The sequence below is a fragment of the Staurois parvus genome, unplaced genomic scaffold, assembly GCF_062004578.1.
Source record: "Staurois parvus isolate SC_StPar_1 unplaced genomic scaffold, SC_StPar_1.0 ptg000053l, whole genome shotgun sequence".
In the NCBI taxonomy this organism is placed as follows: Eukaryota; Metazoa; Chordata; class Amphibia; order Anura; family Ranidae; genus Staurois; species Staurois parvus.
The window spans coordinates 1,216,204-1,360,382 of record NW_028317849.1 but is presented as its reverse complement, the minus strand read 5'-3'; the positions used below and the strand labels follow the sequence as shown (position 1 = coordinate 1,360,382).

Genomic DNA, 144,179 nt, shown 5'->3' with positions numbered 1-144,179 from the left:
AATTGTTCGCCGGGCAATACTTAGTGTTGACAACTTCCATACAAGTGGAAGGGATGCAGTGTGCGTATGACCTTGTAGCCACTCCCTTCTGACCAGAACAAGCGATATACACAACAATTAAGAGCAATGAGTATAATATAGTTTATTATATTATCTATATACATAAATAGTGATACATAAAATATAATATGCAGAATTCTGGTTTCATTATCTCAATAGGCCAATCTACTTTTAACATTTAGATTTTTCGTTCGTGTTTACGAAGATTCCTTGGACATAAACATCCGGGTCATCTTCTATTTCCGCTCATGCGTGATAGCGTTTGATAGATTTTGTTGTACGACCGTCATACCACCGCATAGAAAATCGGTCATTCGTGTGCGAAACTACAACATTTTTCACTGTTGTTCAACCTGATTTTTCTGTTCACAATATCGTTATCGGTTAAAACATCCTGCTCACCAACAAAGAGAAAATCGTTCGATCAGTGGTTCCGTGAAATTTTTCAGACGATTTTTTTATTGTGTGTACGGGGCATTAGTTGAACAAGCTGAAATTAGAAGCCGATTTGCTACCATGTACAGCTGCACCAGATCTTGAATGCTCCAGTTTTAGTAAATCTACCCCACCCTGTACAATTTGTATTATGAAAAACTTTCTTGCTGTTGATGCTTTATTGCCTGACATATAGTTTATTAAGTTTCATATATTTTAATATTAGCTTGTCCACATCAATCTTGAAAAGATATTATGGGCTTGTAATCTGATGAAATTGCAAAAAAGAGACCAGGTACCCAGCCCAATCAAGTGTAAGCTGGCTTCCTTAAGGTAGAAACAATAGTGTTTTGGAAGGTTACTTCCACATTTAAAGCTTTGTACAGTGCACATCCTTTAAACCTTTCTTCATACTTGTGTGTATCAGAGACCAGCGCAATTTCATCCCTGTGCTATGCAAGGCAACCCACACATTGAAAATGACCAATTACCATTTAGTCAACGAATGCACAAATCTGATTTTGCTATTGCTAAGTGGAATCCATCAACCGCACAGACTCATCTGCTCAGATATGTGGTTAGTCATAATGCCATGCAATCCAATTTTCCATTTATCTGTATGGGAAATCTACTCAGGATGAAAATGCTTGCCTGGGGTTGGAACTTTCTTAAAAATGCTACTGTATGAGTTGAGGACACACTGAGTTATGGATAGCTATGGTGGATGACACTTTATTATTTATTATACAGGATTTATATAGCGCAAACAGTTTGCTCAGCGCTTTACAATATAACGGGAGAAGTAAATAGGACTGTGGTTCAGAAATGTGTGTACTAAATATTTTCCCCATGCTTGTTTTCTTACTTTTCTGATAAGTGCTGATGCTTTATACAGCAATCAGAGATAACGTTATGACTACCCACTACAGTATAACATTATGACCACACACCTAATATTGAGTAGGTATCCCTTTTTCTGCCAAAATAGCCCTGACCCATCGAGGCGCGGATTCCACTAGACCTCTGAAGGTATGCTGTGGTGTCTGGCATCAAACCATCAGTAGCTCATCTTTAAGCCTCTGTAAGCCGTGTACCGGGGTGGGCTCCCCAGGATACAGTGAAGTCACGAACGAGGAAAGCAACCTCAACACCAGCTTTTGCCACAACAGAATTTTACTTAGATGTGGCAAATAAACACAACCACAAATGCTGGAAACATACAATAAGTTTACATCCACCCAGCCCAAAGGCTGAGACCCTTGTGCTGCACAGCACGGCGCCTTCTGATGGATGAAGGTAGAAAGTGAAGTAATTTACCTACTGGCGGGCACAAATAAGCTGCCACACCTTACCTGTTATTACCCTAAAAGAGCAAGAATCAGTGTATGGGTGTATGGTATGGGTTAGCCTGCGGTGCAGCACAACAGCTTACAATCTTACACAAATCTACAGTATTCCCTCTCCCATAAATGGTCCTGTAGCACGTGCCTGAGTATTCCTTCTGAGCAACGCCAGTCTGGCTTGAGTTTGTAGGATTTTATCAGCTCTGCAATGTGAAATGTCACTATAAGTTGTGGAGTCCTTCCAATAATCAGTAACAACACTTGTGGCCTGACACAAACAGAGACCCTAACTAACTAACTATAGGCCTGGTCTCAGTCTATAGGCGCCAACACTGAAATGAGGTGCGTGCACGATCTTACCGACCCAGGTCTGCTTTTCATACGCTGGTGACTCTGAACAGAACAAATGTTTCTCCAACAAGCATGCGATCTTGCCATATATGTTACTTAGTTCCTCTGGTCTCATCAGCTTCCTGGCAGCAAACTCATCTGCTTCACTCAGCTGCAGGTCTGGTTACTGAGGGACGCATGCACACCTGGATCTCATCGGATTCTCAGCTCACACGGCCCCTTCATTCAGCATCGTCCAAAACATGGCTGCAGTCTCCTCTTCCTGTTCTCTCCAACTCTGAGTGCAAAACCCCACCTCTTCATGAATATACAAATATCTATGCAGTCTGAGGCTGTGTTAGAAGAACAGTGACATCTTGTGGCTAAACCGCAGAATGTCAGTCAAAACATTAATTTACTTCCACACAGTGTTCAAACAATGAGAGCTGTTTCCCCATCTCACACCTCTACAGGCTTGCCTTCTTCCCATTGTGCATCCTGGTGTCATCTCTTCTTCAGGTAAGCGATGCACGCGCATCCGGCCATCCAAAGTACATGTGATTTATCATTTATATCCATTTATAATGGAGTGCCACATTCTTTAATTTCTCTGTAGTCCATTTCTGATGTTCACATGCCCATTGCAGGCACTTCTGGCTGTGGACATGGTCAGCAACCTGACCGATCTTCGGCTATGCAGCCCCATACGCAAAAAACTGCAATGCATTGTGTATTCTGTTACCTTTCTATCAGAACCCTTAGCAGTGTGAGCTACAGTAGTTCTATTTGATCAGACTAAACTGGCCAGCCTTCACTACCGACATGCATCAATGAGCCTTAGCCGCCCATGACCCTATCGCCGATTTGTCGGTTTTCCTTTCTTGGACTACTTGGGGTTAGTCCTGACCACTGCAAACCGGGAACATCCCACAAGAGCAGCAGTTTTAGAGATGCTCTGACCCAGTCATCTAACCATTATAATTTGGATCTCGTCAAAGTCACTCAAATCCATCTTTTTTGCTTTTAACACATCAAGTTCAGGATATACCCAGTGAAATGACTAGCCTCAGGTCATAAACAGAGATGTTGTATCTCTTTATCTGCAGACAACTCTTCTCTATATCCCTTTAAAAGCAAAGTATTGCCAAAGCTCTTTTGATCCTATTTCTCCTGTGGGTCACTTCACCTGTGTGGTGCACTTAGTTCTGCACTCCTGTAGCTCAGATTTAGCTGACAGCGGGCTAAAGAGTGGTTTCAGCCTCTCAGTGCACTGCTGAAAGCTTGAGCCAGCAGCTCCTGCCCTCTCCACAGCCCAGCAGTCCAGTGAGTGATGCCTGACAGTCACTGCTCTGTGAACTGAGCAATCAGTAGTCATGTGATTGCTCAGTTTTTGAGCTGGCGGGTGGCAGGCGCAACAAGTAGGTACGTATGTATTATTTTATATATCCCCAATACTACTTTAAAGATCACAATTCACACAGCTTTACTGAGTTTTCAGGGGCAGGGGGCAGGGATATGATGTCACACTGCACAGCACAGACAGGAGAGGTCAGTGAAACCTGAGACCTGAATGGAGGGAAAGGACACCCCCCCAAACATTGAATAAAATGGAAACAGAGACTGTCAATCACCTGCTGTGTGCTGGAAAGGGGCAGGGCCATCACCTGGAATTTTGTGGTGTTGAGTTAGACTGTCAGAAGCAAATCATGCAGATAGCAGAAAAAAGAGAGATAATAGGGAAAACACACTCTGTGCTTTGGACTGAGGTAAGTAAACAATATACAGGGATATGCTTTATTCATTTTTAATTTCTCTCTCTCCCTCTCTCTTTTTATAATCCAAACGCATCCAAAAATGCATATGTGTGAACCAGGGCTAAGAGAGCCTCTTTTTTTTGCTTTAAAAGGATGGGAGTGGCCAGATAAGGGACACACTGGGGGGGGGGGGGGCAGTTTTTCTGAAGTCCACATAAGGGACACATTGGGGGGGGGGGCAGTTTTTTTGAAGTGCATTAACATACAGTACAATGAACTAGTCAGCCATGGAACTATTTAACCCTTTATTAATGTAGGCAAGGGAAAAGATTGTCATATGTAGGAAGCTTTCAATGGACGATGCTGTGCTTAATCCTTTATCCTTGTCCTGGGGGATTTTAAGAGCAGCCTAGAGGACTGGTAGTGTCTGCAGGTTGTGGAGCTGTGAGCAGTTCTACAGGGGAGAGGAGATACTTCTGTGTGTAGTTTGCAACAATCTGTGCTAACTTCCGTAAGGGGCTTTTGCTACTCATCTGTAATCTCTGCATATAGGAAGGAAGTTTTCTATGTTCTTTAAGTCAAGTTGGGCATCCCATAAATTCCTTTACCCCATCCAAGTTATTACCCCTAATAAAACAACAAAAAACAAAGCCAAGGGACTGACTTTTTGTGTCTGGATCCAAGTGGTGGAGGCATGTTGCCTGGCTGTGCAGGAATAGGGGAACCAGTAATCAGCACCCCCTATGGGGGTGGTGTTACATATGCATACATTGAAGCACTGTACAGTAAATAATTTTTTTTTAACATCAAGGATTATTGTTTATTGAAATAATGGCATAGCACAATAACAGAAACACACATGCAGTACAAAGCAGTACTGTGAGACAACAATGTCCAATGACATAAAACAAGAGATACAAGGTAAATCAGTGCAACCCATTAAGAGTAGAGGTAATAAAGCAAGACAGCAACAGAGTAACATGTTCATTGTTCCGTCCAGGGTTGACAAACCTTATCGAACTTCCCAGGACAACTCCCATTATTGTATGTCAATTTGTACATAGGTAATACTGCATTAATGGACGCTTCCCAGGAGGCCACTGAGGGCAGGGGTGGGGGAGGTCCAATCACGAAGTATCTCCTTTTTGGCATAATACAGCAGGTAAGAAAGGAGCAATTTAGTGTGGGAGGCCTCTGTTCATCATCTTGTATACACAACTGCAAGCTCAGGGGAGAGTGAAAGGGACAGCTGTAGCCGGGTGTTAAAACAGGTAAACACCTCTGTCCAAAACTGCTCCAGACAGGCCCAAAACATATGAAAGTAAGTTCCTTCACAGGAATGACAGCAGGGACAGTCAGTGGACCTCTGCGGATAGATTCTGTGCAATCTCTGAGGCATGTAGTATATACCCTGTGCAAAAATTTAGTCTGCAGCAATTTGTCTCTAGAGGAAATAACCAATTTGGAACTATCTTCAAAAGATTCCTCCCATGTTTCCCTATCCAAGGTTGGAATGTCCTCCTGTCTTTTCAGCCAGAACCTATCCATCTTGGGGAAGTCCACGCTGAGAAGAGCCAAATAAAGAAAAGACAAAGGTTTAGAAAGGGACTCCTGCACAAGAAAGTCCTCTATCGGGTCATTCTCCAGTCTAGGAGGGGGGGTTGCATGGCGCAATTGGTAATATCTAAAGTACATCCACCCAGGTAATCGGTGTTTAAAGGAGAGATCACTAAATGAGAGGTAAAACTGATGAGGCTGCAGAAAATGTAGTCCAGACCAGGGGCGGACTGACAACTCATGGGGTCCCCGGGCAATAGGGGATCATGGGGCCCCTGTGTCCTTGCCCAAACTCAAAAAAGCCTATGAAAAAGGTACCAGGGGCATCCCTCGCAGTGCCCAAGTTTCCAAATGGTCAGACCGCCCCTGGTCCAGACACGAAGCGTGACCTTAATAGGGATTGGAAGGGAGGCACAAGCCCTTGGGCCTCTATTTACAAGATTACTCAGTTCCATAAGGGAACCCAGTAGGGCCACTTTGAGACATACCGCGGCTGCAGTAGCCCAGGACCACATGAACCACCATCATACAGTGACCACGATAGCTGACCAGTAATAGACCAGAAAATTAGGTAGTGCCAAACCTCCACAATGCAGGAGGGTGGACCTAGCCAAGCGGGGGGGGGGGGGGGGCCCACACAGCGGTAAAGCTCCCAGTTATCCAAACAGGGCAAGTACAAAAAACAATTGAATTTGGGGAGATAGATCATTTTAAGAATATATATGTGGCCCAACAGGTTCAGTGGAAAGGCAGACCAGGTGGCGCACTGCTCCCTCAGCTCAAAAGTGGAGTGGAGGTTCAACCTATAAAAGCTCTGTAAATCCCGAGTGACTCGTATGCCTAAATATTTGAGCTCATCAGCCCAGAGCAACGAGGTAGAAGCCGCAGAGTTCCTAGCTTGGGGATTGAAAGGAAAAAGGACTGATTTGGACCAGTTGATGCGAATCCCAGAAAACTGTCCAAATTCATTGATGACCTTGAGTGCAGCCCACAGTGAAGAGTTCGCATCATGTAAATACAGCAAAGTGTCATTAGCATAAAGCGAGATTTTCTCCTCCAACGGACTGACCCACAGCCTTTCAATGGATCGGGAGCTCCGCACCTGAATGGCCAACAGCTCCAGTGGCAGAGCAAAAGGCCCAGCATGAGGGGGCACCCCTGCTGAGTCACTCTGCTCAAGGAAAAAAAATCAGACAATTGGTCATTGGTTCTGATCCTAGCTCAGGGAGCATTATAGAGCATGCCCAACCATTTCAAAATCCGAGGTTCAAACCTAAATCTACGCAGTACCCTCCCAAAGGAACACCCACTCAACCCACTCAAAAGCCTTTTCAGCATTTAAAGAGACTATGACTCGAGTGCCACCATTAGCATGGGTGGTAGCCAAGTTAAGAAAGAGGCGGTGAATATTAATGCCCGTGCCGTTCCCCGGCATAATTTGATCAACATGGGTAAGATCGTCTATCACTGTCACTGTCAAAAGGGAAAAAGGCCAAAATTTTGGCATCAGCGTTGATCAAAGAGATCGGTTGATAAGAAGCACAATCTTCAGGGTCCTTGCCTGGTTTGGGCACCAACACTATAAAAGGGCCTCAGACACAGATTCTGGGAGAGATCCTATGGAGGTAAACTGAGCAAGGAGGGAAGTGTACCTGGGAGCCAACAGCTCCTGGTAAAGGAAGTAAAATTTGATGGGTATCCCATCAATATCAGGGGTCTTCCTCAATTGCATATGGCCCAAGGTCACCTGCACCTTCTCAAGGGAATTATCACGGTCCAGTCTGTCCCTCGCCTCCGGGTTAAGGGTAGGAAACGCAATGCGTTCAAGATAGGCATAGAGGTCAGTCACACAGTAGGTAACTCTAGAAGAATAGAACAAACTATAATATTGTAGGAATCTACCGTTTATACAGTCAGGAGTTGTCAGTAAGGCTCTATTCAGTCCCCTAATTCTACCAATGTGCGTAGCAGCAAACTGTCCCCTAGCCAGCCAGGCCAAAAGCCTACCATGCTTGTCCCCATACTCAAACACCCTCTGCCGTGGAAAGAAAGTATTTTTTAGTCAGGTTGACTCTGAGTAGTGATATCTCCCTTAGGGCTCGTTGCCAGGCCACATAGTTATCATGGTCAGGACGAGCAATGTAGTCTACCTCCTGTTGCCACGCCTCAACCTCCAGCTACTCCAGAGACTTAACAGAAGATCTCTTCACATTAGCTATACGAAAAGCATACTCTCCCCTAAGCCAGGTATTAAATGTGTCCCACTGTTCCTCATTATGCAACCAAAATTCACAAAGGGCCTCACGGATAGATTCTTGAACCTAGCTGCAGTGAAATCATGAATGGGTCATAGTCCGAGATGCCGTTGGCCAGGATCTCAGCCGAGATCACCCGTTGCAGGACAGAGGAGGAGGCAAACAACAGGTCTATACAAGATAGAAATCTGTGAGTGGCAGAAGGATGCGTATATTCATGGTCAGAAGGATGAAAATTCCCCCACACATTGATCAAGGCAAAAGAGGAGGCCCATTGGGAGAGGCCCTGGGTCCAGGTAGTAGAGGTCGGGAACCTGTCAAGGTCCCGCGAAGACACCAGATTGAAGTCCCCTGCAATCGACACATTAATTAGACATTATTGTGCCACCATTTGCATAAGTGTATACAGAAGAGTAACATCAGCAGGTGGAGGTAAGCATAGACCCACTATCACGAAGGCAATATCTGCTATTAAAGCATGTAAGAGCACAGATTTGATCAATCTTAACCTCCAACCAAGAGCTGAAATGGCCAAGATCTCTGCACCAAGATACTAACTCCCCTTGCATATTTGGAATATGTGGCTTGATAACGGGCACCCACCCAGGCCTTTTTTTAAACTCAATCTTGGGGCAGAGCAGAGGTGGAACATACCTTTTCCACATAATAGGTGCACTACAGCTCCAAAAGGCAGATTTACATATCAATAGAGTGTACATGCCATTAAAAGAACTAAAACAAAATCAACATTGTAAAAAACACATTATAAAACCCACAATAGTCCAAACAAGGTCGGCAATGGCCAACCCCCCACCCCTGCTTCATCTGAAACTCAAAACTTGCCCGTAGGAGCCAAAACTAGGTGGAAGACATGGTCACAAGTCTGGACCCCAACCGGAAGAGTAGAACAACTTCATCTCTCCTAGGAGATGCTGGAACATTCAGGTTAACTTGAGTCACAGTCTCCCGGACTTAGCCAGGGGCACAAACTTGAGAACCCAACAGGTAGGCATCAAGGTATCAGAAGAATTATAGATAACTGTGATACAACGCCTCCTGGTGGCACATAACAGACCAAGTGGTAGAGAATATTCATTGGTAAGTCGAACAAAGGTTCTAGATTGGATTGAGATGCCAATTCCCCTTGCAGTGGGTAAGGGAGGGCAGCAGGACAAAGTCAGGAGGTACAAGCGAAACAATCCAGTAGAAAGAAAAGTAATCTCTGAATAGGTAACGACTCCAGCCAGGTTGCCGCATCCTTAGGTGTAGAGAAAAAGGTCCCCTATTGCCTGAGCAGCCCGGAGGAGTTCATCCTGATCTCTATACTTTAACAGCCACATGATAAACATGCACAGTGGAGAACCCTCTGGTCTAGAATAAGGGGAAAGCTGAGCCATGGGTAAGACAGATCTCAGCAGCTCTTCCACAAAAACTGTGGAGGTTCGTGCCCTCCAGGAGCCATACGATCCTCAGGTTTTTCCTTCTGCTGCGGTTCTCCACGTCTTTTGCCCTGTACTCTTCGTTTGTAGGGAGCGGAGTGAGGCCGCATGTTCCCCCACCGCATCCTCCACATGTCCAACCCACTGTTCAGCATTGGTGAGCCGGGAGCAGATCTTATCAACATTCCATCCTATCCCATCCCAACATCCAACTGAACAACCTCGATCTTAGAAGTCAGCACTGCCTGGCAGGTGGAAATAGCCGTCATCACCTGGGGAATGCCCTGCGGTGGAGGGACCGCAGCATCCTCATGGTCTGTCTGAGATGCCATATTGGAGAAGCGTTCCTGCGGGGCTGCCCCAGGCTGACCGTGACGGCTGCAGAAGGGGGAACTGAAGTTTCTTACCCCCTTTCAGGCATGCAGAAAATTTATAAGGCATCCAAAGCTCAGTCACCTCCACTCAACAGCCACTAGGTCCAGTATAGGAGAAAAGAAGGATTACTGTCTAGCAGAGCTCTAGCAGATATGTCTGTTCAGTCTGCCATCTTGGCAATGCCCTCGTAAATAATCGTTTAAAAGTGTGCCCGAGCAATACATTATTAATAGGCTCATTGCTGCTGGCTCCTGGTCTCAAAGCCTTGAACTTCCTGTCAGGAGAAAGCACCCTCTGTAGCAAGATACAATTGATGGCAGCTGTCCATCTATTGGCTTTCAGGAGGGAGGAGGTGGGAGAAGGGAAATGTATTGCTTTCCTAAGCCATTAGAGTTGTGTGTTTGTATGGACGCACACAGCTCTGGCTTGGAGCATGCATGTACAGTTGTGTTCAAAATAATAGCAGTGTGTTGAAAAAAGTGAATAAAGCTCAAAATCCTTCTAATAGCTTTTATTTCCATACACACAAATGCATTGGGAACACTACACATTCTATTCCAAATCAAACATGAAGAAAAATATATCAAATTTGTGTTATTCCTCTAAAAAAATTGAAGAAAAGTGAATATTAGACTGTTCAAAAAAATAGCAGTGTTTGTATTCTTCTTTACAAACTCAAACCTTTGACTATATAAACTGAAAAATGTTTGAAGATTTTGCTTTCCTTTGAATCACTTAATTAATATTTAGTTGTATAAGCACTGTTTCTGAGAACTGCTGTACATCTGTGTTGCATGGAGTCAACCAACTTCTGGCACCTGTGACCAGGTATTCCAGCCCAGGATGATTGGACTACATTCCACAGTTCTTCTCTATTTCTTGGTTTTGCCTCAGAAACTGCATTTTTGATGTCATCCCACAAGTTTTCTGTTGGATTAAGATCCAAGGATTGGGCTGGCCACTCCATAACGTCAATCTTGTTGGTCTGGAACCAAGATGTTGCACGTTTACTGGTGTGTTTGGGGTCATTGTCTTGTTTGAACACCCATTTCAAGGGCATTTCCTCTTCAGCATAAGGCAGCATGACCTCTTCAAGTATTCTAATGTATTCAAACTGATCCATGATCCCTGGTATGTGATAAATAGGCCCAACACCGTAGTATGAGAAACATCCCCATATCATGATGCTTGCGCAACCATGCTTCACTGTCTTCACAGTGTACTGTGGCTTGAATTCAGTGTTTGGGGGTCATCTGACAAACTGTCTCCGGCCACTAGACCCAAAAAGAATAATCTTACTTTCATCAGTCCACAAAATGTTGCGCCATTTCTCTTTAGGCCAGTAAATCTGCTCTTTGGGAAATTGTAACCTCTTCAGCACGTCTTTTTTTCAACAGTGGGACTTTGCGGGGGCTTCTTGCAGATAGCTTGGCTTCACATAGGCGTCTTCTAATTGTAACAGTACTCACAGGTAACGTTAGACCTTCTTTGATCTTCCTGGAGCTGATTGTTGGCTGAGTCCTTGCCATTTTGGCTATTCTTCTATCCATTCGAATGGTAATTTTTCGCTTTCTTCCACGTCTTTCAGGTTTTGGTTGACATTTTAAAGCATTTGCGATCATTTTAGCTGAGCAGCCTATCATTTTCTGCACTTCTTTATATGTTTTCCCCTCTCCAATCAACTTTTTAATCAAGGTACGCTGTTCTTCTGAACAATGTCTGGAACGACCCATTTTCCTCAGAATTTCAGAGAGAAATGCACTGTAACCAGCATGTACAACATTTGCTGCCTTCCTTCCTTAAATAAGGGCAATAATTGCCACCTGTTTTTCCAAGAATGAATGACCTCACTAATAGAACTCCACACTGCTATTATTTTGAACATGCCCCTTTTAATTAGTGATTCAATTACACAGAATCAGCAGCATGCATGTCATGACTGTTGGGTCTGTTGGATTTCTATTACTCTACTACTACTCTACTATTTGCCATGTAGAAATATCATTTCTACCAAAAACAGTGATTGATCAGGTTAGTGATGTCTGACTGCTATTATTTTGAACACAACTGTAAGTGGTGCCTGCATAGGTCCCAGTAAGTGAAAGGAGACACCATGAATATTGAAAACTGCACTAGTGCTAAGTGAGCCATTGAAATCCAGTAGATTCCAGTAGAATGGGCAAATACTTATGCCCTACAGTCCATAAGATCCTTAAAAGAGGAGGAACTCTCCACCAGAATCATAGTGGTTTTGTTTAGACTAGAAATAGGGGATCCACCACAAGAGGAGATCCACTTTTTCAGAAGGGGTAATGTACCGCAGAGCATTTAGGAAGCACAAAAGGCCACTTCAGATGTTCCAAATCCTTGTAAATGAATTTGCTGAAGTATCGGGGTAAGGAAAAACTTTAATGGACCTATCCAGTTTGTGCGTACCAAAGGGGAAAAGCACCACATCAGCCGACCCAGGGGAGTCCTCAGTTTTTAGCGTTTCTCAAACAGAAGTAATCAGTGCAATGACTAATGTCTTTTCCTGCATGGCTGCAGAGGCAGAGGACTCGTCCTCACTATCTGAGGACTCAGGGGATGTTTCATCGGGACATGCGGAATGCAGGAGCCCAACTTGGGTTCAGAGGAGTCCAAGGATGAAGGCGACAGCGAGCGGACACTTCCTGCTTGTGTTACACCAGAACACAGCCTACACCCAGGAAATGAATGACTCCTGGGTCAATGGCAGTGCATCTAGGGGAACAGAAGAACCCGAGAGGGGTTCCAGAGGGGAAACATGTTTTCTGAAAATCCATGGCAAGACCCAGCCAGGCAAAGCATGGCCGCAAACAGGAGGGGGGAGATTACACCCTAAGCCGATCTTAGCAGAGAGAAAGAGGTACCCCTGGGAGGATTCACCACCTAACTGCTGCCAATTTTATGCTGCCGATCGCTGTGCCTCAGAGAGCTCCAGTGACCACCCCAGTAACAGCCTGACAGTACAGGAAAAGCAAGATCCAGTCCTTTGTCCAGTCTGGCTGTTCAATGAAGGTCTACACAGGAGAAATCCCAGGAAAAAGAAAAAAATTCTATGGAAGCACAGGTCCCAGCAGGAAACTAGGTCCTTACTTCTGAAACACTTGGCAGAAATAGCTGGCTTGTCCATAGGAGAGAGTGGGTTTTATGCCATTGAGGACTGCCCATAGGAGGTACCAAGTTAATTTCTGCCTATTCCTGTACGTGGTGCTATAAAACCTAATGGTCAAAATTCTGAAGAGCTGTGTCCATCAATGAACATAAGAGAAATAACTGTTCTTTGTTTTGGCATTGCTCTCCTGCAGGAGTATATTGGATCATGCTTTGCTGGGTTTTTTTCCTTCCTCTGGATCAACTGTGGGTATAGGATTATAACTTTTTTTATGGTTGAACTGGATGGACTTTTGTCTTTTTTCAGCCAGACAAACTATATGTAACTATGTAACTATTACAAAGCTGCTGTTATAAAATGCAAGTGTATGCTGTGACCATAGGAATCCTAACGCAGCAGCTGTCATATAAGATTCCAACACCCAAAGGTATTCTTTCTTTCTTTTAATTTCAATGTATAGTAGTATTGAACCCTCAACATTTTTTAGCTTAACACATTGAGTACAATCAAAAAACATTCCCCAGTAAACTATTAGATTGTATGCTCCCAGGATCAGGCCCACCTAACCCTCTTGTATTGAACTGTATTGTTGCTGTATTGTCTCCCTTGATATTGTAAAGCGCTGAGCAAACTGTTGGGGCTATATAAATCCTGTATAATAATAATACTAATAATATTTGTTAAAATGTTTATCCAAGCACTTGTAATTTACAACTTTCAATTCTGCTAGATCCTGCCTTCCTAGTGCTTCTTCTCTGAACCTCTTCACAGGAAAGAGTTAATAGTGGGCAATGCAATCTCCTATCAGTCTGCTACTTTGGTGAAGGCAGGAGGAGGGGAGTGTATTGCTATCCTAGGCTCCAGGGCTCTCCAGGGCTGTGATTTTCTTGATGCACAGAGCTTGAGAGACATGCAAGTGTGGCTCCATAGGACACTACAAGACAAAGGAGACACCTCAAAACAAGAAACGTGCAGCAGTAGTCATGGCACCAGCTTAAACAGCAACAGATGCAGGAATTAAAAGATGAAGAATCAGCTGTTGACAGTACCTAAAAAGTGTAATATCACTTTAAGGGCTCATTCTCATGTGTGGCAGCTTTTGCAGCCCCACTGAAAAGTAATCACAATTGTTCGCTTTTCAGAGGGTCTGTAACATTCATTGAGGAGGTGATACTACAAAGGCTATTTTAACCCCCAAAAAGGCTGAATCACTGCAATCATGTGCATTACACATGATTGAGGCCCTGCACCATACACTTGCTCTAAATTTTTTTTCTGACAATACAGTACCATAACCATTTCTCCCTCTTAATCTATCTATATTATTATTTTGAACTTGAAATTTCTATTTCAGGCTGAAACTAATGGGGAAGGTAGAACTACATTTTACTTACTTTATTCTTCGTTTCCATGTTATGTTGAGTATAATATATTATAATGATATGTTTTCATCAATTGAACAATAAGGTGTTTTGCTGCCATCTAATGGCAGATTATAAAATATCGTCCAGTCTTTTTATCGTGATATGGAAAAGATACTTTATATCTAGTGTGCACACATTTTGTTTTATTCTTGCAGTGGTTTCCTTTTGACTGTTCATCTCCTGTGGATCACAGGAGTGCCGTTCGTTCTGCACTCCTGTGACCAGCTTACAGTGGGCTGAAGTTTGCTGCCGGTTGACATCAAAGTGCCCGTCCAGACAGGGGAAGGATCGCGACCATATAGTTGGGACCCACCCCAGAGTCTGGAGCGGCACCTGGTTCAGCCTTTCAGCGAGCCACTGATAGCATGAGCTAGCTGCTCCCTCCCCCTCCACAGCCCAGCGCTCCAGTGAGCGAGAGTTCTCACCCTTACCCTGGGTTCACATCTAAGCATTTTCCGCTGCGTTTTGTATTTTGCAGAAATAACATGATTTCCTATGGGACACGTTCACATCTCACATTTTCACCCTGTGCGTTTTTTGGAAAGGGTCAGGAACTTTTTTGAATGCAAAAAGTTGCATTTTTGGTTCTATAGACTTCAATGGACAGGCTGCACAGAAGCATGTAGTGCATTATTGATGCGTTTTTGCCACATTATTACTTTCACACTGATCCGTCACAAAAACACAGCAAAAATGCATAGGCGTTTTTGCTGTGTTTTTGCCGTGCTTTCTGAGAATTTTTTACCTCCCTAGCAGTCTGATTATGTCCATATTTCTGTGTTCAAAGTGGTACATTTTTTTGCATGGAAATATGTATTTTATTTATTGTAGGCCTGTAATTTTTAAGAATAACTCACTGAAATCTGTCCGAACAAGAGAGTCTAGTAAACATCCTGGGTATGTTACAATTTGAAACACAAAATCATAAATTATAATTTAATAAATAATCATACAAAAGAATAATATAATAATAATAAATTTAATTCAATAATATAATCAAACCAAAAACACTGAAATTTGAAATATAGCGCCAAGTTCGCACATCACTGAGCAGTCGCAAAATCATTTTCAGTGTCTGATGACAAATTTCCCCACGAATCATTATCACTCAATTCTGCAAGTAGTTCTAATTTATTATCGCTGTTCTCTAGCTGGTCTAAAACCGATTTTCACCTAAAGGGACGCTTTTTGGACGCCATGGACATTTCTCAGTTTCCAGGCAGAAAGAACAGTAAAAATGCAGGCAGGGCACAGGACAAAGCACTAGGGACAAAATGTATGTGAAATGGTTTGATACAGTAATGTTGTACTATGTGATTTTAGTGTATTTAGTGAATGTCACTTTTTGTCATTTTCAAATTTCCCGCCGTTCTGTCCCCCATATGTCCCGACGTTGCAGGGGACGGAACCCAGAAGACAGATGCTGGCATCCGCCGGAGGACATTACAGGGGACACTGCAGGTGGGACATCGCGGGGGCGCAGGACAAGGTAAGTGAAGAACAGATCCTGGAACAGCACCGCATGGTAAGCCCGAGTCTAGCTCGGGGTTACCGCTTGTGGTACTGAAAATTTACCCCAAGCTACACTCGGGAATACCACCAGGGAGGTTAAAGGACATGTGACATAAAAACTGCACCAAAAACGCTTCTCAGAGGCTTTTTGAGGTGCTTTTCAGGTGTTTTCCATAGATTTAGTTTTTTTTTTTTTTTTAACTCCCCAAACATGCCCCAAAGATGCTTTTTACACCACACCGCAAGCGCAACACCTCAGTGTGAAAACATACATAGATATACATTCACATATATAGCACAGCACGCTCCTGGGGTGTCACTGAGAGCCCCAGGTCCCAAACGATTGGGACCCCTAAATCCAGGTCACATGATCGCTGTGATAGCCTCTGATTGGCTATCATAGTGATCAGTCACTGTGAAGCCCGCCTCCCTTGTTTTTTTTTTCTCTGAAGGAAGGAGAGAGGAAAAAAAAAAACAAAAAACAACTGTTTGTAAAAAAAATAAACAAAGTAAATATTAAAAAATAAAGAAAAAATACCTAGATCAAGGTTTGATCAAGACAGTGCCACAATAAGGCTAATTTCACACTGATCTGCCGCAAAAATGCATAGGCGTCTTTACCGCACTTTTGCAGCACTTTATTAGCATTTTTAAAGGACACGTGACTTAAAAACGTCACCAAAAACGGTTTTCAGAGGTATTTTTGAGGCGCTTTTAAGATGTTTTTTAGGCGCTTTTCAGGCATTTTTCATTTATCTCAATGGGAAGAGGCGTTTCTGGGGCATTTTTTTAACTCACCAAACATGCCCCAAAGATGCTGCAAGCAGGAGCTTTTACACCGCATCGCAAGCACAACGCCTCAGTGTGAAAACATACATAGATATACATTCATGTACATAGGTAAGCATTTTTCTTGAGCTTTTCAGCCGCTTTTTTTTTTAACGCAAAAAGCGTAGAGCGGGCCTCGTGTCCCCCAAGGCGGTGGAAAGCGGGCCGCATGTCCCCCAAGGCGGTGGAAAGCGGGCCGCGTGTCCCCCAAGGCAGTGTAGAGCGGGCCTCGTGTCTCCCATGGCAGTGGAGAGCGTACTTCTCCTTGAGTCCCCCGCGGCGGTGGAGAGGGTGTCTCCTCTCAGCGGAGGAGTGGATCTCTCCTGCACGTGTCCCCCTCGGCGGCGCTGACAGTGTAATGGCGGTGCCACAGAAGCCGGAAGTTGTAAACCGGAACTCGGCTTCACAATGAGGCTTGGAGCACAGGTGCAGTCGCTCCATGCTTCATCTGTGCTCGCCGCCGCTCACCACAGAGGAATTTCTCCTTGCATTTGGCAAGAGGCTTTTTCAAGCCCTGGCCTAGAATATTGCGCCTTTTCACAATATTCTAATTTTCTGAGATTGTGGATTTGGGGTTTTCATGACCTGTAAGCCATAATCCTCACAATTATGACAAATCACGGTTTGAACTATCTTGCTTTGCATGTAATGAGTCTATCTCATATATTAGTTTCACCTTTTAAGTTGCATTACTGAAATAAATGAACTTTTGCACGATATTCTAATTTTTTGAGTTTCACCTGTATACTCAACAAGGACCAGCGACGTACTGGTACATCACTGGACATTGATCACTACAGCTGCAGGCATCATCCTGGTATCGTGTTTTTCAGCCGGCTTTCATGTAAATACAATCCTAGTGGCTAATTAGCTGCAGGATTGCTTTTACAAGCAGTGGGAGATGATGCCCCTCCTCCCCGCTTACTTCCATGGCCTTCTCGGGCAGTCCTGTGCCATCGGGGGAACCTGAGAATGCAGCCGGAGTTTCTGCCAGCTGACCATAGAGCTGATTGGAGACCGGAATGGTGCCAATCATCTCTATATTCTAAGAAACCGAAAGCTACAAGCATTTCATCACTTCAGTTTCGCAGGATATAAACAGCGCCATTTGTAAATTGGGAAAGCATCTGATCACACTGATCTTGGTGAGATTAGATAATGTAAGGGCAGAGGAGATATCTAGAGTCTGATAGACCCCAGATTTCTGAAAAAAGAATATATGAAAATGCCCATTGCAGTTATAGGGGATATGTGCATTCCCTGTGATAGCATTAAAAGTAAGCAAAAAAAAAAAATGAAAGGGACAGTGTAAAAATAATTTAAAAATCACAATAACTTAAAAAAAAAAAAGCACTCTCACCCCTGCGTAAGTGTTGACCCTGTGCCGGTATGTAATCAGAGGTTGCACCATGCATATTAGGTATCGTCGTGAACATCAGATCAAGGGCAGTAATTCTAACACTAGACCTCCTCTGTAAATCTAAAATAGTGGCTTGTAAAGGCTTTTAAAGCAATGTCTACAGATATTAAAAATGTCTGCAGATTGTCGCCATTGCACGAGATGTGCGTAGTTTTTAAGCATGTCATGTGTGGTATCTATTTACTCAGCATACAATCATCTTTTATATTTTACCAAATAATTGGCCCATATATTGTGTTTTTGTGCATTAAAAGTAAAAAAAGAGGGGCGCATGCGCGGCTGGCTCCGGGGATGGGTGCTCACTGAAGAGAGCTCTGTCCACCTGCCAGCGTGACATCGGCACACTATGGCCCCAGGGAAAAATCAATAAGCTCATTAGAGCCATTAACCCCTCGAAATCCGAAAGGGCTATGACCCGCAGGAGGAAAATGCCGGGGTCATCCCGGAAAAATGACCAGCTTCTTCCAGGCACTCGGACCCTGCAGCCAGGATGGCACCTGCCCCCTGCAGAACGGCCTGTCTGCCCAGCAACAGCAGCAAGGTGAGACCACAGACCACCAGGCAGCATACCATCCGGACCGCAGGCTGAAAGGATCGTTATACCCAGGGGATCTTGGTGAGTCCTCTCCCCCCATCTCCCACATCCAGCAGTCTGGCAAAATCCAAGCCCAGACTGGACACAGGATCACCCCCTGACAGACAACAACCTTCTCTTTCAACTACTATCCTATCTGCTAATGCTCCATCTTTAATCAAATCCTATCCTGCTTCTGACCAAACCTATCACGGAGATTTCCATAAAGAACATGTTCCTTTCTCTGTGACAAACACTACATAATAACCTGACGGCATCATTATCCCAAATTTCAAATACGGTCCAAAATAAAAAAAAACGCATCTGCCATATTGAGAACAAACTAGAGGAAATGTGCACCGCACATAACGACCTTATCGATGCACACACAGACACAAATCAATCTCAAACTGGCAGACTTAGAAGATCGCTTCAGGCTAAACATTAAATTTCGTGGGATCCCAGAATCCATCACTACAGATGCCATAGTCCCATATATACAACAATGTATGAAATATCTCATCCCCACCCTCACTGATGTGGAATTGGCTATAGAACGAGCACATTGAATCCCCAAACCGTCATTTCTACCTGCGACCGTCCCCAGAGATATATTGGCGCGCATACATTTTTACCACGTGAAGGAAATGATTGCAGCAAGAAATTTGACCTCCATTCCTTCAGCCCAAGCAAACATTAAATTGTTCGCAGACCTATCCAAAGCCACACTCTCCAACTGTAAGAAGCTCATCAGCATAACCAAAGTATTACGGAATCCTAACATCGGATATCAATGGGGCTTCCCTACAAAACTAAATGTCAAATACCAAGGCAGATTTTACACAATGAAATCCCTAGAAGCAGGCATCGAATTATTGAAATCGTGGAGCATCATACCAGCAGATTCCCATAAACCAGCATCCAACCGGCCGCAACAGATGGATGCAGATGGGTCATAGCCTCCACTCAAGCATATTACCTTTAGGTCCAATTCCCTGGGCACCACTGTCTAACACACAAGCTGGCAATCGGCCCCTGATCGAACATATTGATCGTCCAAGTTCGTCTCAAGCATGAGCTCTCGAAAGAGTCATGCTTTCTCATTCCTCCACTCTACACAGTAGCAGATACTGCTACACATGCTACTTGCATTGTTTGCAAGTCTTTTTTACCCGTTTTTACCCTTGTTCATACCCCCAGCTACCAGTCATCAGTCGCTAGAACTGCCCCTCTCAACAACCCCCTTAACACAATTGAACACCCAATCCACAAAAATAACAAACCCATGCTCACAAAGACGCACACCTGCCGGTCCATCACCTCCACCATGCGGAAAACCACTTCTCTCCACAGCATCTGAATCACCACAGCTACAGAATTCAAAGCATCTACAATCAACAAAATGATTACTATATCTTCACTAAATGTCCGAGGTCTCAACTACCCCTTCAAAAGCCCTGCTCTCGAGAGAAGTCCGCTCCATTCAACCTGACATCGTATTCCTACAGGAGACCCATTTCGCCTCATCCAAAATCCCTAAATTTAATATTCCTCAGTTCTCCACAATATATATGGCAACGAATCCTAAAGAAAAACGGCGTCATTACAGCCATAAGAGACTCCCTGCAATTCCAAATTATTTCGGCAACAGCGGACTCACAAGGTCGCTACCATATATTGATCTGCAAAATCAATGATACTACTACAGTTGTGTTCAAAATAATAGCAGTCAGACATCACTAACCTGATCAATCTCTGTTTTTGGTAGAAATATTTCTACATGGCAAAAAATTTACTAGCAGGTGTAGTAGAGTAATAGAAATCCAACAGACCCAACAGTCATGACATGCATGCTGCCGATTCTGTGTAATTGAATTACTAATTGAAAGGGGCATGTTCAAAATAATAGCAGTATGGAGTTCTATTAGTGAGGTCATTCATTCTTTGAAAAACAGGTGGCAATTATTGCCCTTATTTAAGGAAGGAAGGCAGCAAATGTTGTACATGCCAGGTTACAGTGCATTTCTCTCTGAAATGCTGAGGAAAATGGATCGTTCCAGACATTGTTCAGAAGAACAGCGTACATTGATTAAAAAGTTGATTGGAGAGGGGAAAACATACAAAGAAGTGCAGAAAATGATAGGCTGCTCAGCTAAAATGTTCGCAAATGCTTTAAAATGGCAAACAAAACCTCAAAGACGTGGAAGAAAGCGAAAAACTACCATAAGAAAGGATAGAAGAATAGCCAAAATGGCAAGGACTCAGCCAACAATCAGCTCCAGGAAGATCAAAGAAGGTGTAAAGTTACCTGTGAGTACTGTTACAATTAGAAGATGCCTATGTGAAGCCAAGCTATCTGCAAGAAGCCCCCGCAAAGTCCCATTGTTGAAAAAAAGACATGTGCTGAAGAGGTTACAATTTGCCAAAGAGCACATTGACTGGCCTAAAGAAAAATGGCGCAACATTTTGTGGACTGATGAAAGTAAGATTGTTCTTTTTGGGTCTAGTGGCCGGAGACAGTTTGTCAGACGACCCCCAAACACTGAATTCAAGCCACAGTACACTGTGAAGACAGTGAAGCATGGTTGTGCAAGCATCATGATATGGGGATGTTTCTCATACTACAGTGTTGGGCCTATTTATCGCATTCCAGGGATCATGGATCAGTTTGAATACATCAGAATACTTGAAGAGGTCATGCTGCCTTATGCTGAAGAGGAAATGTCTTGTTGGAACACCCATTTCAAGGGCAACGACCCCAAATACACCAGTAAACGTGCAACATCTTGGTTCCAGACCAACAAGATTGACGTTATGGAGTGGCCAGCCCAATCCCCGAATCTTAATCCAATAGAAAACTTGTGGGGTGACATCAAAAATGCAGATTGAGGCAAAACCAAGAAATAGAGAAGAACTGTGGAATGTAGTCCAATCATCCTGGGCTGGAATACCTGTTCACAGGTGCCAGAAGTTGGGTGACTCCATGCAACACAGATATACAGCAGTTCTCAGAAACAGTGCTTATACAACTAAATATTCATTAGGTGATTCAAAGGAAAGAAAAATCTTCAAACATTTTTCAGTTTATATAGTGAATGTTTGAGTTTGTAAAGAAGAATACAAACACTGCTATTTTTTTGAACAGTCTAATATTCACTTTTCTTCAATTTGTTTAGAGGAACAACACAAATTTGATATATTTTTCTTCATGTTTTGATTTGGAATAGAATGTGTAGTGTTCCCAATGCATTTGTGTGTATGGAAATAAAAGCTATGAGAAGGATTTTGAGCTTTATTCACTTTTTTCAACACACTGCTATTATTTTGAACACAACTGTATATACCTACTCAACAGTCTCATATTACAAACTTAATTAACCCAAATCTTACATACTTAACCTTCACATCTCAGCCCAACTCCAAACCCAACTAGCCAAACAATTCCCATTTTTATGGGAAACAAACAGCATTCCTTACTTAGGAATCAGACTCACACCAACGACAGACCATCTATACACAGCAAATCACAAAATATTGCTTAAAACTATTCCCTGAGAACTAAACACTTTATGCACTTCAGAACTCTCCAAACTAGGCGAGTGGTGACTCAAAGTGTATATTTTACCCAAAATCGTATACATATTCCGCATACTCCCCATACCAATCCCTAATTCAATCTTCTCTAACCTACAAACAATCCTCACAAAGTTCCTAAGGAACTCGAAAAAACGAGATGTACCACCAATCTTTTAATATGCCCTACAGCTAAAGAAGGAGCAAGACTCCCACACTTCAAGTCTTATTACACAGCTACTCTTTTAGACCAACTATATTTCTGGTGGAATCCATCGAAGGAAAAAATTTGGTCCATAATGGAAACCATCCCTTTTTAACCACTTAAACCCCAAAATATACTTTTGACCCCACCGACCAACCGAATAAAACTCCAACTAAAACATCCCTGCATTCTAGCCTCCCTACAAGCTTGGTGGGACCTCCTATCCACTAAGTTTAAAGACGTTAAACATATACCTACTCCAACCAATATACTACACATTCCCTCACTAGACCTATCCCAATGGACAAAACAAGGAATAAACAACATAACAGACCTCTATATCAATCAATCTATATGCCCCTTCCAAATTCTCCAATCCAAATATAATATTCCTACTACTGAACATTTTACATACCTAAGAATCGCTCATTGTCTACAAACAACTAACTTACCCCACAACACTATGATACCAATTACAGCCTACATCTTCTTCACCAAACCTCAATACCCAGGTAAAGGTATATCCACCTTCTATACATACCTCATAAACTTACAATTCACTCTACAAACAACCTCCCTAACCAATTGGGAAAAAATCCTATCAGACCAAATAACTTTAAAATGCTGGGAAAATACCTTCAACATCACCTATAAAGCACCCGATGCAGCTCCCACTGGGAGTCGTATCTAAAAATACTCCACCAATGGTACCTGACCCCGGTCAAACTCTCCATCTACTACCCGAAACAATCTCCTACATGCTGGAGACAATGTGGTGAGCCAAGGTCAACACTACATATTCTGTGGTCATGCAAGTCACTTTGATCCTTCTAGAACACTACTTTTCAATTAATCTCCAAAACAAACAAAATTTCGATAGTCCTGAACCCCTCATTAGCACTCCTACACATCGGAATCGAGAAACTTTCTCCCCATTCCCGAACAATTATTACCCACATACTCTTTGCCGCCAAAATTAATATTACTAGATTATGGAACACAAATAATACCCCCGCAATCATTTCATTAATTATAGACCTTAACACTCAATGCCAAATGGAAAACTTATCTGCAATTAACACTTCTTCCTATCACAAATTCAATAACCAACGGACTCGATGGCTAAATCACCCAAAATGTTCTGTACATCCCTGATGAAATTACCTCCCATACCAAGACTGGTATCTCCTCAACTACCCAGTTATATCCCTCCTCCCCCACCTCTCCACCAAAACCCCCTTAACACCCCAAACTCCTCACCAAGGTTCATCACATGCACACAAATACCTCTGATGATATTGCTAAACAAGACCAACACCTCATCCGTCCAATGGGAAGAATCACAACAATAATGCTCAACTATATTTTGTCTATTGCAATATTGTATGAATGAACCATATCTCATTTCCTTATTTTTCCGTTTATCTCTGAAAACCTTAATAAAAATATTGAAACGTAAAAAGTATTTTGCGCGAGTACTATGTGACAAACATTGCAGCACACACCATTTTTTTTACTAGGGTGTCTGCTTAAAAAAAATATATGTTTGGGGGTTCAAAGTAATTTCCTAGCAAAAAATGCTGTTTTTTTTTCATGTGAACAAAAAGTGTCAGAAAAGGCTTGGTCTTCAGGTGGTTAGAAGAGTGAATGATGTGTGGCATAAATTTCAAATGCTGGGCATAAAATGCCCCCACTCCCTGAAATGACCCCTTTTTAGAAAGTAGACACCCCATACTATTTGCTGAGAGGCATGTTGAGTCAATAGAAGAATTCATTTTTTTTTTTACAAGTTTTTGGAAAATGACAAAAAAAAAATATATATTTTTTTTTAACACAAAATTGTCACTTAAATGATTTATTGCTCACACATGCTATGGGTATATGTGGAATTACTCCATAAAATACATTCTGCTACTTCTCCTGAGTATGGGGGTACCACATGTGAGACTTTTTGGCGGTATAGCCAAGTACAGGACCCCAAAATCCAATAAGCACCTTCAGGCTTTTACAGGGCTTTATTTCCTCGTTACACTTCCTGACTACCTATAACAGTTTCGGAGGCACTGAAATGCCAGGAAAGCACCAAACCCCCTCAAATGACCCCTTTTTGGAAAGTAGACACAGGAATTTGATAAGAAGCATGAGGAGTATTTTGCAGATCTCGTTTGTTTCCACAAGTTTTTGGGTGGTTTTTGGTGCTATTCTGGCATTTCAGGGCCTCCAAAACTGTGATAGGTAGTGAGGAAGTGAAATGAGGAAGTTACGCACCTTCAGGCTTTCAAAGTGGTCATTGGATTTCAGGCTCCTGTATGTGGCTAGGCTCCCAAACAGTCTCACACAAGTGGTATCCCCATACTCGGTAAAGTAGCAGAATGTATTTTGGGGTGTAATTTCACATATACCCATGGCTTGTGTGAGCAATATATAATTTAAATGACAACCTTGTGTAAAAAAAAAAAAATGTGTCATTTTCCAAAAACTTGTGGAAACAGAATAAATCTTCCATGGACTCAATATGCCTCTCAGCAGGTAGCTCAGGGTGTCTAATTTCCAAAAATGGGTCATTTGAGGGTGTTTGTACTGTCCTGGTATTTTAGCACCTCAAGAAATGTGATAGGCAGTCAGAAGGTAAAAGCTGTGCAAATTACAGTATCTCTACCATAGATAGTAGATGCTATAACTTTCACACAAAGCAATCAATATACGCTTATTTGGATTTTTTTCAACCAAAAACATGTAGCAGAATACATTTTGCCTAAATTTATGATAAAATTTGAGCTTTTTGGATATTTTTTGACAGAAATGAGAAAATATCGTTTTTTTTTCAAAATTTTCATTTATAGCAACAAAAATAAAAAGTGCACAGGTGATCAAATACCACCGAAAGAACGCTCTATTTGTGAAAAAAAGGACATTAATTTATCTACCGAATTGCATGATCGCGCAATTGTCAGTTAAACTAGCGCAGCGCTGTACAGCAAAAAATAGCATAAATTGCAGTATTTATTTCATAGTTTGTAGATGCTATAACTTTCACACAAAGCAATCAATATACACTTACTGGGACTTTTTTTTACCAAAAACATGTAGCAGAATACATTTTGGCCTAAATTTATGACTAACTTTGAGTTTACTATATATTTTTCATTGCTGAAAGAAAAAATATAGTTTTTTTCAAAATTTTTGGACTTTTTTTGTTTATAGCATGAAAAATAAAAAGTGCACAGGTGATCAAATACCACCAAAAGAAAGCTCCTTTTGTGTGAAAAAAAAGGACATATATTTCGTTTGGTTACAGCATTGCATGACCGCTTAATTATCAGTTGAAATAGTGCAGTGCTGAATAGCAAGATGCCTGGTCATTAAGGGGGGTAACTCCTTAGGATGGCAAGTGGTTAAATACACACTTGCTCTCCGGAAGGCTTTACTCTTTTCGTGACCAGGCCATTTTTTTTCGCTATTCAGTGCTGTGCTACTTTAACTAGCAATTGCTTGGTAGTATTTAATCACCACTGGGTTTTTATTTTTTGCTATATTAATGAAAAAACAAAACATGTTTTTCTTACTGTTATAAAATTTTGCAAATAAATCTTTCTTCATAAATTTAGTGTGATGGGGGCTTTTGGAGGAGACTAGGGGATAGCTTTCTACCCAGTGAGTATGGCCCATGGAGAGAGCAGATCATTCTCTAATGTTGGACGACATTATGAACTCTGAGAGCAAGGCTTGGATTAATTCTGAGTAAAGACAATACAGCTTCCCTCCTGGAGTGGATGGAAAGGTGTAATATTAATCTTATACAGGTTAATGGTCAGAGGAAATATGGGAGCCTCCTGCAGACTGGGTTGGAGAAGCTCCTCCACTTAGGACAGAAATATTTATCAACAATCTCCCTGAAGAAATCTATGAAGATAAATGAATTCTACTTTTTTAGACTTGGAATTTTGTATAAATGTTGTGTTATGACAGATTATACAAATGAAAGCAAACACCTGGAAGACAGCATGTGTAATGTACTTTGTGTATTCAGGTTTGGAGGTGCTGGACTTTCTGGGGTGGGCTGCTGGCTTGTCTAGGTGCTTGGCTGTTGATTAACTTACTGTTAATTAGATCACTGTTAAATGTTAGTTGCTAGCTGCTGATTAGCTTACTGTTAATTAGAACACCGTTAGTTGTTGGCTGTACTGTTTGCAAGGTTTAGGATAATGGGTTCAAGCTCTTGCCTAATCAGTGTGTGATGTTTATCCCAATGTGTAATATTTGTTTTTATTGTTCATGTGGGGACTGCCCCTATTTCTGAAGTGTATAAAAACCTATATTTCTGTTCAATAAAGAGTTCCAGTTTTGCACCTAAACTAGTGTCACCTAGTCTTGGGTGTGCAATGCGCAGCTATAATACCTTGGTCCTGTGTCCCTGCGGCAATAAAGCAGTTCTCTGACTGAAGGACTCAAGAGGGTTGCCAGGCAGTCTGTCACATAAGCCAAAATGTATATGGCTACATTTATTTGGTAAAAATAACCCAAATATATACGTATATTGTGGGTGTATATTTAGTCTGTGTGAAAGTTATAGAGTATACAAACTATGGTATGTATTTATTTGAGAATTGATCAGTTCTAATGTACTGACAGCCAATCTGATTTCTTGAGACCCTAAATATCAAAGCAGTACAAATACAACCCCCCCACGACCCCTTTTTGAGAAGTAGACAGTCTGAGCTATTTAATAAGAGGCATGGTGAGTTTTATTGAAGTGGTATTTTTTTTGTCACAATTTTTTGGAAAAACATGAAAATCTGTTTTTTCCCCACAATTTTTTTTTCACATACGGTCATCCCTGGCTGGCAGTGATCAGAGATACTGACTGGTGACAGTATGTAAAAGAAAAAAATTTAATATTTTTTTTAAAGTTTTGGTCTAATTTTTAACTATTTTGCTTCAAATACGTTCATCAGAGTAGTTTACTATCACCATAGTGACACTGCTAATCAGGATTTTATTTCACACAAATTACTACAAGTACTTATATAGTGCCATCAATTTACACAGCGCTTTACATATATATTGTACATTCAGATCAATCCCTAACCCTCAAGGGGCGTACAATCTAAGGTCCCTAACTTACATTCATACATACACATACTAGGGCCAAATTAGAAAGGATCCAATTACTCTACCAGCATGTCTTTGGAGGGAGGAAACCGAAGCACCCAGAGGAAACCCGCACAGGGAGAACATGCAAACTCCAGGCAGGTGGTGCCATGGTTGGGATTCGAACCAACAACTCTAGTACAGCTAGGCAGATGTGCCATTTAGCCACTGTGCTATTGCTTATAAATTGCTGGTCACTGTATAAACAATAGTTTTAGCTGCCATTAGGTTAACATTCATGAACAGCTGGCGTATGGTTGTGATCTGTGAATGGCTACAGCTAATCCCATGGTACAGGTAGCCATTTACCATGTGATTGCGGTTGGTAAACCACAGGTTACTACTGTAAGCAAGCTGTTAATGAATGGAAATCCATTCATGAAGATTTGTTTACATTGTTATCATGTGGTTGCTATGACCACTCATAGTAATCACATGATACCCGGTACCCCAACACAGAGAAGACTGGATGATGTACATGTAAGTGATACCCACTTCCTGCTCAGGCCAATTTTCAGCTCTGTCCTACTTTGAATGACAATTGTGCAGTCATGCAACATTGTTCCCATATGAAATTTTTATAATTTTTTTTATCACACAAATAAGCTTTATTTTGGTAGTATTTCGGGTGTTTTTTTTTGCGTCATAAACAAAAAGAGCAAAAATGTGAAAAAAAAAAGGTTTTTGTTTCGATTATAAAATTTTGCAAACAGGTAATATTTCTCCTTCACTGATGTGCATTGATAAGGCTGCACTGATGGTCACTGATCAGGTGGCACGGATAGGCGGCATTGATGAGCTGGCACTGATGACGCTGCACTCATAGGCGGAACTGATGGGAGGCACTGCCGGGCACAGGTGAGTGGCACTGCAGGGCACTGATCATCAGTGCCCTGATGATCAGTACCGATCACTTCTCTGACAATTGCTGGTTATCGGCAGTACTTTCCTCACACTGTGACAGCATGAGGAAATTGCAGCCGATAACCGGCAACTGTATTTACCCAGTGATCTGCTGTGGCATTGGAAATTCTGAAGGACCCTCTGCACACTGGTATATACCTTTTCAAGCAGACTATGTATTAAATAGGGATATTTGGTTCACACATATTGCAATACATGCTTAAGCTGGCCAACTGCGTCAAAGTAATCCCTCTATGGCCAGTCCTACTCTGCCTTGCCTACGCAAATGCTACTGTGGACACAATGCTAGCATAGTGGAAAAGACACAATGGGGAGAGCTACAAGGTTCAGGTCTGGCTACTGACCCAACAATACCACAAACAAGAGATCCCTGTGCTCAAATCCCAAGAGCTAGTGCATGCATTTATCCATCAGGTGCTAAAGGGGTGTAACCACATATTAACACTAGAAATTCTGAAGGACCTATCTCGTTTGTTGTATTGTTGGGTCAGTAGCCAGACCTGAACCTTGTAGCTCTCCCCATTGTGTCTTTTCCCCTATGCTAGCATTGTGTCCACAGTAGCATTTGCGTAGGCAGAGCAGAGTAGGACTGGCCATAGAGGGATTACTTTGACGCAGTTGGCCAGCTTAAGCATGTATTGCAATATGTGTGAACTAAATATCCCTATTTATTGCATAGTCTGCTTGAAAGGGTATATACCAGTGTGCAGAGGGTCCTTCAGAATTTCTAGTGTTAATATGTGGTTACACCCCTTTAGCACCTAATGGATAAATGCATGCACTAGCTCTTGGGATTTGAGCACAGGGATCTCGTTTGCTGCTGTGGCATTGGACACAGCTGATCACATGGTAAAAAGCCGCTGTAATTGGCAGTTTACCATATCACGTGATCAGCTGTGTCCTGGTACGCACTGCTGGGGGCACGTTCTGGAATTAAGTCTATGGATGTACTCCCAGAACTAGACAACCACGCTGTAGCCATCTTTCGGCTATAGCACAGTAGGGAGAGGGAGAGGTTAACCACCTGCCCTCCAGAGAATTTACCCCCCCCCCTAACTAGGCCATTATTTGCGATATGGCGCTGCATTACTTTAACTGACAATTGCGTAGTCGTGCAAAAGAAAAAGAAAAAAAAAAAAAATGTATGTCCTTTTTTTTTCCCCTCACAAATTTCTTTCGGTGGTTATGCAGAGCAATACAAAGCATCGTGCTGTAGCTGACAGGGGAGAGATCTGTATTGTTTACATGCAGACCTCTCTCACATCAGTGATACTCGACGATTGCAGGCAGGGAATCTCCGGCCGGGACCCAGTGATCGACAGCTGAAGCCACCAATGGAGGAGCAGGTAGGGCGCGCGCACCCTTCCCAGAAATACAAAAGTGAGAGAGTGTGTGTGTGTGTGTGTGTGTGTGTGTGTGTGTGTGTGTGTGATTTTGCGCAGCCTTGCCGCCCTGTAGCAGTAGTTCTGCTATAGGGCGGTCAGGAAGCAGTTAAATAATTCAAAGAAATGACTCATGTTTTCCTTTATTGATGTTCGTTTTACAAAACCAAATAAAATTCAACTCCAAAATGTACAAGTAAACATAAATGTTGTTTAAAAATACAGCTGAAAGTAAATATCAAAGGAGGTATGTCAAACAAAAGTTTTATTGATGTAACATAACACCATGCTTTCTGCACATAGTGTGGTAGCAGATTAGCTGTTGGAAGAATTCAATGTGACCTTAGAAGATCTATGCAAGTGATACCAAACTCTTCCACAACCTATCCTTATTACAACAAAAGGGGCAAGACTTAACATTATGGAACCAGAGTTTACCTGGTAGGGAGGTGCGCCTTAATATCACACTTCCAAAATACTTTAAACTTAATTATAAAAAAGAAAGAAGTGCCTACCTTCGATACACACCTGATTTACAGCATAGCCTTTTCTAAAAGGCTACAATTGTACTTTAGAGAGGAAGATGTGTTTAATACATTATATTTTCCTGACAGTGCAAGCAAATGTGGATTTGTTTATGCTAAATTCAAGCAAAACTTACTGTACTGGCCTTAATAGGTTAACATTATCACAGCCCTTACTGCATAACACTTCTCAGTGGCAATATGATTCACCCAGTGAGTTTGACCAGATAAAGCAGATCAAATTTTATGTGCAATATAAAGATGTTTGTATGCTAGCAGTGTTAAATGTGAGTAAAGAAACTTTATAAATAAATTAAACAGCTTTACAAGTTGCTTAAACCAAGCCATTTTCAGCAAATAGTTTAATGAATACTTCAAATTATAAAGCCTCCAGATTTTCTGGTATAGTTAGTTATGTCTTCCTGAGTTGATAAAATTGAGCATCTATAACCCAACAGCCGATAAAGACAGAAGGAATGGTGAAAGCTTTCTTCTGCTAGAAAGAACAAGTCCAAGGCATCTTTAAAGTAGAAGGTAAGAAATAATTGTTTAGGAAGAATAAGAACCAGTGCAAAAAAATGATTGCCTTGACAAGAAGCTGTGAAGAGGTAAGTCAGCCATGTTTAATTCTTCCAAAGGATGATCTTGCTTTTTTGCAACAGGTAATGAGGGTGGTTCTGACTGGTGTGGGTCAGGGCTGATTGATTCATTGTGCAGGCCAAACACTTGCTGATCCTCCTGGTTAGAACAAGGGGACGTGTGAAGTCTGCAAGGAAATTGGTCTTTATTGCAGGTACAGGTACTGTCCTGAGAGGAGCTCTTCTTGGGTCCAGCTACATTTATGAAAAATACCAGAAAACATTTAATAGGTACATGTTAAGACACTATAGTGGCAGCTGCATTTTTAGAAGCAGTGGTTTAAATGAAGTGTTAAATATTATTATATTATACAGGATCTATATAGCACCAACAGTTTGTGCAGCACTTTACATAACCAGTGAAATAATGACTTCTAAAATGAATACGCTAGGCGGATATTTACAATATTTACCTGGAAATAATGCATTATGTCCAAAAATTCAGGTCATTAAAATGTATATGAAGCCTAAACATTTTGTTGGTTTAAAATTGTAAAGTAGTGAATGATCAAACCCATATTAAGTTATTGTTGCTGTTTAGCTGGGGGGAATTTTCCTTAATTTCCTGTCCTTACGACGCAACATGAATCTAAAGGAAATTTCTGTTTTTGTGACAGTCTATCCAGGAGGGACACAGACAGCAATAAAATCTTGACAGCATGTCTAATTCTTCCCTTAATAATAATTTTGACTTTCCTGTAAATTCCACATCTTAGAGTACAGTACAGGGCACAGACGGAGTATGGAAAGACTCTGTTATAGACCCGTACCTTAAGGTGAATGGACACTGGCAAGGTTTTGAGCACTTGGTGCCTCCCCTATAACCCCCAACCCCAGAGTCCTCAGTTTTGTAGCACGCAATGCAAAGTAAGCAAGCAATGGAAGGGAGGCTGGCCTATGTCCTGTGCTGTACTCCAAAATATAGAATTTACAGGTAAGATACAATTCCTCTTATCCTAATCATACTGTACAAGACACAGGTGGAGCATTCACAGACCTTGGGACATTCCCAAGCAATGAATTAGAAGGGTGGGCAACAACTAGGCATACAGAACTGTGCCAATAGGCCCAACAACAAGGGTTTAGAGATCAAACTTCTGAGTGCCATCATTACCTGATTGATGCTGGTGTTGTAATAATGACAAAGGCATTCTCTTGCATATATGATTGTCCTGCCCAGTACTGGCCATAGGTACAAAATATTTCAATGGTACCAGCAGTGCCAGATTTATAAGGGGCAATTTCCTTGTGCCCCCCATCCAAAGGGGACCCCTCTGCCCCAGTATTCCTTTACAAAAAAAATGTAAAAACTATAAAATTAGTTTTATTACTTAAAAAAAAAAAAAAGCGAACAAAGTGTGTGTGGGTGCCAGGATATGGAACAGCAATCACAGTGTGATATGTCATTTCTTGGAAGTTGGTAGAAAGATTGTTTAACTTTCCTGCAGACTAGCTCCCACAAGGCTGAAATACTGGCTGCATCTCTGCTAGAATTTCTAGAAAAAGGTAATAATTTTGAAGACTGCAGAAGACAGTCCTATGGCAATGCCAGCAATATATCTGGCCATTATACAGGAATGCAGGCCAGACTAAGACAAAGTGCTCTCTGTCTATCAGCTGCTGAGAGCAGTGTCTCCAAGATGATACAGATTGATAAGTTAAAGATTTTGCAGTGTAGGAAAAAATACGTTTTTTTTAATATTGTAGTGTGATGCTATGTTTATTATTTCATATTTGGATGATTAACCATATAAGTTACAGGAGAGATGACAGATGGATGTGAGCCCTTTGACAGATGATCATTGGGAAGAAGCACTACAAGCAGTTCAACTAAGATTCTTAAATGACTCAGAACTTCTCCCAAATATATATTTTACTATGTGTACACTATACCCAAAATTGAACAAAATTGGTTTAGCATGAAACCCTATTGTTGCAGCTGTATTAAGGATCATGAAACATTAATACATATGCTGTAGCGATGTCCCAAACTCCACAGATGCTGGACCCACGATTAAATAAGCCTTCGGCACTGCTGTTCAACTAGACCCAAAGACGTATGTGTTGGGCATCCTACAGTAAATTGCTCCATCTGCTCCCACCAGAGAGGAAATATCTAGAGCCCTGTTTCAAGCCCATAAACGTATTCTCCACAATTGGAAGTCTATCCACCCACTGACGCCTGAGCAATGGATACTCAGTGTAGGTGCTTAGAGTGTCACATATATCTACACTATGGATGCCCAGCTAAATTTGAAAAGGTATGGAAGGGATGGTTCGCTACCCTTGGTCTGTCTCCCATCGGTCTGGTACTGGATAGATTGCTTTGAAACAAAACAAGTTTAATCTTTGCCGTGCTGTTGTCATCCTTCATACTCTTCTCGTATGACTCTGGATTGGCACTGAAGTATATTCCTAGCTTGTTTTATGCAGTGAAATGATAGGATACCGATCAGATGTGCTTTGTTTTGTTTTTCCACTGTGGAACTTAATTTGTTTAAAGTTTCTTTTGATTTAAAAAATATTGTAGTGTGATGCATAACTGCCACTTCCAACTGTGTAATGTCTATTCTTACAGTCAATTAAATTAAGAAAAAAATAAAATCAGACAAGTGTCTTCTTCGAACCAAACATATATTTTTTTTTTCAGAACAAATGCGGTTTATCATTCATTTCACTTTGTCATATAATTTAATTTTTATGCTGAGGGTCCCCAAACTTGAAGTGCCCCGCATCCCCCCTCCCTCAAGGTCTAAATCTAGCTCTGGGAAGGGCTGAGATTCTGAAGTTGAAGCCTGGGTAGAGCGATTAGGTGCTCCACATTTTAAGAGGTGGAAATTACAGGCTGAGGGCTGAGGTTTTGGGATCCGTCACTGTGGAAGCAGAACTTTCTCCTGTGACATATTTTATCCACTTGTAAAGTGCCTCCCCAAAAAAATGTCTTTCATAGGGTGAGGTGTCCTTTGCAGAAGTTTTCTAGGCTTCAGTCAAAAGATTCTACATGTGAATGGAGTTGAGAACCATTCTGAAAATTTGTGTTATTACTTTTCTAGGACATGCACACAAAGGGCAGATCACAAAGTATTTGCTGTATTTGTTCAGTTTTTGCACAGGCCTGTAATACAGGATCATGTTGGTTGTTCCTTTAGCTGCAGTTTGACAGACAGAAATCACAGCAATAGCTGGTTGTAGGAACTGGGCCTTCTAATGTAAACAGAGCCTTTCAGAGCATCTCAAACTTCTTATATGCAGAATCTTTGAGACGTTTAAGACTGAGATGGCTGGGTTACCTGCTGAAGCAGACCACTTCCTAGTGATCTTTTTTTCCACTGATAGAACTTGGAAAGGATTTTGGGAGGAGGGAAACTCTTTTCTGCAGTGAACCAATTGTCATATTTCCCATTCTATTTGTTCATGAACAAGGAATGTCTTTTTAGAGTTAGCAGGTCTCTTTGTACCCAAAGTGGTAAGGTGAGACTGAGGAGAATCAAGTGTGACAATGCCAGAGCTTTTGCCCACAGCAGAAATGAGCATATTTACATTAGCAAGCACTCTGCTTGAAGCTACAACTTCACACGCTTAGGAGTCTAGCGTTGAGAAATCTTCTGTAGCCTCCTTTAATACTGCCTTTGGGTCGTTCTCATTCCTTTTTTTGTGTTTGCCTCTTCTAGGCTTGGCCTATCAGGATCTGACTCAGGTAGAGGGGGATTCTGGGGAAGAGGCTTGGTGCTGGGTACAAAGACAAGTGTTAAGATCTGGTCCTCCTCTGATGCAGAGGAAGCATTGTCACTCTAAGGCTGAGTGTTGTGCAGGCCTTTGGCAGAGCGAATGTTCACCTGAGTTTTTGCCATGGCTCCCTTTTGCCCGATTTCCACTATAACTATGGTGAACCGAAAAAAAAAAAAAAAATCTCCCTGCAAGTTAAGAGTGCTAATATGCATCGCATACTAGCACATTATGAAAGCATTACCTGAAAACAAAGCCCTCCAACAGATCGCTGTCATGGCTCCCATCTTCACTCGGTCTTCCTTCCAGGTTCGCAAACTGCAGCCATCTGATTGGCTGAGCTGCAATTTTGGCAGCAGCATGGCTCCTTCGATGGACAGCACACTGTTCATTGAGAGCACAGTGCACATCCGCTGGTGACATCACTGGCGTTTCTACAGTAAATATCTCCTAAACGGTGCACGTTTAGAATATATTTATAGTACCTACAGGTAAGCTTTATTGAAGGCTTACCGGAAGATAAAAGATTCAAAACTGAGTTTACTTCAACTTTAAATAAGTTTGAGGAACAAATAACAAGTTGGTAAAAATAAAATAAACAAAATGCTTTAAAAAAAAAAAAAAAAAAAATGGCAGAAATTTGATAGGTTAAATTAGACATAGTTGATTGAAAATTGGCAGTTAAAGTGATCTGACAGCTTGTAAAAATACTGGCTATTACTGTTTCCCTTAGGGTTGCACCAATACCCTTTTTTTACTGACGAGTACTGATACTTTTGGTCAAGTACTCGCCAACACAGAGTATAGATACCTCTCTGGTTCGATTTCAGCCCATACAAAATGAATGGGCTCAAATCACACTGCAAAGAATTTCATGTGATCTGAACGAAAATGCAGTGCAATTCCTGCCCGAATCACATGCGGTTTCCCTGCGGGTGCGGTTTTGTATCAGAGCATTTGTACGAGTATTCGTGTAAATGCTTAGTATCTGCATCAATACCGGTATCAATATTGGTGCAACCCTAGTTTCCCTGTGTTTGAAATTGCTAGTTACCTGCTTACTTCTGGCCTAAATATAGAAATAGAGCTAGAGGCCAAAAAGTAGCAAGCGATAGTCAGATATTTTTATCTTTATACTCTGAGCCAGTGGCTAAGACATGTTGAAGCTAAAGCATCAAAACAGCCAAGCAACTAACATTTGCAGAAGCAGAGTCCAGCAATGCCAGCCCATGTATTGCTCTCATCACTGGTGCACTTATCAGTGCATTTGGTGCTTCTTTTTTTGTTAGTGAACTGCAAAAGTGTCATTGCTGAATCTTAGAACAAATGATGGCCAAGACAGTTTGAGTATAAAAGGAGGGTTTACTATCAGACAGACTGTCATTCTATGGAATGGCTTTTTGATTACTGGAACTCCTGGAAGCACGGCAATGTTTGAGGCCTTATGTCTTGTTACAAGACTAAAAACTACATGGAACATTTTCTTTTAACAGTACTGTCAAAAGCAAATAGTACATTTGTTTTCATTTTACATATGTAAAAAAGAAAATCTGAAGAGAAGATATAAGGAGGTTATAAAAAGAAATATGTGCAACGCCACAAAAAGTAATAAAACAATCAGCATGTAAAAAAATATGTCATAAAATGTCCAATCAGCGCAATATTGTGCAGACAAAAAGTTCATAATAAAGAAAAAGATGTCCATCCACCACTGTATCCAAATGATGACTGAATCCTCTAAGAAGTCCACATCACACTCTCTAGTGAATTGCAAACTCAGTGGAAATATTTGCTGTAAATAATACAGAACAGTCAGCATAACTGCTTACAGACCACCCACCTGCAATGTACGGTGGATGGGCGGCCCGTAGAAGCACGGCAACGTTCCTGTGCGTCGATAGCCTCTTCCGGGTACAGGGTGTGTGCGCACCTCTGCCCGCCAACTACCGCTGTGATTGTACACAGCGAGAGTTAGTCAGCAGGTCCCAGCCAATGAATCATGGCCAGGACCTGCTGATTGGCTGTATCCAACCACAGCCCAGAGCCCTGTATTAACAGTCAACACAGGGCTCTGTAAAGTAAAAAGTAGCACATAATACACACATTGCTAGGCACACATTTAATCCCTTGATTACCCAAGATGTTAGCCCCTTCCCAGCCATTGTCAATAGTACAGTGACAGCGTGTAGTTATCATGGATCACTGTATTAATGTCACTGGTGAACTCAATAGCAGTTAGTTCCCACCCAGTGTCAATTAGTGTCAGATTGCCCACCGCACTCACAGTCCCATCATAAGTCGCTGATCAGCGCCATTAATAGTATAAAAAAAAAAAAAAAATAGAAATTCCAGTATGTATACCATAGTTTGTGGATGCTATAACTTTCATAAAAAACCAATCAATATACACTTATCGGAATTTTTTTTTTTTTTTTTTTTTTACCAAAACCATGTAGCAGAATACATTTTAGCCAAAATTTATAAAGAAATGTGATTTCTTTTACATTTTTACTGGATGTGTTTTACAGCAGAAAGTATAAAATATTTTTTCAAAATGTCTTTGTATGATAAAAAAATAAAAAAAAAACAGTGGTGATCAAATACCAAAAAAGAAAGATCCATTTGTATGAAAAAAAATGATACAAATTTAATTTGGGTACAGCATTGCATAACCACACAACTAACAGTTAAGGTAGCGCAAAGCCAAAAAGCAAAAAAAAATGGCCTGGTCATGAAGGGGGTAAAACCTTCCATATCTGAAGCTGTTAAATAAAAAAGCCCAGATTATTTTCTCCTTCCCTGTCATCACAGATTCAAACCAAAGATACCACTTCTTTATGCCTCTAGTTAACAACAGGGAAAATGGCAAACAAGCACAGCACTGTATCAAAAAAAGGCTCACCACACGAGCAAATAAAATAGAGCCATACTCTTCCGTATGCATTTCATCTAATAGAATGTCTTCAACCAACCGAAAATGCCTGAATTGGATGAAACTTGTAGGGCGGAGTCTTAGCGCTGACGTCACTTTGCTGCTTCCGGATGCTGAGCAGCAGCTCTGTATGCAACTTTGGTACTTTGCTTTTTAAATATTCGATGTTTTCATATGTACCTGCTTAATCATCAAATACTACACTATGGCTCTATTTTATTTGCTTGTGTGGTGGGCTTCTTTGGATACAATGCTGTGTAGGTTTGCCATTTTCTCTGCTGTTATCTGGAGGCCTAAAGAAGTGATGTCTTTGGTTTAAATCTGTGATGACAGAGAAGGAGCAAACAATCTGGGCTTTATGATTTAAGCTGGCTGTGCTGTATTATTTACAGCAAACATTTCCATTGAGTTTGCAATTCACTAGAGGGTGTGGTGTGGACACTAGAGAATTCAGTCATTGATTGGACACTGTGGTGGATACACATCTTTTTCTTTATGAACTTTTTCTGCAGGATAAGCTGTTGATTGGACATTTGATAAATGGTCATTGTTCGCTTATTCAGCTATTGAGAATGACACTTTTTTACATGCTGATTATTTTTACTTTTTGTGGCGGTGCTCATTTTTATTTTGTTGTTAAGGTTTGTGTATTGACCTGTATGTTTGCTAGCTGCCTTCCCCACAATACAGTTAGACTTAATATATGGAGGTTACAATGCTTGGAAAATGCTACTTTACTATAAAGCTTGCCCATTTCCTCCTGCCCCTCCTCTCCGTCCATACATTCCTATTAACCCATCACTATGATGGGCTGCCTCACCGGCCACTAAAACTGTGCCAGAAGAAGGAAAGGGTTGGCAAGCTTTAACACTATTAGGAAGTGCTGAAGCTATAGCCAATCAAAAAGATATTGCATTCCAGCAAACGGGGGAGTAAAACCTCCAGTTTACACTTATCTTTGCCTTAAATGTTTGCATTCAAAGTGGTCTCCTCATCATTCTCTTATATGCTCGGGAGAACTCAGTTATTTGCTGGTTATACGGTCATATATCCAATCCATCGCCGATCTAAGTGGTATTTGAACAATATATTTTGCCATAACTGCATTGTTCTCCCCACTGCATATTCCACCTCAGGCTTTATCAGTATAGTTTTGTATACAAACTTCTGTAGCTATGTGTATTCTTGTAACACCTGCATTATGATTGTGAACTCTGAATTCTTTTTCAAAATAAAGAATTAAAAAAAAAGTGGTCTCCTTACTTACATCGAAATTCAGTGTTTCAGAAATATACCTACCTCCAACTCCTTTGTTTAATACAGATCCACGCAGTCCATACTGACACTTTGAAATTGGCACATCACTTTCATACTCTCTGAGCAATGGAAGAAAATATTTCCCATTAACTCACACAATAGTGTAATTCATAAGAAAAAAAAAAATATGACACAAAATGGCTCTAGTGTAAATTTGTATATAAAGGTTACTGGTATGTATAGAAGAAAATTACAAGTTCCAGTTTTCTAACAATATGCGCAAGGGTGCAAAATTCCAGTTCTTTATGGCTATGTATAGGCTTACATTTTCCTGCAGTAACACTAAGGGGTCTATTTAGAGAACAGCTGTTGCTAGTGAAAAGGAAACATGGTTGCATTTAACTTGATATTTGTAATAAGGAATCCAATAGTTTAAAGCAGTATTAAACAGCAGACCAAAGAACATATAGCAGCTTACCAACTCATTAATGTAGTGGCTGCATTTCTTTTTTGTTTTTTTGGTTTTTTTTTTAAGACATTTTTCCTCTGTATTTACTTTGAAATCTGACCAGTAACACATATCCTGTATTAGAATGCCTACAAGCTGGATAAAAGGAGCAACAGAGACACCTTTAGACAGTAGCATTGTCAGTCTAGGAGAAGGGTAATGTTAGATGCACTAACAAATTGAAGCCAAACTCCACTTTATAAGCAATTACAGCAACAGTTTTTTTTTTTCTTTTGGGATAACGACTTTACATAGATGAATAAAAGTTGACCACTGCAGTTAACAAGCACCCCGTCATTGTTAAATAGTTTCCCTCAACCTTCTCACTGCTACATCAGTAGAACAGATTGTTCTGTTCAAAAACAGACTTCATGCACAGGGCGTTTGATTTTCTTTCACTACAGTCTAGCATTTAAGTACGTTAAGTGCATGTAAGCGCGTTTACGCACGTCAAGTGTTTTTTGTGCTTGAAAGTGCCTCTCCTGAATGTGCTAGAGATGTTTTTTTTTCTGCATGCAAACATTCCTCTTCTAATTTGACTGTAAACGTGTGCATGGACACATAGGCTAACAGAGATGAGCTTGTAGGCTGGAGAAAAAAAAGAAAGAAAAAAGCCAAATGTCTGTAAATGCGTTTTTTTAAGCCCTGTGTGCATGCGCCCTTAAAAAGAAAACTAATGCAGCCATCACATAGAATTGGTAAGCTGTAATTTAATAAATGTTTGCGTTTGAGTTTAATATCAATTTAACCCACTGCTCTATGCAGTTTTGCTGGATAAATAGCTATGCAAATGTTTGCATAAACAGACCCCTAGGTTTTATTTTTGCAAAAAACCTTTTGGAATTACTATCAGTTTCCTGAGGACAATCTACACCTGCTGAAGGATCAAAAGTTTCAAAAATAAGAGTTGCCCAGTGATTTTTTTTCTGGTATGAACAGGTTTGTTTGTAAGGAAGTCATTTTACAGAACAAGATTTCTCACTGCACTAATACTTACAAGGATGCTGAATTTATCAGCTGCTTTCTCCTCCCCATTCGACTCTGGGTAAAATGATCATAACGCTCAGACTTCTTCCAACTGTAGTAAAATTGGACACACTCACCTACTGACCGTGTGCGCACCTTAGAGAAAATAAAAAGGAGACTTCACATCTTGCCAGAAATGTTACTAGAAAAACAGTGATAGCAATGTCTTGGAGCAGTATTATTTTGGTGGCTGCATTAGCTTTTATTTTTTCTTAGGCATTTTTCTCCCTTTATTTTCACCCGGTGCATGTGCTACTTTTGTAAAATGCACAGCAGCTGGATCACAAGGTACTACTCTACTACGCAATCTGGTGCAAGCAAACTGCATTTGTGACCTGTGTTTGGGGGGTCTTTATGTTAACACTGACGCCGGCTACAGATTGCGTTTTGAGCACGGTGAAAGAAACGTGCAAGAAACGCAGGTTTCCTGCACCACGTTCTGGTGTGAACTGCCCTTACAGTGTCTGCACTCTGGATGGAACAACAACAAAGACACCTATGGACAGTAGCATTGCCAGTCTGGGGAGAGGGTAGTGTTAGATGCACTAGCATATTAAGATGGACTTGACTACTTAAGCCAAAATACTCTAACATAATTCAGGTAGTTGCAGCAACATTCTTCTTTTCCTTTTTGGATAAGGGTTTTACATAAATGAATTAAAGCTGATCATTGTCGGCACTCCTATCAGTGTTAAATGATCAGTCTCAACCCTCTAACTGCCACTTTTGCTGAACAACTAGGTCTGTTAAAGGTAGTTAAAAAAAACCAAACAAACAAAACAACTTACTAGCCAGATCAATGGGTGAAAATATAGAGAAAAAAAAAATGAATGTGCCACTACATCTAAGAATTGGTAAGCTGCGATATAATACACTTATTTTATTTTGGGTTCAATACCACTTTAAATTACGCTTTCACTTAGACACTTCTGTAGCCATACAGTGTGTGCATGCCTTATGTGAATTGACTCTAGCCTCTGGTTTTGCTAACATTTTAAAATATTTTTTACACAATATATTAAAATCATGATATTCCCTCTACTAAAAATACAGTACAGATACCCCAATGCCCAATTTAAAAAAGTAGGTCTTAACTAGTGTCTAAGTAACATGGAGCATTTCTGATGGATTTTTGGGTATTTCATGGAACCTTGCACTAAAAAGCAATGCCTACTTAATTCATCAGGGCCCCCTCCCCAACAAGTCATAGCATTAACCGCTTGCTGACTGACATACGTATATACATTTAGCACTTAAGCATTAATTAATTTCAATGGTCAGAATAAATTATTTATTCTGAACAATTAAATTATTTAATGATCAAACGCTTGATGTGGCTAAATGCATCACACACTTTTAAATGCGTAAGCCATTTTTTTTTGTCAAAATGCTGCTGCTAGGAAGAAGGCTTCTAGGAGAGTTATGTCCAATGTGCATGAGGCCTTAAGATCTTGAGTGTTCAGAATATGCCAGACAGCTGAAAGAGAAGCCGTGAAACCTCTTCCCTTTCCGGTAAAGGAGCAATGACCCCCTGGGACAGAAACCTTTCACAGCTGCAAAGAAAACAGCTCTTTTTGCAGCTCCTAAAATACCATTAAGTAAATAAAATGTGAAAGGGGAAAGTCTGGAAATCATGCTGCAGACTATTGTCTGTCTCCCTGAGTTCAGACTGCAGCAAAGATTGGTAGCTGCCCCCTTAACTCTCCTTGAAACCCCCCTAAGGGTGGGGGCACCCCTTAATTGTGAAAGGGACTACCCAAAGGTTCTTCTTACAGAAATGGGACATTGGCTTCTACAGCAGGGGAATTTAAATCTTCAATAGGAGCCTACTTTTAAGCATTTTATTGTACTAGCATTTAGCATTTTTTCTGCCAGAAAACCGGTCTCAAAAATGCAAAACAGAAACGTTTTTTTTCCTCCTCTAAATGCTGAACTTAAAATATGCCTCTAACCAACCTAATGTGCATGGACACATAAGATAACATTATTTGTTTCTGCAGGCAAAACACTAAACTCCTCTAGGAGCAGCATTTGTTTAAGCCAGTGTGCATGGACCCTTAGAGATGCTGCTCTCAGACTGAGAGCACATGTTCATGTAAATTAGCACATAACAGGATTACAGCATTTGGGTGCTATAAACTTCAAAACACTTAGAATTCCTAACATATAAAAACAAATACCGTAACTTTAAGGTACCCTCCACTGAGACAAGCCTAAATATTGTACATATTTGTAATAATATTTCAAACCTCTCACCTTGTTAGCCTGGATGAGATGAAAGTTTTTCCCATAAATCCGGAATCCTTGCTCAAAACTTCTACATTCATCTTCACTCCAAGCACACAGCTGACCTAATCATATGAAAAAACAAATTTCAGGATTGATTTCTATGCTTTCAACATAGGAACTCTTCATACAAATATTTAGCATACATGAGAAGTCTCAGGCTAGAAAAAAAAAGAAACCTTTATATTATTCTTTTATTTACCTCATCACTAAGATCTTACCTTGTACTACCTTGACATTAAATTGGAGTCTTCGGAGAGCTTCTTCTGTGTGAAATCTACATTTAACCAATTCATAGAGAGCCTGTCAATAAAGAAAGATGTTTCATTAAAACAAATAAGTAATGCCCTTTTGAAATTTTTTGGAAATTCAAATGACTAAATAAAAGCGGTCAAATATGGTACTATATATATAGTATTCCAAGAACGCACAAATATAATGTATAGTGTACCTGCAAACACAAAGGAATTGCTTTAAATTTTGTCCTTTTAATACAAAGCATTTTACAAGCTTCAAACAGCTTTCTTGAAGCATTCAGAGCACTCTTCAACCAAGGTGGCAGACTTTAGAAAGCTTGTAACTTGGCAGTCTGGTAAACGTTTTCCAAAAGCAAAGAACAAACAAGGCTCTTGTGTTTAGGGTGTAAATATTAGTACTCTAAGTTCCCATAGGTAATACTACAAAACAAACAGATTTTTTTTTTTAAAATTATGGAAAAAAATGGAAAGCATTTCAATAAGTGTATAACTATCAAAGAATTGCTGGTGCTTTAGCGTTCAGTCGATCAGCAACTTTGTGGTGTCTTAAGATTTGTGATTGCCACAGTGTAGTCAGGGTGGCTACAAGTGGATCCATGTCATCACTAGCCCCAAAATTCAGCGATCAGCAGACGTGGTCTCAATGAGTTAAAGTATTACTAAAGGCAAATTTTTTTGGTTTTAGATACAGTGGAAATAGGTTAGAACACCTGTTGCGTTTTTTTTTGCTGTGTACCTGTTAAGGAGATTCAACCTCTCTTTTTGTCCTACAGATTCAACATCAAGGAAAATTAAAGAAAATACCAAAGTCTGAGTGGTCATCAAAGCAAGAGCATAGGGGAAATGTTTCAATGGGAAAACTAGTTATGATGATTACCAGGGATTTCCAGCCGAGCTCCAGAGGCCAGATTGTAATTTCCAGATTGTCCATCAGGGAAGAATAGAGGGACACCAAGAGAAGATGACTGTCTAAGTCAGTGTTTCTCAAACTTTTTTAATTCAAGGCACCCTTTAACATTCTGCACAATCTAAATACACCCCATTCTAAAATGTAGAAAACGTGTCTATAGGTTTACGTAATGCAGCAACATCCACACACGTAGTACACCCAACGCTAGAGGTGATTTATTCTTCCAAAGCAAAAATATACCTTTGCACAATAGTACTGACCAGAATTCCAATGTTTCTCCCTCAAGTTCTCTCTCACTCAGCTTATGAGGTCAGGGCACCCTGGTTGAAAGAGGCTGGGTCTAAGTAACCCACGAAGGAGATCCCCCACTGTCTCAGCAATGTCAGGGCCGGTGCTAGCCCCTTGATAAAGACCCAGGTGTACAAACATTAGCGTTACAAACTGGAAGCGATTATCCCCTTTAACGAAATGCCCAACACTGGTGCCTTACACAGACGGATATGTTCAAGTAAGCATTCTTAATGTCTATGGATGCCAATAAGTCACATGTGAAGCCACATGTGTCCAATGCACAGCACCATCACCTCCATATTGTTACCCAGCAGCGTGTGCATACCAACAATCAGACAGTGAACAGGTAGCTCTCTCAAAACAGTCTGCCTCCCACCGAGGTATTCCTATATTGGTTGTTCAATCTTGCTGTCCCCTACAAATCACAACTAGTAGAGGATGCGGGTAAAGGCTTTTTTTTAAAAAAAACTGACCTTTAAGGGACGGCATCCTCTTTTGAAGTCAGAAATGAAGGAAATAGTAAAACAGCTGAAGGCTAATGCTCCCCAACATCAAACAAATATGCACTCCAGAAAACAAACGCACAACAAAGAGATACAGAGGTCCATATAACTGCCTTGAAAGAAATGACAGCAGTACAAGTAAGGTTCTTGACTGAAGCAGTGCAGTCACTCTCTCAAAGTCATGAGTCAGCGATTGTTGGCCCTGGCAAACAGGTAACCTCTAGAATGGGACATTTCTTGCAGAAAGCGGACACAAACTGAGGGCGTAGGGACATTTGGAATGGTTGGACCTACTGATCAGTCACAGATGCATGATCTGGTCAACAAGTGGCTGCAGACTTTAAGGGAATCTCAAACAAACAGAGGAGGGTGTTGTGATGGATTAGCATCTTCAATCTCTGCCACTTGACCTGCAGCAATGGGTGTACCATGCTGACCCAAAACTCTACGACCAAGACACTATGGGGTTGATTTACTAAAACTGCAGAGTGCAAAATCTGGTACAGCTGTGCAAGGTAGCCAATCAGCTTCTAGCTTCAGCTTGCACCAGATTTTGCACTCTCCAGTTTTCATCTGAACCCCTATAGGTCATCTACATTCATGGAGATACAAGGTCCTACATAATAGTGTCTTCATCAATTACCATTATCTGTATAACTGTCAAACATGAGGTTGGACTGGTAAACAGACTGTTGACCCTCAGACGATATTGTTATTGATATGCCAGATGATGGTGATTTGTGTGCTGTAGGAATATGATGATGGGTCTGGTTACATAGCCCTAAATAAGAAAGTCACCAGTGCACAGTAGCAAAGTCCTGAAGCTGAGCAGCTCTCTGAGGGAATCAGAATTTTGTGCATTAAAGGTCATGCTTGGGAAAAACACTAAGGAAACAACCTCTAGCCCTGCCCTCCCTAATTTGGATGTTGCACTCTGGATTTTTGGCACGGCTCAGATGCAAGAGCTCAGGCAAAAGGGAAGATAATAGTTGTGAATGAGGTAATCCAGAAGCTGGGTGCAGATGAGAGATGGCCTTATTTTGTAGTAATTTCACCAATCTGTACTACTGATCAAGATTGAAAGTTGAAGTAAAAAAAATATTGTACTTGTAGTCTCACCTGTCTGTTAACTGCTCTAGCATTGCAATTCTGCAGCCCCTGCCAATAACTGAGGTTCCACTTGAATGGATAGCAGTTGATTTGGTAAACCCACTGGTGAAATATGCTCAAGGTTACAATTTCATATCAGTGATCCTCGACTATACCACACAGTACCCTAAAGCTATACTTCAGTAGAACACCTCATCCAAAACGGATGCCAGGGAACTCCTCCCTATGTTAACTAGAACAGGTTTTCTCATAGAAATTTTCATCGCTCAGACTATGCTGTTGATTTTGAAAGTTACTGCAGATGTGTGCAAGCTGTTTCAGGCTTAACAGCTGCATACATCTACCTTGCACAGATGGATGGCCTAGTCAAATGCTTTAATAAAACCCTAAAAACTATGCTTAAAGAGCTACTAAACCCAGGACCCTGCATTCACTATATCTGGTCTCCTACAGTACACAGAACATGGAAGTACAATTGTTTTAGTAAATATAAACTGCTAAATACCTTTTCTCATCAGCAGCTAGAGCAGTCTTGTGACTTCTATCAGTGTCCAGTTGAGCACTGGTTAAAGCTTGTAGGAGGAGTTTTCATTCTCCTCTCACTGCCCTATAAGATTGCATAACCCCTGACCCTCTGTCTGGGTAGTGCCGATTGGCCCTGTGCTGATCACATACACTCCCCCAAGAAGAAGAAAAAACTCTCTAGCAGTACACACCAAACTGAGAACATGCAGTATCCACCAGGCTGTGTTCTATCAGGAGATGAAATGGGGAATGTGGAAGAAAAGGAGGATCAGAGAAGACCGGATCAAGCATCATTTTCCAAAATGCAGAGGATTAACCCCTTGGGTTCCACAGTGAGTATAACAAGCATGGGCAGACAAGGGCACACTCTCATTGTGCATTACCATGGTACACCACGTATTTAATGTGTAGACAAATAGATGTATACTCACAAACCAAAGGAAATTAAAAGCAAATAATGTAGTACACAAAGACAGTCAATAATGCTGTGCCCTTATCCCTATCAAGGGCACAGCATTGACTGTCTTTGCGGACTACATTATTTGCTTTTAATTTCCTTTGGTTTGTGAGTATACATCTATTTGTCTACACATTAAATACGTGGTGTACCACGATGCATGATGAGAGTGCGCCCTTGTCTGCTTTTGTTCACCAGTGTCCAGATTCCCTGATCTTTGACGGGCAGCATCTCTTCGTTTGGCATTCAGAATTGTCTTTTGTCTGCATGAGGATTTGAGCGCTGGTTTCATTTGTTTGTCTTTGGAGTATAACAAGCATGCTTTACTGCATATACAGACCAATTTTTAGTGTTGGGGGTTTAGTAACCCCTTTCAGTGTGTGGTGCAAAAAGATGGGAAAGACTGGGACCGCACTCTTATTTGTGAGGTACTTCAAGCCTACACAGGGTATTCAACCTTTTGAGCTGGTACATGGACAGAGAACCCGGAGGCTGCTTGACCTGGTGAAGGAATAATGAGAATGTGAGCCCACCCCTTAGAGTGTTCTAGAATATGTCTCTCAGATTCAAGAGTGGATTGCACATGTGATGCCACTGGTCAGGGAGCATGTTCAGGAACCACAACAATGAGTTTACAACAGATCAGCTAAAATAAGACTCTCAGGTCGGGAATCAGGTGGTCCCAATCACAGAGAGCAAGTTTCAGGCCAGGTGGCAAGGTCCATCTGAGATTGTGGCTAAAGTACAGTATGTGTATTAAGAGTCATCATACAGGCAAAAAGAAACCTTATAAGGTCTACCACATTAAATTTGTTCAAAGATTGGAAAAACGCAGAACACCGTTGACATTACCACACAAACAGCTTTTGAAAGCAGATGTTTCCGTGGAGAAGTTTAGAAGTGGGGCATCTCGAGTCTGTATAAATTGTCACCACTTCAAGCAAACTTCCATAAAAAATGGCCTAGAAAAGGGACATGGGTGAGGAGGACTGGACTCTTTGAATACTTAAAGGCATTATGAATGTCTCCCTTGTAGAGGCAGGCTATAAGGTCCTCTCTCTTTGGCATTTAGTCCCATACCGATTGTCGAGAATGTACCCTGGCTCCTCATTGCTTTGTTTTCAGGTGTGTGGGCAAGTGGGAACAATGTTCCACGTTTGGTGGAAATTCCCTAAAGTTAGAAGGTGCTTGATACAAGTTCATTCCCTGATCTTCACAGTGTCATAAAAAACCCCAGAACTGTGCTGCCTAATGAACCCATAAGCTGGAGTCTCCAGATCTACACATACCCCAATCCATTTTATGATCCTGGTAGACAAAATTGCAATTCCAACTGCCTGGAAAACTCTCATGGATCATGATCATTGAGAAAATGGTCAGCATCCTACAGGATACCTCTACCAGGTTTGAAAGAGTCTGGAACCCATGGATAAGTTACCTACAGACTACATCTTAATGACAAATCCTCTCTCTTTGCTGGGATGGATGGGCCTGTCACGTGGGTGGATTATGTCTCTCTTTGCTTTCCTTCTTTTACTCCCTTTTCCTCTCTTCTACTCTTCTTTCCTCAGTTCGCACTTTGATGGATTGATGTCATAATATGACTTAAAAGGCAAAACTGTAGTACCCTATTCTTCTTGTGCCTGATACAAAGTGGAGCTGATCTCAGTCTCTGGTTCATTTGGACTGCTCCCGCAGAGTCAACATTTGAATCCCTTTGTTCCTGTTTTTGATTTTTTTCTAGTACTTCCCTTTTGAGGGTGGATTGGGATATTTGGATGTGCTACACATATTTTAAATGTTGTTAATGTATACTACTTTCATTTCATCTCTGTGTCTCACCTGTGTTGCAAGCTCTATTTGGCATGGCCATCAAGGGCCTCTGGCTGCATAAATTAACCATTTGCATGTTAATTTTCAATAAAAACATTGAAATAAAAAAAAACACAGGAAATGGGCAACTGCCTTGGCAAGTGCAAGACTGGAGCCACAGGTTGGTGTAGACAGTTCAAATAGCCAGTACTTTGTTCAAAGCCCATATATAAGAAGCAAATTAATTTTTGCAGAGGAACAAGGAGATGTTTTCTTCTGAACAGGCCTCATAAATATTGTTAAGCATAAGATAATACCTGAGCCTAGTTTTAAGATTAAGTCATGCCTTACCGCATCCCAGAGGCTCAGAGGAAGGCTATCTTGGATGAGCTGAAGAAAATGGCACTGGGAATAATTTAGGAACCTCAGAGTGAGTGACAAACCAGACTGTAAAGTCCCAAAACCCAATGAACTTCTGCTATGCTTATGGGAACCTCAATGGAGGTGCCAAAATTTGATGCCTACCCCACGCCCTGGGTATATGAGCTCAGTGAAAGACCTGGACCAGCCTGACACATCACCACTTTGGACCTTATAAATGGTTGTTGGATGATACCCTGATTGCCCAGCAACAAACAACTTTCTCACACTAGACGGGCACTTCCAGTAACAAAAAAAAAAAAAAAAAAAAAGAAGAAGAAGTGGCATTGGACATTCAGACCAATCCCTCCATATTCCAACAGGCGATGGATCGGACATTTTGCCCCCATCAGGAATACACTTCAATCTGGATGACATTGTCATTTTCAACAGGGACTGGGAATCCCGTATGTCCAAAGTCCAGGCAGTGTTAGACTCCATGAGAATTCTATCAACCACCAAAAGTGTGCTGCTGGCATGCAGGAAGCAAGTTACCATGGATACATAATGGGAAGAGGGATGGTGAAGCCCCAACTCAAAAAGATAGAACATATACAGTCCTGGTACCTCCCCATTAACCAAAAAGCAGATTTGTGCATTTCTTCATGGTTGAGTGGAATGCAGATGCTTGAAAGGCCTGCCTAGCACTCGCGTTGGGGCTGTGCCAACATCTATCCTACTAAATCCTGGTAGTGCCTGATTTCTCAAAAGACTTTTTGTGTGACAAGCCCTGGACCTTTTAAAGATGCAACAGGGGTTAACACAGGAGGGCTAATAAAATGTGTCCATACACATCTGCTCCCTCGTCAAGATTTAATTGACAGCAACAGGAGCCAATGGCTCTCGCTGCCTCTTGAGGGACAGATCCGGAAACCGCTGCTCTTCTGCATATCGCTGGATTGAGATCAGGCTCAGGTAGGTATAAAGAGGGGATCCTAGACACAGAAGAGTTTTTACCTTAACCCCTTCGCGCCGGCGCCACTCGGCCCTTTAAGGGGATTTTGATGCCAGGAGGCGGAGTTTAGGGTCATGTGACCGGCGTGATTGGCTGTCATGGCGCTCACATGATTGGAAAGGTCCCAATCGCAAGAAGAGATCGTGACCTTTCCGTGGGACACCGAGACGTGCTGGAAGCGCGCTCTCAGCGCGTTTGTTTACAAATGGTAAGCAAATATACGGCCGCTCTGCGTCAAGGCCCAGACGCCGAGAGGCCGCATATTTGTATACGCTCGGCGTGAAGGAGTTAATGCAGAGAATGCATTAACGTAAAAAACTTTGAAACCATTTTATGCACATACAGGTCACACAACAACAGTGTAACTAATTTCTGGGGTACCTTTAGAGATTTGATCGGTAGCTCTTACCTGCTCATTATCTCTGACAATCTCTGCATCTTCATTATACGCTTCACCAGTCCCAAACTGATACTTTGCTGCACTCATTAGGTAGTTCTCAACGTCTCTTTCCGGGAGAACACTAGGATCCCAAAGCAGCTGGTCTTTATCCTGAGAATCTGTAAAGATCGCAGTACTATAACCATGCTCTAGGCACTTGCCCACTGGGGCATTTTTGAAACATTTTTTCCACATACATGTTAAAATCATAATTTTTTCGCTAGAAAATTTCTTAGAACCCCCCAAACATTGTAAAGTTTCCGAAAGCAGAGGGCCTGGAGAATAACATTGTGGCTGTTGCAATTTCTTGTCACACAATTTCGCAGTCAGTTATCAAATGCAAATTTTCAGGAAAAAATACACTATAAAAATATACACAAATGAATTTTAATGCACAGAAACGCAATAGAATACGCAAATGTTTTGGTAAGATATGAAATATGTTGTGTCGAGTAAAAAAAGATACCAAATATTTCAAGATATACAGCTGTGCACGTCTGTGAAATAGTAACAAAATATGGTACCTAAAATTGTCCATAGGCGAAGCTTTAAAAGCCTGTATAGGTTGTCAGTTTGGAGTTAAAACGCAAGTTATGGTGCTATAATTATTGCTCTTACACTGACGTTCATGGCAATACCTCTCGTGTGGCACAATCACATTTATTTGCATGCTGGACCTACATAAATGTTTGCATTTGCGTACAAGTACGGGGGTAAAGAGGGGCATTAGTGCTATTAATATTATCATTTTTATTTATATATTTCTTTTGCAAGTTAAAACTTTTTTTTAACCCCAAGTTTGTTTATATATTTTTTTTTTTTTTTACACTTTTTTTAATTTATGTATTTTTTTTTCATTTAACTTACTGAAATATTATTACAAGGAGTGAACAAGCCCCTTGTGATTGTTTTGGGCAGTGTCAGGTGCTCTAATGGAGCCATCATCCTGATATCTCCCCTGCCCTTTAAAGCATCTGATCAAACACAGATCAGTTTGATCAGATGCTTCTCTGGCTGTACCAGCCAGGAAACCACAGCTCTGGAACCAGAAAAAATCCTTATTGCTTCATTCATGCAAAAGGAAATCATGAATGGATGCACAGCCTTCTGCTTACAGTGGTCCCAAGTTACCCCCTTCATCACAGAGGAGTTCAGGAACAAATGTTCCTCCATTCCTTTGTGCATGGCCAATGCTTACACTCCCTTTCAAGTGCTGTAAAACTGATTGGGCGACTTCAAAGCTGCTTGGATCACTTTTACTGGAAAGCCGAATGCTGGCTGAAAAAAATTACACCAGGTTACACCAGTTTGTGTTTGCATATATATGAAAAAAAGTACCACGTGCAGTATTTTTTTTCCAGCACAGCGCAGTTACTGCATGCACTGACATTTCAATAAAGTTAATTTGAAAAAAAATGTGAACAGTATGATGTGCTGGTGTGGATGCATCAGCACTGCCTCCACCGCAACACACACCATCCTGTATGTTGCGATACAGCGGCTACTGTGAATGTACCCTAAAACATTATATTATTTAAATTGCACACATTTTTTTCAAGAGGTGGTCTAAATTCTGGAATTTGTCCTAGTAGATTATTAACTGTATCATAAACCTTAGCAATAAACAAGCAACATCTCACCTTTTCCACCAGTCGGGGTGTATCTCAGATATGGAAGTTGAGGCTCAGATCCAAACAATATTTCCTGCAAGAAAAAAATTCCATTGAGACAAAGTACTTACTATCAAATGCATTTATAATCATTTGCCAGTATAAAGTAGAATTTTACAAATCATGTTGCCCTATGCTGGTGTTTACCCTTTTGCTGATGGTCCAATTTTGCATTCACATTATAAAGTGCATATTGACTTGAACATTTGCTAAAGACCACCCCTAAGAGAAGATATACTCCTGAAAAATTGTTCTAATGGAATCCTTGGGAGACCCTGAATTGTTCCACACTCCATAGGTACTGGAATGGATTATAGATATGGAAAATCTTATTTTCTTGCATGACCAAAAACATTTGTTTATTAACCACCTCCTGCCTGGTCTATTTTAAAAAAACTGGCCGATCAGGAGCACTGTCATTCCGGGAGGAAGTCATATGATATCCTCTCACTCGTGTGCCTCAGGGGGCACGTATCAGAGTGACCGGTGGCCCTTGTTCCATGTAATGACTGTGACCAATCACATGTCAGCTGTCAACGGTTTTTATTCATAGCCATTATGTGTACTATTGTGATCTCTGTGATTGGTTACAATGATCACATGGTACAGAGGCCAATCACAGCTGGCATGTACTATGTGATCGCTGTTGCCAATCACAGTTATCACAATAGTACACGATGGTGTATGAATGGACGCCATGCATAAAAACAATTGCTTATATACAGTGATCATTACTGTAATAAAGTTCAAAAAAATTAAAAAAAAAATTTTCTCCATTTACATACCGTCGCCAGAGCCGAGACCCTCCCCCCAATCTACCTCCTTGCAGGGCAGATTAATAACAGCAGGAGCCATTGGCTCCTGCTACTGTCAATCAAATCCTGTGATGTGGGAGTGGGGGGCAGGGCTGATCTGCGCTGTGTCTATAGACTTGGATAACGCAACTTGAGATCGAGCCTGTATGAGGGACCTCATAGGAAGCAGCTTACCAAAAAGAGGCAGAGCCAGCAGCACTGGCAGTTAACCCCAGAAGAAGAGGATTGGGGCTGCTCTATGCAAAACCACTGTACAGAACAGGTAAGTATGACATGTTTATTTGAAGGAAAAAAAAAAAAGGTTTACAATCATTTCAATCTGCGGCTCCCCCTCCTGCTGCCACCACTGAGCATATCTAGTAACTACTATCCTGGACACATACTAGGCTTGACAAAAAGAGGTTGGCCTCCAGAACACATTATCTAGAATCCCCAGCTGTGCCCTTGTCATCTACAAGAATATAAGCTCCAGCTTCTCTCATTACCGACCCGGGCTGACTCGAAGTCAAGAGTCATTGCTGAATTTCCAATACTTCTGAGTTCCACAGCATATCTATTTATTAATAGTCATTGTGTCTGTGCTATATGTTTTGTTTCTATATATTTTTATTGGGACATTCCTAGTCTTCTCATATATGGCAGCAAGACTTTGCTTTTATCAGTATTCTATGTTACACATTTTTCTGCAGCCCAACACAAGTATTAATAAACAGTATTTTAATTATACACAGTATTTCACTGTTGGGATGTCTGAAAGCAGTACAACTGAATGATGGGCAACTATCAAACGCTTACAGGCCCAAGAAAAACAGAAAACTGAGGACAGCCTGCAGCTCAAGGAGCCACCTGCAAGACCTATGCCTAAACCTGGAATTAAATGAGGCTACACCTCCAATTGGTAGAACAGAAGACCGGGTGATTGAACACCACAAAACCGGCACCTGATGCTCATGTCAGAAAGAGCGATACTCACATAACCAGCGAAGTGAGTCTTGACAGGGAGGGGAACAAACCAATCTTAAAAAGACTTACCAAGAACTGGTTACCTGAACCAAAGATCAGAACAAAACCTGAATGACTCAACAGGATTCATCTTGGAAGCTCAACCCAAAAGCACCTGCAGCTGGGGGAAGTAGATTTAAGGCCAGTACACACGATAAGAAAATCATGTGAAAAATTTTATACGAGGAACAATCGGTTTACTATCTGTTAGTATAGTGCTTTCGACAGTTGATTCCGACTGTTCGGACACAAAATACCTAAGGCGCAAGCTAGAACATTTTTTATCATATAGGAGTGCGATTTTCATTCAACGTGTACAGTAATCATATGGAAATGCTCAAATAGAAAAAACTGTGCATGATCAGGAGCAAAGAACGAGACTACATTTTTTCTTCTATGCAAGTATGTAGCTAGGGTTGGCTATGTCAGTCCAGAATCTTTCTTTCAACTCGTTTTTATTAATATTTTTCAAGTCAATAACAGGAATAAAAAAAAAAAAAAAAAGTAGTCGGCTGTAACAGTAGCCATAGGAACATCACACATTGCCCGAATTATACAGAGTACATTCAACATTTACAGAACGTTATCTGATGCATAAACCAGAACATAGCAGTGCACACTTCATTATTCAAGCCGGCACATGTGATACATATGGGACAAAAAATTGTATCCATTGCAAATACAGTTGAATAGAATACAACAATGAAACAAAAAAGAAAAACAATAAAAAAACAGGAAAAAAGAATGAAAGAAAGGAAAAAATCTAAAGAAAAGTAGAGAGATTCAACATATCCAACAGAGTTCAACAAAACTCCAACATCCTTGCCCTACGGTCTCCAACTCTTATAGATCAGAGATTTTGAATAAAGTGTTCCAATGTTGCCATTTAACTTCACATACCCGTATAGTGTGATTTGAAAGTGCATAGGCTCTCTCATACAGATAATGGGAGTGTACTCTAGAAATCACCTTCAGAAGAGGAAGGGATGTAGAAGATTTCCATGCTTTAGCAATAGTTAGCCAAGCAGCCATGAGAATGTGGGTAATAATTGTTCGAAATTGAACAGAAAATAAATTCAGTGTAATATTTAGCAATGCTAGATGAGGATTTGGATTTGTCTGTACTCCTGACACCCGAGAGATTAAAGCAAAAACATCACTCCAAAATTCCCATATGTTTGCACATTCCCACAAAACGTGCAGCAAGTGTCCAACCTCACCAAAATCCCTCCAACAGAAAGGTGATGCATCAGGGTAGATTTTTGCAATTTTATATGGGGTGAGATAGCTGCGGTACAGAATCTTAAGAGCGCTATCCCAGTGGTTTGTACACTTTGAAAGGCTGATATTGCAAGACCAAGCTGCTTGCTACTATTCCTGAGTAAAGGTTCTCCCAGCTCCCTTTCCCACTTGCATGCTATCACAGAATTGTCAGAATCATACTGCAAAAATCTATAAAACCATGAAATGCCCTTTTTTAGCCCAACAGGGTTCGATAACGAATGCCAGATCTTAGCATCCACCTCTACATCCGATTTATAATTGGTGCCCCTGCAGGCCCCAATCTGAAGAAATAGGTATATATTACCCCTCACTTGAGAAGCATGGATGTCGGTAAACTTGAAATAGCCCGCATCTCTTAGGGATTTTACATTAAGATTGGGAATAAGGTGTTCGTAGGTTGTCAACGGTATGTCTAGCCTAACCTTTGGGGCAGACGGAGTAGATTTAAATAATCCTATTACCCATGCACTCAGTGATACAGAGACAGAAGGAAGGTAGGTATGAATTAATTTCGAGAAGATAATTTTCACAATTAGTAGAGCCTGAAGATCACCGGCTGGAACCGTACACTTTTCTCTATTTGCACCCATAACTTATCTGATGGGGTCAACCAGTACTGGAGTTGATCTAGTAGTGCAGCATGATAGTAGGAATGTGTAATCGGGAGACCTACACCCCCCCTAGATTTTTGCTTAATGAGAGTCGAAAACGGGACTCTGGGCACATTTTCTCAATACAATATCTAGTTTACTAAAGTAAGAAAGAGGAATGAGTATCGGGATCGTTCTAAAATAATATAGAAGTTTAGGCAGGATCAACATCTTAAAAGCCGCAATTCTGCCCAACCACGAAAGCTCACGTTTGCCAATAGATCTGTGAAGATCACTTTGTATAGTTCCTCATAATTAGCCCTGAACATACTAGAAGAAGGAGAAGACACCCGGATACCCAGATATTCCAGACGTGCTGTGGACCAACTATACAAAAACTTATTTTTAAGGCAGTGTAACATCGCTTTTGGTATATTTATAGGGAGTGCACAGGATTTAGTAACATTGAGTTTGTAGTAGGAAATGTCGCCAAACATTTGGAATGTAGAGGAGACTGCTGTTAAGGAAGTCAATGGATCCGTTATGCTAAGTATCATGTCATCTGTGAAGAGGCCAATTTTGTGAGAAACGTTTGCAGTGCGTATACCCGAGATCAAGGGATTCGCTCTAATTTAAGTCGCTAAGGGTTCCATCATTAGAGAAAAAAATAATAGGGGAAAGGGGACATCCCTGTCTGGTTCCATTTGTGATAAGAAAGGGGTCTGACAAAGCATTGGATGTAAAAACTTGTGTGGAGGGCACCGTATATAATGCCGAAATGGCTGATTTGATACAGCCATGAATACCAAAATTGCAAAGAGTGGAGTCGAGATACTGTCAATGAACTCTATCGAATGCCTTTTCAGCATCCAGTGCCAGGAAAACAGTTTGCGATTTACGCAATTCAGTAATCCGCAATAGATGAAGTACTCTGCGCGTGCCATCCACTGCTTGCCTACCTTTAACAAACCCTACTTGATCTGAATAGATAAGAAAAGGAGTTACAGTTAATCTGCTAGCTAAAATTTTAGCATAAATCTTAAGATCCGTATTAAGTAAGGATATTGGACGGAAATTTTGGGGGCAGTCTGGGGATTTCCCCGGTTTAGGCAAGGAGACAATAATTGCTTTAAGCATCTGAGGAAAAAGTAGTATTTTGTACCGCTTGCAAGAACACCTTAATATGGGGTAATAATATTTCCTGAAATTCTTTATAGTATTCTGCAGCAAACCCATCTGCCCCTGCCGACTTCCCCTTCGGCAGTGCTTTAAATGCGGCTACAATCTCAGTATCTGATATGGGTTGATTTAGAAAATCCAAGTTAGCCTGTTCCAATTGAGGTAGGGAGATATTCGCAAAAAAAATTATTGATAAGGTCAGGGGTAGGTTGAGGTGTATGTGAGTCATCTTTCAAATTACATAATTGAGTATAGTAGGTCGGAAAGGCTGCTGCGATTCTATTGGGATGAAAAACTTTTTCCTTAGCTGAGGGTCTAACATCGAGGGAATTTTAGTCTTAGTCTGTTTAACATCTTTCCTGCTTTATTACCCTGGGTATAATAGTTAGTTTTGGCCCTTCTAAAGAAATTATTCGTGTTGTAGTAAGAGTTATTTAAGGGCCAATCTATTAGTCTGTAATTGCTGTAGCACTGTAGGAGAGAGACCTCATTTCCGTTGAGATTCCAAGCTAGCGATCTTGGACCTTTTGTCTATGTATTTTCTCCCTAGAGGCAATCTGTAATAACACGCCCCGACAGAAGGCCTTACGTGCACACCAAATATTGAAGACATCCGCATCTGAGGAGGTATTAATATCAAAATACTCCCGCAAAGAATTAGAAATGTATGTGCGAGTAGTAGGGTTAGTGAACATAGAGGTGTCATTACGCCACAGGAATACCGGTGCAAATCGTAATGACTCCTCAATACTAATAGAGATAGGTGAATGATCTGACCATGTCATGGAATGGATTATTACTTTAGTAACATGTTGCAGAAGATGAATATCGGTTAAAAAATAATCAATCCTAGAATAAGACCCATGCGGAGCTGAGTAATATGTGAAATCTTTCTCAGAGATTTGATTCCTGTATAGTTGGCGCCATAGAGTGCCTTACTCCACGGGCCTGGCCTGAGACATCCAAAAATTTGTGGATAACAGCATTAAAATTACCACTGTAGAGTAAAAAACCCATCTGGATTTTCATAACTTTCTTCTTCAGGGAGTTAAAAAAGGAAATTTGGTTGACATTAGGGGCATATAAGTTCACTATCGTGTAGAGAACATTATTCAATGCACACACCATTATTATGTATCGTCCCTTCTGGTCACACTCCAGGGAATGGAGTGAAAATGTTACAGAGCTTTTAATGGCTATTAGAACCCCACAACATTTTTTCACAGGGGCATTAGCCGTAAATACCTCTGGGTACGCGTGGTGGGAGCATCGTGGTGGTTTGTTAGTGGAAAAATGCATCTCTTCCACACAAACAACCCATGCAATTTCTGTGCCTCTTTCCACATCATACTACGTTTGTAAGGGCTATTGAGACCGTGCGCATTCATAGATACAATATTCAGCACCATACTAAAATATAGAACATAGATAATGCATGCTCGCCATCAAGTGGTTTAAGAGAAAAAACAGTTACGGCCCGTTATAGCTAACCTGCTTGAAGCCATTCACTTCACTCAGCTCTTTTTGAGGTGGATACATAGGAAAACCTGAAATCAAAATCATTGCACTGCTCCGTAGTGATTCCTGAAGTAAAAGCAGTTGCCAATACTCTGTTTTGTTTTCTTTTTTTTAAGCTTTTCCAACAAACAGTATAAACAAATAATGGCAAGTGAACCAAATCACTTTGACGTATTGGGGGGGAATAACCGGGAACCGCGAGCAATGGCGCTCGGCTTTTTTACATGGTACTGAGCCAGGGAGATGCCCTCTCAAGGCACTATCAAAGCTTGGAAGTACATAAGGCTAACCAGCTACTCTGTCCCATTCGGAAGCGACTTTCTTAGGGGAAGATTTGGCAGCCGGTGACTCTCTCGCAGGTACAATCCCCCACTTCGCCAGTCGGAAACCCTCCTCCTCCGAACTGACAGTCCGTAAACGATTGTCCCGTGTTATCAGCAATTTCGTGGGGAAACCCCATTGATATTTTATATTATTGTTGCAGAGTAACTTCATAAAAGAGATTAACTTTTTACGAGCAATGATGGTAAATTGCGAGAGATCCATTGTATGGCATCGGTAGTGGGTTGTGTGTTCTAGCGAAATCATCAATTCCTCCTTTATATGGTAGAAGTGGATTCTAGCGATGATGTCCCTAGGAACATGATCGGGAAGATAGGAAGGCTTCGGCAGCCTATGCGCTCTATCCACTATCACATCTCTCTCAGATGCATGTGGTAACAAGGTACTGATCATCTGTTGGATATACCGTCTAAGATCTGCAGCAGGGACAGTTTCGCTCACCCCCCTAAATTTGATATTGTTCCTGCGTGAGCGGTCCTCCAGATCCACCACTTTTAGTTTCAGCGCTTTCAATTCCTCTTCCTATGAACATCCGCTAACTCGTTGTGGGCAGACACAAACTTGCCCATTTTAGTTTTCGCGATTGACACGTTCCCCCAGACTCTCAACCTCTGCGTTAACTTGAGACACAAAACAACATTTCTTTACGTAATGAGCTTTTAAGGGTAACAAGCATATCTTTCAATACTGACGCGGTCAAAGGCAGAGTGTCAGCAGGATAATCTTTCAAATGTGCAACAAACTCCTTTGCAGCAATATGAGAAGAAGTCATAGGTTGCTCACCTGCAGGCTGGTGGTGGTCAGAACAGCGCTGCTGAGTTTTATGAGGGCTGCTGGGAGGTGTAGTCCCCTCTGTCTGTGCAGGGCTGGTCTGCTGGGAGCTGGAGCGAGGGCTCTCCACTGCTGCACGGAGGGAGAGACACTAGGGCTGGCGCCATCTTGGTGGGAGGGGCCACACTAAAAAACTCTTAGTTTGCGGAGCCCCTCTTTGATCTTCCGCATCACCAATCGTTCATCTGATTTACTCAGTGTGTGCTAGGCATTAAGCTGGCCATAGATGGATATAAATTCAAACTAAAATTCTTAGGAAAAGTCTTACGAAAATTTGCAAGAAAAGTATCAGAACATTCGTTAGTCATTCGAAAGATTTTGTTTGCTTTTTTTTGTGTATTTTCTGTAAATTTTTGCAGTTTGAAGAATTTCATTCAAGTTGTGTCCAAAATCAATGACACACATGACATCATAATGCAGTTGCAGTAAGGCAGGCATTATGAATCGAGCAAAGGAAAAGTATCATTGAAAGTAAAAATTTGGATTCTTTTTTGTTTAGGTGTTGGTGGTGCTGAATTCTCAAAACAGAATATACTGTACGCTTTTGGTTCAGGAACATGGGGGCATCCTGCTAACTGACTGCAGATAGCAGATAAAGCTAAAGCTTTTTCCCAACCTTTACAGCTAGAAAGGGTTGCAACATACAGGCAAATCCAGATATATAACATAAAGGCAAATTTATTTCACTGGAAGGGTTAGGGCTCTACGGGATGAATCTTCTGGCCTACAGGATTAAATCTTACAAAGAAGCTGATAAACCTATCAGTATGTTCTTAGAAGAATTTGGGAGACCTGGTGGAAACTAATCCCAAGGCTTTGATGGGTGCTGGGTCAGTAGCAGAAGTGGTTTTCCTTAACAAGGCCATCAATTCATTAAGAAGCTAAATTTTGGTAAGACGTTCCTTACAGGTTTGTTTTTAACATTTGATTTTGGAAGAAGTGGACTTTGCAGAATGAAAACCATATACACTGTTTGAAATTCATTAAAAGAAAAAAAAAAATGACATACTGCTCCTTCAAATATTCTCGTCACTGCGGTCGAAAGCAACCATCGATTTGACCCACTAATTACAAAAAAACTTTTTTTTCCCAAAAATTTTCATTCAAATTTCGACTCATTTATGGCCACCTTAACAGTCTGAGTCAGACAAAAAGAAAAGAAGCTCCCCAGGCTTTTTTTTGCGCCCCAAGGAGAAACAAGGTTCTGTGCTTGGAAGGCTGACAGGTTACCTTTCACCTGCCACCTTTCATGGGCGAGGACTACCAAGAACAATCCCTGAAGGTAAAAATAGGTAGAATAACCTCAAAGAAATCCAAATGATGGTTTCTGAGAATGCAAAAAAAAAAAAAAAAAAGTTTAATAAAGCTTTTATTCTAATGGTGCACTGAAATGAAAATTCTGGTGCCGAAACTGAAAATTAAGGATGCACTTGGCTGATAACCGAAATGGACAGTTTTTAAAAATGTATTTTTTCAAACACTTTTTTTGGAAAAAAATACACTTTAATGATTAAAAAAACGCAAAAAAAACAAAAAGAAAAAACCAAACCACAATATATACCCCAATCAAACACAAGAAAACAATGGATTCCTTCCCTCACCCAGCAGTCTGGAAGTGATTAAACAAAGTGAGACCTTATCACCTAAACCTAATTACAGCAAATAATAGTTGATGCCAGGAAACCTGTAACAGAAAATAAAGTTTCTTAACGCAATATATGTTGGAATTCACCCCCTGAACATAGTTCCACTATGCACAGTATGCAAAGGGGACCCCAGAAACAGTCCCTCTAGTCCTAATTGCATGGAAAGAGTAGCTAGTATAATTCACTGCCAGCCAGGTACCCAGTGAAGTGATATAACTCTCTTGGGGAAAAGGTTCCTTGTAACCCTAAGCGGGGGGGTCTCCTTAAGGTCTATAGTCAGTAAGAAGGTAGCTGGCCCTCAGACCCCTCCAGGAGCCCACATCACGGTAGTTTCCGTGAAAGCCTACAGGAATGGCTATTTAACTAAGCACATCAAGGCCTATCTTCACTCAAGTCCCACGATAACTGTCCAGTGGCAATCCACCAACACCATAGACATTGATGGACCCTGAAACATCTCCCTAAGAGGGGGAAATGACATGCGACCAAAGCCACCGTATTGCCCCTTTGTGAAATAGGAGAGAAGACAAGATGTACTTCCCCTGCACCATTTTGCTCTGGCGTGAAAACATGCTCCTTCCATACCAAGCACCCCTATGGTGAAAGGCAGAAGGAGACAGAGGTCTCCTAGGTGGGCCCCCTACCACCTCCAGTTACTATGATCACAAGGGCAAAAGCCAACCTTCTCAGATGGGCAACATGGTAGAGAAATCTCCACATGCTGAAGAACTGGAGAAAAAGTACAGTACATCAAAAGCACAGACACAAATTATTACTTAGATTTTTTTTTTAGGATCCCTCCTTTCCTGAAGTCCACAAAAAAATGAGGCCTCGAGTTACCAGAAGATGCACAGAGGAGGCAAGAGGAGGGGCAAAAAAAGGAAAAGAAAAAAGAGGCACTCTAATTTATCATCTGGAGAATTATCAACTGAGTAGGAGGTCCAGGGTTACATTTTGCTCCTACAAATAGGCTGAACCTCTTCAATCCATTCAAAGATCTGAATAGGTTTATCAGATTGCTAACCATCAAAAGATTTTATCAAGATAAATCCAATTCCAAAAACTATGCCAGTACCCTCTACAAAGGAAGAGATTGTGATGGACCATGTGTGGAAAGATGATCTGATTGGCTTGGAAATTCTGGAGGCCCTGTACTTTGGGAGTAGTAATTCAATTGAGGAGATTGATCCAGATTTGATAAGGGATAATGTCATAGTCCATACTCACCTCAAACCTGTTTAAATGTTTTCAATCCATACCAAGCAAAAGCGGCAGTACATAGAGACCTTCTATAGAATGGTGTACAACAAATTCATTAATCTGTGTTACGCCACGAAAATCCATTATAACATGGCTACTAAAGAATGTGAATCTTTGAAGGACCAAAAAGGAGTAATTATCAAACAGACTGGTAAGGGGAGATGGAATCGTCTTTCAGGAATATGATTACCTCAGTGAATCTCATAGCCTCCCAGTAAATAGGGCCACATATTGCAAATTGGCAAAGGACCCTATTCCAGTCTTTAAACAAGAGCCCAACCCCCCCGCCTATATTAAAGAACCAGGCCATGTTAGATATTTTGAAGAACTACACATGGCAAGAGGACTACATTTGGGTATCACTTGATGTCTCGAATACATCGATTCCCTGTGAGTTCAATCTTAATGCCCTCCAACATTTTTTTTTTTTTTTACCAGAGACAAGTGCCTCAACAGTACTCCAGACAACTTTTAGGTCCATGCTGCTTATTTTATTCTCAGAACACAATTACTTCTCTTTCCAAGATTCATTTTTTTACAGGTTACAGGCACAGATGTGGGGGCCAGCTTCGTTCCCAGCTATGCCAACATTTCTATTGGTACTGGGGAAGGGGGGGCGCTGTTTATTTGGGCCAACAATCCCTTTGCCACACATCTTGTTCAGTTGACACAGAGATGATATTTTAATTATCTGGCAAGCACCTGGCAGCATTAGGGTCAAATCCCAACCACAGCATAACCTGCCTGGAGTTTGCTTTTTCTCCCTGTGCCTGCATGGGTTTCCTCTGGTTTTCTCCCACACTCCAAAGACATGCTGGTAGTCTAATTAGCTCCTGTCTAGTATGTGTATGTATGAATGCGAGTTAGGAACCTTAGATTGCAAGCTTCTTGAAGGCAGGGACTAATGTGAATGAATATACAGCAGGCCTTGAAATTTCCACTCGGCAGAAATTAAAGTGGGGGCGAGTGTCCCCCAGAGCAGTCTTGCTGAGCAGGCTCAGAGCTCAGGCCGGATCTGTCATTGGCACTGGGAGCCGTCAGACTGCTCAACAGCTGAGCGCAGTGAAAGCAAAGAGTGTGTGCTGTGCTCTCTGCCTCCCACTGGAGTCCAGTGCCCGGTTCTGTGAATGAACAACGAAGTACTGCAACTTTTTATAGGGGGGGGTGTATGTACATGTACATGCATGTACATGTGTCTGTGCGCGCAACTTTTTATAGGGGTGTGTGTATGTACATGTGTGTATATATGTGTCTGTGTGTATGTACATGTTTCTGTACATGTGTCTGTGTGCGCATGTACGTGTGTGTGTGTGTGTGTATGTACATACATGTGTCTATGTGTACAAGTGCTTGTGCATGTGTATTTCTGTGTATGTACATGTATCTGTGTGTATGCGTGTCTGTACGTGCCTGTGTGTGTATACATGTGTCTGTCTGTATGTGTGTGTGTGTGTACATGTGTCTCTGTGCGTGTGTGTACATGTTTGTGTGTGTATGTATGTGTGTATGTACATGTCTGTGTGTGTGTATACAGGTGTCTGTGTGGGTTTGTTGGTGGCGAGTAACTCTTAAGGCCTGGCTAGTAGCTCAGGACTTGAAATTGTAAGCCCTATACAGTATATGTAAAACACTGAGTAAATTCACGGCACTAAGTACCTGTAATAAAATTGAATAAAATAAAATTACACATTTATCACACATACTGCAACAGCAACCAATTGGCATTCATTTCGCTTCTGTCATCAATAGTCATTAGTATTCCTTGACTTGGAAATATATCATGAAGATTCTGGAAAAATCCTAAGCAAAATTCATCAGTGTACTGTGGGCAACTCCTAGTTACACGCATCCCATATGGTAAATTCTGTAGGTTATGGCATATTTGCTCCACACATTTGCACACAGCCCAATCTTACTTTCCTCGATTTTACATCTTTACACTCAAGCTGAGCACTTGGGGGTTTTTTTTGTTGGTTACTTTTGCATTCATTGAGAAATGCAAAGTGTTCTTTGAATTTGGCCCTTTCTGAGCAAGCGATCTCCTGTGCTCACTGAACAGCAGGGCTACTGGTTGGCACAGAACCCAGAAGTTAGCGGCTATTGCTGCAGCAACGGTGCCTACTACAGTGGTTTCCAGCTTCATTGTGGATCGGACAGGTATAATACAGGTATGATGCATGCTTACTTACACTGGTCTAAATGGACTGGTGTAACTGTAGAAAAATAGCCTAACTTAAACTTCAGCTTTAAGGCTACATTCACACTGAGCTGAGTGTTTTTCAAGCATTTCTGAGCTTTTTTTTTTTTTTTCACAGCAGATTTGCAAATATTATAGTTTTTTCAGGCGTTTTTCATTTAGGCATTTTTGCTTTAGCCAACAAAAATAGCTGCTGTTTGAGCTGAAAATGCTTGAAAAAAGAATGTTCATTCCCACTGTTTAGGCATTTCCATTCAAATCTATGGGGACAAAACGCTCAGATCTGCCACTTTTGTGAGTGACAGGCGTTTTGCTACAGGCAACAAAACGCTCAAGTGTGAACAGGGGCCCATTGGAAATAATGGGATTTTACTTGTTGAGCGTTTTTTCTAAGCGTCGAGCTGAAAAACGCTCAAGTGTGAACAGGGTCACATTTTATAGTGAGATTTAGTGTTCAGGGGCCTGGTGCAAAAATCATGAAGGTCCCCTCTGACCTGAGCCTGAGGCCCTTCCCTTCAAGCCTGGGGCCTTTTACTCCCATTGTGGGGCCCTTTATTTCCTTAAATTAGAATCCCCCCTTACATCAGAGTTCCCATCATTCCCAGAGCCCCCATTACATCAGAGTTTCTCTTTACAGAACATCAGAGTCCGCAGGGTTTGCCTGACATTGCAAGAGGGAACTGTACGGACCCTGATGTAAATGGAAACTCAGCATACCTTAATGTAAAGGGGAACTCTACGAACCCTTATGTAAGGGACAATGTTGCGGACTCTGGTGTAAGAGGTTCTCTGGTCCCCAGAACCCCCCAGTTTACAGAGTTCCTCCTTACCTCAGTTTCTGCTTGCACTGTAAGGGTGAACTCTGCTGACTCTGATGTAAGGGGGAATGCTGGGAACTCTGATGTAAGGGGGGCTCTGGTGACCAAAGAACCTCTTACATCAGAGCTCCCCTTAACAGAATCTGCAGAGTGAAAACACTAAGGTAATGGGGATCGGTGATGTACGAGGGGAGTGAGGACACTGATATAGGGGGGACCCTTACATAAAAAAAAAAAAAAAAAAAAAAAAAAGGTGTTCTAGCATGACCCATTGGTGTTTACGTTATACACAGAGTCAATCAATTTTATGAAAAAAAATATATACCAGTTGGACAGTATCTGTGACTTCGCAGAAACTGTTCAAGTGATGAGGACTTTGAGGAACAGACAGGCCTCCTAAGAGACAGGTTCCTTAGACAAAGGTTATACTAAGAAGTCTCTAAAGAAAGCATACCAGAAAGTCAAATCTAGCCCACATGAACTTCTGTTATTCCAAGGTGAACAAGAAGAAAAAAATGAGTAAGATTTATTGTACAGTTTAACAAAGCGAGGACATAAGGGTGATACTGTGCAGACACAGGCACCTATACTTACAGATGATATCAGGCATTTTGTGAATGACCTTCACCGTCTTACATTTAGACGTGGATGAACAGTGAGAGACTCCTTGGTGCTAAGCCACTGACAGGATCCATGTGAATCACATCCAAAAGGGACTTTTAGATATGTCCGTTGTTCCTTCTGTAGATTTATGCGTGTAGTAAATGGCGCAACAACATTAGGCTATGTCAAGTTTACCCCTAAACATTTTGCAAACTCTGAAACTACAGGTGTTGTATATCTACTTACTTGTGATTGTGATACCTTTTACAGTGGGGCAAAAAAGTATTTAGTCAGCCACCAATTGTTCTCCCACTTAAAAAGATGAGAGGCCTATAATTGGCATCATAGAAAGACCTCAACTATGAGAGACAAAATGAGAAAAAAAATCCAGACAATCACATTGGCTGATTTGGAAAGAATTTATTTGCAAATTATGGTGGAAAATAAGTATTTGGTCACCTACAAACAAGCAAGATTTCTGGCTCTCACAGACCTGTACCTTCTTCTTTAAGAGGCTCCTCTGTCCTGCACTCATTACCTGTATCAATGGAACCTGTTTGAACTTGGTATCAGTATAAAAGACACCTGTCCACAACCTCAAACAGTCACACTCCAAACTCCACTATGGTGAAGACCAAAGAGCTGTCGAAGGACACCAGAAACAAAATTGTAGACCTGCACCAGGCTGGGAAGACTGAATCTGCAATAGGAAAGCAGCTTGGTGTGAACAAATCAACTGTGGGAGCAATAATTAGAAAATGGAAGACATACAAGACCACTGATAATCTCCCTCGATCTGGGGCTCCATGCAAGGTCTCACCCCGTGGGGTCAAAATGATCACAAGAACGGTGAGCAAAAATCCCAGGACCACACGGGGGGACCTAGTGAATGACCTGCAGAGAGCTGGGACCAACGTAACAAAGGCTACCATCAGTAACACACTACGCTGCCAGGGACTCAGATCCTGCAGTGCCAGACGTGTCCCCCTGCTTAAGCCAGTACATGTCTGGGCCCGTCTGAAGTTTGCTAGAGAGCATTTGGATGATCCAGAAGAGGATTGGGAGAATGTCATATGGTCAGATGAAACCAAAATAGAACTGTTTGGTAGAAACACAACTCATCGTGTTTGGAGAAGAGAGAATGCTGAGTTGCATCCAAACATGGGGGTGGCAATATCATGCTTTGGGGCTGTTTCTCCGCAAAGGGACCAGGATGACTGATCCATGTACAGGACAGAATGAATTGGGCCATGTATTGTGAGATTTTGAGTGCAAACCTCCTTCCATCAGCAAGGGCATTGAAGATGAAACGTGGCTGGGTCTTCCAACATGACAATGATCCCAAACATACCACCTGGGCAACGAAGGAGTGGCTTCGTAAGAAGCATTTCAAGGTCCTGGAGTGGCCTAGCCAGTCTCCAGATCTCAACCCCATAGAAAACCTTTGGAGGGAGTTGAAAGTCCGCGTTGCCCAGCGACAGCCCCAAAACATCACTGGTCTAGAGGAGATCTGCATGGAGGAATGGGCCAACATACCAGCAACAGTGTGTGCCAACCTTGTGAAGACTTACAGGAAAGGTTTGACCTCTGTCATTGACAACAAAGGATATATAACAAAGTATTGAGATGCACGTTTGATATTGACCAAATACTTCTTTTCCACCATAATTTGCAAATAAATTCTTTCCAAATCAGCCAATGTGATTGTCTGTATTTTTCTTCTCATTTTGTCTCTCATAGTTGAGGTCTACCTATGATGCCAATTACAGGCCTCGCTCATCTTTTTAAGTGGGAGAACTTGCACAATTGGTGGCTGACTAAATACTTTTTTGCCCCACTGTATATGGGTAAAACCCATAGGATGTTTTGGCAGCGTTTTAAAGGATCATGTGGCTGACATTAAGGGTTGCAATTTGGAGAGCCCGACTGGGAGACACTGCTGACAAACATGCATACAAATTGGACTCACTACAGTTTCGTGCACTGGCCAGGATATACCCCCATGTACGTGGGGGTGAATTTGACCAACATAAACTACAAGTTCAGGCCAGGTGGATTCATAAGTTGTGTGCAACTTGTTCACCTAGCTTCAATGATTCCAACAGTTTTCCCCTTATACAGACATTTTTATTTAAACTTTTCTTTTTCCCTTTGTTTTCTCCTGTTTTGCTTTGTTCTATGCTATCCCTGATTCATGTTTTTTTGGGGGTTTTTCTGTATAGGTGTATGTTTATTTTTTTATTGTCTGTTCTAGAACGTCTTCTGTATTATAGGAAGGGTATCTCGCATCAGCTGTCCCCATTGGTTGTAGTCCTGCACTGTTCACTTCTTTTTTGGATCTGGCTTCCCTTGTCTTGCTGTGTTTGCGTCCCAGTGTGGACCGCATTTATGGGCCGCTAAAGCGTGCCTTGACAATACTTCTAGCATGGCCCACGCTGTACTTAGTGGTCCAGCATCTGGGCACATGGGGGCCACAGCGTTTCCATTTTATGGAGGACACTGTCCTATCTTGGACGGAGAGGGCAGTTCTTTTTTGTTTTCCACCAATGGGTAGAGGACCTCCCCAACCCTTTGGGCAGACCTCAATGTTGCATTGGAGGAAGCACGGTTATGGGTTGTCTAGACTATTTAGTGGGTAGTTTTAGTTAGGCTCTTATTACCCATAGCAATGTGTACAACAACTGGGATCTATGATGCTGAAATGATATTGACTGTATCAGTAGGTCTTTGTTTAATTATAGGGTACTTCTGTCCTTTTTAAGTCTAATTTGGCCTGAGAATAATGAGGGCTTTGTGTTTCTTGGATTACTTGGATTGCTTTTGGATAATATCAATTTAGACTACTCTTACCAGTTTATGTAGTGAATGGATTGACTTAAGCTTCGATCCTGGTGAATTCAGTGGTTGCCTTTTGTAAATAGCAGACAATACAGCTGGGTCCATTTAATTTACATCTATGGTCGTGCTCTCCTCAGTGACATACAGTTGCAAGAAAAAGTATGTGAACCCCTTGGGATTACGTGGAGTTTTGCATGAACTGGGCATAAAATGTGCTCTGAACGTCATCTAAGTCACAACAATAGAAGAACACAGTCTGCTGAACATAGTACTACACAAACATTGGATGTTGCCATGGTTTAATTGCACATAACATGTAAACATTCACAGTGCAGGGAGGAAAAAGTATGTGAACCTTTGGACGTAACTGGTTGACCCTCCTTTGGCAGCAATAACCTCAACCAAACGTTTCCTGTAGTTGCAGATCAGACCTGCACAACGATCTGGAGTAATTTTGGACCACTCCTCTTCACAAAACTGTTTCAGTGTAGCAATATTCTTGGGATGTCTGGTGTGAATCGCTCTCTTAAGGTCATGCCACAGCATTTCAATCGGGTTGAGGTCAGGACTCTGACTGGGCAACTCCAGAAGGCGTATTCTGTGCTGCTGCAGCCATTGTTTTGTTGAATTACTTGTATGCTTTGGGTCATTGTCCTGTTGCATCACCCATTCTCTGCGGAGCTTCAGTTGGCGGACAGATGGTCGTACGTTTTCCTGCAAAATGTCTTGATAAACTCTGAAATTCATTTTCCCATCAATGACAACAAACCGTCCAGGCCCTGAGGCAGCAAAGCAGCCCCAAACCATGATGCTCCCTCCGCCATGTTTTACAGTGGGGATGAGGTTTTGATGTTGGTGTGCTGTGCCTTTTTTTCTCCACACATAGTGCTGTGTGTTCTTCCCAAACAACTCAATCTTGGTTTCATCTGTCCACAGTATATTTTGCCAGTAGTGCTGTGGAACATCCAGGTGCTCTTTTGCAAACTTCAAACGTGCTGCAATATTCTTTTTGGACAGCAATAGCTTCCTCCGTGGTGTCCTCCCATGTACTCCATTCTTGTTTAATGTTTTCATTATTGTAGATGTGTCAACAATAATGTTAGCATGTGCCAGAGATTTCTGTAGGTCTTTAGCTGACACTCTGGGATTCTTCTTTACCTCATGCAGCATTCTGCGCTGTGCTCTTGCAGTCATTTTTACAGGACGACCACGCCTACGGAGAGTAGCAACAGTGCTAAACTTTCTCCATTTGTGGACAGTCTGTCTTACCGTGGACACATGAACATCAAGGCTTTTGGAGATACTTTTGTAATCCTTTCCAGCTTCATGCAAGTCAACAATTCTTGATCGTAGGTCTTCTGAGAGCTCTTTTCTGCGAGGCATGGTTCACATCAGACAGTGCTTCTTGAAACCAGTAAACCCAAAACAGGTGTGTGTTTTTTAAGGGCAGGACAGCTGTCAGCAACACATCCAATATCATCACACTGATTGGAGTCAAGGTTGGCTCACTCCTGGCTCCAATAAGCTCTGGGAGAAGTCATTAAGCTAGGGCCTCACATACTTTTTCCTCCCTGCACTGTGAATGTTTACATGTTACGTGCAATTAAACCATGGCAACATTTAATGTTTGTGTAATATTATGTTCAGCAGACTGTGTTCTTCTATTGTTGTGACTTAGATGACGTTCAGAGCACATTTTATGCCCAATTCATGCAAAACTCCACGTAATCCCAAGGGGTTCACATACTTTTTCTTGCAACTGTAGCATATCTGGGGTGAGTTATCTAGAAAGCACTATATGCCATTAATGTCTCAGTGTTTATTTGTTATATGCCTGAATACTGATATCTGGCACTATGATTTATTATGTGGCCTATTTATTTATAAGTGCTCTGGCTTTTCATCACCCTAGACGGGCAACGACCGTGTGGACTGGCCTGCCTCTTCTCCCATTGAAGGTTCTTTATATGCCTCCCCACATCCTGGAAAGATATGACAGCTCTTGCTATTCATGTTCTTTTATGTAAGTGATTTATCTGTCACATATGTTGTGACATCCCTAGGGGATAGTTTCTTTCTCTCGAAGTTAAGTGTTGTGTTTTATATGTGGTTTAATATTGTGGATATACACCTATGCAATGTACTTATTTATCCTTTCAATTTTAGATCAAAGACGATTCATGTTGGATATCGGTCATTTACAAATATAAAGTCCTAAAGGAGCAGTTGGCTTTTAATCCTTTTCTTCTTTACATTTGTATCTTTGTACTAAATATTTGATTCTATGTACTTCTGTTTTTACATTTTGTCATAAAATTGTATATATACACATTTTTTTATTAAATTGATTGACTGTGTATAACTTAACCCCTCCAGGCTCTTTAAGAGGTTTCAGATGCTGGGAAGCGGGATGAGGTTCCTGATCAAGTGACCGTCGTGATTGGCTGTCACAGTGGTTACAATTGGAAAGCTCCTGACCGCAAGTAGATATTATTGGGAGCTTTCCATTAACCGTTGGTAACACGAACGGTGCACGCTCTCAGTACATTTTTATCTCTAGGTACACATATATGTATACGGCCTCTCGGCGGTAAGGCCCACCAGCCGTGAGGCCGCATATATGCACACGACCGGTGGGAAGGAGTTAATTACCAGTGGTTCACCCTAGAACATCCAATGTTTTCTTTTTTTGTTCTTCATTTGGGATGGTGACCCACCGATACATGGCTGTCAAGTCAAATAGGGGTTGACCTCCACTGTTCTCTAGTCAGCCCCACACATTTTGTTACTAGTAATGGACATTTGTATCATTTTCCCCCCTTACCTTATTGTCTCCACTCACTCCTTACATCCCTCATAGAGTGACTAACTGACTGCCTGCCCTACAGATCCTGTGTGGCCTAGAGCTGTCACACACTGACCTCCAGTAACTGCATGCATGCTTTGGTCCTCCTCTCCCCTGCGTCCTCTCCTTGCGCATTTGACCAGAGGCTCGATTAATATAATTTGCCAAGTTTGGCTTGGGTGGGGGATTGGAGACGGTCCACTAGTCTGCTAGAGTGCGGAAGGAGGGGGAGTGAGGGGAAAGAAAGCTCAGGGACAAGTGTATTTTCAACAGGCACTTTTCTGCTGTTTACAGACAGCAGAAAAGTGCCTTCTTTTACTGGAAACACTGATTGCCCGCCCTCCCCCCCCTACAGTAGAGGAACACCAGGTCCTGGTCGAAAGTGCGACCCAGTTAGGTATTATGGTCAATTTAACTATGAAAGATTAGAGGTCATACATGCTTGGGAACATAATTGAATATTTGTTTTTGGCACTGGAAGTTTCATACCAAAATCTAACCAACAGATTGGGACTTTATCTGACTGAATATGAAGAATGATAATCTTCCTAACTGAGCTAACTTAACATATACAACAACTAACAAAGGATGAAGTCCATTAACATTTCTAAAGCTTAAAATTCTTTTAGAAATTAAGTCCTTACCTCAGACCTGATTTCACACTCCACTGTCCAATCCTCAGGAGCTGATAACAAAGTGACCACACATTAATTTGACAGAAATAGTAAGCAATATTTTTATCATTAAGTTGGTATAAAATGCAACCTTAAAATTTCTCAAATATTTATTGTTTCCCCTTGTATACAAACATACAAAATTCAGCTTCACTTTGGTGTAAACTACGCATTTAAAAGGAAAGGGCAATTTAGGAGGCTAGGATTTCATTTTACACTTCCTTTTCATATATAATATGGAATACATTTTAGAGCTTGATTTCCTAACGTTGACAGGGCAGTGAAGTGAAATATCCTGGACCCGATTTCCTGCAGAAAAAAAAAAAAAAGTGGTTGTGTGTGTATAATAAAATTGTGTATAATGAGCTCTGTTTCAGCAGAGCAGCATCCTGTCATATAGAACACATTCTGATTCAGCCAGAATCCAGGTGAATTTTTGTGCTTACCTAGGTATTATGGTAGGAAATCCAGTGGCGTTGCTATGGGAGTGCAGCCCACACATGGGTGACACCCACCAGAGGGTTGACACCATAAAGTATAAAGCAATTTTGCTGTGGAGCCCTCCCTTCCGCCAGTGAAGAAGTGACTTAGGCTGGGACAGGGAAAAGGTGAGCCGTCAAGCGTGTTTTCCCCACTCACCCCCCCCTTCCGCCTGTCAGAGCTTGAGAAGAGAGAGTGGCCCTCATCAGCTTCACTGCCTGCTCGGTTTCCTTCCCCATTGGCCACAACAGAGCTCCAATCAAAAGAGACTAGGGAAGCATCATGGGACATGTAGTGCCTAAAGATTAGGGCCCTAATGTTGTCCACAAGGAGCAGACTACAGCCCCAACATGCACTATGGGAGGAGGGGGGAGCCTGGAGCTACAGGAGACAGGAAAGAGGACTACAGCCCCAACATGAACTCTGTTGGGCGGGAAGAGAGAGCCTAGAGCCCCTAGAACCACCAGAGAGAGACACACGGGCTGCCCAGCACCACCAGAGAGAGACGCACGGGCTGCCCAGCACCACCAGAGAGAGACACACACGGGCTGCCCAGCACCACCAGAGAGAGACACACACGGGCTGCCCAGCACCACCAGAGAGAGACACACACGGGCTGCCCAGCACCACCAGAGAGAGACACACGGGCTGCCCAGCACCACCAGAGAGAGACACACGGGCTGCCCAGCACCACCAGAGAGAGACACACGGGCTGCCCAGCACCACCAGAGAGAGACACACGGGCTGCCCAGCACCACCAGAGAGAGACACACGGGCTGCCCAGCACCACCAGAGAGAGACACACGGGCTGCCCAGCACCACCAGAGAGAGACACACGGGCTGCCCAGCACCACCAGAGAGAGACACACGGGCTGCCCAGCACCACCAGAGAGACACACGGGCTGCCCAGCACCACCAGAGAGACACACGCTGCCCAGCACAACTAGAAAAACAGACTGATCCACTGACTGTCTGATTTCCTGCAGAAGAAAAGTGATTGCATAGTAAAATTGTGTATAATGAGCTGCGTTTCAGCAGGGCAGCTTCCTGTCAGATGGCACACAATCTGATTCAGCATTAATTAATCCAGGTCAATTTTTGTGCTTAACTAGGTATTACGGTAGAAAATCCAGTGGTGTAGCTATAAGGGTGCAGCCCACACCTAGGTGACACCAGCCAGAGGGGTGACACCATCAAGTATGAAGCAGTTGCGCTGTGGAGCACCCCCTTCCGCCATTGTAGCGGTGACAGCGGGTTCTTCCCCCACCCCCACCACTCAGTCTGCCAGAGAACTCAGGTGCAGTGCTGTGACAGGGGAAAGGCGAGCCATCAAGTGTTTCCCCCACTCACCCCCCTTCCTCCTGTCAGAGCGGGCTAAGAGAGAGCGGCTCACATCAGCTTCACCACCTGCTCTGTTTCCATTGGCCACAGCAGAGATCCAATCAGAAGAGACTAGGGGAGCATCATGGGACATGTAGTCCCTAAAGATTAGGGGCCCTATTGTTATCCACAGGGAGCAGACTATAGCCCCAACATGAACTCTGTTGGGCAGGGAGAGAGAGCCTGGAGCCCGGGAAAAAGCTGAGGGGGTGAGTGCTACAGGAGACGGGAAAAAGAAAGAGGACTTTGCTGGGAAAGCCAGAGAGAGAGCCGCGCTGCCCAGCACCGTGAGAGAGAGAGTCACCCTGCCTAGAACCATGAGAGAGCCATTCTGCCCTGCACAAGAGAGCCAGGCTGCCCCACATAACGAGAGAGATCCACGCTGCCCAGCACGAGAGAACCACGCTGCCCAGCACAGAGAGAGAGAGAGAGAGAGAGAGAGAGAGAGAGAGAGAGAGAGAGAGACAGACAGACAGACAGACAGACAGACAGACAGACAGACAGACAGACACACAGACACGCTTCCCCCCACTCACCCCCCCTTCCTCCTGTCAGAGGTCCAATCAGAAGAGACTAGGGGAGTATCATGGGACATGTAGTCCCTAAAGATTAGGGGCCCTATTGCTGTCCACAGGGAACAGACTACAGCCCCAACATGCACTATGGGAGGAGGGGGGAGCCTGGAGCTACAGGAGACAGGAAAGAGGACTGTACTGAGGAAGCCAAAGAGAGCCACACTGCCCAGCACCATAAGAGAGAGAGAAAGAGCCACGCTGCCCAGCACCACGAGAGAACCAAGAGAGGGCCACGCTGCCTGGCACAACAAAAGAAAGAGCCATGCTGCCCAGCACCATGACAGAGAGAGAAAGCGAGCCATGCTGCCCAGCACCACGAGAGAGAAAGCGAGCCATGCTGCCCAGCACCACGAGAGAGAAAGCGAGCCATGCTGCCCAGCACCACGAGAGAGAAAGCGAGCCATGCTGCCCAGCACCACTAGAGAACTGAGCCACTGCCAGGGTACAGATGTGCTGCACTATTGACCAAAGTCGCTCCGGGCAACCCAGAGTGCGTGAATATCCAGCTAGAGGGTTGCAGTTTCACTGGGTCTGGTGAGAGGGCCTTTTAGCCATTATCCATTTCTGCTCCTAGGGACTGAATCATTAGGAACTGCCTAACCTGCTATCTTATAGCCCTAATACTGTCTGCAGGCCTTATTGATGGCCGTAGCACACACCAATGAGCTACAACATTGGGCTGAAATTGCTGCTCAAAGCCCTCCTGTGATGTCACATACGCTGCGTGTGCCTATGTCCCGAAAACATGCAACACCTACGCATTCCCCGCAGACTGAACACAGTCATACACATCACAGCAAGGAAAAGCGGCCAGAATGTCTAGAGATACTTCCTGCAGCCAGACACCAGCAAGTAAAACCTCTTCACAAACTGGCTCAGCTAGCAGAGTCAGACATGCACTATACTGCCCTCTAGATGCACCTGAAAAAGAGACAGGCAACTTCCATCTTTTAAAAACACCATCTAGTATACAGCACAATAGGGGTGAAAAACCTCTTGGGACCAAGGCTACTAGGGATTTTTAAATCTAACCATAGGTTCTGACCTAGGAAGTCAAGAACCAATTTTCACCCATCACGACAGGCATATTCAATCCCTGGACCTGTATAGCACTCTACCGGAAACACCTTGGTCAGTTACTACTGTGCATGATTCTGTATACGTAGGTGTAATGGATGTGCGCATTACGCACATGGAAGTGTAGGTGAGAGCCATCTCGTCAGGTTTTTTTTTTTCCATGAGACCAGTGATCTTACCCCCTCCCTCCTCCTGCAAGTTATGCAATTCATAGCCTTAACTTTTAACACACTTCAAAAGAGCTTGTTATCTCAACTTAGGGACAGCACACACCAGCACAATCATGAGTACTAGCAGGATGGCTTTTTTTTTTTTTTTTTACAGACCATAAAAAAAAATTCTACAGATTAACAATTTTGTCTGACTTATCGTAAAACAATGACAAAATTCATCTGTTCTATCACACATGATGTGTAGGGCAATTAATGCACTAGGAACACATAATGTGCCATAAAACACCTACACAGAAAGAAGCCATGCGTGGTCGACCTCTCTGAGACCTCTGCCCAATTTACAATTGAACAAAATCCACATGCAATTCATAAAATCCAAAAGGACCAAGACACATTAATATTATGTATTTAAATGGGGAAAATCTTACTGAACAAATCAAGGTCATATATTACTAAGTAAGCACATCCCTACTTGATGACAGTCCCATCCAAAATACTGTTTGTTATCCCTGGACACGAAATATAATGCTGAACAATAATCCACCAGTTTCCAGAATACAACCTGTACACAGTGGAAGATATTATTATTAGTATAAAACTGTGTGTAAGGGAAGGCTACGATACAGTCAAACGCGTTTACCTTCCAGCCACAACCCCTTAAACCGGGTAATTGGTCAGATGGACTCTGACAACACCCCTTTGATACGACAGAAAAAGGAAATGTCAGGACCCTCTTGACAGCTCTCAATTCAACACAAACCAAGGAACACCTAACCAGACTTGAGAGAGCCACTCCACCGTTTTTGCTTGAACAATTGGACTGCTAAAACCAAAGACTTTGCAAGTATTCTTCATTTTCAACTCCTTTTTAAATTTCCTGCTTTATGGGTTTTTTTTTTTTTTATTTCTTTACACCTTTTATTTGCACTATTTTCACCTTTTCATTATTAAAACCTATTTTGAAAAGTGTTAAAACTGTCCCTAGGGCTATTAATTCAAACTAAAGAATCCCTCTTTCTTGAGGAGTGCTACTGTATATGACAAATCTCTGAGCAAACCTGTCTGTGGTGGCACAGATGTTTATTTTTCATACTTGGTCTTGCTAATACTGTAAAGAGTTAATAAGCCCAAAGCTATCTGGTGGCATTTTGGAGTTTAAAGAGTTAATTACTTAACCCAATGACAATCGCTCTCAGACTGCTGCCACCCAAATTGTGGTCCAGCGAGCTGGAAAATCTTTGTGCAGGGTGCAGCTGAGAGTGTCCTTGTTATATAAGTGACAGCGCGGTGTGAGATTTGGCCGGTTCTCTGTCATGAGTTGGAAAGAAAGGCAGGGGTTGGGCACCGCATTCTTCAAAACAGGCTGTAGTGCCAATCCTTGCATGTCGCCCTCTTCCATCATGACGGGGCCCAGGTACCATTCATCTGAGCATTTTAGCCATAGGAATGGATCTGGAAAGCCAAACTCGTTATCCCTATTGGAACCATTTTGAGCACATGGCAGTGTTTGTGCAGGGAGCTACACACCTGTGACCATCACCTTCAGGCACTAGTGAAAAAACTGAAGCACTTCCTGTATGGGAGGGGTTATATAGGAGAAGACTTCCTGTCTTATTTGCCAGGGTCCATTCACCTATATGTGGTACATAACCCAATAAGTAAGGATTAATATATGGTTGCTCTGTGTCCCATGATGTACGATAAAGTGTTTGTTTCTTTTTTTTTATCAGAGCGCAAAAGCTGTTTTCTGTTCTTTTCACCTGTGCTATATGCCGGTATGCAAGTAATAGCCATGCTTCTTAACACTCACTTCCTCACACAGACTAGCATTGCAGAGGAACAGAGGGAGTGTGTCTAACCAGGTCTGTTACTAAATGTTGATTACTTGTGCCTGCTGGACTGCATGATCATACAGGGGTTGGACAAAATTATGGACATGCCAGGAAAAAGAACGAAACAAAATCATTACCCAATATGGTGTTGGATGGCCTTTGGCATCCAAGGCGGCATGAATTCTCTTGGGAATTGACAAATAGAAGTCTTGGATGGTGGATAATGGAATATGATACCACTCTAAATGCAAAAATCTTCCCAGCTCTCGCAGATATGCCAGATGTGGAAAACGAGCTCAGCCTTGTTCTCCAAAATTGACCTAAGTGACTATGATATTGAGGTCCAGCGACTGATGCACACAGGGAACGTGTGAGACTTCGTCTGCATGCTCATCAAATCACAATTTGACAGCACCAGCTGTGTGAATCAGAGCATTAATGCCTTTGTAAATGGCACTGTCTTCAGGAAACAATGTCAGCACCATGTGGTGCACATGGTTGGTCAAAAATTTGTACATAGTCACTGGCAGTCTACTTTTAAGGTGATGATGGGGCCTGTAGAATACCAAGATATGGCTGCCCAAACCATAGCTGCGCCACCATGCTTTACCGTTGGCACGAGACAGTAAGCTCGGGACGGTGTTTGCCACATGTTTGGTGATTGGCAAAAGTGTGAAGCTTGAGTCAGACCATATTACAGTCTTCCATTGATTGATAGTTCACAATTTATAGGTGCTGCACCACTCTCCCCCCTTCTGAGCATTAATATCGGTCACTAGTGGTTTGGCAATTGCAACTCGCCTGTAAATGTTCAGCTTATGAAGTTTCCTCCACACAGTTTTTGTGGACATGGGCTTTGGAAGACTGAGATTGAGCTCTGCAGTCACTTTTGCAGCAGCTGTTTTCTTATTCCAGGTCACAATCCTGCGCAAAGTCCATTTGTGTCTTTTGGTCAGTTGAACTCATTAGTGGACGCGTTCCCGGAAACTGTATATGCCGTCATAACCTTTGATACTGTACCTTGGGACAAGGCAAATACTTTGGCAACTTCAGTCACAGAGGCACCAGCTAAGTGGGCACCAACAATTTGCACTCTCTGAAACTCAGTAAGCTCAGACATGATAGTACTAGCAGCGCATGCAGTGAATGACGAAAGTGAGGCTTCCTACATGATAGCTAGGTGTCTCATCACACAGTGGAAGCAAAAGAATGTTACACCATTTCCGCTTTCAACGCGAAACATGTCGTCGCTTTCACACCTACAAATCATGTAGTGTTTCCATATTTTTGTCCAACTCCTGTATGTTCTGCAGTAATAGGAAAAAAAGAGATAAGACTATGAAAATGGAGTTATTGTCCATTGTCCAGTTGACTGTATATCTATTTCTTTTCTATGTATTTTCACTTTTGAAGCCAAATTGGTATAACAACTACTTTATATTTGTTACATGTCCCCCATGCACATGGCATAACGAACAAAAAAAATTAAAAATTGCAGCTTACTTTTTTAAATGATCTGTTCTGGACCCTCCAGCAAAAAAACCCCTAAAAAACCCGCATGACAGTTCTTATTGTTTGTGAGCTAGCTGTGTTTGTGATGAGTAAAGCAGACTATACACTTAAAGTTTATTTTTGTGCAACCAGTGGGTTGAGCAAAGAAAAAAAAAAGAAAAAAGAAAAAAAAAAAAAGAAAAAAAAGACAGATCCCCGTATACACTCATGTGATGAAGATGCATCCCTCCCACCACCTGCGTTAGAATACACAGATCAGGCATACACCCATAGGCTGCATGCATTGACTGAATGCTGGTTTTCCAGCAGGACCAATATACCGAAGCCGATCTATGTACTTGAGTACACGCACATTGAATTTCCATACATGTATACCCTGCTTAACCCCGTCTGTACTGTGCATGCAGATTTTCATTATCCGTTGTAATGAGGATTGAAACCGGTCTGTCCTCGCAATGAGAGAGAGAGTATTAGGGCTTGGCTTCTTGCATTGTATGTTAATGAGGACAGACTTGGGAACATTTTTTTTTAGGCGCGCTGTGTGAATGGGAACACAACACATATATAGTGGGGTCTTCTTAAATTTGACTGCAAAAGTGGATTTAGGTTTTAAGACCTACTGTAGATCTTCAGGGTCAGCCAATCTACCCAACTGAGTTGTGGCAGGACAATCATGGTAACAAAACATAAGCTTCATAACATCCACATGTACCTCAACTTGCACGTTTTTTTCTGTATTTAAGGTATATTTTTAAAAAACTAAAAAGGTGCTAGCTCCCATGCAATATTTGGATGCTCTGTGTAGAATGAAGAAAAACAGACAACATAAAAAGTCTCCCTACCAGCACTGTAAAATCAGGCTTACACAGCTGTAGACTATACTGTGCACCCACATAAGAGACCTAGCCCAAACTTAAGCAGTATGCTAGGAGAGGATGTTTGTGTGTGCTGAAGAAGGGGTATGCGACACAGCATGCAACACGGGAGCATGATAAAATAATTAAAATATATAGGGCACTGTGTATAATAGAGAGGTATGCAACACTAGATTTCACCTCTGATCACCTGCCCACTGTAATAATACTGCGGGCAGGCGGCACAAGCAGGCTGGATCACGTACATGATCCAGCCTGCTCCGGTTTAGGAGCATGCAGCGCACCCCTCCTGTGATCACTGTTACCACTTAGCAGGTATCACATGATAACAATGTAAACAATCTATCATGAATGGCTTTCCATTCATGAACAACTTACTTACTGTTGTGATCTGTGGTTGGCTCATAGCAACCATATTGTACCTGGCTACCTGTACCATGTGATTAGCTGTAACCAATAAAAGATCAAAAGCAAACTGTACATGAATGGGAAACCTAATCTTTACTGTATAAGCAATTAGGGTAAAAAAAAAAAAAAATCCCTGATCACACCCCAGAGTAGTACAGTGTCCCCATGCAGGCAGTCCTATACATGTCAATTGGGTCCCAGTGGCTACATGGACACAGGCACTGCTCCCAATTGGACATCTGTGCAGGTGCATGGCCCCAAATGGAGACATCGTGCATTCGGGGGGCCATTCACCCTTTCCCACACAAACGTCAAATTGGGGGAAGTGTGTGGGTCTGTGCAGCATTGACATAAATGGGGTTGCCTACATGGAGATGCATGGAACACCTGTGCATCCCTGTGTGGGTAAACATGGCCGTCACATGGATGCACGCTGTAGTACGCCCCTTGTGAATGAGGCCTAAGTCAAAATTTCTCTTATCTTAATCGCACAGTACAGGACATAGGCAAAGTATACATCCTGGGATGTTCCTAAGCAGTGAATGAGAAGGGTGGGTAACAACTAAGAAAACAGAAGTTGGATCCTTTTGACCCTTATTTGATCTGTTGGCACAGTTCTGAGTGCTGCTGCAAGAACTTTTCAGCCAAAAGCTGCATCCACAGAATTCTGAACATGCACCTGGTATAACTTCGAAAAAGTACAGAGGACCAAGTGGCGGCCCTACAAAGCTGGGCTACAGAGACCTGTTGCTGAAATTCTCAGGAAACATCTACCAATATGGAAAGGGCACATAAAAGCACAGGAAATTTTCCTTATAAGCTGTAGAGATCATATTTCTTACAATGGTGAACTTGGAAGTAGGGTATCCCTTGCGAGGTCTCTAGGAAAAGACAAATAAGGAATCCATCTGTCAGTTCAAAGCTATAGCTTTGAGATAGACTCTTATGGCTCAGACTACATCCAGGAAAAATACATTTTTTTTAATTGTTGTGGAGCAGGGCATTGGGAAGGTAGGAATATGTCCTCAGTGAGGTGTAAATACAACCTTGTCTGTGTAAAGTATGAGGATGATACCATACAAAAGAGTGCCGCCAACTCAGAAACACATCTGACAGACATGATAGCAACCAAACAGGCTACTTAGTAGGAGTGGGAATATCCCTGATGGGTTCAAAGGGAGGTTTCTGAAGGGCAGAGAGAACCAAGTTAAAATCCCAAGAAAGCAAAATGAGTTGCAATGAGGACTTAATGTGATATTCAACTTGAAGAAAAGTGCGAACAAAGCCAGATATCTTTGTAAAAGAATGGACAAGGCTGAAACCTCTACTTTCAGAGTGCTTAAGGACAAGTTGTGGTCAAGATCTGATTATAGGAAGGCTAAAATGCAAGGAACAGAGTAATCTCTGTAACTGAAGCGCCTGTGTTCACACCACACAAAAAAGGGGTTCCAGGCACAGCAGTAAGGTCTCCCTGAAGTGATTTTTCTTGCTTTGATACAATGAGAATCACCATTTTTCTCTCTTGCATAGATTAACCTGAACCGAGACCAGGGAATTATCAAGGCATCAAAGGCCAGAACTACAGTATTCTTGGTCCTGGCTACAAATAGCAGTTTGTTGTTGAATCTACAGGCTAGGAGGTCTATATCTGGAGTCTCCCATTTCTGGCATATCAGATTAAAAATGTCTGGGTGAAGGGCCTATTTCCCTTGATCCAGTCGATGAAGGCTAAAGGTAGTCCGCTTTTCAGTTGTCCACTCTTGAGATGTGGACTGCACAAATCACTGGACAGTGAGATTCTGTTCATGAGACTGTCTGTCTTGCTTCCATCAGGGCTTCAAGACTCCTGGTGCCTCTGGTGCTTGATGTAAACCATAACTGTAGAATTTTCTGATTGCACCCTGTTTAGTTGTTCTAGAAGAAGGGGGGGGGGTTAACTCCACAATGTTGATAGGGAGCTTGGTTTACACAGGTGACAATATTCTCTGAAATGTGAGGGACTAGAACATTCCTCCCCAGCCTTAAAGACTGGCATCTGTTGTTATCACTTTCCACCAAGTTATGGAATTCCTTGCTTTGCTGGACAGGAGTATGAGAAGGTCAAGTGAAGGTTGTTACAGGTCAGGGCTCAGGGAGAAATGTTCTTTTCTGGAAGGAAAACCTTTGCTTAGGATGTGTCCAGGACCAAACCTAATTATTACAAGTGAATAGAAGGGTGGAGAGCAGTATTTTGGAAATTTATCACCCAAACAAAAGCTATGAGCATCTAAAATTGTCTTTTGGAGGTTTGTCACACTTGAAAATGGAGAGAAGTTCTTTAGTAAAAGGTAATGTATGTAACTTGTGACCTGGATGTCCTAAGTTCTGAGAAGATTAAGAAAAGGTACCTTTGTAAATACTCTGGAAGCAGAAGATAGACCAAAAGGCACTTCGACAAACTGGAAGGAATGGTCTGCTACCACAAACTGCAGAAGCACTGATGAGGTGGATAAAAGTGAATATGCAGTCTTGGATGTCTATGGATGCCATATATTCCCCTTGTCTTGGACAGGCAATTACTGACCCTGCAATTTCAATGCAAAATTTTGGAATTTGAAGGTATCTGTTGAGGGATTATAAAGTTCAGAATAGGATGAATACAGTTGGAGATACAGTACTTTAGGGCATTTTGCAAATCTAACTGTTCTTTAAAGAAGAAAGGAGTGAGGGGGCACAGTCTTGAGTTCTATTTTGTACCCCCTGAAACCATTGATTGATCCCATAGGTTTGGGACTTCTGTGACCCAGAGAGTGGCAAACTGCTACAGATGTCCTCACACTCTTAGAAGCGAGGCCACCCCTTGAGAAGAGAGCTTTGGGGAAGACCAGTTGGGCTTTGTGCCCCAAACCTTGTGCCAAAAAAAAGAAGGGATGAATGTAGGTTTGGAAGCTGAAGCCTGGGTAGAGCGGTTAGGTGCTCTACATTTTGCAAAGGCAGAGCTCCTGAGGGAGGGGTTGGAATCTTTCACTATGGAAGTAAAACCTTCCCTCCTGTGATTTTTTTTATGCATGATTTAAGTGCCTCCTCCTCAAACAGATGTCTTTCTTGAAAAGACAAAACATGTGGGGCATCTTTCAGAAGCTGCTTCAGCTGTCCCGGCTTTTAACCACAAGAGATTGCATATGTGAAAAGAGATCATTAGAGCCATTCTGGAAATTTGTCTAATGACGTTCTCAGGCAGCTACACAAAAAAGCAGAACAGAGGTAATTGCTGCTCTTTAAATGCACAATCCTAGAAAACAGGGTCAAGTTGATTGTTCATTGCCCTAGTTCAGTTAGCTGCAGTTTTATATACTGAAATTGCAGAAAGAGCACAAAATATTTGTGAAAGAAACTGCAGAAAGAACAGGTTTCTGGGTTGGGCTGCCAAAGTAGAAAGCCTTCAACAGCATCGCAAACTACCTGCAGAATCCTTGCAACAAGGAACATCTTTAACAAGTACAGTGAGACATTTGTTTAAGGCTGAGACAGCAGGATCAATTACATGAATAGATCACTATTAAGTGAACTCTGTTTCCACTAGATAGAGTTCGGCAAAAATTTCGGCATGAGTAAAAATCCTTTCTGGAGTGATCCAATTGTCAGAGATTGCACATTCTATCTGTCCATGAAAAAGGGAATGTTTTTGAGGATTTTACAGGTCTCTCTGCACCTAAGGGTGTCAAGGAGAATAAAACTGTACAATGCCAAGGCTTTCATGGATGACAGCTGTGAGCTTTTCCATGTTAGCAAGCATATTGCATGAAACTCCTTCTTCAATAATGTGGCGATCTGGAAAAAGAAAAATTTTCCACAGCTTCCTCCAATACTACCTCAATGTCCTCTCCATTCCCTTCTGTGTCTGCATCCAGAAAGTATTCACTGCGCTTAACTTTTGCCACATTTTGTTATGTTACAGCCTTATTCCAAAATGGATTAAATTCATTTTTTTCCTCAACATTCTACAAACAATATCCCACAATGACAACGTGAAAGTAGTTTTGAAATCTTTGCAATTTATTAAAAATAAGAAACAAAAAAAACCACATGTACATAAGTATTCACAGCCTTTGCTCAATACTTTGTTGAAACACCTTTAGCACCAATTACAGCCTCAAGTCGTTTTGAGTATGATGCTACAAGCTTGGCACACCTATTTTGGGCAATTTCTCCCAGTCTTCTTGCAGTACCTCTCAAGCTCCATCAGATTGGATGGGGGGGCGTAGGTGCACAGCCATTTTAAGATCTCTCCAGAGATGTTCAATCGGGTTCAAGTCTGGGCTCTGGCTGGGCCACTCCAGGACATTCACAGAGTTGGCTCGTAGCCACTCCTTTGTTATGTGGGCTGTGTGCTTAGGGTCGGTCGTCCTGTTGAAAGATGAACCGTTGCCCCAGTCTAAGGTCCAGAGCACTCTGGAACAGGTTTTCATCATGAATGTCTCTGTACATTGCTGCAATCATCTTTCCTTCGATCCTGACAAGTCTCACAGTTCCTGCCACTGAAAAACATCCCCACAGCATGATTCTTCCACCACCGTGCTTCACTGTAGGGATGGTATTGGCCAGGTGGTGAGTGGTGCCTGGCTTCCTCCAGACATGATGCTTGGCATTCAGGCCAAAGAGCTCAATCTTTGTTTCATCAGACCAGGGAGATTTGTTTCTCATGGTCTGAGAGTCCCTCAGCTGCCTTTTGGCAAACTCCTGGCTGCCATTTCCCTTTTACTGAGGAGTGGCTTCAGTCTGGCCTCTCTACCATACAGGCCAGATTGGTGGAGTGCTGCAGAGATGGTTGTTCTTGTGGAAGGTTTTCCTCTATCCACAGAGAAATGCTGGATCTCTTTCAGTGACCTTCGGGTGTTAGGTTACCTCCCTGGCTAAGGCCCTTCTCCCTCGATCACTCATTTTGGCCGGCCGCCTGCTCTAGTAGGATTCCTGGTGGTTCCAAACTTCTTTCATTTACGGTTGATGGAGGCCACCGTGCTCATTGGGACCTTCAATGCTGCAGAAATTTTTCCGTACCCTTCCTCAGATCTGTGCCTTGATACAATACTGTCTAAGGACAACTCTTTGGACTTCATGGCTTGGTTTGTGCTCTGACATGCATTGTTAACTGTGGGCCCATATATATATATATATATATATATATATATATATATATATATATATATATACATAGGTTTATGCCTTTCCTAATCATATCCAATCAGCTGGATTTCCCACAGGCAGACTCCAATCAAGTTGTGGAAACAGGATGCACCAGAGCTCAATTTTGAGTGTCATGACAAAGGATGTGAATACTTACGTACGTGTTTTTATTTTTTATTTTTAATAAATTGCAAAGATTTAAAAATGAACTTCTTTCACATTGTCATTATGGGGTATTGTTTGTAGAATGTTGAAAAAAATGAATTTAATCCATATTGGAATAAGGCTGTAACCAGGGTGGATAAAAATCAATGATTTAAAAAAATCGGATTTTTTTTATTTAAATCGGATTTTTTGAATAAAGTGCTTTTTGAGGAAAATATATTACCATCCAAAGGTTATTCCATCATGAAATTAAGATTAGTTTTTTAATTATGTAGAATAAGGCTTTTGGTAAATAAATTCCTTTAATCCATTCACAATGTCATGTTCTTCCAGAAGTTTTTGTAAGATTATTGGGCAGTTTCTATGCCTACAAGATATTATCACAGATGCTTGGTTTACTTTTGCAGTTCTCAAAACTGAATTTGACTCAGCGGAGATCACATGCCTCTTCTTCACAGCAAAAATGTTATAACATGAACAGTTAAGAAAAAGACCTTAATCCTAACTTCTACAAACCTATGAATACAGAATCAACCCCTTCAGTGCTAAGTTTCAAGAAGTTCAGTGAATAGAATAGAAACAATATTTTTCTGATTGTTTGGAGTGGAATAGATCTGCACAAGAAGAAAGTGAAACTAAGTGTGAGGAGGAAGGGGCTGACAGTCTAAGTTTCTTAAAATATATATATTTTGTTTAGCCAAATTAGTTAACAAACATGGATGTTTGTTTAAGCAAATAACATATGCTGTAATGTTATTGTTTCAGTTGAATAAATCTATTTAAATTGTTATTAAGGTAATGATTATTTTTCTCCTTCCTAAGTACAACAGAAAAGTTGTCCAAATATGAATGATTAACCTATTAAACTGGGGATAAAAAAAACGAATATGAAAAGTTATTCTAAAAATCTTCATCTACTTACATATTAAAGTTATACCAGCAAGAATTAGTCTATGTAGAAAACTATGATTTAAATCAAGCCTTACTGACTAGTGATTTAAATTGTGATTTAAATCAGTTTGATTTAAATAAAATCCACTCTGGCTGTAACTTAATATGTAGCAAAAGTTAAGTTCTGTGAATACTTTCTGGATGCACGGTATGAAACAGATGCAAAAAATTATGTTTTTAACAGGTACACCTCATGTTGCGTGCCTGATATAGAGCTTGACATTCTAAGACCAGTGATAGAGCTTTGTCATTCAAAGATTTACTGTTGTGCAGGCCTTTCGTAGAGTGAATGTTTGCCTGCAGTTTTGCAATGGTTCCCTTTCACTTGGTCTCCACCATAGCTATATGTAAGGATATTCCCCTGTGGGCCACTCAGGGAGTAGGGTATAGAATATAGGGTAAGTGTGTCCAGAAGGAGATAAAGCAACCTAGGTGTAGACTGTCTTGAAGCATGGTCTAAGGGTGGGAGAAAGTGCCTGGGTACTAATTAAGGGATCTAGGTGGAAGTGGAAGGAAAATGAGTTGTTGAATTTTAGTGCCAAATTTGAAAGGTTTACACTGTATTAATACAATTCCAATATAGCCCCGGTCTTTTACAGTAATGGTCAGACATACAGGGTGACCCTGTTTTCCCTTTCTATGACACTGAACTGTATATAAAGTCCAGGCTTTCCCTGTACAGCACCATGTGGCTGATTACACTAAGTGCCAAGATGAGCACCTATGCAGGATCCAGTGCACGAGAAACATGACTGGCTCTCCTCACAGTTTAGGGTCTGGGTAAGGCTCCCAAGGTTTACAGAGGTTGCACTAATCTGGATACATTGCTTCTGTTTGTGGTATTAGAGGAGAGGGAGAAGATGACTGAAGAATCTGAAGCTAAGAGATTTCTCTGTGAAGGAAGTTTCATCACTTTAGGACACCAACACAAAATTGGGGATTCAAGGAGTGGGGTAGAGTTAAAGGGGAGGTACCCAGCGGGCTTGTACTCAAAGCATGCTAGTGTCTATTCACCTCAAGGTACAAGACTATAACACAGGGTCCATGAATACTTTTCTTGCATCCTATAATGTAAGATTAAGATAAACAGATTTGCAAACTAAGGCTAATGTCTGTAATACAGATATGATGCACGTCATGACACAGAGATATGAATTAGTCCTGGCTTGCAAATCCATCTGTACAGCAGACAGGCACAAGTGAACATAAACCTGTAGACAGTATGGACAGTGAGGAGTGAGCCAAAGAACTGTAGAGTGCAGATATCAGGGATTAAATAAATACTAGGGAATATGCTGTGTGTAGATCTCGTTGGGGACATGGTGGCAAGGTGCTTTGTGCTAGAGTGCAGACTTCACAGATGGCATGAGTAATGGGGAATGTGCTGGAGTTCAAATCTCACTGGTGACATGTATACTGAAAAATGTACTGGAGTTCAGATCTCACTGGTGATATAGATACTGGGGATGAACTATGTGCTTGAAAGCAGATCTTACTAGTGACCGTGTGTACCAGAGAACAGACCTCCCTTGTTTTTCCTCCTGCAGCATTACAGTGCCTTGAAAAAGTATTCATACCCCTTGAAAGTTTACACATTTTATCATGTTACAATCAAAAATGTGAATGTATTTTATTGGGATTTTATGTGATAGTCCAACACAAAGTGGCACATAATTGTGAAGTGGAAGGAAAATGATAAAGGTTTTCAGATTTTTTTTACAAATACATTTTTTAAAAGTGTGTAGTGTATTTGTATTCAGCCCCCTTTACTATGATACCCCCAACTAAAATCTAGTGGAACCAATTGCCTTCAAAAGTCACTTAATTAGTAAATAGAGTCCACCTGTGTGTAATTGAATTTCAGTATAAATACAGTTCTGTGAAGCCCTCAGAGGTTTTAGATAACATTAGTGAACAAACAGCATCATGAATGCCAAGGAACACACCAGACAGGTCAGGGATTAAGTTTTGACGTTTAAAGCAGGGTTAGGTTATAATAAAAATATCCCCAGCTTTGAACATCTCACGGAGCACTGTTCAATCCATCATCTGAAAATGGAAAGAATATGGCACAACTGCAAACCTACCATGACTTGGCTGCTCACCTAAAATGACAGGCAGGGCAAGGAGAGCATCAATCAGAGAAGTGCCAGGAGGCCCATGGTAACTCTGGAGGAGCTGAAGAGATCCACAGTTCAGGTGGGAGAATCTGTCCACAGGACAACTATTAGTTGTGCACTCATAAAAGCCTTTATGGAAGAGTGGCAAGAAGAAAGCCATTTTTGAAAGAAAGTCATAAGAAGTCCCGTTTGCTGGAATACATGTGGGAGACAGAGCAAACATGTGGAAGAAGGTGCTCCGGTCAGATGAGACAAACATTGAACACTGCACATTGCCACCGTGAAACATGGTGGTGGCAGCATCATGTTGTGGGGATGCTTTTCTTCAGCAGGGACAGGGAAGCTGGTCAGAGTGATGGGAAGATGGATGGAACCAAATACAGGGCAATCTTAGAAGAAAACCTGTTAGAGTCTGCGAAAGACTTGAGACTGGGGCAAAGGTTCACCTTCCAACAGGACAACAACCCTAAACATACAGCCAAAGATACAACGGAATGGTTTATTCCATTAATTTCAAAGCATATTCATGTGTTAGAATGGCCCAGTCAAAGTCCAGACCTAAATCCAATTGAGAATCTGTGGCAAGACTTGAAAATTGTTGTTCACAGATGCACTACATCCAATCTGACAGAGCTTGAGCTATTTTGCAAAGAAGAATGGGCAAAACTGTCACTCTCTAGATGTGCAAAGCTGGTAGAGACGTACCCAAAAAGACTTGCAGCTGTAATTGCAGTGAAAGGTGGTTCTACAAAAGTACTGGCTCGGGGGGGGGGGGGGGGGGGCTGAATACAATCCACGCCACACTTTTTAGATATAGATTTGTAAAATATTTTGAAAACCATTAATTTTCCTTCCACTTCACAATTATGTGCCACTTGGTGTTGGTCTATCACAGTAGTCTCCGAACTGCAGCCCAGGGTCTAGATGTGGCCTTTTGGTTGCCTTTATCTGGCCTTTGGGGCATAATTCCTACAACTGACACCAACAGGTGGGCACTATTCCTCCCACTGACACCAATGATGGGGCACTATTTCTCCCACTGAAACCAGTGATGGGGCACTATTCCTCCCACTGAAACCAGTGATGGGGTACCATTTCTTCCCGATACAATGTGAAGGTAATTTCCAGAGTCATCAGCCACCTGTTCCAACACTCTAATTTTGATGCGTGAAGCTTGAATTGGACCCAAGAGTGAAAATAAAACCCCCAGTTTTTAAAGCACTTTCAGCAGATGAATACATTACCAAGTATGAAGCATCTTAATCTTTGCCTCTGCTTCTGTTTGAGCTGGTTCCATGATCACTGCCCGAGGTTTCCCGTTTCATGGCAACTCCTTTCTCTTGCAGCGCTTTATGGAGCCACCCTTGTATGCAGGAACTAGGGTTAGGTCTCCCTACACTGTGTCTAAGAAAGGCTTATGTAACTCTACCCAGACTGACAGGTTTCATCAACATTTACCAGAGGTCTTTAGAAATCTCTTTTTTCAAATGACATTCTGTTCCTCTGTGTTATTAACTTAACTTCTGCTACTAATGGTTTAGATAGAAGAAACTATACTAAATCAAGTTTGGAGGACCCAAATTAGTCCCAATGGTAGACTAAATCTAAATACTTTTTAAAGCGCAACTGAACCGTCTTAAAATTACTATAAAGCCTATAAAGCATTTTTTACCTTAATGCATTCCTTACATTAAGGTAAAAAATGTTTAGACATCAGAATCCTTTACGCCCCAATCCCACTTACATGAGACCTCATTCGATCCAGTGTTCTGCACATCTGCAACTCTTCTCTCCACTCACTTCCACATATATGAGTGCCCCATAGAAAGCGTCTTTCTATGGGGCACTCGGCAGTAGGGAGGAGCCAAGAGCGTAGGCAGGAGACCAGAGAAGAGGAGGTTTGGGGCCACTCTGTGCAATTCTATTGTGGGGGTTTAATTGGGCTTTAAATTATGAGGACCTGAAACTATATGGCGTTCTTTTTTCAGGCTCTGGTGAGTGCAAGCACACCCTTTTTCTTCATATCACTGAAGTTACGAGCACATACTACTACTGACGCTAGCTCCCGGAAAAATTGACACATCTTACTTGAATATTTTCAAGGACTTATATGTTCACTTATTAGCGCATAAGATTGCGCATTATATGTCACCATCTCACTATATTAAGAGCGCTGCAATTTTTGATACTAGTTACCTATATTGCTGCCTCCTCCTCTTCACTCCATCTTTCTGTAGGGGTCCTTCAAGGTTCTGTCCTTGGACTCCTTCTCTTCTCCATCTACACCTCCTCCTTTGGTCACTTGATAAACTCCCATGGCTTTAAGTACCATCTCTATGCTGAGGACACACAAATCTATCTTTCTACCCCTCACCTCACCCCTTCAGTCTCCTCTCGCATTACTAACCTACTAAGTGACATATCGGCATGGATGTCACTTCACTTCCTCGAACTCAATCTTTCCAAAACTGAGCTCTTAGTATTCCCCCAGCTCGTTCCCCTTCCCCTGACTGATCAAAAACACAATCATCGGTCCCTCCCCTCATGCCAGGGTACCAGGTGTAATCCAAGACTCCCATCTGTCCTTTTAGCCCCAAATCCAATCACTGTCCAAATCTTGTAGACTTCACCTCAGCAACATCTCCAAGATACGCCCGTTCCTAACCTCGGAAACCACTAAGCAACTTATTCACTCCCTGGTCATCTCTCGCCTTGACTACTGTAACTCCCTCATTGGCCTACCTAATTGCAGGCTATCCCCTCTTCAGTCTATCATGAATGCTGCTGCCAGACTCATCCACCTTATGAACCCTACTAACCGTTCTGTATCTGCCTTCCCTCTCTGCCAATCCCGCCACTGGCTTCCCATTGTCCAACGGATAAAATTCAAAACATTAACAATAACATATAAAGCCATTTATAACTCTGCCCCAAATTACATCACCGATCTTGTCTCTAAATATCACCCAAACCGTACTCTCCGCTCCTTGCAAGACCTCCTACTCTCTAGCTCCATTGACTCCACCTCCCATGCTCGTCTCCAGGACATCGCCAGAGCTTCCCCCATCCTCTGGAACTCTCTACCCTAATTTATCAGACTATCGCCTACTCTGCTCACTTTTAGGCGATCTCTGAAAACCTCTCTCTTCAAGGAAGCCTATCCTGCCCTCAGCTAATGGAACCTTCTACTCTTCCAACCAGTCCATCCCCCATAGTTACTACCTTTTGTACCGCTAGCCCCTCCCTCCTAAACTATAAGCTCCAAGGAGCAGGGCCCTCCTATCCCTCTTGTATTGAACTGTATTGTTGCTGTATTGTCTCCAGTTATAGTGTAAAGCGCTGAGCAAAACTGTTGGCGCTATATAAATCCTGTATAATAATAATAATTTCAGAAAAAACATGCAAATACCAAGCGCAGTGATGTTCCAGGGGATGTTTAGATAACTACAGTACAGACATGAAAATAAAACAATAAAGGAGTGCTGCCAACCATGTGGAAGTCAATAGAGTCACAAGCCCAGGAACAGATAAAATCAAATATATTCCCATAAGCTGGAGGATGACACATGATCCTGGACCTAATAGTAGGTTGCTCAGCACAGGAGCCTCAGGAAAGTGGGAGGAGTGTGAGATGGCACGTCCGACGGACGTCACATGTCCCAGAACCAGGTGAGAGCAAACTGGAAGCTTAGGAGAGCACTCAAACCATGTCAAACCAACCCAGAGAAGCTGGTTATCATAACATGTCTCAGGGACTAGCCCCATCCTCAGATCATCCCAATCATCTTGATCTGAGATTGATTTTTCTGTAGTGAATTTTGATTTTATCTGTTCCTGGGCTTGTGACTATTGATTTCTACAGGGTTGGGAGCACTCAATTTCAAGATGTTTATTTAAAGTGTTGATTTTTCCTAAGATCCAGAATGAACAAATAGAGGGTTCAGATCTCTGCTCCAACCCAGAAGACTGGAGTTGATTGCGACAAAACGTGGTTCAAGGATATAACCAAATCACCTTGTCCAGAGACAGACTGGATTTTTCCCATGCCATGAGGTTTTGTTGCAAGGCTTGAATATATTTGGGCAAATGGAACAGTTATAAGGTGGATGTCATCAAAAATAATACCTGCATGGAGAACCAATGATGTGACTGAAGTTGCAAAACCTGACTCTGTAGCTTTGTCAACTTCTCTCGAGGTAGGAAAACCTTGGCTTGAAGTGAATCCAGGAAGAGGTCCAAGGACCCCAAGCTTTGTGACAGCATCAGAAATTACTTCTCTATGTTCACAATCTAGCCTAAGTTCTCCAAGGTTTGCAGAATGACGGACACATTGGAACTCAAAGCCAGGGAGGTCTGCTCCTGCAGCAATAGATCAGCATCCAATAACTGGAATCATTAAATCTGAGATGGGGAAATCCAAGATCTCGTGTGAGGATCTTTGTAAAAAACTCTTGGGTCTGAGACCAAAGCGAAAGTCAACAAACTGATAGCGATGGTTGTTCGCAGCAAGGTGAAGAAATCGCCAATGACCTTAACCACTAGCCTACAGGGCACTTATACCCCCTTCATGCCCAGGCCAATTTCCAATTTTTTAAAAAAATGTTTGTGACAGATAGAGCTTTATTTTGGTGGTATTTAGTCACCTTTGGGTTTTTTATTTTTTCTTAAACCAAAAACCGCTGAAAATTTTGAAAAAAAACAAAAAAACTTTTTTTTCTTAGTATTTGTTATAAAATTTTGTAAATAAGTGATTTTTCTCCTTCACTGATGTGCACTAATGAGACTGCACTGATGGGCACCGATAGGCTGCACTGATGGACACTGATAGGTGGCACTGGTAGGTGGCACTGATGGGCATTGACAGGCATCACCAATGGGCACTGAAAGGCAGCACTGACTGGCACTGTTAGGCGGCACAGATAGACAGCACTGACAGGCACTGATGCACACTGATAGGCAGCACTGACTGGCATTGATAGGTGGCACTGAAAGGCAGATCAGATGGGCACTGATATGTGGCATTGATGTGGCACTGGCAGGTGGCATGGATGAGCATTGATGGACACTGACAGGTGGCACTGCTGGGGCTACACAGATCATCAGGGCACAGTGATCATCAGTGCTCTGATCTGTGTACATGTCCCTTCCGAGGAATGCCGATAACCAGCATGACAGCTTGTGGGGAGAGATAACCGGCATTTCCCTGTTTAAATGTGATCAGCTGTGACTGGACACAGCTGATCACATGACCGAGCTGACATCTTCGGATCTTTCAGTGGATCGGTGATCCGCTGTGTCCAAGGGACACAGCACACCGCCGATCGCCGCGCGCTCCCGAAGCTGCGCATGTGCGGTTAGAACAAGAGAACCGCCTTGCATCCATCATTTTACTATATGGCAGGCGGGAGGCGGTTAAAGATAGGATTGTGTAAACACACTTCCCTTAAGTCAATTGAAACCAAGAGCTCTCGAGATGAAGGAAGGCAACACCTGACCAAATAATTCCATCCCAAACTCAATACCCAATAAAAAGGAGTTGTGGATCTTTATATCCAAGATGGGACTAAAGCATACTGCGGGTTTCGGAACTGTAAACAGATCTGAATACAAACCTTAAAACAACAGTTCAGTTAAGAAAATGGGAAAGGTGACCCACTAACTCAACATTCCTGATCGGCTGAAAGGAATTTTTGTTAGAAATTGCTGGGACACAGGAAGAGTCAAGGTGTTGTGCTAAGTCGCTCTGCGTCTCTATGGAGTGTGGCTCCATAAACACAGTTCGGAGCGAGCACACACTGCGTGCCTCCATAGCAAGTGGCTTGCTGAGGGAGCACATGAAGAAAGAGGAGGAGCCAAGATTGCCAACAGGGGACCCCAGAAGAGGAAGTTCAGGGTCACCCATTGGACAGAGAAGGCGAGTATACCATGTTTATTATTTTAATAAAAAAAAAAAATATATAAAACTTAAACCAACTACAAAAAATTTAAATGTATGGGCAGATGGAACTTTAACCCCTTCATGCCTAATGGGAAATAAATATTAAAGCCTAAGTAAAATTTTACAACTTTGACATGTGTTAACAAAACCGTACATATCATCACAACTACTTTGTACATCTAGGTGAATTATACCTTGTTTTTTTTCAGGACAAATTGGGCTTTCATTTGGTGGTAAATGGTAATGGATATCCCCTGAGTTTTTTTGTATTATCAAAGAAAAACTGGCCCAAAATAGTACAAAAAAAATATATTTTTTTTGTAATTTAGCTGTATATTTCTTGTTACTACCATAACCTACTACCAAAGAACAACCCAAAAGAAATTCTCCAGCTCTTGACGATGCCAGCGATACCATATATGTGTATGTTATTTGTTGTTTGTACCTGTAGTGCAGCCCAGAAACAATAGTGCGCATTTTGGTTCTTTTGTTTTACCTAAAACAAACTGACACTAATACCAATTAAAATAAAAAAAAAATCCTGACCTTTGACCCTGACCTTGACTCAAACACTAACCCTGGCACTGAACTAGATAAAACCTTGTTCTAGGTATTTTTTCTTTTATTTTTTAATATTTATGTTTTTGTTTTTATTTTTCAACAGTTGAGATTTGTTTTCTCTCTGCAAGGAGAGAGATACAATTGTCTTTTAATAAATACTACTGCACTTAGTCTGAAGCTCTCTGCTGTTCTTTTTTATTTTTTTCAGAGGTACTTCACTCTTATAAGGAGCAGCCACTGGTGTTGCATGGAGAAGGATATAGGCTTTTTGGACTCATTTGCATGGACTTTTTTGGGGGTTAACAAGGAATCTCTAACTACAGCTTGTTCAAGGTTTCTGCTTTTCCCTTGTTCACTAGTTTATGAGTGGGGAGATTCTGTTCTGTACCATTTGCTTATCTTTACAGATGGAACTTTTGCTGCCTGCTGCATGATTACTTTGAATGCACAGACTGGCAAAAGTTTAGGGAGGCTGCTACTTTGGATGAGAGCATTACTTTGACCTGCTTTGTTTGAGGTCATCACACCTACCGATTGGTGATTGTGAAAATATGTAACTGAGGGACCATATTGCAAGATCTTAATTATGCAAAAGTCGTCTAATTTTTAGTGCTACATCTTTGTTTAAACATGATCTAAATAAATACATGTCTTATGTCCCTGCATATATCAGTAAGAGTGCTGAAGATGTGGATTTTATTAAACTAGTAATATTGTTCAGAATCATAAAGCACAAATAAATGATGAGATGAGGACTGGTTAGAGCCAAAAATACAGTCAGGTGACAAGGAGCCTACAGCACTGTTATAAATGAGTCTGAGAACAGGCATTTGGGAGGCAAAGCCAATATGCCAGATGAGACTGGGGAAGGGACCGAAATACAAACACTAAAAGGATATGTAGCAGGCCATCACAGGCTACAAGCGTAAACAAGTCTCCTTAAGTAAATGTGAGGCCTCATTCCCAGATGAACTTTACTTCTATACTCACTTTGATCATCCTAATAAAGATTTAGCCACAAAGTCCACACCCCATATGGGAGAAATGTATATTAAAGTCTCCACAGTGGATGTGAGAAAGAGCCTGCTGGGACTAAAGTCTAGTAAAGCTGCGGGGCCTGATAGTATCTCTGGAAGTGTTCTAAAGAACTGTACCCACTGTATACAGTAGCTGAAAACATTAAATATGTTCAGCAGGAGAGTGTTTTAAGATGCCGGCTATTGTTCCTATATCAAAGAAATCTCTGGTTTCCTGTTTAAATGACTACCATCTGGTGGCTTTCACCCAAATTATATGAATTGCATTGAGAAGTTGATGCTTAGTCATGTAAACAAGCACATTTCAGTTAGTCTGCATTCCCATCAGTTTTCTTTTTGTGCAAATCGATTTACTGCAAATGCTATGGACACTACTCTGCAAGTAGTTCTTACACATCTTGAGAGAAATACCAGTAATATTTTGAATGCCATTTTGTGGAATTTAGTTAAACTCTTAATGCAACTGCATCTTGCTGTAAGTTTAGTACCTTGGGTCTGAGTGTTTCGCTCTAAAACCAGATATTTGACTTTCTTACCATTAGGCTACAAATAATTATAAATTTGAATGTGTCCCCCTCTGCTCTGTTTATAAATATGGGTGCCCTTCAGGAACGTGAGCTTAGTCCTTTATTGTTTACCTTGTATACCTATGACAGTGTTATGAAAGAAAACAGAATTGTTATGTTTGCGATGATACCAACATTATTTGTTAGATTGTGAATAGTGGGCTCAATTCCAGTGGATCGATTTGGATACAATCATCTTTCCCATACATGGATGGAAATTCGGCTAGGCCCTGCTGAACTGGCTGAATTTCAATCCATTTGTGGCCCACTAAAGTTACATTGAGGTTAGTTATAGATTGAGGTGGTTGCCATTTGCTTGTACAGTTGGTTGAATCTAATGTGGGGATGCACTGGATACCTTCAGCTGCCACTTGCTAAGCTTCCTGCGTGTACCTGTGCTTTTAAGGAGGGGTGGGCTCCCTCTAGGCAAACCTTCCCTTCATATATCTACTGTTATATGTACTCCAACTTGGAGACTCTCGAAACTATAGTCAGGATCACAGTATTCAGGGGAGTCTTGACGTAGGCACTGGGGCTTACACATACATTTGCAAATGTGACTTTCAGGATTTTCTATATCCGGCCAGTAGCTGCTGATAGTAGAAAAATCTTCCAATTATAACAAAAAAATATAGCATAAAGGAAAAAAAACAACCATTCTCCTAAGACTACAAAAAAAGGAGCTGGATTGGTGTAGGAGTTATTATAGCCCTTAGGGCACTGGCCTTCAGCTTTCTATATGCCTAGTGTCCAGTTCTCCTGTAGGCAGCAGTAAAACCATAGGTCGGTTACTATCAACCTGTGTACCTCAATGGAAGATAGAGAAAAATTACCCTTCTTTTACATATACTTACAATCTGCAAAACGAGGAGAGAGATCAGCAGACCCTCCAGAAGCCAGAGAAGGAGACATCTGTTCAGTTTCAGCTGATGCTTGCTCCTGTGCAAGGAGAACATGAGACATCTGTACTCTACATCTAATTGAAAGCAGTGCATTTTAAGAGTACATAGGGATTTCTTACCTGGAATAAAGGCTGTGCACGGTCAGATCCACTACTCTCTACATCATTTTCTGGTAAAGGGTCTGATGCTTCATAGCCATAAAATGCTAATAAATCTTGGACTGCCAGCTCCTCTTCCTATTCAAACAAGGAAAAAAAAAAAACACATCAGACACTTGTCAAATCACACCATCAACCCAGAACAGAGCCGACAGCTCAAAGCTAAACTCCCGATTTGTTGTTCTGTCCATCCCGTTTTGAGATTTAGACAGCTCTGCCTCACCACACAGCCTTTTTTTTTTGCAAGGGTAGGAGACCTGCAGTTAGTTAACACTTAAGTCTTCCTCCACACCCTCTGAGAATACAGTGAACAGAGAAGCAGCAGAATATGGAGATTAGTTCCTTGTCACTCTGCTTTTGCAGTCTATCATCATGCATCTTATATTGCAGCGCAATGGATTAGCTCAGTGTGTTGCTTCTTCCTTACCTATTCTAAGCCCTATTGTACAGTAACTGCAAGAGGCAAATACAAAGTCAAATGTGGGGTTCTTACACTACTTGCAATGTATTACAGTGGATATAAAAAGTCTACACACCCCAGGTTTCTGTGATGTAAAAAAATGAGGCAAAGATAAATCATTTCAGAACTTTTTACATCTTTCATGTAACCTATAAACTGTACAACTCAGTTAAACAACAAACAAACAAACTAAAATTCTTTTAGGTGGAGGGAAGTAAAACTAAAATAATATGGTTGCATAAGTGTGCACATCCTTAAACTAATACTTTGTTGAAACACTTTGATTTTATTACAGCACTGTCTTTTTGGGTATGAGTCTATCAGCATTGAATATCTTGACTTTGCCCACTCTTCCTTGCAAAAACACTCTAAATCTGTCAGATTGCGAAGGCATCCCCTGTGCACAGCCCTCTTCAGATCACCCCCACAGATTTTCGACTGGATTCAGGTCTGGGCTCTGGCTGGCCCATTCCCAAACTTTAATCTTCTTCTGTTGAAACCATTCCTTTATTGATTTGGATGTATGCTTTGGGTCGTTGTCATGCTGAAAGATGAAGTTCCTCTTCCTGTTCAGCTTTTTAGCAGAAGCCTGAAGGTTTTGTGCCAATATTGACTGGAATTCCCTCTACCTTGACTAAGGTCCCAGTTCCAGCTGAAGAACAGCCCCAAAGCATGAGGCTGCCACCACCATGCTTCACTGCGGGTATAGTGTTCTGTTGGTGATGTGCAGTGTTGTTTTTGCACCAAACATATCTTTTGGAATTCTGGCCAAAAAGTTCAACCTTGGTTTCATCAGACCAGAACACATTTTCCCACATGCTTTTGGGAGACTTCAGATGGTTTTTTTGCAAAATTTACCCAGGCTTGAATGTTTTTCTTCATAAGAAAAGGCTTTCGTATTGCCACTCTATCCCATAGCCCAGACATATGGAGAATACGGGAGATTGTTGTCACGTGTACCACACAGCCAGTACTTGCCAAATATTCCTGCAGCTCCTTTAAAGTTGCTGTAGGGCTCTTGGCAGCCTCCCAGACCAGTTTTCTTCTCGTCTTTTCATCAATTTTGGAGGGAAGTCCAGTTCTTGGTAATGTCACTATTGCGCCATATTTTCTCCACTTGATGATGACTCTTCACTGTGTTCCATGGTATATCTAATGACTTGGAAATTCATTTTTACCCTTCTCCTGGACTGATACCTTTTAACAATGAGATCTCTCTGATGCTTTGAAAGCGGTCTGCAGACCATGGCTTTTGCTGTAGGATGCAACTAAGAAACTGTCAGGAAAGACCTACTAGAACAACTGAACTTTATTTGGGGTTAGTCAGAGGCACTTTAACCACTTCCCGTCTGGCCATTGTATATAAACGGCCGGACGGTGGCAGTGCAGGGTCGGGTGGCCGTTTATAAACGGCCTCCCCGCACCCTGCTTGTGCGCGCTCCCTGGGAGCGCGCAGCACCGTGATCCGGTGCCCGCTGTGTCCTCCGGACACAGTGGAACACCGCTCGGACGGGACCTCTGTGCAAGGTCCCGATCATGTGATCACTGATTGGCCAATCAGTGATCACATGCAAAGTAGTAAGCAAGATGTCACTTGTGACATCATTGCTTACTACGTGTGAAATCTGTGAATGATCACAGAGGTCACAGGGTACAAGGCTATTCACAACAGCCTTGTACCATGTGACAAGCTGTGACCAATCACAGCTCACTCAGTAGTTCTCAATGGCTGCAAGAATGCAGCTAGAGAGAAGGAGAAATTATTGCTTTTACAGCCTTTATGGGTGTAAAAGCAATCCATGTAAAAAAAAAAAAAAAAAAAAAATCTTGATCACCCCCAAGTAGTACAGTGTCACCATGGTAACACTGTACTGCTAGGGTGACAGTATGCAAAATAAATATAAAAAAATTAAAAAAAAGGTAAAAAATAAAGGTTTAAAAATTATAAATTTTTGGTTATAAACGAATTTGGGTTATTTTTTTTTTACTAAAAAGATAACGGAATAAATTTTGGCCAAGATTTATGATGAAATACTATTTGCAAAGTTTTATAAGAAACGCTTTTTTCCAAATTTTTGGACTTTTTCATTTACATAGCAAAAAAAATAAAAATCCCAGTGGTGAATAAATACCACCAAAATAAAGCTTTATAGGTCTCAAAAAAATTCATATGGGTACAGTGTTGCATGACCGCACAATTGTCAAAGTGTGAGAGCACTGAAAGCTGAAAATTGGCCTGGACAGGAAGGGGGTAAATGATGGCGTGTACTGACTCCTAATGTAACATGATTTTGAATGTGATTGCTTAATTCTAAACACACTCCTAGTAATAAGAGGGTGGCACACTTATGCAATCACTTTTTTTATGTTCACTTCCCACCCTAAAAGATTTCAGATTGTTTTTCAATTGAGTTGTACAGTTTATTGGTCACATCAAAAAAGGTGGAAAAAGTTCTGAAACGATTTATCTTTGTCTAAATTGTTACATAACAGAAACCTTAATTTTAACAGGGGTGTGTAGACTTTTTATAACCACTGTAGAGTACCATGCAGGTGTGAAAAAATGTTTTTAATGAAAAATGCTTTCAGAAATAGAAGTTTTAATGGTTTATTTGTATCAATTAACCAAATGGAAAGTAAATGAATGGAAGAGCAATCCAAATCCAATCAATATTTGGTGTGACCACCTTTTGCCCTCAAAACAGAATCAATTCTTCTAGGTAAACTTGCACACAGTTTTGAAGGATCTCGGCAGTTAGGTTGTTCCAACTTGGAGAACCACAGATCTTCTGTGGATAAAGGCTGCCTCAAATCCTTCTGTCTCTTCATGCAATCCTAGACAGATTCAATGATGTGGAGATCAGGCCTCTGTGGGAGCCAAACCATTACTTCCAGGACTCCTTGCTCTTTACACTGAAGATAGTTCCCAATGACATTGGCTGCATGTTTGTGGTCGTCCTGCTGCAGAATACATTTGGTGTTAATCACATGCCTCCCTGATGGTATGGCATGATGGATAAGTATCGGCCTGTATTTCTCAGCATTGAGGACATCATTGATCTTGACCAAATCTCCAACTCCATTTGCAGAATTGCAGCCCCAAACTTGCAAGGAACCTCCACCATGTTTCACTGTTGCCTGCAGGCACTCATTCTGCACCACTCTCCAGCCCTTCAGAGAACAAACTGCCTTTTGCTACAACCAAATATTTCAAGTTTTGACTCATCAGTCCAAAGCACCTGCTACCATTTTCTGCACCCAAGTTCCTATGTTTTCATGCATAGAACGTGGAAACAAGGCTAAATGACTCAACAATGCACGAAAACATAGGAACTGGGGTGCAGAAAAATGGCAGCAGATGCTCTGGACTGATGAGTCAAAATTTAAAATATCTGGCTGTAGCAAAAGGCAGCTTGTTTGTGAACAGCTGGAGAATGGTACAATAATGAGTGTTTGCAGGCAACAGTAAAGCATGGTGGAGGTGCCTTGCAAGTTTGGGGCTGCAATTGTGCAAATGGAGCTGGAAATTAGGGCAGGATCAATGGTTTCCTCAATGCTGAGAAATACAGGCAGATACTTATCGCGCCATGTCATCAGAGAGGCATGTGATTGGCACCAAATTTATTCTGCCTAAGACTTTTGCACAGTACTGTATATTGAAATATATACAGTGCATCCATAAAGTATTCAGACCCTCACTTTTTTCAATTTTATGTTGCAGCCTGATACTATAGTTGTTTCAATTCATTTTTTCCTCAATCTACACTCCGTACCACACAAGTAAAAACATAATAGAAATGGGTTTGCAAATGTTCGTAAAAGGAAAAACTGAAATAACACATTGGCATAAGTATTTAGAGCCTTTGCAACAACACTTGAAATTTAGCTCAGGTACCTCCCATTTCTCTTAATTGTTGGAGAGGTTTCTACATCTTGGTTGGAGTCCACCTGTGGTAAACTAAATTGATTGGACAGGAGTTGGAAAGGCACACACCTCTCTTTAAAAGGCCTCACCACTGACAGCCAGGGTGGAAAAAAAAATTTGACGATTTAAGATAAAACAAAAAAAAAAAAAAACAATTTTTTAAAAATATTTAAAATCAGATTTTTTTTTATTTCTATCAAATTTAGATATTTATGCCAAAAACATTTTATTAAAATAAAGATAGTTTTCTATTTGGGATAAATAATTTAGTTTGTTAAACATGAAATGGAGCTTAGTTACGTAGCAGGCGGCTGTATATTCTGCAATATTTACATTTTGGTAAACGCATTCAATGAATCCAAGCTCTGCAAGCGAGAACATGCACTGCATTGATGCATTCACACAATTTCACAGCAACCATGAGAAAAAAACCTGGAAAAAAGAATTTGAGTAGTTCTCCAGCTATGTGTGATTAACCTATTAACCTAAAATCGGTTCTAATATCGCTGTGTTACTAACCTGACAGCTTATTATTCTAAAAAGGAAACCTTAATTTGGTTTGCAAATATTAAAGATTCTAACTACCAGCAAGAATGAGTCAGATTCCTTACATATAAAGAGCACCTGTCATTTTAGATCCATCATGGCAGCGCCTGTTAGCGGGCATCCACTTACCTGCTGCCGCCAAGCCCCTCACCTTGTGTCACTGCCGCATCACCAGCCATCCCATTAAAGTGAATGGGACTGTTGGTGAGTCATCAGCAGGTCAGAGGAGGAGCCGCTGTGGGACAGAGATGACAGTTGCTCTTTAAAAATTATGATTTGAATCAAGCTTTAAATCAACTTGGTTTCAATCAAATCCATCCTGCTGACAATGCATACTGTATCGGAGCAAAATACATGAGGTCAAAGGCCTGCCTGCAGAGCTCAAAGACAGGATTATTGCAAGGTACAGATCAGAGGAAGGCTACAAAAAAAAAAAAAAAAAAAAACACTTTCTCCTGCACTGAAGGTACCAAGAGCACAGTGGCCTCCATAATTTTAATTCAAATGGAAGAAGTTTGGCACAACCATGACTCTTCCAAGAGCTGGTCACCCAGCCAAGCTGAGCAATCGGGGGGAGGAGCCTTAGTAAGAGAGGTGACCAAGAACCTGACTGAGCTCCAGAGATCCTGTATGGAGATGTGACAAAGTTCCATTGGGACAGCCATCCCTTTAGCCCTCCACCAATCTGGGCTTTAGGCTAGAATGACTAGACGGAAGCATGTCCTCAGTGTAAAACACATGAAAGCACGCTTGGCGTTACCAAAAAAATAAAAAAAGCACCTGAAGGACTGACTGTGAGGAACAAGATTCTCTGGTCTGATGAAACCAAGATTGAACTGTCTGGCCTCAATTCTAAACATTATGTCTGGAGGAAACCAGGCACAGTTCATCCCTTGCCCAGTACCATCCCAACAGTGAAGCATGGTGATGGCAGTATCATGCTGTGGGGGTGTTTTTCAGTAGCAGGGAATGGGAGACTGGTCAAGGCTCAGGGAAGACTGATTGGAGCAAAATACAGAGATATCCTCAATGAAAACCTGTTCCACAGCGCTCAGTACCTCAGACTGGCACCTTCCAGCATGACAAAGATCCTAAGCACACAGCCAAGACAACACAGAAGTGGCTTAGGGACAACTCTGTCAATGTCCTAGAGCAGCCCAGCCAGAGCCCTGTCTTGAACCCTAGTGAACATCTCTGGAGAGCCTTGAAAATGGCTGTCCACCAACGGTCCCTTTCCAACCTGACTGAGCTTGAAAGGATTTGCAAAGAATGGCAGAAGATCCCCCAATCCAGGTGTAAAAAGCTTGTCACGTCATACCTACACTCGGGGCTGTAGTTGCTGCCAAAAGTGCTTCAAGTACTGAGTAAAGGGTCTGAATATGTGATAGTTTTTTCTTTTTAATAAAAGTCATGAACATTACCAAAAGAGTAGTGACTGGCAAGAGCGATCACTTTGACATAGTTGGTAGGCTGGAACATGTACTGCAATACAAGCAAACTTAGAATCCCCCCCCTTTTATAGCATTTGTCCATAAGTGTGAAAGGGGCCTAATAATTTTATCTTTTTCAATGACATGGTGCAGAACAGTAATTTAAAACGGCAAGAATGCCTCAAGTTGCTGTGTTGTATTTTGATAAATCTATAAGTTATGCTCACTTTGCTGTAAACCCTTTATTTTATATATATATATATATATATATATATATATATATATATATATATATATATATATATATATATATATATATATATATTTCTACACACACACAAAAGTATGTAAACCCCTTGGGTTTAACTGCTATTCTACAGTAATTTGCTGTAAAATGTCATCTGATTCTAATCTAAGTCAAAACAATAGACAAGTACAATGTGCTTAAATTGTTGACACACACACACACACACACACACACAATTCTAATTTATCAGGTCTTTATTGAACAAATTGAAACATACACAGTGCTGGAGGAAAAAAAGTCTGTATATACAGTAAAGCATCCTCGTTCTACTCAAGGGGTTAATCCTCTGCATTGTGTAAAAAGGCTGTTTGATCCTCCCCTTATTTTGCTATCCCCAATTCATTTGTAATAGTTAAAGCAGTGGTGGCAGTGTTTGTTTTTGTGGTTTTTTTTCTGGGGGGGGGGGGGGGGGGAGTAGAAGAGTGCACGCGATCAGCACAGGCCCAATCAGTGTTGTCCAGACAGAGGGTCGGGGGTTATGCAGCCTCAGAGAACACTCAGAGGAGAATGAAAACTCTGATTAACCAGTGCTTGGCTGGACACTGATAGAAGTAGTAGATGCTATATACTGCTGATGAGAAAAGGTATTTAGCAGTTTATATTTACTAAAAAAATTGCATTTCCATGTTCTGTGTAATGTGGAAGAGTGGATATAGTGTACTCAGAGTCATGGGTTTAGTAACACTTTAATAGCTGTCCAAACCTCCGTTGGCAGCAACAAATTCAAATAAGCACTTTTGGTAGCTCTGACACCAATTTGCACAATGTTCAGGAGGAATTTTTGACCATTCCACCTTACAAAAATGCTTCAGTTCAGCCACATTTGTAGGATGTCTGGTGTGAATGACTCTTTTGAAGTCATTCCACAGCATCTCTATGAGCTCAAGGTCTGAGCTCTGAGTGGGCAACTCCAAAAAGCACATCTTTTTCTGAAGCCAGTCTGTGGTGGATTTACTTTGATGCTTAGGACCATTGTACTGCTGCATCACCCAACTTCTACTAAGCTTCAGCTGGCAGACAGCCACCCTGACATTATCCTGTAGGATAGTTTGGTAAACTTGGGAATTCATTTTCCCTTTGATGATGGCAAATGATCCAGGCCCTGATGGCAAGTCCAAGTCATGATGTTCCCTCCACCATATTTCACCACTGGGTTGAGGTTTTGATGTAGGTAAGCTGTACCCTTTTTGTGCCATACAAAATGCTGAGTATTCTTTGTGAACAATTCAACTTTTGTTTTATCAGTCCACACAATATTCTCCCAGTAATGCTGTAGGTTGCTGGGGTGCTCTTTTTTTCCTCCATGGTATTTTGCTATGGACACCCTGCTTGTTCAAAGACTTATGTTAGACTCATGAATGTTTGCCAGTTCCAGTGTTGTCTTCAAGTCTTTAGCTGTTACTCTTGGGTTCTTCTTTACCTCATTGAGGATTCTTTGTTGTGCCTTGGGAGTCATTTTGGCTGGGTGCCCACTTCTAGGAAGAGTAGCCACAGTACTAAACTATCTGCACTGATAGACAACTTGTTTGTCAACTGATGGATGGTTAAACACTTTCAGATTGCTCTTTATCCCTTTCCAGCTTTATGAAGATCAATTACTCTTGATCATATGTCCTCAGAGAGCTCCTTTTGTGAAACACGGTTCACATCAACTGATGCTTCTCATGAACAGCAATCTTAAAATATTTGAGTGACTTCTCAAACAAAGTAGCTCTAGACCACATGCCGGGTGCGTAAACTACTGACTCTAATTAGCTTTTGTTGAATTACCGTTTGGATTCACCTTTTACCTCCAGCATGATGAATCTGCAATAGGTCCGTATATTAACGATGTGAGAAATTAGAATTGTTTGTGTATTAACTTAAGCACATAAGGGATTATTTAACCACATGCCGCCCAGCCACCGCATATAAACGGTGGCAGGGCGGAACTCGTAGGCAAAAGCACGTTTTAAAACGTGTGCCTACAAAACAGGTAGGGGACGCGCGCGAGCCCGCCCTACCTGTCCCGTGGGTGTCAGCAGCGGGTCTCCGCCGCCGGGTCACAGACGGTTTTTACCAGCCGTTTTCCTGCGATGAGCGGTGAACACTGACACAGAGCAGGGCTGCATTGTTTACACACAGCCCTGCTCTGTGACAGTTCGCCGCCAAGCTGCAGAGGGAAAGAACAGTTTCTCTCCCTGGATCAGCTCCCCCCTCCCTCCCCCCGTCCAGTACACACCCCCGCCCCCTAGTAAAACACTCCCCTTACACTGCAAATTCTAAAAATGTTAACCCCTTCCTCCCCAGTGACATTAGTACAGTTTCAGTGGTTTTTTTTCACTGATCACTGTATTGGTGTCACTGGGGATGTCAGTGACTCCAAGTCAGCTCCCCCCCAGTGTCAAAATGTCCGCCGCAGTCCCGCCATAAGTCGCTGGTCGCCGTCATATGTCGCTGATTGCCGCCATTATTAGTATAAATAAAAATCCCAGTATCTTTCCCGCCATTTGTAAATGCTATAACTTTCACATAAACCAATTATTTACACGTATTGGGTTTTTTTTTTTTTTTAGCAAAGACATGTCGCAGAATGCATTTTGGCAGAAATTTATGACTAAATTTGATTTTTGCATTTTTTTTTTACTGGACATGTTTTATAGCAAAAAGTGCAAAATATTGTTTTTTTTCCCTCAAAATTGTCAGCCTTTTTTTTTTTATAGCGCAAAAAATAAAAACCGCACAGGCGATCAAATACCACCGAAAGAAAGCTCAATTTGTGGGGAAAAAAAGGATGTAAATTTCATTTATGTACCGTATTGCATGACCGCGCAATTGTCCGTTAAACTAGCGCAGCGCTGTATAGCAGAAAAATGGCGTAAATTGCAGTATTTATACCATAGATTGTAGACGCTATAACTTCCACACAAAGCAATCAATATACACTTATTGGGATTTTTTTTACCAAAAACATGTAGCAGAATACATTTTGGCCTAAATTTATAACAAACTTTGAGATTACTATATTTTTTTTATAGCTGAAAGTAAAAAATATTGTTTTTCTTCAAACTTTTTGGCCTTTTTTTGTTTATAGCATGAAAAATAAAAAGCGCACAGGTGATCAAATACCACCGAAAGAAAGCTCTATTTGTGTGAAAAAAAGGACGTAAATTTCGTTTGGGTGCAGCATTGCATGACCACGCAATTATCAGTTGAATTAGTGCAGCGCTGAGTAGCAAAAAGAGGCCTGGTCATTAAGGGGGGTAAATCCTCAGGAGGGCAAGTGGTTAATACAGCTGGAGAGTGAAAAAATTGGGCTCACTTCTGCAGAGAAACCAATCAGCTTCCAGGTTTTTGGCCAAAGCTTCATTGAACAAGCTGAGGTTAGAAGCGGATTGGTTTCTATGCAGAAGTGAGTCTGATTTTTCACTCTCCAGCTTTAGTAAATAAACCCATTGTTGTGACATAGATGAGGAGCAGATCACATTTTATGGCAAATTACTGCAGAAAACCGGTTAGTAAATATAATGCAGTGTAGCGCTTCCTATGTGAACAAACAATACACCTATGTGCAATTCATACACTGAAAAAGCAAAATCAATTATATATCGTAATCACAAAAAGATTACCTCCAGCAGCATGATGTCACCGTGGCAGAGACTTCCATGTTCACCCGGTCTTCCTTCCGAGTTCGCAAACTGACTGGCCTGGCCGCAATGACATCACTCCCGTGCATGTGCTTGGAAGTCCCTGGCTATGGCACAGTACTCTGAAGGAACGGCTGTTCCTTCAGACAGCATGCACTGGGTCTAAAAAAAGAGTCATTGTCTCCTACATGGTGCACGTTTAGGAGATATTTATTTTACCTACAGGTAAGCTTCATTATAGAAAAAAAAACACTTTAACCTTCACAAAAAACACTGCTAAACTCCTGTAGAAGAAAAAATGTTTTTGAAGGATAAGTTCACCTTTTAGACAAAAATAGTAGAAACATTTTTTTGAAGGTAAAAAAAAAAAAAATGTGCATTTATTATTTTTGTCTACAGGAGCCTGGAAAGCATTGCACCGGCGATTAGTAGATCACTGGTGCCATGCAGGTCTCCTGCAGAATAGAGAATTCCTGCAGAATATCTGTTTGGCCATACAGGATATATGAGCAAGGAGATATTCTGACAAGAAGCTTGAAGGAACTACCACAGCACTGTAGTAGTTCATTGAAAACTACAATCTGACAGCCGCTAAGGCTGTCAGGACTTGCAGTTCATTCATTCAAGGAAGCCTGTGAATGAATGACGCAGCAGTGTGGGCTGAGAGAGATAATACGGGGAGAATTGGGAGGGGGCGTGGCAGCTGCGGCTATGGGAACACGTTACATATTTCCACCCTAAAAACAGGTGGAACATGCTCCCAAAGGTGAACTTATCCTTTAAAGTGTTATTAAACCCAGGGCCCTGCATTCACTATATCTGGTCTCCCACAGTACACACACATGGAAATGCAGTTATTTTAGAAAATATAAACTGCTAAATACCTTTTCTCATCAGCAGTATATAGCAGTCTTGTGACTTCTATCAGTGTCCAGCCAAGCACTGGTTAATCAGTTTTCATTCTCCTCTGACTGTTCTCTGAGGCTGCATAACCCCCGACCCTGTCTGGACAACACGGATTGGGCCTGTGCTGATCGCGTGCACTTCCCCTGCCCAAAAAAAAACACACTGCCACCACTGCTCTATTACAAATGAATTAGGGATAGCAAAATAAGGGAGGACACTGACTTATAACAGTGTTCAGCTGAGCACTGGTTAAAGCTTGTAGGAGGAGTTTTCTCTATGAGGATGTAGAACCCCTGACCTCTGTCTGGGCAGTGCTGATTGGCTCTGTGCTGACCACATGCACTCTGCCAAAAAAACAAAACACCTTTCCAGCGATGCACACCAAATTGAGCATGTGCAGTGACTACACACCATATGTCTTATCAGGAAATAAGAGGTAGACACTGGAAGAAGGGGAGGATCAGAGAAGTCAGGATCAAACAGCATTTTTCCACAATGGAGAGGATTAACCCCTTAGATTCCACAGTGAGTATAACAAGCATACTTTACTGTATAGAGACTGATTTTACTGTTGTGGGTTTAGTAACACTTCAAGCGTACACTTCCTGGAATCTAGCTTTAACCTGAGCTCATTTGGCTCTCTTACCTCTACATCCCCAGTGACCCAGGATGGTTCTTGCTCCTCCTGCGCCAGGATCTCAGCTATTCTTAGCCCCTCTTATTCAGTGGACCACTGGAGGCTATAAAGCAGGCAGAGGTTCCAAAGGAACTTGCAGCGGAGAACGCAGTACAGTATGTGTCCAGCGGGTGTCCCTAAAACCACACAGAAGGAACACATTTTTACTCGAAGACAATCATTCTCCCAGCTCTGGTCTTTTTGTTTCACAAATTCCATAAAATCAATAGACATCTTAGGTAAAAAAATTTTTTAAAAAAAGTCTAGCGAACTATTCATCTCTGTCACTTAGTAGAGTGGGAACAAATCCAGGTAGGAGAATGGTGTCCTCCTCCGACAAAATTCCATCAATACCAACTCTTTCTATTTCTGGCAACATGCATTCCATTCTGGTTAATTTGTTACAGCAATTAGCCGAAAGAATACATCAAGAATATAGTCGATTGAAGCGAGCTACTTCCTGTATACATAAATAGGAGCTGGAAATACAGAACCATAGAAAGGAAAGAGATGGCCATCTGTCACAAGAATGGACACTGGATTTCTTCTTTCCACATGAAATTTGGGGCGCCTGGTCGGGAAGGATCTCTGGTCTACTTAGGGAAAGCATGTAGAAGAAAGGAAGGAAGCTGGGTAGTGTGTGCTGGGGGGACTTTTCACTGTCCTGGGAGCTCAGTGTCTGGGGAAGTGCCTCCTCGCTCTGTACTCCTCTTGGCCCATGTCATAGAGGTCACCAGGAGCTGCTCATGTCTGATGGATGGAGGGTGGACAAGCTAGGTATCAGAGCACAGCTGCCAGTCCATGGCCACAGATTTTATTCAGACTTTTCACTGTGCCATGCAGGCTGCCTCCACACAACTAATGACGTGTACCTAGGATGCCGCTACGTTCTTCCCTGCACCGCAGCCCCTCACATTGCCCTCCACACGCCCGCTCGCCTACACCACCGACTGCCCTACATTCATGCAGCGCAAACTTCCGCCGCCTACCTCGGCATTTCAGCGCTGCGCCCTCCCCGCAGGGTCCCCTCCGGGCGGAGCTAGCCCCGGTCGCGCCACACCCTGTACCCGGTTACCTCCAGCCGCCGAGTACCGGAGCAGGAGGAGCAGCGTGGCCCGGATGTGAGCGGCGAACACGATTGGCAACTGGGCGGACGGAGGGGCGTGCCTCAGGTAGAGCTGTCACGTGACGCGCATGAGCCGGTCCGTACTTAGTAATTAGTAGAAGGTGGGAGTTGGTGGTGGGCGCTGAAGTGCGATAGTGGAGCCCACGTCATTCCGTTGTTGGCGTTAGATTAACGCACGGTGCTTGCTTCTCTCTGCTCTGTTCAGAAAAGAAGAAGCTGTTGGAGGGTTACCTTCACAACTGGTACTGGTCACAAGAAGCGTGAGGGCATTGTAGTCTCCATATACCCAAACGGGCGGACTGACAACTCATGGGGCCCCCAGGCAATAAGGGATCATGGGGCCCCTGTGTCCTTGCCCAAACAAAAAAGCCTATGAAAAAGGTACCAGGGGCATCTCATGGGGCCCCCTACAGACCCCAGGCCCTCAAGCAGTGCCCGAGTTTCCAAATGGTCCGCCCCTGCACAAGAGTGAGGGCATTGTAGTCTCCATACACCCAAACGGGCGGACTGACAACTCATGGGGCCCCCGGGCAATAAGGGATCATGGGGCCCATGTGTCCTTGCCTAAACTCAAAAAAGCCTATGAAAAAGGTACCAGGGGCACCTTATGGGCCCCCTACGGACCCCAGGCTCTCAGCAGTGCCCGATTTTCCAAATGGTCAGTCCGCCCCTGCACCCAAATTGCTAAAATTGTGCCATGGGCGCACGCTGAGAAAATCGGACAGAAAAACAGTGTTTTCGGAGCGATTGGCTGATCGTTCGTACACAGCTTTCGAGAGCCAATCACAACAGTTCATGCGACAATATCCGAAGGGCAGAGCCATGGATATGGGGGTACCACCAGTCCTCCTGTAGGGGGCCCAGGCAGCTGGGTGAATTGGATGTGGGCACGGAGGGTGATTGGCATGGTGGGGTGGGGGGGCAATTGCTGGAACAGATCCCCTGTATGGCTCTCTGCAGCAGCTGAAAGCTGGCTTCTTATCCTCTTCCTCCCGCTGGATTTCAGCTGCTGCAGAAAGAGACATACAGGGGATTGGTTCCAGTAATCCCTCCCGCTGCATCTATAACCCTCTTTGTGCACTATACAGTCATGGCCGAAATTGTTGGCACCCTTGATATTTCTCCAGGAAATCATGTATTTCTCACGAAACGTATTGCATTAACACATGTTTTGCTATACACATGTTTATTCCCTTTGTGTGTATTGGGACAAAACAAAAAAAGGGAGGAAAGAAAGCAAATTCGACATAATGTCACACAAACCTCCAAAAATGGGCTGGACAAAAGTATTGGCACCCTTTCACAACTGCGGATAAATAAGAATGTTACAAGCATGTGATGCTCCTGTAAACTCACCTGGGGCAAGTAACAGGTGTGGGCAATATAGAAATCACACCTGAAAGCAGATAAAAAGGAGAGACGTTCACTTAACCTTTGCATTGTGTGTCTGTCTGTGCCACACTAAGCATGGACAACAGAAAGAGGAGACGAGAACTGTCTGAGGACCTGAGAACCAAAATTGTGGCAAAATATCAACAATCTCAAGGTTACAAGTCCATCTCCAGAGAACTAGATTTGCCTTTGTCCACAGTGCGCAACATTATCAAGAAGTTTGCAACCCATGGCACTGTAGCTAATCTCCCTGGTCGTGGACGGATGAGGAAAATTGATGAAAGATTGCAACGCAGAATAGTCCGGATGGTGGATAAGCAGCCCCAAACATGTTCCAAAGACATTCAAGCTGTCCTGCAGGCTCAGGGAGCATCAGTGTCAGCGCGAACTATCCGTCGACATTTAAATGAAATGAAACGCTATGGCAGGAGACCCAGGAGGACCCCACTGCTGACACAGAGACATAAAAAAGCAAGACTACAGTTTGCCAAAATGTACTTGAGTAAGCCAAAAGCCTTCTGGGAAAACGTCTTGTGGACAGATGAGACCAAGATAGAGCTTTTCGGTAAAGCACATCATTCTACTGTTTACCGAAAACGGAATGAGGCCTACAAAGAACAAAACACAGTACCTACGGTAAAATATGGTGGAGGTTCAATGATGTTTTGGGGTTGTTTTGCTGCCTCTGGCACTGGGTGCCTTGACTGTGTGCAAGGCATCATGAAATCTGAGGATTACCAAAGGATTTTGGGTCGCACTGTAGGGCCCAGTGTCAGAAAGCTGGGTTTGCGTCCAAGATCCTGGGTCTTCCAGCAGGACAATGACCCCAAACATACGTCAAAAAGCACTCAGAAATGGATGGCAAAGAAGCGCTGGAGAGTTCTGAAGTGGCCAGCAATGAGCCCAGATCTAAATCCCATTGAACACCTGTGGAGAGATCTTAAAATTGCTGTTGGGAAAAGGTGTCCTTCCAATAAGAGAGACCTGGAGCTGTTTGCAAAGGAAGAGTGGTCCAAAATTCCGGGTGAGAGGTGTCAGAAGCTTATTGATGGTTATAGGAAGCGACTGATTTCAGTTATGTTTTCCAAAGGGTGTGCAACCAAATATTAAGTTAAGGGTGCCAATACTTTTGTCCAGCCCATTTTTGGGGTTTTGTGTGACATTATGTCATATTTGCTTTTCTGCCTCTGTTTTATATTTGTTCCAATACATACAAAGGGAATAAACATGTGTATAGCAAAACATGTGTTAATGCAATACCTTTTTTGTGTGAAATACTTGATTTTCAGGAAAAATATCAAGGGTGCCAACAATTTCGGCCATGACTGTACATTCCCCCTGCTGCTCAGGACCCCTTGTCTGCCCCTAACCCGGCAGTACTGCAAGTGTCCCTCCTCTCCTTCCCACCAGCAGCTGCAAACACAAAATAGGATCCTTCAGGATGGAGAGTGGGAAAGGGTCTGGTAAATATGTCACATTTACCACCCCTTCCTTTCCTGAATGAACACAATGAATGATCAGTACTGATCACTCAGTGTGTTCATAACTGAAGCACAGTAACATGTTTGGGGTTTTTTTTTGGGGGGGGGGGCCCTGTCAGGTTGGCTGTATGGGGCTTGTGGTTTCTAACAGCAGTCCTGCCAAAAGGACACCAGAATGAACAATTTTCATTTAAAGAATTCCAGGCTAAAGTTTTATGTTCCTTGATCCCCTACAGTCCAGCTGCTGTCCACTACACTCCCCCGAAACCGCCCTACTCAAACTCACCAACGACCTGCTAACCACCAAAACGAATGGCCACTACTCAGTTCTCCTACTCCTCGACCTCTCTGCGGCTTTCGACACAATTGACCACCCCCTCCTCCTCAAAAAACTATACTCTTGGCCTCAGAGACTCCGCTCTCTCCTGGCTCTCGTCCTACCTATCACAGCGCTCCTTCAGTGTTACCTATAACGCTGCCACCTCCCCCTCACTCCCCCTCTCTGTTGGGGTCCTTCAAGGTTCTGTCCTCGGGCCCCTCCTCTTCTCCATCTACACCTCCTCCCTTGGCCAAGTGATACACTCCCACGGCTTCAACTACCATTTCTATGCCGATGACACGTAAATCTATCTCTCTACCCCCTCGACTCACCCCCTCAGTCTCCGGCGGAATCACTAGCCCTCTGAACGCCATATCAAATTGGATGTCATTCCACTTCCTCAAATTAAACCTTTCCAAAACCGAGCTCCTATTTTTTCCCCCAGCCCACCATCAGCTCACCCCGCAAACCAGAGTACTAGGTGTCATTCTAGACTCCAATCTATCCTTCCAGCCCCAGGTCCAATCGCTGACAAATTCATGCAGGCTCCACCTCCGCAATATCTCCAAAATACGTTCGTTCCTAACCCCAGACACTACTAAGCAACTCATTCACTCCCTTATTATATCACGACTTGACTACTGTAACTCCCTCCTCACCGGCTTACCGCTCCGTTCCGCCACCCCCCTCTGCCAATCCCTTGACTGGCTTCCGATTGCCCAATGCATAAAATTTAAATTACTAACACTAACGTACAAAGCTGTTCATAACACTGCCCCAAACTATATCACCTACCTGATATCCATCTACCACCCAAAACGTACTCTTCGCTCCTCACAAGACCTCCTACTCTCTAGTTCCCTGGTCTCCTCCTCCCATGCCCGGCTCCAGGACTTCACCAGGGCTTCCCCCATCCCCTGGAACTCACTACCTCAATCCATCAGTCTGTCACCTACCCTCCTCACCTTTAGGCGCACCCTGAAAATCCATCTCTTCAGGGAAGCCTACCCCGCCCTCACCTAATTTCCGATCTCCTCCACTCTTCCTACCACTCCATCCCCCCACAGCTATTTCCTCCTGTACCACTATCCCCTCCCTCCTAGAATGTAAGCTCCAAGGAGCAGGGCCCTCAAACCCCTCGTGTATTGTATTGTTACTGTACTGTCTCGTGTACTGTCTGCCATTATAATGTACAGGGCACTGATGATCAGTGTAGGTCAGGGCACTGATGATCAGTGTAGCCCCATCAATGCCACCTGTATGTGCGCATCAATGACACGTACCAGTGCACATCTATGCCATATATCAGTGCCTACCAGTGCACATCAATGCCACATATCGGTGCCCATCAGAGCTGCCTATCAGTGCAAGTCAGTACCATATATGAGTGCTGATTTTCAAAGCACATCAGCGATGCCTGTCAATGCCTATCAGTGCCGCATATCAGTGCCCATCACTGCAGCCTCATTAGCGCACATCAGTGAAGGAGAATCATTACTTATTTACAAAATTTTATAACAGAAACTAAGAAAAAACTTATTTTTTCTTTTCATGATTTTCAGTCTTTTTTAGTTTGTTTAGCAAAAAATAAAAACCCCAGTGGTGATTAAATACCACCAAAAGAACGCTCTTATCTAACAAAAATGATAAACATTTTGTTTGGGTGCAGTGTTGCATGACCGCGCAATTGTCAAAGTGTGACAGCGCTGAAAGCTGAAAATTGGCCTAGGCAGGAAGGGGTTAAAAGTGCCCTGTAGGCAAGTGGTTAATACAAGAAAGAATTTTGCTCGCTTTAAAAACCGCAGGTTGGAATTGCATTTCATTATTAAGCTTATGATCTACCAGAACTCCCAGATTCTTCTCCACCATTGATTCCCACAGTTGTACACCCCCTAAATGACACTGGGCAGAAAGGAGTTAACATCTGGGGCGATCAAAGGGTTAACTGTGTGCTGTTTTATATCATGTGCTGTGTGTGCTTTACTAGGGAGACATGTTGCTTTGCATTTCTCTGCTAAGCCAAGAAATACAAAGCAGCATGTCCTTGCTGGCAGGAGAGAGACCTGTGTTGTTTACATGCAGGTCTCTCCCCTGTCAGCTTTGCCTGACGATCGCCGGCGGGGAATCTTCAGCTGGGACCCGGTGATTGACATCTCTAGCCGCCAATGGTCCATAAATGAAAATCATATATTTATACGTGATTTTTGCAGCCCTGCTGCCCTGTAGCAGTACTTCTACTGTACGGTGGCGGGCAGGTGGTTAAGCAGTACAGTAGTCAGAAAAAAAGTGACCGAGACCACGCATGCTCAAAATGAAAGAATACATTGCAATACAATACATTACATCACTTCCGAAGTTGTAGTCTGTCGTATGAGAATTTTTGTAACTTTAGTAACCTTTTTTATATGAGGCTAGCGTGCAAAAATACTACGGATGGTCATTCATCTGATATAGTGTGTAGGAGGCTTAAAGTGTTACTAAACCCACAACAGTAAAATCAGTTTGTATATGCAGTAAAGCATGCATACTCACGGTGGAACCTAAGGGGTTAATCCTCTGCATTGTGTAAAAAGGCTGATCCTGTCTTCTTTGATCCTCCCCTTCTTCTACTGTCTCCAATCCATCTGCTGATAGTACAGAGCTATAGGAGACACTCAGTTTAGTGTGTATGACTGGAGAGGTTTTTTTGAGGGGAGGGTGCATGTGATCAGCCCTGCCCACACAGAGGGTCATACAGCCTCCTAGGACAGTCAGAGCAGAATGAAAACTCATCCTACAAGATTAACCAGTGCTTAACTGAACACTGATAGAAGTCAAAAGACTGCTATATACTGCTGATGAGAAATTGTATTTAGCAGTTTATATTTACTACAATAATTGCATTTCCATGATCTGTTTACTGTGGGAGACCAGATATAGTGAATGCAGGGTCCTGGGTTTAGGAACACTTTAACTGAATACGAGGTGTGACTATTTAGTTTCCCCTAATGAACTGTAAAAAATATATCAAATACCTCTACATTCTTCAAAATAATGCATGAAATTTGAAGACGACGTTCTTTCTGATCTTCTGTCAAGATTCAAGGCACCATCTTTGCGGAAATCTTTCTCATTCCCGAATCCTCCGTTAGAATCTGCCACACTGTTTCCCTGTTCATGTTCAATTCTTCTGCCATCATTTGCAAACTCAAGCTTTGATCTGATCATGCACTCTGTCCACAGCCTTTGTGTTTTTGGCTGCTTTTTGGGCAGTTTTACTACCTCACTTATTTTCTTGCTGATAAATATAAGTGAATACCACCTTTTGCTTATACCAGAATCTAGCTTTCCTGTATCGCCTACACTAAATGGTTAAAACAAATAATACAAGCAGTGTTAAATATAGATCTAATTTATTCAAAATAGAAAGGAATGTTTGCTCTTAATCAAGTGTAAGAAAATTAAAGTAAATGGTATAACTTAAAAACAGTGATGCTGCAAACTAAAACACAAAATGTTAATGGACAGAGACAATAACAGAAAAAGAAAGTTACAGATAAAGAAAAGTAATGATAGAGTTATGTTACTCAAACTTCCTTACATCCCATTGTGCGGCCAGAAAGAGAGAAAAGGGGTCTGTGTCTTGCTTTTTTATATACTCTTACATATGCCAGCCCTATACCCATTTACTTCCACCCATCCAGGTAGAGTCAAATATCTTAAGCTTTTGTCGCTTTCACTCAATGAATGGCGCTCTTGGACTATGGTCAAGTACTACAACTACTGGTCAGCTGTAGGTCACCAGCTAGCATTTATTACAATCATGTCCAGCTATGCTCACATTCAATTTCCGCAGGCAGATCTATTACAGTACTGCATATGAGGTGTTAGAAATGACAAAGTCCAGGGATTACTTCCTTACATCAGCCACACGGCTTAACTAAAATCAGAAACCCTTCAAGGGGTGTTTTATGGTGACAAAAGAAATGGTGAATTGTCTTTTCAAAGAACACCAGTAATGTCCAACTAGTGCTTCTTGGGAATGCAGAAGTTCATAAAAAATTATGTGTTATCATTTATGATGTCCATGAAATTAAAAATCAATGTAGGCCCATATTTCCATATCACTGCACACCTCTTGTATCATTCGAATAGACGGCTACAGCATGGTTGTCCACTTCTGGGAGGGTGTCCATAGATGTCCTCCCAGAGTGCACCCCCAGCTGCTCGCACCCAGCAATCTCTATGATCACCGTGTCCTACGGAAACAGCTGATCACGTGATAAGGTAAAATGCCAATCACAGAGGCCTTTTACCATGTAGTCAGCTCTGTCCAATGACACAGCAGATCACAATGTAAATACAGTTGCCGTTTATCGGCTGCACTTTCCTCATGTTGTCACAGCGTGAGGAAAGTACTGGGAAGGAACCCCAACCTCTAGTTGAGAAAGACAGTTCTAATATACTGTCAATAACCAGGTGATTAAAATGGACTACTATAGTAAACTCTTGTATTGTTTTAAATGTCAAATTATTTAATTTGGAGGGTTGATTGCATGATATTTTGGCTACTTTAGGTATGGATGTTAATTGGAGTTACAATGCCTAAGATTGCAATACTTTAGCCAATGTGGAAAGGTTTCTGTCAACAGAAAGTGACTTTAGTAGTAGTTTTGACTCCCCATCTGGTTGTTTGACATTAATAAAGTTTGCAATAGGCAAAATGGCATACATTTTGCCCTGGCATGGCCCTAATTAACACCAACTGCCCACAAGTGCATCCCCCCCCCCTGTGAAGTGACAGACAGGTGCATGGCTTTGTCCAGTTGCAATTTTTGCCTGGTCCAGTTATCCAGTTCTTGCAATTATTGATGGTAATCACCAAGCAAGGGTTCAATATTGGTCTTTCAATCAATCAGAAATGTATTTCAACAGGCGCTGTAGTGATTTCAGCCAATTAAAACTGCAACTTGAATTTCTTTTACTCAAAACTGGGAATATTTTTAAACCATGGATGGGAGGTTGCAATTTGTGAAGGGCAATGGAAAGTTTCCAGTATTGTCAAGTGTATGGCTTGCTTTAGGGTTGGCACTTTTTGCTAAAAACAAAACAGCTGTTGCGTACGGAACAGTGAAAAGGAACAATGTGTTCATGCAACTTGTGAGGCAACCTCTATTCAGAAATAACTTTGCTTAAAACAAATATGCCAGTACACTGATTTCTGGCAGGGACACAAAGAAAGAAGTGTAATGCAAAATTATAAATGTCAAAGACCAGTGCTGAGGAGACTGTGGCTTTGAATAAATATAAACCTCACCTGGAGGTATGTCTTTATTATGCAAAAAGCTTCATAAATGTATCCATGTAACAAAAATATGTCCAAACAACATCCAAGGCAACAATAAAACCCAGGCTATGAAGATGGAATGTGCACTCACCTGTGTCCCCAGGCCAGGAGGAGATGGTGTCTGCAGTGTATTTTTACACTAGTCAGTGATCACGGCACTCCGTAAGTGACGTCACTGCTAATGGGGAAGAAGCGTAAGTAGGGCACTGGGTATTGCTGACGAGCTTGGCTGGTGACCACAACAACACGTTTTGCGCGCATGCGCTTTATCAAGTCTGAGGGATCAGTGGTTACCGGCTCAATTTATACTGGTTAAGTGAATGAGTGGGTCGGCATCAGGCAGGGGGGGAGCAGGAGCAAACATTCCCCTTTAACAGCGCTATTACACTTGCCGAATATAATGTTATGTTATGGCACAGCCATGGGTGCTAATTTTGCCCCAGGATATGCTACTTTTAGCAATGGGGTTTTGGGAAGAAAATTTTATATGGGTCAATCATTATTTTATCACATCATCTTTTACGGATGATATATTGATGATATTCTTCTTATCTGGGATGGGAATCTTGATGCCTTTTTGGCCTTTGTCACCCATTGCAATTCTAATTCTTTAGGTTTTGCATTTACCAGTGTATTTGATCCAAACTTAATTGTGTTCTTGGATCTTACTTTGTTTCATAAAGATAAGGTCATATGCACTAGTAATCATGCTAAACCTTCCAGTGGAAACTCTTATTTTCCCCCATGATATGCTAATTTAGCAATGGGGTTTTGGGAAGAAAATTTTATATAGGCTAATAATCCTTTTATCACATCGTCTTTTATGAATGATATATTGATGATATTCTTCTTATTTGGGATTGGAATCTTGATGCCTTTTTGGCCTTTGTCACTCATTGCATTCTAATTCTTTAGGTTTTGCATTTACCCATGTATTTGATCGAAACTCAATTGTGTTCTTGGATCTTACTTTGTTTCATAAAGATAAGGTCATATGCACTAGTAATCACACTAAAGTTTCTGGTGGAAACTCTTATCTTCATTATTCCAGTTGTCATCATCCAGCCTGGAAGAATAATATCCCTAGTGGACAATTCAACAGACTTAGGAGAAACTGTTCCAAAATTGAGGAATACAAAAAACAAGGGGAAATTTTATCATCTAAATTCATAGAGAAAGGGTACCCACCATCTCTTATAAGTGAAGCCTTTGCTAAACATCAGAATCCTCAAGGGAATATTAAAAAGATCCATTAACAACCAAGATCACAACACAATGAGATTCATCACAGGTTACAATACGCATATCGTCACATTTCCAAGATTATTCGAAAACATTGGAATATCCTCCAGCTGCACCCCAAATTAGTCCCCATTCTACCTCCTGCTTCCCAGGTCACTTTCAGAAGGGCAGGCACATTAAAATATATTCTAGTTCCCAGTAAATTATTAAGAGAGACAAGAAGGGACATGAAAATTCTATCCTATTTTGATAAGAGGACTGGAATCTTTCAATGTAAAAAGAGAGGTTGCCTTACTTGTCAATTTATTACACATGGTCATTCAGATATAATGAACAAAGGCAACCTTCTCCACATTAAACAGTTCATAACTTGTGCCACTGAATTCGTAATATATGTGCTCTCATGTCCTTGTAAGTTATTGTATGTAGGCCGCACCACACGCCCCTTATGGAAGCGTGTTGGTGAACATCGTAGGCTGATCAAGGATGGGAATGATAAGCTTAGTGTTCCCCGTCACTTTCTCCAAGTCCATGATAAGAACTTTGGTTGTCTTAAAGTTATGGCAGTTGAGCATATTGATAAGAACTGTGATAGATAATGAAAGATTCTCTCTCCTATGCAAGAGAGAGACATTCTGGATATTTAAACTAGGCTCAATGGCGCCCAATGGTCTGAATGAAGACCTTGAAATTCACAGCATTGTTTGAATCTGATTTTTACTAGTATTTATCTATTAATTTAATATAAATGTTATTTTATATGTGTTGTGGTGTTTTTTTTGTAATTACCCTCATGGTCCTACGATGACGAACACCAGTAGTAAATCGTTTTGTGTATTTTTCCCAAAAAAGTTTTTTATTGTGATCACTTATTATTTTTTTTTTATTATTTTCTCAACATTATTTTATTTTTTTATTGTCATCATATATAGATGTACGCTCTAGATATTGCTTATACATCTTTAATAACATAACATTAGATTCGGCAAGTGTAACAGCGCTGTGAAAGGGGAATGTTTGCTCCAGCTCCTCCCCTACCTGACGCTGACCCACTCATTCACTTATCCAGTGTAAATTGAGCCGGTAACCACTGATTCCTCAGACTTGATAAAGCACATGCGCGCAAAACGCGTTGTGGTTACCAGCCAAGCACGTCTGCCATATGAAAATGGGAGAAAAAAAATCTTTGATATTAGGGGAAGAATAGTGGCTCATTGTTGGGGTCAGTGGCAGATATTATGCCCCATTGTTTGTGTTTGTATCAGTGGGAGGAATAGTGCCCCAAGGGCTGGATATGGGCAGCGAAAGGGCTGCTGTTTGTTTACACCCGACTACCCTTCGATCGGATCTGACTAAGCAGAAAAGGACTAAGCAGTTCCCCTTTTGTCTTTTTTTTAGTAGACTGGATTGGACCCAGAGGTAGTCAGGTGTAAACAGACACAAGTCCATTTACACCTGCCTGTTCATAGGGGTGAATGGACCATCTGATCAGGTTCAACTGACAAGTGGACCTGATCAGACCCACCATGTGAAAGGGGCCTTAACGTGGACCTGAACTCAAAAAGTAAAATTAGCTATGTTATAGGGAACATTTAGAAGTGCTTATGAAGCACCTAAAAAATATCTTGAATTCCTCCTGAAAAATAGTAGGGCACTTTTTTTATGGGAGTGTGCCTATGCACTCTTGTGCTACAGCCTTATATCTGTATATCTGCGGTGTGGGATCTAAAGCATGGCTGTATCTGACTATTAGTCTGAGGAGATTTGGAGTGAGATTTGGTAATATCACTACTGTTAAGCTCTCTGTTCTCCTTGCTGGAGGCTCTAAAATGAGGAAGCAAAGCCCTACCTCTCCATCAAGATGGCCACCTCCACACAGAGACACAGTGCAAAACAAGGCATGGTAAGTAGTAATGGGAATATATCAGATGAGAAGAGTTCACAGGTAGTGCTGGTGACTAGCCTTTACCCTCTGTCTGCCTTTTTGGTCACAAATTCCAGAGTTCAGTTCATTTTTAACTTTTATTTTCACAGATTGATAGGTATTTGCCATATAATTGTCCAGTTGTTAACATAGGTCAATTTGTAATACGCACATACACAATACAAACATCGTCCGTGGTTTCTACAACACTTTATAGGTTTGTCTTTATCTGCAAAAAACTGATACAGTACTTTTCAAATTCCCAAACTCTGTATCATATATAAACTGTAGTTTTAACATTTAAATTGGGCAGCACAGTGGCTAAATGGTTAGCACTTCCGCCTGGCAGTACTAGGGTTGTCGGTTCGAATCCCAGCCTGCCTGGAGTTTGCATTTTCTCCCTGTGCCTGCGTGGGTTTCCTCCGGGTAGTCCGTTTCCTCCCACACTCCAAAGACATGCTGGTAGATTAATTGGCTCCTGTCTAAATTGGCCCTAGTATGTGTATGTATGTATGAATGTGAGTTAGGGACCTTAGATTGTACACCCCTTGAGGGTTAGGGACTGATGTGAATGTACAATATATATGTAAAGCGCTGCGTAAATTGACATCGCTATATAAGTACCTGTAATAAATAAATAATAAATTTAAGGAATTGGGCTAATGTGTATTTAAACCTTTAAAGGGTGGCTTTTGTTTTATTAAAAGAATTGAATAGCAGAGGTTACAATCAATGTAAATTACATGTCAGAATTATGTGTAGATTCAGATATGTAGGCTGCTGAAACTATATGAAATTCTCCACTTTTCCTTTCTAAACAAAATTCAGCTTGGTCCCAACTTCTATTATGTCCCAAGTCTCTCTGTTGGCCCTTTAAACTGAGTGGCTTTACTGATCAATATGGAGAATGAGCAGTTAAAAGGGACTAAGCTTTGCTTTTCCAGAACAGGTTGAGATTTGCATATAACTTCATCAGCCTATCTCTCAGGATGTACTGATTGTTTTTACTAACTGTAACTTTTTGCCCTTGCATTTTTCCATCATATGCTCAGTTTAGGGCCTTATGCACATTGGGCATATGACCGACTCATCTGAACCCTTTTTCTCCTGGCAGGAGAAAGGCAGCGTTAAGAACAGGCATAAAGCCGTGTTTTGCAAATCTGTTAAGGTGTGTTCAGGCATGTTAGGTGTTTGGGCATTCATTAATTTAATTGGCCAGAATATAAATTTTTTATGGCCATGCAAAAGAATGTACATTCAAGCACTAAACATGCCTAGCGCTTAGGCGCATTTATGCAGTGTTAAGCTATAGGGGCCCCTGCCAATTATTGATTTTGCTTAATCCCCTTATTAATCCCCTGTACCAAACATCCTTCAGAATCAATCACTGTATGTCCTTCGCGTCACCCTGCCAAATGGCCAAATTCAATTACTGTAGCTTCCCCCCTCCCTGCCAGCTTGCTACATGTCCCCAAATTGCATTAAATAATTTTCTGCACCAGGTCCTTCTGATGTCCCCAGGGGGCCCAGTGTCATCCTGGCCCCCCTCACTGTGTCCCCTGTCTCCAAGCATGATTTCCCCCTGTTGTCCATTGACCCCCTCCACCTCTCATCCTGCCGCAGATGGACGAGAGGTGTGGCTTTCACCACCCCTGCCACTATCTTCTCCCCCTCTGGCAGGGCTGGAGAGGAGAAGGTGGCGAGGTTCACACCTCTCCTCGGAGAAGTGCGAACCTCCTGCAGGGATGTTTTCCGGGCTGCGGCGTCTCACTGATGCCACCCCAGCCCTGCGCTTGCGGATGTCCCTGGACAAAGTTCGCGCTCACGAGAAGCGCGGCCCATGTCCAGGGAGCGTGCCTCCTTGCCAGGCAACGAGGTACGCCAGCTCCGGCCCCCCCCAGTTACCAAGACGACCAGGGAGCGTCCTGCATCAGTTTAAGAAGCTGATGCCGGGCGCTCCGGTCATCTTCTCCGCTGCACAGCCAAAGGAGGGAGCCCAGCTGCGGCGGGACCCTCGTGGCTAGACTCTGCCAAGACCCCCAGCCAAGGGGGGGAACCGCACCCAAGCCTGCCTGAGACCCCAATCCAGGGGATTGCCTACCAGTGCCTGAGACCCCAATCCAAGGAGATTGCCTGCCAGTGCCTGAGACCCCCAGTCCAGGGGGATTGCCTACCAGTGCCTTAAACCCCAGTCCAGGGGGATTGCCTACTAGTTGCCTCAGACCCCAGTCCAGGGGTATTGTCTCCTAGTGGCCGGAGACCCCAGTCCAGGGGGATTGCCTACCAGTTGCCTGTGACCCCAGTCCAGGGGGATTGCCTACCAGTTGCCTCAGACCCCAGTCCAGGGGGAATTGCCTGCCAGCTGCCCGAGACCCCGGTCCAACAGGAGAGACCACCCACCTACTCCAGACCTCAACAGGTACTTGTGTCGTACTTTCTATCCCTGGGAGACCAGGCACCCTGTCGGACCCGTGGGCATATTCTTTTTCCCTGTTTTACTTGAACTGCTCCTGTGTTGACCCCCCTACTCCCCCTGTTGGATTACAATCTGCTACAGAGACTCTTCCTTGCCCCTGTACGTGACGGTCATCTTTTGTCTCAATAAAGCTTTGTGCGTTTGCCATCTACTCTGTGTGTTCTCTCCTGCCTACCCTCCGTCACATGTGTGTTCAGCAATTTTTTTAGCCAGAACACTTCTCTCCTAAATGTTCACGTGATGTTTTTTTTCCTGCCTCTAAACTCTTCTGCCTCTTAACACCTTTGTACACCTATGTGTACATGGACAGTGAAATAAATAGGGGGTGGTTTTTTTTGGCTTCCCCCTACTTGTATTAAGAATATGTACTATCTGGTTGGTCCTTATAATTAGCCAGTATATCGAAGCTCTGACTATATTGATGGTAGTAATATACAAACAATATTAGCTATAATAATAAACACAATGCTCAAAACAGCAAGGTCTTGTTTATTTACAAAGAAAGTAAAACACTAACATAGAAATCTAACTGAATATTGGAGAATATATATATAATCAAAAAAAGCAGATTACCTGGAGGGGCGTTTAAAGGAAGAAAAAAGTCAAATGGCCTTGAAAATGGCATTTTTTATGCCCAATGTGCATGAGCCTTCAGTTGCCCAAGAATTTCTTTGCAACCACAGCAACAGTATTCAGTTGTAAATATGATTTTTAAGCATACTCACCCCACTTCACTTGCTTAAGGTGTTACTAAACCCACAACAGTAAAATCAGTCTGAATATGCAGTAAAGCATGCTTGTTATACTCACTGTGGAACCTAAGGGGTTATTTCTCTGCATTGTGTAAAAAGGATGTTTGATCCTGTCTTATCTGATCCTCCCCTTCTTCCATGTTCCCCATTTCATCTCCAGATAAAACAGAGCCTCGGGACACTGTACATGCTCAGTTTGGCATGTAATACTAGATACTTTTTTCTTTTTCTTGGGAGAGTGCATGCGATCAGCACAGGGCCAATCAGCACTGTCCAGACAAAGGGTCAGGGGTCATGCAAACTCATAGGGCAGTGAGAGGAAAATTAAAACTCCTCCTACAAACTTTAACCAGTGCTCTGCTGGACACTGATAGAAGTCACAAGACTGTTCTAATTGCTGATGAGAAAAGGTATTTAGAAGTTTATATTTACTAAAATAATTGCATTTCCATGTTCTGTGTGTGGCTGGCACGGCGTCAGACCTCAGTCCTCACCAACTTGTGACCGAAGGACTAGCCAATCTAAAACTGCGCTGCCACTTGCGTAACAATGCCACGTTCAGCTGCACCCTGCACAAAGATTTTCCAGCTCACTGGACCACAATCTATGTGCCCGCAGCCTGAGAGCGATTGTTACTGGGTCAGGTTAATTACGCAATTAACCCTTCACACTGCCACCACCACCTTTTTACAGAGAAGGAGGAAATTCACAAATCTTAACAGTAACACTATGATGTTTGAATAAGCGTCCGTATACACACTGTCACTGCAGGCAGATGTATACAGAGGTTTTAAACACACAGTAGCACTCCTCAGAGACAGGGATTCTTAGTTTGCATTAAAGAGCTTTAGAAACAGTTCAACACTTTTTCAGAAACTAGGATTTATTACTAAGAAGGTAAAAATGGTGCAATAAAAATATTTACAGTAAAATATGTAGCGCATATATATATATATATATATATATATATATATATATATATATATAGATACAGCGAGCAGTAACACAACAGAGAGATAACAGAAAGCAGTTTAGGGAGGTAGAATACTTGCTGAAGTCCTTGGTTTGAGTAGATTCAAGTGTCCTGAACAAAAGGGTACCTTTTCTCCCAAAGTTGGCTCCTGATGTTAAAGGGAGAATCTCTTCATGTTCATCTCCAGGCCTGACAGCCTGTTTTCTAGTCCCCCAGCAGGGGGTGTCTACTGAAGCCATGGGCCAATCGCCTCATTTGGGGAGGGGGTTTAGGCGGAGACCCAGGCTGTGACCCAAATCCCTCCCAAGTTTGTACCATGGTTAATAACCATTCATAGGTACATGTAGCATCCCATCCACTGGTAGGATAATATGCAGAATCATCTGCTGAACGTCCAGACACCAGATATGACATATCTGCCTGTGACGGTTAAAGAGATCGCTTTTTGCTTTTGGGTAGACGTTATCTAGGGGTGTAAGGTATCAGGCGACTTGTATTAAATTGTCCTACCTGTATATATGCTTTCTTTTATTGTACTTTGTTCCTGTCGGGAGTTATAGATTTGTATAAAAAAGTGATTTCAGTGGAATGTACGTTTTACTGCTACTCCGGAATGCTTTTCATGTCCAGTGACTGACTGATTTCTAGTTTTATGATCAGGCCAGAGCAAGAGTCTGACAGACCTCATGGAACCAGCTAATTGGGTTTGCAACCATGAAGTGTATCCAGCTGTGCCCTGTGCACTCCTGAACTCAGCACACACACAGACCACGTCATTAAAAAAAAAGGGAGGGGGACTGATTTGGAGTGAGAATGACACAAGATGGTGGATCTTAGCAAAATGGTTGTCCGCGTCCATATCTGTGCGCACAATTGATACACTGTGTACTATGGGAGACCAGATATTGTGAATGCATGGTCCTGGGTTTAGTAACACTTTAAAGTTCGAACTATGGGCAAAAACTAAAATGATGCTGTACAGTAAGCTGCAAAGTACTAAAGGCTTTTTTCTGAAAAAAGTTGTATATTTAAAGTTATACTAAACCCAGGACCCTACATTCACTATATCTGCTCTCACAGTACACACAACATGGAAATGCAATTATTTTAGTAAATATAAACTGCTAAATACCTTTTCTCATCAGCAGTCAGAGCAGTCTTGTGACTTCTGCAGAGCACTGGTTAAAGCTTGTAGGAAGAGTTTTCTTTCTGCTCTAGGAGGATGCAGAACCCCTGACCCTCTGTCTGGACAGTGCTGATTGGCCCTGTGCTGATCACATGCACCCTCCTGAGAAAAAAAAACTCTCTAGAAATACACACCAAACTGAGCATGTGCATATGACTATGTATTCAGTCTGTATCAGGTAGTCATTTCAACAAGAGGAGGGGCAGAGAAAAAAGGATTAAGCAGCCTTTTTACACAATGCAGAGGATTAACCCCTTAGGTTCCACAGTGAGTATCACAAGCATGCTTTACTGCATATACAGACTGATTTTACTGTTGTGGGTTTAGTAACACTTTAAATGTAACACAGCACAATAAAGTAAATACTTTTAAAAAAAGTCCAGAACCTGTTACTTGCTGTCCTTTTACGCTTCTAACCTTCTGCTCCTCTGTTCCTTTTGATAATGTCTCATTATCCCTGGGCCCAACAAGTGTGTATGCCTCAGTCATTCACAAAATTTAGAGCTGCTGTGCCAACACCCCCAAGCAGCATCCTCACCGTAACATGTAGTCTTCCCCAGGCACGGTGGCTTCAGCAAGCCTCCATAGCACCCTGCAAGCCAAAGAGCAAACCACAAACCGAACAACAGGACCAGCAGTAAGGGGAACTGGATGAAACTGCAGGAAAAGCATTCTTTTCTAATATTTTGTATTGGTTTATAAGTAACAATGATACACAGGATACAAAAAAAAATAAATGAATACTTCCATTTGGTTTTTTTTGTCCTGAACGTCCAAATATTATTGCTTTTCCATATGTACAACCAATACATTTGCATAGGAAAGGCATTCTTTAAAAAGTAAAGGAGTTGCACATGACATAAGTCTTGGAATCAGCTTATGAAATTGATTTTTCACTTCTTGTAATAGGGTGACAACATTGTTGGTTCTGCATTGACTTCACAGCAACATTGTTTTTTCTGTGGACTGGGAAATTTTAGTTGGACTTTAACCCTAGGTTCACACCTAATCGTTTTCTGCAGCATTGTGTGTTTTGCAGAAACGCAGTACAGTCCATGTAACATGATTTACTATGGGACATGTTCACATCTCTGCGTTTCCACCCAGTGCATTTTTTGGAAAGGGTCAGGGACTTTTTTAAACACAAAAAGTTACGTTTTTGGTTCTAATGACTTCAATGGGAACGCTGCAGAAAAGCATGTAGTATGTTTTTGCTGTGTTTTTGATGTATTTTGCATTTTAAATCTGCCTAGCAACAAGAAAAATTTTAAAAAATGCAACACATCAAAAACTTTTAAAAAACGTAGGTGCAAAAACGCAACACGAAATGCAGAAACGGCTCAAGCGCAACCTACATAGGTGTGAACCTAGCCTCAAAAAAAAAAAATAAAAGTCAGCAGCTACAAAAACTGCTGAGTTTTAAAAAAACGGACACTTACCCGTTCCTCAATCTTGTGCAGCCAGTTTCACCAACCGCCCTGTGTTCCAGGCACTGACAAGTTTGGGCACTTGGCTGTGACAGCTTGCGGCTTCATAGTCGAGTGCCCACTGCGCATGCGCGTGTAGCGCTGCATTTTGTAAATGGCCCGTAGTCTTCTTGGAACTGTGACGTGTCCCAGAAGACATTTCAGTAAACGTTTTTTGTTGTAAGCACCCCCAGCAGTGTTATAAGGTTTGTCCCAACCCCTGTAACTGCAGTTTTTTTTCCATACTTTGGCCTTGAATGTGAATGTGGAGAAAAATATAAAAAATGGCAAGTGGAATAAAAAGTAATTTATATAGATTACAGGTGCCAATACCAGAATATGTTACAGTTACCAGAATATATTTTAAAGTATTGTTTGCCTCGGGTGGACTGACAACTCATGGGGCCCCCGGGCAATTGGTGGATCATGGGGCCCCTGTGTCCTCGCCCACACTCAAACCACACCCAAAAAAGCCTATGAAAGATACCAGGGGCATCTCATGGGGCCCCCTACTGACCCTGGGTCCTCGAACAGTGCCCGAGTACCCCAATGGTCAGTCCACCATTGGTTTGCCTTTAATCAGTTAGCCTTTTGTACTAAATATGGCATCCACAATACTGTCCTTAGATGTACTGTACTGCATTTGGAGTTTCATCTTTGCTTTCTACATTTCACATCTAAGGGAAAAGGATGTGTCCTGTTTGTTAATAGAGCGCTGCTGGTTATTACAACACCGAGACTGGTCAAGTGGTTATATTAAGTGCAGATCCTTAGCAAATGCACTAGAATGGCTTATCTTAATATTTGCAGGAAAAAAACCCCCAATGAAGTATCTGCAGTTTTCTAAAAAATCCTTGCAAAGTAATACCTGACCTGGTGAGTTCCTCTTTTATACCAAACTGGAGTTACAGATTAAGGAAATGATAATTTATGCTATAGCGTTAGAAAGGCAGAAGGTTCAAAACATGATTCTTGGCTTTGACACACACATAAATTAGACTTGTAAAAAAGATCCATACAGCAAGTCTTAGGCTGACTAAATCTTTGACACATCCATAGCAACCTTATATCAAAGGCAATTTGCTATGATTGTACAATTGCTGCGTTTAAGAATAATAATTAAGTGTTATGTAACAATGTTATATAATAAAGATAAAATCATTGGAAGGAAGTAAAGGATCATAGTTTGCAATAGTGTTAATCCAACTATGGCTTAGACAGTCGTTAATTGACTTTGCATGCTTTCCACATTTCCAGGAAGGAACACTTATTTACAAATAAACAGCATATATTTACTCCCTTTACTCTCGTTTAGTTGCTTGGGTGTAATATTTTAAAGCACCCCATGTGAGAAAGTGATACAATGCTTACATAATGTACTTAATCACACAGAATGTAAGTTGTTTTTTTTTTTTTTTTTAAAACATTGATCAGGAGAAATAGATTTTTTTAGGCTATGTTCATACTAAAAAAAGAAAATAAAAAGTGAGCGCTCTCCGGTCAGCAGCCAATGCACCCAAGGTAATCTCAGTAAGACCTTCCAAAATATACATAAATAAAAAGTGCAGCGCTAGTAAATTAAAGATCTAAAAAACACATATATATCTCAGATGATCTGAGAAACACACTGTGATATGTAGCACAAAAAGAGGTGATAGCTGATACATCAGGTGATATAATATGTCCAGACAAGTTGTCGCAGGATCCTGCGTAAAAGCTTGATATACCAGGATCAAATAGAAAAATGCGCACTCACCGGACGCGCTATAGATATGCGCATTTGATATATATCCACTGGAAATCCCTCATCTAGTGGGGAAGGTAGGTATCCGTCTGGGAGCAGATGGTCCTGATGTTCCCTCTTATTGGTATGTAGTAGGCAGCTTCCAGGTCCAGAAATCCCCTTAAGACTGGGTAGACTTTTCTTATGGATATAGAACTCCCTCCGGTGGCAATGGTGGAAGTTATTAGCTCCAATAGGAGCCAAAAAAGTGCCTCATAGTGTAGTAGCTAAAATCAAGGAATTTATTTCAAAAATAGATGTCATAAAAATGATGCAGATAAAACAGGGTAGAAACACTTAAACAATGAAATGAAATGCAAAGTGTAACTGACCCAAAAGTAAGATGGCCGCCGGGCCTCCTCGAAGGCCTCCCCTCTGATGATGTGCATTGGCACGAAAGGCCTTAGGAGGAGCCAACAGAGTGTGACGTCTTAGCCGCCCGGAGCCACGAGGAGGCCCGGTGGCCATCTTACTTTTGGGTCAGTTACACTTTGCATTTCATTTCATTGTTTAGGTGTTTCTACCCTGTTTTATCTGCATCATTTTTATGACATCTATTTTTGAAATAAATTCCTTGATTTTACCTACTACACTATGAGGCACTTTTTTGGCTCCTATTGGAGCTAATAACTTCCAGGATATCCTATTACCCACCATTGCCACCGGAGGGAGTTCTATATCCATAAGAAAAGTCTACCCAAACTTAAGGGGATTTCTGGACCTGGAAGCTGCTTACTACATACCAATAAGAGGGAACATCAGGACCATCTGCTCCCAGACGGATACCTACCTTCCCCACTAGATGAGGGATTTCCAGTGGATATATATCAAATGCGCATATCTATAGCACGTCCGGTGAGTGCGCATTTTTACTATTTGATCCTGGTATATCAAGCTTTTACGCAGGATCCTGCGACAACTTGTCTGGACATATTATATCACCTAAAGTATCAGCTATCACCTCTTTTTGTGCTACATATCACAGTGTGTTTCTCAGATCATCTGAGATATATATGTGTTTTTTAGATCTTTAATTTACTAGCGCCGCACTTTTTATTTATGTATATGTTCATACTAGCTTTGTCAGCAGGCGTCAGACAGGCGTTTGGTAAGTGTTTTTAACGCTTCTCAAACGCCTATGAAAATTCTGCACATGGCAGCACACAGTGCTGTTCACACTGAAGCATTAGCATCACGTTGCGGCAAAACTGATGCCTCATGTCGAGTTTAAACCTCCCATTCAAGTCTATGGTGACGCTTCTCAAACGCCTGGCAAGCGTTTGTGGAGCGTTTGCGAAGGAGTTTGCGGAACGTTAATACTTTTAAACTTCATTATAGGTGTTTGTGGTGTGGTTTTAATGCTTTGCAAATGCCTATCAAACACCTCAAAAATGTGCATAGGGCGTTTAGGGAGTGTTAAAATTGCTTCCCAAAAGCCTATCTAATACCTGTCAAACACTATAGGGGTGTTTGGCAGGAGTTAGAAATATAGTCAAGTGTGAATGTAGCCTTAATGTAAAAGGTGAAAACAGATCTGCAAAGTGATTTTAATCCCTTGGCACCTGCACCTTAGATCCCAGTCACACCAGGTGCGACTTGGCATGCGATTTGCATGCCATATGACTTGCAAATCACATGGCAAGTTGCACCCTATTGTCCGCAATTACAGCGGTGATATCGGTGTGGTTTTGACTGGGTCGGTATAGCAATCGTGCACAGAGAGATGGATGTGAACCTTCATTTTGGCAAAGGCCTCCATCTTCTATCATTTTCTACTCCCAAATCAGCTTCCCTCATCCCCCCTCCCTCTCTGTTGAGTGACACGTGGTCCCTGGATGTTGAGTTCAAAAAGGCATGAAGGCCCAGCGGGAGAGCTCAAGGCTATAAACCCCAATTAGCCTGGCCCCTGGCGAGACTCTTGCTTGGAAAAGGATTGTAAAACCATAAACCAGTCCTTCACTGAGCTTCAAAGACATTCCAGATAAACCATAAAGCAGACATCACATTCAAATCCACTTTCCCCTATGATTACATATCTTGGAATATGAAAGACTTACATAAAAACCAGGCATATAATCAGACCGTTCACTTTAATACAAGTCATCTGATATATTACACCCCCTATCTAACATCTACAGGAGAGCAGAAACTGATATCTCCTTAACCATCTCAGCAGGTATGTCATATTTCATATCTAGACGTTCAGAAGATGATTCTGCATATTAATCTACCTGTGGATAGAATGTTACATGTACCTAAGAAAAGTTATTGACCATAGTATAATTTGGGAGGGATATGGTCATAGCCTGATCTCCCCACCTACAACACTCCTCCCCAAATGAGGCAATTGGTTCTCTGCTTTAAGGAGACACCCTGCTGAGTTCCTAGAAAAAGGCTGTATGCTTGGAGTTAGGCTGACCACCGTGATGGGCTGTTATGGCGGTCACATGATCGGAAAGATCCCGACTGCAAGTAACGATCATGGCCTTTGCGTGAGGCGCCAGTAAACCTGCTTGAAGCGTGCATGCTCTCGGCACATATGTTTACAATGGGTACAGCCCCAAGGCTCAGCTGCCGAGAGGCCGAATATTTGTGGTTAAACAATCATGGTGAATTATGCACCCCCTTATGGCTTGCGGTTTGAGGGAAGGGCTGCAGATCGGTAAAAACACGTGTTGAGCCACGTTTTCATCACCGTACCCCCCAACCACTTCCCCATAAACTGCAAAGGTAACAGACGGGTGTACACATGGTGCGGCCGCAATGCTGTTTGGTGGGCTGTACCGCTGCCATGTACAACCCATTGAAGTCTATAGAACAGCACACACAGTTGTGGCATGGAGGTGCAGCATTTATGGGATTTAAACAAGCGATAACAAGGCAGCATATTGCCTCCTTACGGCCTGTCAAATTCCTCTGAAAAGCTGTTGGACCATGGATCGCATTTGAGAGACACTGTATTGACATGTTCTTTGTTGCAAAAGGGAGACGTGAGCACCTTTGGGTTGTAGAGACTAAGGACTAAGGTTGGTAAGTTGAGGTCAGTCAGTCAGTGTGTGGCATTTCCAGATATTTTGAATCTTGTATCTTGAATCCCCCCAAGACCAATCCTCTTCACAAAAATCTTCCCTCCTAACACTAATCCCCCAGCACAAATATTATTCCCCAACCCCCCTCCCAGCACAAATCTTCCTATATTAGTACTATAATAGTACATAATAGTACACATCTCCCCCCCCAGCACAAATCCTCTCCCCTGAGTCCCCCCATCTAGCATAAATTTCCTCCCCCACCTCATTCCCCTCCTAGCACAAATCCTCTCACCCCAAGCACATGTCCTCTGCCACCCCCCATTCCCTTCAGCATGAAGACTCTTCTCCCTCAAATACCTCTTCCTAGCACAAATCCCTCCCCCACATCCCTCCATCCTAGCACAAACATCCCCAACACAATCCCCCAAAATCCCCCCTCTGAGCACAAATCTTCTCCTCCAAAATCCCGCCAGTAAAAAATCTTCTTTCCAAATTACCTTCTCCTAGCACAAATGCTCTCTCCCCCAAATCCCCCCCTCCCAAGCACAAGTCCCCCCAATCCCTCCTGAGAACAAAATTCTCTCTCTCCAATCCCCCCAGAGAACAAATGATGTCAGGAGCCAGTTGAAGATTTTGGGATTATGGTACCCTTCCTAAACAACTTGTAGTACACAGAACATATGCTGTATGTCCTATTCCTCTTCCAGTACTGCCACTCCCTACACCACTCTTGCCAACAAATCCAGGCTGTCAAATTGACATCTAGGATTTCTCTGTATTACAGCTGCTGCTGTGTAATAAGTTTGGAGCAGGTTTTTTCTGATGGGGAAAACTGATCTATGGGGGAATTCTGATGGGGGGTATCTGATCTAAAGGGTGACATTGATGGGGGCAACTGATCTATAGGAGTACACTGATGGGGGTATCTGATCTATATGTGTACTCTGATGGGGCAATTGATCGATAGGGAGACTCAGATGGGGACAACGGATTTATTTTAATACAAATACTTTTATTGAGAGGTAAAAAAACAATCTATTCCAAAAGAGACATCATATAAAAGATATCGAATACATCACATATACGATATATTGCCACCTGCCTTTACATGCACATGAACTTTAATAGCATCCCAGTCTTAGTCCGTAGGGTTCTATATTGAGTTGGCCCACTCTTTGCAGCTATAACAGCTACAACTCTTCTGGGAAGGCTGTCCACAAGGTTTAGGAGTGTGCCTTTGGTAATGTTTGACTATTCTTCCAGAAGCGCATTTGTGAGGTAAGGCACTGATGGTGGATGAAAAGGCCTGGCTCACAGTCTCTGCTCTAATTTATCCCAAAGGTGTTCTGTTGGGTTGAGGTCAGGACTCTGTGCAGGCCAGTAAGTTCCTCCACCCCAAACTTGCTCATCCATGTCTTTATGGACCTTGATTTGAGCACTGCTGCGTAATCATGTTGGAACAGGGAGGGGTCATTCCTAAACTGTTCCCACAAAGTTGGGAGCATGAAATTGTCCAAAATGTCTTGGTATGCTGCTGCCTTAAAGAGTTTCCTTTACTGGAACTAAGGGGCCAAGCCCAACCCCTGAAAAAGAACCCCACACCATAATCCCCCCCAAACTTTACATTTGCCACAATGCAGTCAGGCAAGTCCTCTTCTAGCAACCGCCAAACCCAGATACGTCCATCAGATTGCCAGACAGAGAAGCGTGATTCGTCACTCCAGAGAACATGTCTGCACTGCTCTAGAGTCCAGTGACGGTATGCTTTATGCCACTGCATCCGATCCTTTGCATTGCACTTAATGATGTAAGGCTTGGATGCAGCTGCTCAGCCATGGAAACCCATTCCATCCAGATCTCTACTCACTGTTGTTATGCTAATCTGAAGGCCACACGAAGTTTGGAGGTCTTTAGCTATTGACACAGTTGGTGACTTCTGTGCACTGTGTGCTTCAGCATGCGCTGACCCCACTCTGTCATTTTACATGGTCTACCACTTCATGGCTGAGTTGCTGTTGTTCCCAGTTGCTTCCACTTTCTTATAATACCACTAACAGTTGAAGGTGAAATAATTATTAGCATGGAAATTTCATGGGTGGACTTAATGCACAGGTGGCAAGTTATCACGGTACCATGCTTGAATTCACTGAGCTCCTGAGAGCGACCCATTCTTTCACAAATGTTTGTAGAAGCAGTCTGCATGCCTAGGTGCTTGATTGTATACACCTGTGGCCATGGAGATGATTGGAACACCTGAATCCAATGATTTGGAGGGGTGTGTTACGGATCCGCCAGGTGGCACCTCTGGCAGCCCACTAGGCGGAATCACCCGGAGCGTGGGGTCTAAGTCCCGGTCTGCGTTTTCACCAGGGCCCCTGATGGTGGGGATGGACTTGGAGCAGAACCGGGACCAGGTCACGACCTCCGAGCAATACCACCCGTGGCAGAGGGAGCCTCCGTGGATAGAAGTAGGACAGAGTAGAGTCAGATGTGAGGAGGCCGGCAGGACCTGGCAGGATAAACCGGCGGTTGTCACCGTGGGGAATGGCGTGGTACCGAGACAGTAGGCAGAGAGTGGTCAGGTCGCACGCTGGGTCAGATACCGGGGTCAGTCCGCAGAATGGTCAAACAAGCCGGGGGTCGGGACAGGAGAAGGCAGCGTAGTCAGGGACAATCCGGGTCAATCACAGGGGAAGGCAGCGTAGTCAGATAATCCGGGTCAGGGCAGGAGCAGGCAGAACGTAAAACAATCCGGGTCACAATCACAGGAAACACAGGTATCAGATCAGACCTTGCGGCGATTTATGACAGTGCAGGGCATCTTTAAATATCGCGCCCTGCACTGCCATTGGCCGCCCAGGACGCGCCCCCGGGCTGTCATTGGTCGCCCGAGGCGCGCCCGCGGCTCCTACTGCGCATGCGCGGCCTCCTGTCAGCCGCGGCCCGCCGGGATCTGGTGCCTGTGTCCCGGCGTGAGCCGCCGCTATTGCGCATGTGCCGGGGACGGAGCCGCGGCGGACCCTGACATTGCCCCCCCCTACGGGCACCCTCCGGGAGCCCCACTGACTTCTCCACCGCGGGTGGCCACGAAAGAACTCCCGGATGAGCCTGGGAGCGTGAACATTCTGGATGGGTTCCCAAGAGTTTTCCTCAGGACCATAACCCTTCCATTTTATCAAAAACTGCGTCTGGCCTCCCCTCCTACGGCAACCGAGAATCGATTCTACCTCGTACTCTTCTTGTTCACCTATGGTGACTGCCTCAGGAGGCCTGGATTCCCGATCCGGGAAAGGGTCCGATGCGGCCGGTTTCAGAAGAGACACATGAAACACCGGGTGAATCCTGAAAGACTCCGGCAGTTCGAGTTCGTAAGCTACCTCGTTGATGACTCGCTTGACTTGGAACGGGCCAACAAATTTCGGACCCAATTTCCTTGATGGACACTGCATCTTCAAGTTGGCAGTGGCCAGCCAAACCTGGTCTCCAGGTTGAAGCGCCAGTTCCCCCCTTCTCCTCCTGTCAAATGCCTTCTTGCTGTCCTCCTGGGCTTTCGTGATGGCCTCCTGAACTGTTTTGTTATTGGTCGAAAGGAAATTTAGGATGTCTTGAGATGCTGGTACTGAGCTCTCTGGCATGAGATCGGGAAGAAATGTTGGATGGTAACCGTAATTGGTGAAGAACGGGGATTGCCCCGTAGCGGAGTGGTTCGAGTTGTTGTAGGCAAACTCCGCTGACGGTAACAGCGTCAACCAGTCGTCCTGTAGGTAGGACGTGTAGCATCGGAGGTATTGCTCTAATACTTGGTTGGTCCTCTCTGTTTGCCCATTGGTCTGGGGATGGTAAGCGGACGAGAGTGACAACTTGATTCCCAAAGCTTCGCACAAGGCCTTCCAGAACCTTGAAGTGAACTGGGCTCCCCGATCTGATACTATATCCTCGGGAACTCCATGTAGTCTAACTATTTCCTTGATAAATATTCGTGCAGTTTCCGGCGCGGATGGTGTCTTTTCCAGGGATACGAAATGGGCCATCTTAGAGAAGCGATCGACAATCACAAATATGGCAGTGTGGCCTTGAGACGGTGGGAGTTCGACAATAAAGTCCATGGCTATCATTTGCCAGGCCCTCTTTGGAATTGGCAACGGGCGCAACAATCCCCAGGCCTTGCTTCTGGAGGGTTTATTCCTCTGGCAGGTAGGACAAGTCTGAACGTAGCGCTCGCAGTCCTTGACCATGTTTGGCCACCAGAATGAGCGCTGCAGAAGTTCCAGGGTCTTCGTAACTCCGAAATGGCCCGCCATTGGATGGTCGTGGCAGTGGCCCAGGACCATGGTTCGGACTCCTTCGGGTACTACGATCCGACCCTCCTTCCACAATAACCCTTCACGGTTCAGGAGAGGTGTCCCAGGCGGCGCTGGTAGTCCCACGGAAGCGTCAAGAAGTTTGGAGCGGAGTTCCGTCTGTAGGACGAGGAAATTTCCGGATGGTAGGATCGTGTCAGGTCTTGGTGTATCGTCGGGGTCCTCAAACATGCGGGACAGCGCGTCCGGCTTAGTGTTCTTAGAGCCAGGTCGATAAGTTATGTGGAAGGTAAACCGGGAAAAGAAAAGAGCCCATCTCGCCTGGCGTGGCTTCAGTCGTCTGGCTGTCCTCAAATACTCCAGGTTTTTGTGATCGGTATATATCAGGATGGGGTGTGTAGCTCCTTCCAGCAAGTACCGCCATTCTTCCAGGGCGGTCTTTATGGCCAGGAGCTCCCGATCTCCGATGTCGTAGTTTCGCTCGGCAGGTGTCAATTTCCTGGAGAAGAACGCTACAGGATGTAGCAGCTCCTTGGTGCCGTTCCTTTGAGACAGGACCGCTCCTACCGCGTTTTCTGAGGCGTCCACTTCCAACACGTATGGGAGAGAAGAATCGGGATGACTGAGTATCGGAGCAGAGGTAAAAAGTTTCTTGAGAACTTCAAAAGCAGTTTGTGCTTCGGTAGACCACTTAAAGCGGATCCCCTGTTTAGTCAGTTGCGTGATTGGGGAGACCAGTCCGGAGAAGTTCTTGATAAATTTTCGATAAAAGTTTGCAAAACCGATAAAACGCTGCACGCCCTTCTTATCGGTGGGTATCGGCCAATCCAGGATTGCCGAGACTTTCCGGGGGTCCATCGCGACCCCCGCGGGGGAGAGAACCAATCCCAGGAATGTGATCTTATGCTGTTCAAAACAGCATTTGTCTGCTTTGGCGTATAGCCTGTGTTGGCGCAAACGTTCCAACACCCGCATCACGTGATTTCGATGAGCCTCCAGAGAGGGCGAGAAGATTAAGATGTCATCCAAATAGACAACCATGAAGATATCAAGGAAATCACGAAACACGTCGTTTATAAAATGTTGGAAGGTGGCCGGAGCGTTACAGAGCCCGAACGGCATGACCAGGTATTCAAAGTGTCCGTATCGCGTACGGAAGGCCGTCTTCCATTCATCACCTTCCCTGATACGAACTAGATTGTAGGCCCCCCGTAAGTCTAGCTTAGTAAAAACCATTGCGGACCTTAACCTCTGGAGGAGCTCGGGAACCAGGGGTAACGGGTAGCGGTTTTTCACCGTGATCCTATTCAGGTCGCGGTAGTCTATACAGGGCCGCAGTGTCTTGTCCTTCTTCTCTACAAAGAATAGCCCGGCCCCGGTTGGGGACGTGGAAGGGCGAATAAACCCCTTCTGAAGGTTTTCGTCTATGTATTCCCTCAAAACTCCTGACTCGAGCTCTGATAAAGGGAAAATACGGCCGAACGAAATTTCAGATCCGGGCAGGAGGTCTATGGGACAGTCGTAAGATCGGTGTGGGGGAAGTGTGTCTGCCCCTTGCTTACTAAACACGTCCAGAAAGTCGTGGTAGGCCGGGGGAATAACCTGGGACAGATCTGTATCCCCATCCATGCATAGGAGTAATTGGGGGACCACAGGCCCTGAGACGTGGCAACTTTTCAGACAGTATGTGGACCGAAACTGCACGGTTCCTTTCTCCCAGTCAATCTGGGGGTTATGGGCTCGCAGCCAAGGAAGCCCCAGAATGACCGGGAAAAGGGGGGACGCGATGGCGTCCAGACGGAGGAATTCCTGGTGATGATCAGCCATTGAGGCGAAAATAGGGGGTGTCTCCTGATTCACCACTCCCGATTTTAAGCTAGACCCATCCGCCAGGAAGATGTTCAGCCCCCTTTCCTTGGTCTGGAGTGGGATACCTTGCTGGTGAGCAAACGTGAGATCAATAAAGCAGCTACATGCCCCCGAATCTATGATAGCTGTCACCGTCAAGGTTCTTCCTGGGAGCTGTAAAGACACCGGTATGGCCAGATAACTTGACTGATCACCCCTTTCCGCAGATAACGGAAAAAAACTAGAAGTGGACTTACATTTTTTCGTAGGACAGGAGCGCACCCGGTGGCCAGCTTCTCCGCAGTACAGACAGAGGTTCTGTGATAGTCTCCTCTGACGTTCTTCGGCCGATAATGTGGACCGAGCCAGTCCCAGTTGCATGGGTTCGGAGGTGTCCTCAGGTTCCGAACTCCGGGTAGTGCTTCCTGTGGGCGGGAATAATCCCCTTGATGGTACCCAAGCCGTCCTTTGACCCTGGTTGCTTCGTTCAAGCCGGCGTTCTCTCAGTCTGCGGTCAATTTGTATGGCCAGCTCGATTAGCTTCTCTAGGGAGTCAGGTAGGCCTACCCGTGCTAACTCGTCTTTGAGTGACTCAGATAGCCCGATGCGAAATTGGTGACATAATGCCGCATTGTTCCATCGGGTGTCCCCCATCCAGCGTCTGAATTCAGACGCTCTACTCCTCGGCTGCCCGGCGACCCTGCCGCAGAGAGTACAAGGTGGACTCTGCGGAAGCAGCTCGCTGAGGGTCGTCATATAGTATGGCCATGGCTCTAAAAAATTCAGTCACGGAATCAAGATGGGGGTTGTGATTCTCCATCAGGCGATGAGCCCAATCCTGGGGCTCATCCTGAAGGAGAGAAACTATAAACCCCACCTTGACGGTCTCGTGGTGAACGTGCGGGGCTGCAGGTCGAAGAACAGGATGCACGCATTCCGGAAAGCCCTGAAGCGGCTTCGGTCTCCACTGAAGCGTTCTGGTAAGGGAACGCGGGGTTCAGGAGTAGGGGGTGCGGCCCCTGCTCCGGGAGCTGGGGTAGCAGGTGATTCCCCAGGAGAAGCTGCGGGACTCGAGCTCTGTGCCGGGGATGTAAGGGTGACTAACGTCTCCATGCGGTCCTCAAGGTGGGAGCATCGGGTATGAAAAGTCTGGACCGCTTGGGTTAGGGTCGCCATATGCTGGCAGATATCCTCCAGGGAGGCCGGGCCTCTTCCTGACTCTGTCATGGCCGCAAGGTACTGTTACGGATCCGCCAGGTGGCAGCTCTGGCAGCCCACTAGGCGGAATCACCCGGAGCGTGGGGTCTAAGTCCCGGTCTGCGTTTTCACCAGGGCCCCTGATGGTGGGGATGGACTTGGAGCAGAACCGGGACCAGGTCACGACCTCCGAGCAATACCACCCGTGGCAGAGGGAGCCTCCGTGGATAGAAGTAGGACAGAGTAGAGTCAGATGTGAGGAGGCCAGCAGGACCTGGCAGGATAAACCGGCGGTTGTCACCGTGGGGAATGGCGTGGTACCGAGACAGTAGGCAGAGAGTGGTCAGGTCGCACGCTGGGTCAGATACCGGGGTCAGTCCGCAGAATGGTCAAACAAGCCGGGGGTCGGGACAGGAGAAGGCAGCGTAGTCAGGGACAATCCGGGTCAATCACAGGGGAAGGCAGCGTAGTCAGATAATCCGGGTCAGGGCAGGAGCAGGCAGAACGTAAAACAATCCGGGTCACAATCACAGGAAACACAGGTATCAGATCAGACCTTGCGGCGATTTATGACAGTGCAGGGCATCTTTAAATATCGCGCCCTGCACTGCCATTGGCCGCCCAGGACGCGCCCCCGGGCTGTCATTGGTCGCCCGAGGCGCGCCCGCGGCTCCTACTGCGCATGCGCGGCCTCCTGTCAGCCGCGGCCCGCCGGGATCTGGTGCCTGTGTCCCGGCGTGAGCCGCCGCTATTGCGCATGTGCCGGGGACGGAGCCGCGGCGGACCCTGACAGGGTGTCCCAATACTTTTGGCAATATAGTGTATATGGCTCAGACTCTGTTAAAGCAAATTACACAAAAGGGACAACTGATTTATAAGGGTAGTCTGATGGGGTCAACTAATCTATGGGGGTATTCTGATGGGGGCAACTGGCCTGATGGGAACATCTGATCTTTGGGGCTACCTGATGTATGAGGGTACTCTGATGGGGATGCCTTATGTAAGGGGCCACTCCAATGGGGCCTTTTGATGTGAGAGCACATTCTAATGGTACACCTTCTGTAATGAAATACTTGGTATAAGGGGCACTCTGATGCAGAAGCCTGATGCTAGGAGCACTCTGATAGGGATACCTGATGTAAGGGGGCACTCTGCTGGGGATACTCTGATGGAAACAACTGATGTAAGGGGGCAGTCTGATGGGAGCAACTGAGATATAGAGACATGCTAATGGGGGCAACTGATATATGAGGGTACTGTGATTGGGGTTCCTGATTCATGGGGGCACCAGATGTAAGGGATCACTCTTCTGGGGGCAGCTAAGTTGTTTGTATGCCATACAAACACAAGAACAAATGTAAAGCCAGTCAAGTTTAAACTATCCACATGTTTAATGTTATAACTGAAAATTGACAATAAATATTGTTGAAATGTGTGGAAACTGAACATTTCTAGTTTTTGATAGACATACAATGACTACATTCTGCGGCCATATCTCTAGATCTCGTAGGAAGGGTGAACCACCTTGTGACAGCAGAAAAGGTCTTGAGTGTCACCCCTGGCACCCCTGGAGTCCCTGACCCCTGATTTATTGGTTAAAATAATACTCTGTTCTTAGTTTTAAGCTTTAGGAGTCTAAAATTCTAACTGCAGCCTTCTAGTAGCAGAGACTGGTAACACTTCGTCAAGTTGCTAAGGCCTTGTTCACATAGGAGTGGAGGCCCTTATAGCATGAATGAGGCATTTGTTTATGCCTGCCTGCCTGCATGCAGGCAGCCTATGTAAGTGAATGCTGATATAACGGCTAGAGATGAGCGACTTATTCAAAAATTTGATTCGGCTGATTCGCCGAATTTGAGGAAGAAATTCGATTCAATGCGAATTTATTCGCTACGAATTTAACTTATAAAAAGGGTTTCTAGGCTTCAGAGAGCCTTTAAATTAGTGCAGAACACTGTACCTTTAATTTAAATGCCCTTGGAGATGAGGAAGGAGAAGGAGAAGGAGAAGGATGAGAAGAAGGAGAAGGAGAAGGATGAGAAGAAGGAGAAGGATGAGAAGAAGGAGAAGGATGAGAAGAAGGAGAAGGAGAAGGAGAAGGAGAAGGAGAAGGATGAGAAGAAGGAGAAGGATGAGAAGAAGGAGAAGGATGAGAAGAAGGAGAAGGATGAGAAGAAGGAGAAGGATGAGAAGAAGGAGAAGGATGAGAAGAAGGAGAAGGATGAGAAGAAGGATGAGAAG

At 42.6% G+C, this 144,179-nt stretch overlaps 1 protein-coding gene across 1 annotated transcript; it reads right to left on the bottom strand.

The window, feature by feature from the left end:
- Positions 1-29,804: 29,804 nt before the first annotated feature.
- Positions 29,805-120,467, bottom strand: LOC149470062 (mesoderm induction early response protein 2-like). The gene is made up of 12 exons (XM_089667663.1): positions 120,428-120,467; positions 110,085-110,155; positions 98,200-98,316; positions 98,033-98,117; positions 72,336-72,376; positions 51,894-51,957; positions 50,224-50,372; positions 42,796-42,877; positions 42,545-42,639; positions 40,260-40,384; positions 38,797-38,873; positions 29,805-31,034 (listed from the first exon to the last, which is right to left on the bottom strand). Exons 1-12 carry the CDS (start codon positions 120,465-120,467, stop codon positions 30,751-30,753), a joined length of 1,230 nt encoding a protein of 409 aa, XP_089523789.1. The 3' UTR covers positions 29,805-30,750.
- Between the last annotated feature and the right edge of the window lie 23,712 nt (positions 120,468-144,179).

Bases quoted from the DNA above. Each gene is read 5' to 3' on its own strand.
- LOC149470062 (XM_089667663.1), bottom strand. From the start codon at position 120,467: ATGATTACTAGTGCATATGACCTTATCTTTATGAAACAAA. The intron at 110,156-120,427 runs GTAAGATCCAAG...CCACTGAATAAG, and splicing joins CCTTATCTTTATGAAACAAA to AGGGGCTAAGAATAGCTGAG. The intron at 38,874-40,259 runs GTAAGTATTAGT...TCCATTGCTCAG, and splicing joins CTGATAAATTCAGCATCCTT to AGAGTATGAAAGTGATGTGC.